General features: G+C 38.4%; 7 protein-coding genes across 9 annotated transcripts; 6 read left to right on the forward strand and 1 right to left on the reverse strand.

Annotated features, from left to right (window-relative positions):
• Nucleotides 1–389: 389 nt before the first annotated feature.
• On the forward strand, nt 390–14,076 carry opn7a (opsin 7, group member a). The gene is made up of 5 exons (XM_041804263.1): nt 390–474; nt 5,809–5,971; nt 6,241–6,368; nt 10,855–11,189; nt 13,170–14,076. The coding sequence occupies exons 1-5, from the start codon at nt 390–392 to the stop codon at nt 13,806–13,808; spliced, it is 1,350 nt and encodes a 449-aa protein (XP_041660197.1). The 3' UTR covers nt 13,809–14,076.
• Nucleotides 14,077–18,774: 4,698 nt separating this feature from the next.
• On the reverse strand, nt 18,775–29,748 carry ripk1l (receptor (TNFRSF)-interacting serine-threonine kinase 1, like). The gene is made up of 11 exons (XM_041804326.1): nt 29,620–29,748; nt 29,175–29,337; nt 27,557–27,713; nt 27,286–27,423; nt 26,972–27,203; nt 26,698–26,847; nt 24,616–24,692; nt 24,159–24,234; nt 23,393–24,013; nt 23,108–23,257; nt 18,775–20,754 (listed from the first exon to the last, which is right to left on the reverse strand). Exons 2-11 carry the CDS (start codon nt 29,333–29,335, stop codon nt 20,468–20,470), a joined length of 2,049 nt encoding a protein of 682 aa, XP_041660260.1. The 5' UTR covers nt 29,336–29,337; nt 29,620–29,748; the 3' UTR covers nt 18,775–20,467.
• Nucleotides 29,749–32,124: 2,376 nt separating this feature from the next.
• dusp22b (dual specificity phosphatase 22b) lies at nt 32,125–39,559 on the forward strand. 2 transcript variants are annotated; one of them, XM_041803501.1, is made up of 7 exons: nt 32,125–32,313; nt 32,731–32,764; nt 32,862–32,944; nt 33,585–33,634; nt 34,433–34,507; nt 35,894–36,065; nt 39,093–39,559. In XM_041803501.1, exons 1-7 carry the CDS (start codon nt 32,293–32,295, stop codon nt 39,231–39,233), a joined length of 576 nt encoding a protein of 191 aa, XP_041659435.1. In that variant the 5' UTR covers nt 32,125–32,292; the 3' UTR covers nt 39,234–39,559. The 2 variants fall into 2 exon arrangements, with proteins under 2 accessions (XP_041659435.1, XP_041659436.1); XM_041803502.1 differs by lacking the exon at nt 34,433–34,507.
• Nucleotides 39,560–41,811: 2,252 nt separating this feature from the next.
• irf4a (interferon regulatory factor 4a) lies at nt 41,812–56,618 on the forward strand. 2 transcript variants are annotated; one of them, XM_041803499.1, is made up of 9 exons: nt 41,812–41,880; nt 42,621–42,818; nt 42,969–43,155; nt 43,892–43,977; nt 44,086–44,254; nt 45,493–45,573; nt 45,793–46,191; nt 49,689–49,804; nt 51,263–56,618. In XM_041803499.1, exons 2-9 carry the CDS (start codon nt 42,621–42,623, stop codon nt 51,419–51,421), a joined length of 1,395 nt encoding a protein of 464 aa, XP_041659433.1. In that variant the 5' UTR covers nt 41,812–41,880; the 3' UTR covers nt 51,422–56,618. The 2 variants fall into 2 exon arrangements, with proteins under 2 accessions (XP_041659433.1, XP_041659434.1); XM_041803500.1 differs by having other exon boundaries at nt 44,110–44,254.
• A 49,567-nt stretch (nt 56,619–106,185) lies between these two features.
• On the forward strand, nt 106,186–107,371 carry foxq1a (forkhead box Q1a). Its single transcript, XM_041804380.1, has one exon. It carries the CDS (start codon nt 106,303–106,305, stop codon nt 107,131–107,133), a length of 831 nt encoding a protein of 276 aa, XP_041660314.1. The 5' UTR covers nt 106,186–106,302; the 3' UTR covers nt 107,134–107,371.
• A 3,417-nt stretch (nt 107,372–110,788) lies between these two features.
• On the forward strand, nt 110,789–113,413 carry foxf2a (forkhead box F2a). The gene is made up of 2 exons (XM_041804379.1): nt 110,789–111,737; nt 112,992–113,413. Exons 1-2 carry the CDS (start codon nt 110,789–110,791, stop codon nt 113,174–113,176), a joined length of 1,134 nt encoding a protein of 377 aa, XP_041660313.1. The 3' UTR covers nt 113,177–113,413.
• An 11,883-nt stretch (nt 113,414–125,296) lies between these two features.
• Nucleotides 125,297–127,461, forward strand: foxc1a (forkhead box C1a). The gene has a single exon (XM_041804378.1). It carries the CDS (start codon nt 125,501–125,503, stop codon nt 126,932–126,934), a length of 1,434 nt encoding a protein of 477 aa, XP_041660312.1. The 5' UTR covers nt 125,297–125,500; the 3' UTR covers nt 126,935–127,461.
• The last annotated feature ends 16,718 nt before the right edge of the window (nt 127,462–144,179 follow it).

Consider the following 144,179-nt stretch of genomic DNA (forward strand, 5'->3'; position numbering starts at 1 on the left):
TGAGAAGAGGAAGAGCGCATTGAGATGCACATGGTTGTGTTGAGTTCAGGCTCAGAAAGCTGGAAACCTACTTCCACTGGTATCTTGTGTGTGCCTGAAATGTTGGAGTTCAGGAGAGGCATTAGTTATAAGACATCTACCTTACTTTCTCTGTATGAAAACATGTGAAACGACCTTTTGACCCACACTGTTGGAGGAGGTTAGCACTGGTTTTGTAAACATCCACCTGAAGGACACATACCTAAATGAAGTTAACTGATTATTGGCACCTCCCTGTCACATAAAAAATACCCAGCTGCAGTGTAAAACTACTACTGTGTACTGAATCGTCAGTTAAGGTAAAACATTTTTAGTTGAAGCACTTCTAAAAATCTCTAATCCCTTTTCAGATGGCACTCTTAGAAGACGTTGCATTCAACTCCAACATACCTGTACCTCTGGATATAACAGTAGCAGTGGTCTACTCCATTTTTGGTGAGTTAATCTTCATGGATTCAAACTAATTTAGTCTTTTTCCCCTCTTAACAGAAAATAAAGAGCTAATAATGACACTAATGATGCTGTCAGTAATGAGATTTCTACTTTCTCTGTTAAGGCTAAATGAGAAACAGCATGAAATGAAAGAGCACATTATGATGCCTTGGAAGCGTGCTACTTTAATATTTCTACTGTTACTGAGTAAATCACTCCAATATCATCTCTTTAATAACCACTGTGTATATGAATAATTCTTGTTCTCACCTTTCATCAGAGATGCACACAGACTTAGAGAGGGCCGAGTGTTACAGCTGCAGGTTCAACTACATAAGGGGCCTCTGTTAGTAAAACACTTTGCCATGTGCTGAAGAAAAAAATCCTACCCTTATTACCTTTCATCTCAGTCTTTGATCTTCACAGATTCCTGACATTTAAGGTTACCAGCACACTTTTTAAAGGTGACCAAACACATACAGTTTGGATTTTAGTGTGAATCATTACTTTCTACGAAGACCTTAAGGGGGCAACACCAGAGAAAGAGAGGTTTCTGGTATGGATATATGCACTCCTCCATGTGTTTGTGCACCAGAAAGTTCTGCCATTTTGTCTCAGATTTTCACATATGCATGACAAACTTTGATATAGCACACGAATCTTGTCTGTGAGCATGTGAAACTTTATTGTGAAAATATATAATTTTCTCATGAGCCTGTAAATCTTAATTGTGAGCACCTAAAACGTACCTGTGAAGGTGCTTGTTTAGTTCAGTTGGTAGCAGGTGCTCATATACAGAGGCTACAGTCCCTCATGTACTGGCAGCAGGACTGGATCCCAGGCTTGATGCTGTTTGTTGCATTTATAAGAGAATTCCATCTGGGTACTTTTCCCAAACAATACCAGCTCATCTCTATCTGAGTCCGTGTTGTAGTCGAGTCACCAAACCTCGAGTCAGAGTCGAGTCCTGAATCCCTAGTGTTCAAGTCCAAGACAAGTCTGAGTCACCAAAGAAAAATCTGAGTCAAGTCCGAGTCGAGTCCTCTTTACCTGAGCCCGAGTCAAGTCCCCATTACCTAAAACCTAGAGTCAAATTAAATTAAATGATCAATTATTTTTAAGCCATCCCAGCTTTACAGCTGGGTTACGTTGATGTGTTTCATTAATGTATGTATTTCCTCAACTTTTTATTCTAAAGGGCCAGAGGAGCTATTACACTCTTCATCTATATTAGTTATATTAACAGGATTATTTGTGTATTTAGGGTGGAAAAATGAGACAACATGTTTTTAACTGCACTCATACTCTACATCTATCTTATATTAAATATTCCTCCTTTAAAATGACTGGATTTATTCAGATTTCTCATTAAAAACTAAAATTCCAATTTTCTCCTTGGGACATTTGAACACATCATTAAAAGGTCTTAAATACTCTAAAGTCTGAGCTGTAATTAAACACATCATAATTTTTCAGTATGCCACCTCGTTTAGCTCACTAATCAGCGTTACCTCACCATTGGTAACGCAGATTTCAACGATGGATTGATATTTTTATAACTGACAGGACTCACTACAGGGTTTAAGAGTTTTTGTCACTCCGTCCAAGACTGAGGAGGATTACTGTACAGCAGCAACAGCAGCTAATATGACGAGTCTGAGCAGCTGATGGAGATTTTCTGCAATTCAAAGGTAGGCTGGCTGCGTTTTAGTTTAATTTCTTGTAAAGATTACCGCGGGAATACAGAGAAGAGCCACAGGTTTAAGCTACCTATCAACCTATCACCTCCTCTCTCTATCACCCAGGCTCCCCCGCTCCTCCTGCTCTCTCTCCTCTGGTTGTTTTCACAGACAACAGGTTAGACACGCGTGAACACGCATGCAGGTGAACACACACTGGGCGCTGCGTGAACACTGATCAGTTATATGGGGTTTTCTCACACAAAAACAACAAATATTACAGAATAAAATAGTCTTCAGCAAAAATGGTTCGAGTCCTCCACTTCATCCTCGAATCCTGACGCAGTTAAAGCTCAAGTTCGAGTCCAAGTCCGAGTCACGAGTCCTCCAAATCAGGACTCGAGTCCGAGTCCTGTTCTCAAGTACTACAAGACTGATCTGATTGAAAACACTCCATCAAATAAATGGTGTTGAAGGATGGGGTCTTTAGGGATTGAAAAGTTTGAAATATAAAATTATAGTTATTGGGAGCCCAAGTCCACTGGTCAGTAAGTCAAACATAAAAACTGTGATTTCTCTGAATATGGATTGACATTGTAACATGATAAAATAAACAAAGTGATAGGTGCATCCATCTTATTTCTGGTGGCTCTACTAGATATTATATTGTGGTTGGAACTACCAGTGACATAAAGGCAATAGAAGCATGTTTCTCCTAATGGCATACTGTCTTGAGATGAAAGGAAAAAATCCTCAATTTAGTTAGTATTGCTTTATTTTTTTTTAAATCAAGCATTCAGCTAAATGTTTTGGTAAGCTCACAGTTACAGTATGTTAAATTTATGAAACACCTGGTACCTGTTATTGTACATCAACCTGAAAAGGTCACAACATGAATCATAGATATCATTAAAGTAAACTTAAGAAGGACTATTTGGTGAAATAATAGTTTCTAAAAATCCACAAAACTAGAGAAAAACGTTAAAGATCTGACTGGGCTTTGCATCTCTGCATTACTGTGCGAATACTGATATGAAGCTACAAAAGTTGGTTAATACAATGGTGGACTCAGAGCCCCCCTTGGTGCCCTAATGTTTAAGAAAATTCATGCAAAGTGCCCTCTTGTATGCCACTATGGTAGATGAGAACAATAAAGTGCCCTCTATGGTGCTTTCTGAGTGACAACATTTGCCAGATTGGTCCATTTAATGCTCTCTGAGTGGACAAAATTATACAAATATTCTTTATTTATTTCAACTTCCCATAAGCACAACAATCTCCTTTTGGTAGTAGAAGATATCATTAGTAAACATTAGTCTTAGGCCGCTTTCACATTAGGCCCAGTAGTTTTGAGTCGCGCCGCGATCCTCCCCCTCCCCCTTCCCCCCTGGCTTGCTTTCACACTGGCAATATCGAACAGTGCCAGGGCACACTTGTGTATTTACTCGGTCTGAAACAGCAGGTGGCGGTATGCACGTAGCTGGTTTACAACCCCGCAAAGGAGAAGAGAGAAGAAGAGGCTGCCATGGCAACCACTGGGGTCATGACCTGAGCGAATATTATTTTTGTTTTGACCTGGCAAAAAGTCCATCCTGCAGCCATGGATGATTAAAATCACTTTTAGGATGCCAGCAACTTCGTATCTGCACATCTACTACAGCTCAGAGGATTAAATGGGCTCCAGCTGAGTAGACACAACGGTTTTTGAGGTGACAGGAGACTTTTATTGCCACTGCACCTCCTCTCACTGACTCCAAATTGTGTTCATCTGTAAGGTGAGTCACAACAGACTGTTTATTGGGTGGATTCTGATGATTTCCGCCCTTTATTGAGGAAAAATTTGAACAAACTGCCGCGCTGTGGAAAGAAGTTTAGCTTTTATGATGATGTCATAAAGGTGACACGACGCTCTGTCCTGTATCCGAGTGCAGTTGCATTCACATCTCATCTGAACCGTGCCAGAGTCCACTTGAATCATGCCCAAGACCACCTCCCCAAGTGGGCCCGGGCCCGGTGCCCCGGTGCATTTCATTTGCATTCACACTACCCAAACAACTGGACTTTGGGCTCAAGAGCACTCGGATCCGGGACGAGGCCCCTAGTGTGAAAGCTACCTTAGCAATCTCAGTCACATATACTACAGTACCCATAATCTTAGAGTGGTACAGTGACGTCAATGGTTGGTTTGCTGTGTGTGGAAATGTCTACTACACCTGTGAATATGACTGTCAGCAGTTGATTATAACAATAAATGCCATCTGAGCCACAAATTATGATATATTCAAAATGTAGCCTAAACACTATAATATAGATACGTTTAGAAAGTAGGTATGTGAATGGTTTAAATAAAGCCTATCATTAACAATGAATTAAGTGAACCACTGTGGATTCTGGGTTAGTACGCAGTCTTGAACCATTTCCTCCATTTTACAAGTGCTATTTTTGTGCCAGAAAAATCCCCACAAACATCAAGGAGATTTCCCCAATCTCTTCCTAGTTCCATATAATTCACAAAAAATTCTCCAAAACATCCAAACAAATTTCCTAACATTTCCAAGGAAATATTTTGAAAATATAAAAGGGCAACTCCCCCAAATTCCCAACCAAATTTCTCAACAAGTACAAATAAGTTTCCCAAATATCCATGAAAGTACCTAAACATTTCAAAGCAACAAAAAATGCAAATCAGATTTCCCAAAATTACAAATATACTTTCCAAAGTCCATGGTAATATCAATAATTTCCAAACAAAATTTACCAGACATCCTGGTGAGTCTCTCAAATTCTCTTGAAATCAAAATAAATAATGATTAAAAAAAAAAAAAACAAAGCAAGTTTCCTGAATAACTTCCAGTGAAATTCTCTAAAATATGCAACCCCCAAAAATTTACATGAAAATTCCAGAAAATTTCATTGCAAATCCTCCCAACATTTCAAACAAGTAACATGAACTTTAATGGACATTTTTAGCAACTGTCTCAGAAAAGAAAGAAGAAATTATTACTATATTGTATGGAAGCCAAAATATAATATCCTCATATGTACATGCAGGGTCTTAGGAGGTTGAAGTAAATCCTGGCCAGTGTTAGTTTTGGCAGCTATTTTTAATTTTAGTCTTCGTTTTAATCTTTAAATGAAATGCATTTAATTTGTAGTCACATTTTGGTCATTTCTATCCTTTTTAGTTTTAGTCTAGTTTTAGTCCATAAAAAGTTCTCGTATTTAGTCTTAACTTTTGGTCCAAGCATTTATTCTCTTGCCTAAATCTGGTACCAAATCATGGCACTGTGCACCCTGCCAAACCTGGGGTCCCTGCTCTCTCTCTCAGCTGAGAGTCAGTAGAGATACAGCTACATTGTCTTTTAACAGATTTACCGACATCAGAGAAATATCATGGATTTTGAATGATGAGAACTACAGTAGTCTAGTTTTAGTCATCTTGATGAAAACTAAACTTAGTTTTTGTCAGTTTTAGTCATCACAGATCTATTTTTGTTAGTCTTAGTCTAGTTTTCATCACAGAAAAAAAGGCTGTCGACAAACATTTTTAGTCATAGTTTTAGTCGACAAAATTAACACTGATCCCTGCCATTAGGCTTCTAAGCCCCAGAGTTCATGTAATGTCCACATTCAGGGCTTTTGTCTGTTTATCCTATAGGAGTATGTTCACTGTTTGGAAACAGCACGCTGCTGTATGTCTCCTACAAGAAAAAGCACCTCCTGAAACCTGCAGAGTACTTCATCATCAACCTTGCTGTTAGTGACCTGGGCCTGACTCTTTCCTTATACCCAATGGCGATAACTTCAAGCTTCTACCACAGGTACTACACTCTGCATCTACAGTAGCAAAGAGACAAAATGAAAACTTGAATGCCAAAAAGCTATAATGTCAAATTTTGCCTTTAGTTCAGACTCTATTAAGAGGTTATTTTATTACATTTGTTTAGCAATATGTTGGCTTGTGAGTTCACAGAGAGTGTTAATTCTCCTGCTACTCTCTTCTCAACTTCTCCCGGATCGATTTTCCTCTCTGCCTCTGCTTTGCACCCTCCTCTTTCCCTTTCTCACACCCCCTTGCCCTCCTACGCAGGTGGCTGTATGGGAAAACAGTGTGCTCCGTGTATGCTTTCTGCGGCATGTTGTTTGGGATCTGCAGTCTGACCACTCTCACCCTACTGAGCGTGGTGTGCTTTGTGAAAGTGTGTTATCCTCTCTATGGTAAGTCTTCAAAGGACCTATTTTTTGCCCACTGAAATGACAAAGGATTAACCATCACATTCCTAAGTGGCTGAGTGTTGATTTATCTGCAGAAGGAAACGAAGTGATAATCCCTCCACAAAGCAGTGCACATTAGCCTTTCTTTGAGGACCGACAAGTCTGAGGGCTCCACTCAATACCCATTACTGTGTGATGTTGGTTAATGCAGTGCAACGGGGCCCTTAATTTGAACTCACAAAATCATGATTTCCCAGGCAGTGTCACAGGAAACTTTTTGAACTCAACTCTCATTTACAATCTAATGGTATTTTTTGCCACTTTATCGTTGACAAATGATTAAGTGACAACGTTCCTAAACTGCAAAAATATTTTTCCTTTGGTTACTGTATTTTGATGTCTCATTGTGGTTTCTAACCACCTGTACTTTAAAAACAAACCCCTCAGTATCATTACTTAATATGCATATATGCACCAGCAAAAGTGGTAATGTCTGTATGTCACATGCACAGAGGCTTCTGTCTGTGGGCACAGAATCAAATAAAACCTGTGGCTTTTTGTTCTCTACATGAAATTCCTAACTCACTCTCTTTCTTCCCAGTTTCAAAAAGTAATAAATGTATACGTATAATTTACTGAAAGTTAAGTCAAATTCCAGTTGGTTTTGTTGATCTCAGCTTTGTGTTCATAGATAGAACAGCTCTTACTTTAGCTGTTGCTAAAATGTTCAAACTTTGTGTTTTTTCAAATTAAGACCTCCCTATCTGACTGTTGGCCTTACAATGGTGTGGAGAAAGAGGGACACCGTGTCTATGAGCATAATAAGAAAGTGTCTAAGAGTACAACAGAAAGAGAACCAGCAAACTTTGAAAACAGAAAAATGATCCTCTTTGAGATGCACATTAATCAGTCTATTGTTTCAGCATTTGTCTGCAGCTCTCTGGGGCAGAAATGTGATGACAGGAAGGGAGAGGAAGCTTGGGGGTGACAGGGCTGTGCCAAAAGAGAGCATTTTATTTTGCTCTGAAAATCTGCTCTGAAAGTTGCATTGAAAGCCTTTAAACAGGTAACATGACTCGTCCCTCACTCCAGTCACACCATATTTATTGGACTTCTTTCTATTTTTTTCAGTCTGAAGTCATCCAACCTCTTGCTCTACCTGAGGTTGCTTGATATCTATCAGTGCACCTTTTTTCCATCAGCGCTCTAGCTAAAAGGATCCAGGATCTAAGGGATGAGAGATTTTAACATATCACTGCAACTGCAAAATCAAAACTCCACAACTGCTCTTGCTAGAGGACATCCACAAGACAGAATGTTCAGGGTTCCCTAACACCCTCTAAAAAACCCTGGGTGCCATTGGATCTTGGTTACGTAAAGATAAATCCTTTTGATGTAATGTGCCAAGCTTCGCTGAGAGTGAGGAGAATATCCCTATTACATCCCATAGAAACCAAATCCAGGATAATCTTGTTTGGAGGTTTGATGCAGTACGAATGGCTGCATGCTGCACATAAAGCCATTGGTTGTATCCTCATTCACCATGAATTACCAAGGAAGTTCATGCTTTAAGGAAACTTCAGCCAGTCTGAACCTATAGACAAATGCTGTGGCTGATTATTGGGTTCTGCCATCTTGGATGGCTGCCACAAATGCAGTGACAACAACAGAAAGTTGGATTTAAAGTATTAGACAGCTGCTAATAAATGTTCATTAATACAATTATCTTACACTTAGTTAGATTTTACATTGGAGGCATCATTTACATGTAGCATTTACCAATATGTCAAATATCTGTTTGAGAAATAGGGGCAGGCCTTGACTGCCTGCCATATATTTGTAATGAAGTACTGTGTAGTATACCATTATTCTGCTAATTTGTTAGCTAAATATTAAACACTGGCTGACAGTGTGGGTCAACACATTTATTTAAATGAATGTCAATGACAACATATTTCTCATGTACCTGCAGGCCTTAATGCAGCCCTTAGTCAATAATGTTCCCTGTTTAGTAAAAGAGCAATACAAGATTGCCTTATGAATTGCCTGGAAATCAACAATAAAATGACGTGTCTCCCTATCCTTGCTCTGTTTTCCTGCTTTGGTAATCAGCTGGAATGGGTGTCTTTTCACTAAAGGTCTAAGCCAATCCCATTCTGCCACAATTTTATCATCCTACTATTGTTTTATTTTAAACTCTGTTGTTTCTGTGTGACTGTTGCAACCCTCCTCCACCCCAGCCACCTCCATTACATCTCATCAGTGTCCAGGTCCAGCTTCTCCATGCCATCCTGCATCTCTTCATCACCATGTCATCTTATTAGTGTCCGGGTCAAGCTTTTCAGAAGTCCACTCCTCATCTTAACCGTCCTTTCTTCATCCCCACTACCTGTGTCTGGAATCTATAGGGGGTATCCTTTCCTGTTGTCAGCCTCACTACTCCTTCAAGTATGTAAAAACATCACCTTGGAGTCTATTTACCAAAAACAATTTATATTTTCTAAACATGAAAGGAAAAAAGGGGGAAAAAAGCTGTCATTCAAGCACGTGTTTGAATGTTCTTGTAATCGAGTGTCTTACCTGCTGCGATTCCTCCAGCTCTGTTAAAAGTAAACAGGAGTCCTTGGACCTTTACTTTTTCCTCAGCTGTCTTTTGCTAATTCTGTATGCAAGTATATCCATATCCTTATATAAAGACGGCCCTCCATGGAGGACTGTCCAGATACAGTATTTACACCAACATCTTTAAGAGAACAGTGAGCTCAGCAAACCCTTAAACTGGACAGCCACCTCAAGAGACAAAAACACACTTAAACTATAGATACAGTAAGATTAAACCATAAACTAGCTTTGCTCAAGTAGACTGTAGGCTGACATGGAGAAGTCCTTCTGGGAAAACCTCTGACTATAAAACATGCAGTACATGCTGCTTTGCAGATTTGACTATTAGCCATAATGTCATACACTTCAAGGTAGACTTTCCACAAGCTAACTTTCTATATTATCCACTTCATTTGAAGAAAAGCATGGTTTATTTGCAATAGCAGTCAACAGCACTACAATCTACAGGGATGTCTCTGGCATATTTTGCTTTGATGCGCAAAACTTTTACGTTCTGTCCATTTCTACAATATCTTTTTTCACCAAAAGATGTGATGATGATAAATTATCATTGTCTTGTTTGTACAGAATGCTTTTATTCTGGATTTGTTAGATGTATTAAGGTAAAACCAATGAAGAAAAGTCAAACTGTGGGGTACACAGATGGCCTAGTGGTCTAAGGCACGACCCATGTACGCAGGCGGACCAGATCCTGTATCTGACTCTATCCACAGTCCTCTGTCAAATAAAGGCACGAAAAAGCCCAAAAATAAATCTTAAAAGGAAAAAAAAAAGAAAAAAAAGAAAAGAAAAAAGCCAACATGTTGCACATAAGCACCTAGGAGGAGAGCGGTGACAGCGTCAGTCAGATTGGACAGGCAGAACAGCAGAACAGCAGTCACAGAGTAAACGCACACCCAGTTTGAAAAGGGTTTAAGTAGCAGTGCTAGTAGCTCCCTCTGCCCACACTGGAACATCTCAGCACTGAAAGACGTTTAGTGTTAGGGACTGTAGCCCAGGGGTTCCCAAACTTTTCAACCCATGACCCCAAAATAACAGTAACAAAGACTGGGGACCCACACTGTCCCAAAGCTTGGTTGTGGCATATCTGAACATAGCCATGCACATTCCAGATATTTTGTGCAGGACTTTATTAAGCAATGCTTTGGTTTCAGCATATATCTCAATAAATGACCATGCTTTTATTTTTTGTTTTAACCAATTTTATGCATACATTTCTACAAAAATGCGCAAAGTACACAACTTAAAACCATTTAGATATACTCTCTGTTTTCATCGCGACCCCCACTTAGTGTCTCATGACCCCCCAGGGGGTCCCAACTCCCACTTTAGGAACCACTGCTGTAGCCTGCATAGCCATCAAACTAGTGACTCAATGTATTTCCCCATAAAATGATTTTTTTTTTTTTTTTAAGATTTATTTTTGGGCATTTTTGTGCCTTTATTAGATAGAGGAGGACAGTGCATAGAGTCGGAAACAGGGTCAAGAGTTGGGGAGAGACATGCTGTAAAGGGCCTCAGGCCAGATTCAAACCCGGGCCGCCTGCGTACATGGGGAGCGCCTTTGACCACTAGGCCACCTGCTCCCCCATAAAATGATTGTTATTAAATTCCAGTTCTACTGTGCCCCCCACTGGATATGTAGTTATTTGACTTTGCACTGTGTATGAATGAGTGATTTCTTTTACAATCTTTGTTTTAGGTTTCTAAAGCAAATAAGATTATAGGCACTATAGGTACCTAAAAGTTTCATATGCATTAAAAAATGTCATATTTTATGATCTGCAGCCTGTACCTTTCTGATTTTGAAGAACTGTACTTTTCAAACCCACAAATAATACAAAATTAATGTAATGTGTTTTCACAGGGAACAGGTTTAACTCGGTTCACGGCTGTCTGCTCATTGCCTGTGCTTGGATCTATGCCTTGCTGTTCGCATGCTCCCCGCTGGCCCACTGGGGGAAATATGGACCAGAGCCCTACGGTACGGCTTGTTGCATTGACTGGCGCCTGTCCAATCAGCATACCACAGCGCGCTCATTCACCGTGGCACTGTTCATCTTCTGCTACATCCTTCCATGCTGTGTTATCGTAGCTTCCTACACAGGTATTCTGGTCACAGTGCACGCATCCCGCAAGAATATGGAGCAGCATGTTTCAAGGCAGACACACATGAGCAGTATCCAGACAGTTATTGTGAAGGTGAGAGGAAAGTTTGACACAACACATACCTGTGTTATTCTGTAATATATTTTGTAACATGTTATGTGGCCTGATGGTGGGGTCAGAGGTTGGGGGTTGCATGCTGTAGTTTATGGCTAGATTATCTCAGCACCTCCTCATAGACCAGAGTCTTCCGGAGAGCTTCTCTCCCATCCATTTGTTTCAGAAATTGGCGTTGACCTCAATAGATCCTCCAGTGATGCAGCTGCTCATTAGCAGGTAGTAGCTGTGGCTGTACTGTGATGGATGAGAGGCTACTGTTGCCTTTGCTGATAAATGATCATTATCATTACCCTGTCTCTCTGATAAAAATAACTAATTCATACAAACTTAAGGGTACCAAAAAGTGCCTTACCTCCTGCACCATCAGAATGCAGTTGTGGGAGTCTAATAAAGCACTTGCAAGGAATAAGCCTGGTGAGATATTTTATTTATATCTTTTAACCTAAAGGTAAACAGTAGGCATATATACAGTTAAAAAAAATAATAAATATTGTGTTATTCCAATTAAAACAACTTTAAAATGCATGTTAACATTTTAGTTAAAAACATACTAATTTGAATTCCTTGTTGTGGGAGGCACCTATATAATTTTGGGGGGGGTCAGTTTACTCTTGCACCTCAGTTGCACCAAAACTGGACTACATGTCTTGCTTATTTGCCACAATTTCAGTGCCAAAACAGCATAAATGTGTTGGAGAAAGCCAGGGAGAAAGTTAGACAAAGTTATCATTACTGTGAGATCTAGAGCTGAAACAATGCATGACTGAACAGACAAAAAGACACTTTGTTGTGCCAGATAAAGGACTTAAAGATTTTGAAGTGCATGGATGAAGAAATTGAGATTTGCTTGGAATGAACTGATTAGGCCATTAAGAAGTCCAGCTTAGTGGCCTAATCAACTATAATCATACCTCAACTATCAATACATGTAAATATACAGGGCCTATATAAACTATTCATCCCCTTGGATGTTTTACACTTTTATTGTTTTATTAAATCAATCATGGTCAATACAATATGGCTTTTTTTTAAGAGAAAATTACAAAAAACCTCTTTAATGTCAAAGTAAAAAACAGATTAACTAATGCTAATTAAAAATATGTAATGTAAAATAAGTGACTGCTTAGATATTAACCCCTTTCAAGTCAGTATTTAGTAGTTGCAACTTTGACTGCAATCAGAGCACTGAGTCTGTGTGGATAGGTCTCAGTCAGGCTTCCACATGTGGACACTACAATATTACTCCATTCTTCTTTGCTCAAGCTTTGTCAAATTGCATGGGAATCAAGCTTGAAAAACCCTCTTCTATTCCAGCCACAAAATCTCTTTTAGATTGAGGTCTGGTTCTCAGCCACCCCAGAACATTCACCTTGTTGTCTTTAAACCATTTCTGTGTAGCTTTGGTAGTATGCTTCGGGTCGTAGTTTTGCTGGAAACTAATCTTCTCCCAAGCTGTATTTCTCTTGCAGACTGAATAAGATTGTCCTCCAGGATTTTTCTATATTTTGCCACATTCATTTTACCCTCTACCTTTATAAGCCTTCTTGGGCCATGATTGATTGATGAGCTCAATAAAAGGATAAAACATCTAAGGTGAGGAATACTTTATAAAGGCACTGTAAACATACAAGCAGTGGCTTTGTTTACAAAGATGCAAATAACTGGAAATGAAGCTTTACGTGAATAACAATGGGACATGTAAAGATGCCATTCGGAAGATTCTGATCCAAAACAGCCCATTCAGAATGAAGTTTTATTTCACACAGGAGAGGTGGTTCATGTTGATTGTTATTCCGTTCGATTACCATGTACACACTTGTTCTGAACATTTCTTTTTGGTCAGGGTTAAATTGCTCTTACTGTACATTCCTGCTTCTTTCTTCACCTTCAGTTTGATTTGGGAGAACAGTAGAAAAATAACAGAAACATTTCCCCCTTTTCTCTTGTACCCATCAGCTAAGTGTCGCTGTCTGCATCGGTTTCTTTGCGGCATGGAGCCCATATGCCGTGGTGTCCATGTGGGCAGCCTTTGGACGCATTGAAAACATCCCCCCTCTTGCATTTGCCATGCCAGCCATGTTTGCAAAGTCCTCCACCATCTACAACCCCATCATCTACCTGATGCTGAGGCCCAACTTTAGAAGGATAATGCGCAGGGATCTGGGCACCCTCTGCCACTGCTGTGTGAAGAGCTGCCTTTGCCCTGAGGGTCCATGCAAGTGCTGCTCCAAGCTGGAGATCAGGGTCAGGCTACGCAAAATCCACAGACAAACCAATAAATTCCCCTCTTCTAACTCCTCTGCACAACCTCCTTCAGCATGCCTAAAAGACCACAACTGTGAGAGGTGTAAGGATGCTTTTGAATGCTTCAGACACTACCCCCAGATGTGTGGTGTTACCAACCCAGCAGTCAGTGAAGTCTTATCTAAGGACCACAACAACCCAGTTCAGCAAACAAATAAGCAAAAGACCAAAAATGTGTGCCACAAAAAGTCTCTGCTGGCCAGCATGTGTGCAAAAAGAACTACAGAAATAGACAACTTACATATTAATTTAGAGATGGTTCCAGGGCATGCTAAAGTGGCTTGGCCCTGATATTTCACTTTATTTTTGTTTACATAATATCTCTGGACATATGTTACGGGAAAAAATAAAATTTCAGAAATAATGATCTTATTCAGGAATGAACTATATGCAAAAGAGTTTGGGCAGGTGCCATGGAAACCTATTTATTTTTGTATGACTCACTCTGCTTTCTTCTTACTCTGAGTTTTATTTTAGCAGACAGATATTTAAGGGATGTTTTGTATGCACTATTTTACACAAATGCTTTGATGTACAGTGGACAGCAAGTGCAGGGGTTGGGTAACGGCTGTAAGCCTTAATTCAAGAATAATGTGCAGAATACTTAGAAATGGAGCAACTCAAAAGGTAAATGAAAGTAAACAAAGAAGTCCAAAACTAATGCAATGGTTGAAGTGTGCTGCAAACCAAGCAAGGAAATGTCAGAGACAACCTTCATTTTGATGCCTGGCATGAGAGAGCTGAGCAGGGGTTCTATTTCCCTGGAGCTAGGGCGAGCTGTGAGGCTAACTGAGCTCCCAATAACACAACCTTCTGCCCTAAGTTACAGCCACCTTTAAGTGTTTCTTAACGTAAGTTTTTTTACCGAGCCTTTGCACAGGTCAGTCACTGTACATTAACAGTCTTAGTATTTTTTCTTATTATTATTAAATCTATTTATTTATTTGCACTAATGTATCCCTTTAACTGTATTTTGTTTTGGCATTGCGGAGCAATGTGCTTTTTTTGTCAAACAAGCCTCAAAACCACTGCACAAGGACTTTGTGAGGTAAAACTTGTGTTTAAGTCTTTGTCACTTTACAAAATGCAAGTTTTGAATTCAAATATCTTTTAAAATAACGGCACTCCAACACTGTATTTTCAGATTTTGCAATATCTTAAAAACATGAAGCCCCAAAAGCATTATTACACAGTTACTGTAGGTCTGTAAGTATTTGAACAGCAACTTTTCTTTTTGATTGAAGTGTAGACATTCAGCTTTAATTTAAAGGATTGCATATGAATTTGGGACAATTAACTCATGAGCATCTGATGTAAAAGGGAAAAAGATTTCTACAAAGTAAGTAATTAAAAATATGAAATGTAAAATAAGTGACTGCATAAATATACACCCCTGTAAAGTGACTGACCAAGTTCAGCAGAGGTCCAGCTGATTAGTGTGAGTAGTCTCAGATTTAGTTAAATGGGGATGTTAGTGTGTTCTTTTCTCTTCATGGTGTAATGGTAGCCAGGAATACTGATTAACCAGTGACTGAACCTTCCAGACACAGATGACCCTTTAGGTTACAATCCCCTGAGACACATTCCCTGCACTCAGATGATCCCGATTTCACTAATTGTGAGACTGCTAACACCAATCAGCTGACTGTTGAACTAGGTCAGTCACTTTAAAAGGGGTGAATATTTATGCAGTCACTACTTTTACATGACATATTTTTATTTTATTGACTTTGTAGAAATCTGGTTTCACTTTGACATTAAAGAAGGGTATTTTGTAATGTTTTTTGTAAAAAAAAAAATTATATTGACCATGATTGATTTATAAAATCAATTAAAAGATAAAATTATAAAACATATTTCATAGCTAAAAAGACACATTGTACTTAAAAGCCAGTTTTATCGGTGCATGCTACTCCTGGCAGCCTGAGTCTTGAAAGTTGAAGGTGCAGGATTTTGGTTAACTTGATGATCTATGCTCATGTGTTTTGAATATATGTTCCCCCTGTAAGAACTAAATGAGGTCTAAGTTTTTGCACCAGTGATAAGATAAAATAGTGTTTTATCACAGAACCTGAGACTATTGCAGTAGCCTGTTATAAGCTAAAAGGTTTTTCTGGTATATTTATGTGCCCAGGTTTTGATCTTCAACCCTTTTAGGACTGTCTAACAGGGAAAATCTTCCACCTGTGAAGTGCATGTGTGAAAGAGCAACTCAGGAAGAGCTGTGGAGACAGGTTGTCCTAAAATATGCAACAAATTTTCAGAAATTGTTGTGTGAAAAGGGTTTCAGTCACCCTCCTTTTAGAGCTGTTAAGCCCATCTTTTCCCTGGTCTGCCTGCATTTTGTCTACAGAAATATTGTGGTGCTAGATAAATTACCCATGAACTGCTGATGCACACTGCTATTACTATGAAACAGCTACCTATTTTCTGAGAACTTTAGCTTGATTTTACACAATGAAAACTGAATATTACTTTCATCCACTGTATACACCCCGTGTGTGGGGGGGTGTAAGCGTGTGTGTGTGTGTGTGGGAGGGGGGGCTAGAGCTGATCCCGTCAGTCATTGGGTGACAGGCAGGGTACCCCCAAGTCAATCACAGGGCTGACATGTAAAGGCAAACAACCAGCCACATTCACACTCACACCTACAGGCAATTTTAAAGTCGCATCCACGGGGAGAACATGCAAACTTCACAAAGAAAGTCCCGTCCAGTCAGGATTTAAACCGGGAACCTTCTTGGTGTGACCCAACAGTGCTAACCCCTGTGCTACTGTGCAACTCTGAATATTAATAGATATTTTTCCCTTCAAAATGAAAGAGGGTTAAAATAACATAATGACAATGATGCAGCTGTAGATAAATCCTAAGTGGAGGAGGGATGTTGTGATGTTTTGTTTGTAGTTGCTGTTCAGTGTTAATCTATTGTGCATTGTAAACACGTCTTGAATGGGAACTGGGCAATAACTCAGGATAAAAAAATCTGTTGCTTCAGTTTCTTGGCTTATCTCATAGGTCTACAGCTGGCTATTCTTTTTAAAAGTAGTGGTTTAAAAAGTTCTTAAGACTTATGACTTATGTTTAATAAAGCAAGGCACAGTGTTTCAGATCAACAGAGGTAATTATGAGATTTTATCAATGATTCATCAGGGAGCCTTTTATCAGCATGTAAGTCTGAACAAAAACAAACATAATTACTTAGGTCTTCAATCAAACCAATCAAACTTTATTTATAAAATTTATTTATAATTACTTAGGTCTTGAAACTGTCCACGTCTTTCTGAGAATGATTCATTAACATGGAGGGATTCAATTTCTTTGGTTGAGAGAAAGGATTACCAAACTCACCAGGTAAATAATAACATCTGCTGAAATGTTAAGGAGTCTTTCGTCCAATCTGTAGTCCTTTAAAAGTTTCATTAAAATTAGTTTTCAAAAGCATTAAATGTGATAATGTGTTCACCTGTCTTGTGTATTCAGACGTCTAGTTGTTCTTATGTTTATAGTAAATTCTTATTTAATGAACATTGTGAATAACATAAGTAAGATTGGGAAGAAATGCTGAAAAAGAAACAATAAAAAGAGTTGTGTGGTGCAATTTATTCAACACATAAACAACAAATCAGTCAGGACTTACAGAAAAACTACACAAACTTTATTGAGATTTGGGTAAAGGTTTTGGAGTAACGGAAAAGCAAACAGGGTGAAAAAGTCCTTTATGATGCTGCATGTCTCTTTACTACTGTGTAGTAAAACAAATGAACACAAATATAGGGTGAGATTATCATTGGTGCTCAAACAGGTAGCTCATTGTCCATAACATTGAACACAGGATTTCATCAGCCTGAATAATAGACATCAGCAGTCAAACTCTTTATTATCTGCTGACCCCTACTGGACGCATGATACTTGTGTTTTATAACCCTTCTGTTGATGTCTTTAAAATTTCTGTATTTTGTTTTATTTTGTTTATATTGGGCGGGATTAAATGTCTACCACTCTCTCTTTGATTTTTCCCTCATTATTAGCTGAGTATTTAGTTAAAAGCTACAGCACACATGTAAAAACTCAATGGCTGTTTTATAACATCACACAGACAACAATTTCTTGGCAATGTTTGTATGAAAAATAATTTCTTTGTAATTATACAGCTTGCTTTATAAAATACAGAATGACTGAATAAGAAATACTGTTTTATGCCTTGACTTCTTTATAGTTGATTAAAAAATGAACAACGATTTTGAAATTTCATGACAAGAAGAACCCTAACCTTGACTAAATTTTATTTCTACTGCTAATAAAGAGAAATATGGTAGAAGAAGTAATATAGTAACAAGATCAGTTTTTAACTAAATACCAATTCTGACCAAGTGATTTCATCACAACAAGAAAAGAACGATAACCACACCCCAAAAGAAAGTTCACTTATGAATACAGAGTATCAACAATTGTCTTTCTGCAAAGACAAGTTTTGCATGAATATTTTTACTGCTTTGGACTGGAGCCCAACTTATCTTGAATTTTTGAGTCACATTTGGATTGTAGGGGCACAGTATACACAGATTACCAACATAAAGACTGACAGAAAATACTTCCACTACAATAACAAATGTAATCAATCTTTTCAAAGGCAGAAGTTTGTTTTCTGAAACAAATGCATGTTGACAGGATCCCCACATGATAAGACAAGTTCATCTTAGTGGATAGATATCAGTATCTCTTATATGTGTGTTGAACAAAAAACTCACTAGATATCTGCATTTTAAGATAATCTGAAGTTATAAATTCTCCACCATAAAATCAGCTCCACCCACCATCTTTTTGCCACTATGACTACATTCACTTTGATTTGCACTGAGAGTAAGGTCGTCATGATTTTCTCTTCACTAACAGAGCCATCATGTTCATAATATAAAGATCTGATGGGCAACTAATGCATAAAAATAGTATGGACAGAGGACTGCCGAAGCCCCATAACGTCAAACTACCAAGAGTGCATTGTGGACTAAAATGAAAGCAGGTATCTAGTGAGATTTTTTGTTCAATATACAGTGCTTAACAAATTTATTAGACTACCACCCAAAGTAAGGTTTATGCCACAGCTGCCCTAAATAAACAGCATTGGTTAAAACTGGTAATTACCAAAATCATTTTTTTATGTTTCCTTAATGGTTAATACACCAATATGTAGAAGCTCTTTAACCCAAATGATATTTTGAATGCTAAAATATAAATATTATTTGTATCCATGAATTTTCAAATTTACTGATTTACAAAAAAACTGAAAAAATGGTCTAATAAATAAGGTGGTCTAATAAATTTGTTAAGCACTGTACATGTCAGAGATACAAATATCTATCCAATATGACGAATTTGTTTGATCATGTAGGGTTCCATTTAAAAAACATGCAACAGACAGCTCTGAAAGTGCACTGTAGTGGAGCATCTTCTGGAGCATGATTTTCAATTAGCAGGATAACTTCAGGGTGAACTCTGGGGTTTCTGTACTGTGAAGGTAGTTTACTTTTTACCAGGGTGGACCGCTATGCTAACTTAAAGCACGATATTTGCATTTTTATATTAGTATCAGGTGATATTAGCTTAAAAAGTTAATTAGTACTGGCAGGTATGAACATTTCTGCTGAAGTTTAGAACCAACATATTAACTGTGAATACTTTGTGGACTTTTATGTGGGACCAACAGGCCTACATCAGCTAAAAGTCTTTTACTATCTTCATTCCATAAATTTTAAAGTGTATTTTTAGGACTGAAGTTTAAGGTTTAAATTGCATTTATTTGTTGGTATTGATAGCAGTATCAACTAAAATGATCTTCAACTTTTTTATGTATAAGAAATAAAAATAAGCATTCTTATGCTTTCAACTAAGAATTCAAATTTGTTTTCATGAGAGCCATACTGCTTGGTATACTATGGGAGCTGCAGTAGGTATATTATTTCTTAAAATATCATACCAGATACCACTGGTGTCAGACCAAAACCCTGTATCTCTAATTTCATATATATATATATATATATATTTTTTTTTTCTTCATACGTCAGCGCCGTTGGTCACCTTTAACATCTGTCACCAGGTTTTAACACATTTTATTGCAATAAAATGGATGCTAACTACGATAATTCACTATTTAATTATTCATGTTTTCATTTCTTGAACAGTGGTGATTTTGGCGATAAAAGGTTTTGGCCCAAAACCAGCAATATGAGAAAATAGTTAATCTAAAGCAGGAAACAGAAGACATTTTACTCTGATTTATTGCCCTGTAATGACGATAAAGTGATATCATGAGAATTAATATGTAGATTCATATTCTACAACGTGTTTTTGGCACAAAATTTTCCAGCAGCTTTATGTTTTTAATCTAGGGTATTTTTAATTTTGCCACACTTTCTAATGTCATAAGTTGCTCTGACTTTGTGAATATGTCAATCTACTGATAGCAGACATCATGTATTCATGTGTGCACATGGTCATGTGCTGTTAACTGCAGCCCTTTAATGTAAACAGTTCATACTTACCCTGGTTTGCTTATTGAGTTGATAAGCAGCTTTTTTTGACTGCGTGGCTTGACCTCCTTTGTTAGGGTTAGTGAAGATAAACAAAAAATACCCTGGGTTTTCTAAACGTGCTTCATAGTAAAGGCCTTTGTTGTGTAAAAGAGAGAAGTTCTGAAACAGGGTATATAAGAAATTACTGATACTTATATGTGTTAGGCCCTTATTGGCCAGTATTGATACTGATTGAACAATCTATCAGTCGGGCTCCATTTTGACCAACACAGTTAAAATCATTTCCTTGACAAAATGCAATCCCAGGGTCAACAAGAACCAAAACAAGCTCAGCTGGTTTTGGCTTGACCAAAATGCTGCCCTCATGGGCAGATAGTCATTTAGGGTGAATAAGAAAGATCCGCCAAAGTTTGTGATATCTATGAAGAACCGCAGGAGTCCAGAATTTTCTGTATGACATCTACCTTTATGTTGCCTTCCAGAGCTCGACAAAGCTTCCCTACTGTGCAGCCAATACTTCCCTCCTTCATTTTCCAACGATCCAGCATCTGGTGCACCATCTCTGGCAGGCCATCACGGTAATAGTCATGCTCAATGGTCTCTATTTCCACAGTGGTCAGACCCAGGCGCCGCCCGCAGCGCTTCCATCTGTTCCCTATGTTATCCCTCAGCAGGTCAAGATGCTCCTCTGTCACAGCATGGTCCTCTGAGTGACACAAGAGAAACATCTGTAAGGGCAAACTGCACTTCAACTCTAATGAGACAGTGTTGAAATACTTCTGTTTTTGACTATTTGAAATCTGTTTTGTTGTTGTTGTTGTTGTCTGCACTACTCACCTGATCTGTGAAGAATTTGTACTATGTTTTCAAAGCTCCTGTGAGTTTATAATGATTTTGGCTAACCCAGTGGTGAAAGATGTACATCCATCTCTGTGCCTCCTGGTCTTTACAGGTTTATAAGTATTGTCTGATAAAATCAAGCTATGTCATCTTTTTACAGTTGTTTATTGCTGTAATGATTAAATCTAAAGTTTCTGTGTCAACTTTTCACTTCAGGCTCTTAGGGGGTGTGATTTTCCTCCATGAGAATAAGAACAGAGGACCTATTTCCTCCATTTGTTTTTCATATTAGCATCAAATCTAATGATGGACAACATGGCAGTCCAGAAATATATAGTTAAGATATTTTGATTGCCCATAGGCAATAGGGACTGATCTGTCTGTTAAAACTTGAAAGAAAACATAGATACCAAAAAAATTACATAGTATTTGGACCAACATTTTTATTTTGTTTAGGTAATTTGAAAGTCTGGCCACCAAGGTGACTGTCAAAACAAAATCTGGCCCTCATATAAATGTAGTTGATGACCCCTGATATACAGTGCACATATAATAGCTGACAGGTGGATTTCTGTCAAAATAAAATGAATCAAACATTTATTTATTCCTGATAAAACTGTTGCAATCATGATCATTTTGGGGTTTATTTGATAGCTGTAGGGATTTAAAGACAAAAGATAGCCTAAAAACCACAACATCTCTTTTCCTCCCCCACATTTTCCGAATTTTATAATCTTCTGGGGGCTGGATGGGGAGATTTGTGGGGCCTGATGTGGTCCCTGGGCTGCCAGTTGATCATTGAAATAGAGGTTTTCAAGCGGCACATGCTCCCATCCATACAACCTCTCTCAGGAAGACCTTGCAAATTTCAGCAAGACAATGCTAAACCACATATCACATTAATAAAAAATAAAATGCAGGAACTGGCCTGCCAGCAGTCCAGATCTTTCACCGACAGATAACATTTGGTACATCATACAGAAGGCCCAGGACTGTTGAGCAGCTAGAACCCTACATCAGACAAGTATGGGACAACATTACGCTCCCAAATCTCCATTAACCGGTCTCCTTACTTTCCAGATGTTTACAGACTGTTGTTAAAAGAAGACGTGAAGCTACACAATGGTAAACATGGCCCTGTACCTGCTTTTTTTTTTGCTGCAATTAAATTCAAAATGAGCAAATATTTTTTATGAAATGGTAAAATGTCTCAATTTCAACATTATGTTACATTATATATATTTTTTGAATTGAGGTTGTACTATTAATACAAAATACTATACAAACTATTCATTACCATGCTGTTGTAAATTCATAGAGAACCGAACTGAAAGAACTGTTTTGTGTTACTGTTGGTAGATTGTGAATGAAAACCAAGTCTGAATTGTAAACTTCTGTAAGGAACTGTTCCCTAATCATAAAGCATGTTAAGCTACTTTCCTCTGTTTGTGGTGCTTTATTTGTCACCAGTGAACCTTTATGTTGCTGTTTATTTGTGTATTTTTGGGTTCTTAGTAGGGCTGGGTATTACTAAGAACCTCACGATTCAATTCAATTTCAATCTTTAGGTTGCGATTCAATTTGATATTGATTCGGTTTTGATTTAAATGCTTTGATGTTGATTCAGTAAGAAGCAGAAATACACAAATGACCTGTTGACAATTTTTAATAATTATTTTCATGCCCATATGAACAAATGTAGTAGGTCACCTCACATTTTTTAGCAATAAAACATCTGAAATAAAAAATTGCACAATAATAACTTACTTGTGCATAAGGAGTACAAAAGTAAAAAGCATGCCAGTTCTGTATAAACACTGAAAAATTAAAGTGCATGTAAACTTTAATAATATTTCTTTCCACTTGGAAATTGTGATAAACCTCACATAACATGGTTATGGTTGGTTGTTGTTTGGTCGAGTGCAGCCTCCGTCCATACAACGCAAATCCCACGCCAGGAGGTGAATTGATTCAGAGGATTCACTGAATCGATATTGAATTGAGGGGGGAAATATTGCGATGCATCGATTAATCGATACTTTTACCCACCCCTAGTTCTTAGTGAGTTTTACTTTTACGATCTCTGTGTGGTGGACTATTTTGGAGAAAAAGAAACCAAGTCACAAACCCAGACTTCAGTGTTAGGCTTCAAACCTAACTGCACCCTGGCCCAGAGTCAAAATGTTATTATATTACATGAGAGAATTGATGTTATTTACCATATTTCAGGAGGCCGTCTTTGATACGGAAGATAGCTGAGCCATTTGCAGTTTGAGACGACAAACTATGAGTGGAGTCGTAACCTCTGATACTCATCAAGTTGTTGCTCCCGATCTGGATCCCGCTGGCATTATGAATGTAAAGAGATCCTGGAAAAAGGACAAAGCAGATACATTAAACACTGCCTCTCTTGTACTTTTAGAGAAACAACTAGTGACATCTTGGATAGCTACAATGGCAAGTTTCTTAACAGTGCTGTGTTGAAAAGACAAATTTAAACGTGCCTTGATCTTGTACCGAACCGCCCTTGCAAGGTGCTAGAAGACGGCCAGGCATGGCGTCAGGAGCAGAAGTATCAGACACTGGATAAGCTGGCCAGGACTGCTGACGGTCATAGTGGGAGTTGGGATGTTGCTGGTTATACTGTGGTAGACAGGAGGTGCTGGCAGACATTGGCAGGTGTGATGAAGCAGGTATGGAAGAGCTCATGGACTCATAGAGACCAGCAGTCGGGTGGTACCAGGCTTCCTCCTGGCTTGTGGGTTGCACTGGCTCAGCTTTGGTCCAGGACTGGACTGAGGACGCATAAGATGGTCTGTCTGGTTCTGGTTGCCTTATTGCGTGATCAGGAGTAGTGAAGTGATTTTGCAGAAAAGGATTTGAATTTTTTTGATGATGGCCGTTTGCAGCGTCAGGCTGGTTCTCACAGTTATAGCTACCATATTTGTGGTACTGTAGCTCCCGATCTAACTTCTCCTCCAGAGCTGAAGGGGTGCAAACTACCTTTGCATCTGCCTGGAGAGACCCGACACATGGATCATACTGGGTGCCATGCAGATCCTCGATACTGGCTTCAACTGGCACAGAAGCACCTCTTTCTGAACTCAGCAAAGGAGCAGGGCAATCTGCAAAAAGAAAACAAGGCAATAAAACTACCTTTGTTCTAACTGTTTATCTAATTTTTCTAGGAATTTAGAAAAGGTAACTAAAGCCAAAATGCCATGCAGTGTAAAGAGTATCAAGGCTGTTGAGATTATAAACAATGCTCACCTGCAGACAAACATTCATAGGTCATTGATAGAGATTTCATTTTCTCAACAAGGTCATCTGGACCTTCATATGATTCCTAGATGAAAATGACAATTTTAACAGGGTATAGCCAACACCTTCTAATTTTTTCTATCATAGTTTAGCTTCAAATCAGCTGTTAAGCATCTTTACTGTGGATGCAAGCCTATAGCTCAGTTCTACTCTATACGACAAAGATTTACAGAAAATATAATCCTGCAATTTCCTTCACAACTGTACAGTTTTAAATGACTCTTATTGCACATATTTTGTATCATACTGCCCATCTGTTTTGTTTTTCCCCGGCTAATTCTATCCTATAAACCCCTGTTGCCTTACTTTCTGCTTTTCTCAAGTTAGAATCCATATATGTATGAATGCACTTATCAATAAGCTTGGTTCTGCTTCTGATCACAAGTCCTACAGAAAACATACTTACCTTCAGCTCAAGTAAATCTTCCTCTACATGTGGTTCAAGCTTCTGCGTGTAGAAAGGAAGGAAGAGGTTGTAGGCCTCTGCAAGACAAAAAGAAATGGAGGTGAGGGTGAGAAAAAAAAATGAGATAAAGAGAAATTTAAGCGAGACAGAAAACACAGTACACCATTATAAACAACTTACATTGACCAAAGTGCTGGACATTGGGGGGAGACATTAAAATTTAGATTAAGTTACAATAAAAGACCTACAAACATAATAATACTCAAACAAAATGAAATACAGTCGGCCACTAGATCAAACTAAGAGCAAAGATAAGAAAATAAAAGTATAATACAAAAGAAGAGAACAGAAAAAGCACTTCATATTTGATTATACAGTTCCTATATTTCAGACAACATACAGAGCTTTGAGTAAGTAGTTGCCACATTCCTAATTTCTTGTTTCTTTGCATATTTGTCACACTTATTTTTTTCAGATCATTAAATAAATTTTAATATCAGACAAAGACAAACTGAATAAATTAAGATGTTTAAATGATGATTTCATTTATTAAGTGAAAAAAGCTATCCAAACCTATCTGGCCATATGTGAAAAAGTATTTGTCCCCTGAGCCTCACAACTGGTTTTGCCACCCTTGGCAGCAACAGCTCCAACAAAGCATTTGCAATAGCTGTTAATGAGTCATTCACATCACTGTGGAGGAATTTTGGACCACTGTTGTTTGCAGAATTGTTTTAACTCAGGCACACTGGAGGGTTTTCCAGCATGAACAGCCAGTTGAAGGTCATGCCACAGAGTCTCAATCAGATTAAAGTCCAGACTTTGACAAGGCCACTCCAAAACCTACATTTAGTTTTTAAGTTTTTAAGCCATTCAGAGGTGGACTTGCTGGTATGTTTCTGGTTGTTATCCTTCTGCATAACCCAAGTGTGCTTGAGCTTGAAGGCATGAACTGATGGCTGGACATTCTCCTTCAGGATTTTTTAGTAGTAACAGAGAGCCTAATTTATGCTTCCATCAATCATAGTAAGTGTTCCAGGTCCTGAAGCAGCAAAGCAGCCCCAGACAATCACTCTACCACCACCATGGTTGACTGTTGGGATGATTTTCTTTTCATGAAATGCTGTGTCATTTAACTGGCCTCTCACCTTTCAGAAAGTTCAACTCGTCAGTCCACAGAATGTTTTCCCAAAAGTCTTACAGATCATCAAGATGTTTTTTGTCAAATGTGCAACAAGCCTTTGTGTTCTTTTTGGTCAGCAGTGGTTTTGGCCTTTGAACTCCCCCATGGATGCTATTTTTGCCCAGTCTTTTTCTTATTGCTGAATCATGAACAGTGACAACTGAATCAAGTGAGGCCTGCAGGTCGTCAGATGTTCTGGGTTCTTTTGTGACCTCCTGGATGAGTCGTTGATGCACTCTTGGAATAATTTTGTAGGCCTGCCACTCCTAGTAAGGTTCACCACTGTTCCAGGTTTTCTCCATTTGAGGATAATGGCTTGCACCCTGCTCCACCCTGCTGGAGTTACAAAGCCTCGGAGATGTCAATGACTTTGTTACTCATCTTTTCTTCAATTACTTTAAATGGCGGCATGATATGTTGCTTTTGAGATCTTTTAGCTTACTTTTCTTTGTCACACAGGTTCTATTTTAAGTGATTTCTTGATTCAACAGGTCTTGCAAGAATCAGGCCTGAGAGTGGTTGGTGAAAATGAACTCAGCTTTCCAAAAATTCTGGTAAATTCCAGTTAAATCATGATTTAACAAGAGAAGAATTTTTTTTTACATAAGGCCAGGTAGGTTTGGATACCTTTTTCTCCTTGATAAATGAAATCATCATTTAAAAACTGCATTTTATATTTACTCAGATGATCTTTGTCTAATACTAAGATTTGTTTCATGATCTGAACCAATTCACAAATATGCAAAAATTAAGAAATCAAGAAGTGGGCAATTACTTTACTTTACATACAAAAGAGAATAATTTTATTAACTCAACTGATAATCTCTTTTTTGTGATTAAACTGCACTGGGCTGTGGTTGATAATGATAACAACACAAATAAGAAAAGAAAAAATGCACCTTTAAATGTTGGTCGTTGCGCTGGATTGTGATCCCAGCACCTCTTCATGAGCTCAATAATCTCTGCAGGTGTGTCAACAGGAATGAGGTCCTCTGCTGGTCGATCACCCTTTCGGACACACTGGATCATTTGATCTTCACTCCTTGCATCTAGAATAAGAAAAAAAACACTTTATTTGATTATCTATACTGGGTTTAACTGATAATATAACAATTAAGATGCTAAATCAGCATCAAAGTTTACTTATCAATCGACAAAATGTATCATACTCACTGGCGTATGGCTCCTCTCCTGTGAGGATGACCCAAACCACAATTGCAAAGCTGTAAACGTCAGACTTCTCGGTGGACAGTGTATGTATACTCTCCAGGTGCTCAGGAGCCATGTAGCTCAGTGTGCCGGCACCCCTTGCCCCGGATGAAAGCCCCATACGACTCTTCCTGCGAGACTCCTCCCTGGTGAGTTTGCTCCATGTCTGACAGGTGGCCAGGCCCAGATCTGCAATCTGGAAAACATAAAGTTCAATATACAGCTGTTAAATGCATTATTGTGGCAGAATCTTGAACGTGTCCTGGTTTCATCTGTACCTTGATGTGAAAATCCTTGTCCACTAAAATATTTTCAGGCTTGATGTCTTTGTGTACGACGTGTCTTTCTGTGAGGTAAACCATCGCCTCCAAAATCTCCAAGATGATTCTCCCCTTTATCGATACTGGAACGGAAACCTAGGGATGGGGAGAATTTAGAGTCTATATGGCTAAAAAATGGTTTTAAAACTCATAATATGAATTGTAAAAGGTTAAAAAGAATAAGAGACAACTACTAAGACTACAGAAATACAGGTTTTAGCCCTCTTACCTTCTCTAGCATGACCAGCAGGTTACCTCTGGGGATGAGCTCCATAACTAGAGAGCAGTCTCTATCCTCCATGATCACACCCAGCAGCTTCACCACACGCTCATGGTTCAGGCTTGCCATGATGTTCCCCTCCTCCAGCAGTGATCTTTTATTCTCCCTGGAAAGCAGAGCAAAAAGTGTGAGATTTTTACCTCAATTTTATTGTCCCTGAAGGGAAATGTGATTTGCAGCCAGGCAAAACCATAAAACATAGAGGACGTAGGTACAGAGACGCTTGAAGTTAAAAGAAAAATAAATATCCATAAATACAAATATACAAGGTAAAATGAGAGACGGTGCTCATTTAGGGCCTTTGATGGTGCTAACATAGAGCCTTCACTATTAGAGATGGGATTTATGGCTCTTTGAAGGGAGCTTTTATTTTTTGAAGAAGTTAGCCAGGGGGTAACTCATATTATCTGGGAAATAATCACTGGAAGGGATGATAGGGGACAATTTGGCTCAGAATCATTCAAACATAGACATCCCACATGTTTTTGTCTTGTAAAAGGAATGAGACAAATCAGGCCATTTCTCATGCCACTGATTTTACAGGCAACCTTAACAATGCTTTCCTTTTTCTTTTTTTTTTTTTACATCCGTAGAAAATTTTCTAGTGCACAGGAACAACATCCTGTTAAGTCTTTGAACAAACTCAAAGAGACTACTTCTTAATGCAATATGTAAATACATGTTGGAAGCAGTTCACATATCAGCCACAATATGACTGAGCAACGACTGAAACAGTGTCCTTATTGGGGCGCATATGGTCTAGTGATTAGGTCGTAACCCAGGTATGGAAGCTAGTCTTCCAAGCGGACAGTGCAGGTTTGGCTCAGACCTGTGGCTCCTATCCTTTTTGAATAAAACCAAACAAGCCCCCAAAAACACATCTTTAAAAGAAACAGTGCTCTTATGAATGCCGGCCAAAATTCCAAGCTTGTGTTGCCTTTACAATCATCCAGACAAACTGTATCATAGAAATGTTATATAAAGATATTTGCTTGTAATGAATTACAGACCCTAAGCTTACTTGGAGGTTTATAGAATACTTTTATAATAGATCAGCAACCAGTTTTCTATACCAGATAAGTCAGAGTTTAGATACAATTTCGTCCTTTGAAATAAAAGCTGTAAATTCCCATGCTAACACCACAATAAAGGGTCAACAGAGAAAGCAAAGGGATCTAAGAGTACAAAGGTAACGACAGAGAAGATATCTGATCTAAAACAAACGGGGGCCATACGAACATCCGTTTTTCACGCATCTCTTTCTAGTAAGTAGTGAAAAAGGAAGTATGAAGAAATCAGATCATGCCTTTTCAAAAGGAAAAGCCTGAAATGGGCTCACAAACAAAGCTTATAAATAACTTTACAAAGGAAAAATTCTGTTGTCTGTATCATATAATATTGTGCAGTTAATGTACTTTGTATTAGCTGCCAGGAAGGGAAAAAAACACTAGTCTGAGTTGTGCAGACAGCCTGGATGGTAATGTCCTGCTGAGGGCACATGACTGTAGTTAGCATTTAGGGGAATACCCAGCTCACAACAGCAAAACCAGATTCACTCATTACTTACTCGCTACGAAGAGGGCCAGTGTACATAGTCTTCAACACCACTTGCCCGAGGGTTACGTGGTAGCACAGGTAAACTTCTCCAAATCCTCCATAGGCCAGGGGCTCTTTTTTAATGAGATCAGTCGATCTCATTTGTAGTGAGGAGTGTGGCGCGGTGGCCATCCCTGTTTTACGATAAAACAGCTGAACAATACACACATCCACCCACAAAAACACAAGACGAAAACTGACAAAATGCGCTAATACTATTGATGAACTAAGTATCCAAACGTTTATGTAACAGGCTAGGAGGGTAAGATAGCTAAATAGCATCCATATTCTTAAATTTAGGCAACTTGACAAACTCAGCCCTCGAAATGTAGACCCCTCTGTTTAAGCAGAAAACTTTAAAGACTGAATTCACTTCCACAATTAGAAACGGAGGTAAACTGAAGTAAAGTTGTTACCTGAAGCTCCCGTGCGATCCAAATACGACACTTTGTTTGTAGTTCCGGTATTTCTGCGACGTTTTGCTTGGACAAAGTGAAACTAGACTGAGGGAAAACTACAACCAGTCCTACAAGTCGATAACAGATAAGGTTGAGAGGAAACGTCATGTAAAACTTGTGTCCGAAAAGGTCTGAAAATACGACCCATATATAAAAAAAGTGAAACTAATGTTATGATATAATGTGGTTTTCCTCCTATGATCACTCTAAATAAGTTTGGAAGACACAAAACTCAACTCAGGTAAAGACCACTGTCCAGAAATAGACTAAGACGTTGCCGCCATCTACTGGTCAAAGTAGTCATCGCAGACCAATCAACTTTGCTTCACTTTTTTTAGTTAAGCTTTTTAAGATGCATACATGGTGCTGTATAGCTGTTTTATTCCCCTCAACCTCGCGATATCAGCAATATGAAAACAGCATCTCTACCGTAGACCTAACACATAAACTAAAAAGAGGAGGGAGTTTGCAGTTGTAGTTATTAATCAAACTTAGTAAAAATAACCATAATGTCTATCAGTAAAATGTAAATATACTTTATTTACATAGCACTTTACAACTCCCCACAGGTGCTTTCAAAATCCAATAGCATTAATAACACAGGAAAAACAAGCTCAATAGAAAAATAAAAGCATTAATGATTAAGTTAAAATCTTAGATACGACAGGTCAAGGCAATATAGAGCTTTAAAACAAACGTTAACATTTTTAAATAAATTCTGAAATGGAAAAGAGCATGGGAGTAATGTGCTCTTGTCTTGTTGTGTTGGTTAAAATACATGTAGCTGCATTTTGCCCAAGCTGTAGGCATTTTATTGAAGAGTGGAAGAAGCCAACAAAAAAAGCATTGCAGTAATCCAGTTTGGAATTTATTAAGATGTGCATAGCTTTCTTGAGGCTGTGATGACTCAGAAAAGGCTTGCATTTGGCAAGAAGACAAAATTGATAAAGCTCACCTTAAGTACGTTATTAATTTGTTTTTCAAATCTTAGGTGGTAAAGATAACTCCCAGATTTCTGACAGTTTGACTGAACCTAAAGGACAAGGCGCTAAAGCCAGACATCACAGCATCCCCAAACACACTGTACACTGTAAAGCCAAACAAGATAAAAATACTCAAAATGTGTGTCAAAGCTGGTTAAGTAAAAGATGAGTACTTTGTTGATTACTTAGCTATGGAAATATTTTTAGAAGTAATTTAAATTCAAATACACAATTTACATGTTTCTCATTGACTGCAATTTCCTTTATGTCTTCCACATCATAAATAGAAAAAAAGGTTAACTGAGCAGTGTTTTTTTTCTGTGAGGCTGTAGTGGGAAACCACCTGAAGTGCTGTCACTGACAGTGTGGGAACTGTATGGTAGAGATTGGCCTTCATTGCAGGCGACATATCTGTCAGCAAGTTTCCGGGTTTCCAGTTTCTCACAATCTTTTCTACTATCAGCATTAATTGTCTGAAATCCATACCATACATTTCTGACTGAAATTTTAACACTGAATAAAACTGATTGATGATCTTTAAAGACTAAAAATCAATCATAAAAGTGCAACAGTAATCTTTTCATGTTTTCATGCTTTCTTCCTCCAGCAGTAGTACAAGATGCCATTAAAGCTACTCCTGCTGTAGAACAGCAAATCACTATGAAGTAGAACCATCAGGTGCCTGTAGTGTGAATGTGCTGATCATGTGGGGCATGGGAAGCAGCAGAACTTCCTGTTAATGTTTTCATTCTGATGAGTGTCAGTAAGGAACATTATAATGGCTCTGCAGCAGCAATATAAGGCCAAAAAAACATCCATTAATGTTAGTTGCCTTGCAGCATCATGCTGTTTTTCAGTCTAGATTCCTGACTTTAGGATGGAAGAGATTTTTGGGAGGGAGGTGTAAAGCATAAAGCTTATGTCTCTATTAGCAGTGCTACTGCATGGCTTCCTATTGGTTGGAACTGTCCCTCAGGTTAGGGTGGTGTCTTGACATTTAAGTCAGTGGTGTCAAATCCCAAATTGTGCTCTGATAATGGACACGGTATTGAATTTCAGGTGCTTCTTTAACAGAGTGCAAATCTACAGTCTTTTCTCCACATGATAGAAGTGTGCATGGATGCTACTTTAAAGATGCAAAGAACGTTTATATGACCACGAACCTCAAACTTTTGACGAAAAAAGTCTATCCCCACCCTTTCACAATATATGATTAAATATATCTTCATGATGGTAAATTTCAGTTCAGTATTTCCACGTTTGCTAGATTAGTTTTCCTTTGATTTGTTGACATTTCAAACTTTATTTTGTAGGAGTAGCCTATTTCCTGGCAGCGGATGAGTGTGTGGTATAAAGTAAACTATTAATATATTGTGAGGAAAAAGTCAGATTGACGCAACACATGCCTAACCTATTCAAAGGCATTTTCCCTGAGCTCAACACGTAGCGAATCAGCAAACTTCATTTCCCAGCATTCAACGCCTGCAGCTAGGGCAGCGGTGCTCGGCTCGCTTGGACGCGGAGCTGCTGCATTTGCGCCCCTACAGCGGGTTTGGGAAGCCGTGGAGCCGCTGGATAAGCGTTTTCCAACAACGAGGGAACACGTTATAGCGTTTCTTTAACCGTTTTTCCTCAGACGTTTTCCAGCATGGGGAATGGTATCAATAAGGTACGATCGCTTCTGTTGCACGCGACTGGTGTTGAGTCCACGTACGTGTACGTAGTCTGCATTTTGAGTGTAATTGAGGAGGTGGGGTGCTTGTCATTAGAACCTATGCCACAATTAGCAGAAGGAAAGTTGTGTGCGTCCATTAGCATGGCTTGTTTCACTTAGATAATCGCATTTAATTTATTAAGGTACAAGCAGGATTAACTGCAGGGGTTTAACTGTGAGTATTTAGCAAAATCGACTCGTTTTTTGTAAGTTTTAGGTCTTCCATTTTCCTAATGTTTGAATATAATAAACGTTTCCCATCATACACTCAAGCTTCCATTTAAGTGGGGTGATTCTAATCACTTCAGCTGCTTTTCAGGACACCATACAATCATTCTAAGACCATTTGATGCTCTGCATTGCTTCCAATAGGTCCTTCCTGATTTGTACTTGGGAAATTTTAAAGGTGAGTTCATGTGCATCTCTATATTATTCTTGTTTTGAAACTGGCTGTTAACGTGCATACCTGTCATCCTTATTTGAGTGTATTTTGTTCATTTTAGATGCCAGAGACCGAGAACAATTAGCCAGAAACAACATCACACACATCCTTTCCATTCATGACAGTGCAGCTCCCATTCTCCAGGTGAGAAACTCTTCTTGTTGATATCTTCATTCATCTTTAATAGAGTAGTCAAGCAAATAATGCAGAATAGATCTGATTTCCAGGGACCCTCTTGGTCTGGCACTGTGCATTGCACATGACTATCCCAGACCATAAACCGGTCTGTCAGGTTGTGCAGGATGAGTTTCCACCATGCTGCCGCCTGACTGAGCAAACACTTCTCATTTTCCAGTGAGTTACAACAAGTGGAGAAGTTTCTCACTCATGTGATAGTTGGAGAATCATGAAGAATGCCAGTCAACAACAGTTGGTTTGGTCAGTGTCCTGAATTGTGCACTTGTGTGGGTTTGAGCGTAGGCGGTTGTTCTTGCTCAGTCATTGTGGACTCTGCAGTCCTGCTTCTTTACTTTATTTTCAAGGTTAGTCACATGGATGTAAAGTTTCTGTGCAAGTGCGGAAGCAGCTTTTAGTCTAATCATGTTAGGTTAAGACATGAGTGTGTCTACAAATCAGCTTCATTCTTCAGTTGCACAGCTTGTATTTGCCTTCAGCAACATACACATGAATCAATCTGCCACCTGCTGTGTATTGATTTGTGTTAAGTGCATTACAGGAAGTGACTGCTGCTGCTGACAGGTAACCAGTACACTTTGTCCCTCAGGAGATGACCTATCTGTGCATTTCAGCAGCTGACCTGCCCACACAAAACCTGTAAGTACCAAAAAATGTGCAGCACAGCAACACATACACACAAACACATAGAACAATGAAAGGCTGAGGCAGAAAGACAAGAGAGAGAGAGAGTACCTCATCCATTTGAGGCTGCGCTGTGTGGGCAGTGAGGCTTATTTTCTCCAAGCTAACGTGTAAATGATATGCTTTAGCAAGGTTTTACTGGGAACTTATTGTCAGACTAGATCACAGTCTCATCCAGCTTTTTGTGTGTAGTAGACACATGCCAGGGTTTTTACTGCAGTATACAAAACGGAGTGAAGGAATCCCACATTTGGTGCATACACCGAGGGATTCCCTGATTCACATGCATGCTTAAAAACATTCCCATGTCAGGAAGCTTCTTTCCTGAGGAGGAAGCATAGCAGCTCAGTTTTTGCAGTTTAAGCATAAAGGTAGGTGCTGCACCTCTATTTATACCCACATCCTTACCTCCTAATTTGCACATACAAATGCACTGTACATAGTGCCCCTGCTGCTCTCTCTGCCCCTGTTGCCTCACACCTCTTATGTCACAGTGTGAGGTGTTTGAAACCTGTTCAGGGAAATATGACTCCAGCTCTCTCCAACCTGAGATGAACACGCCCCCATCCTGATCCATCCAGGATAAGAAACTAAACAGTTTGACAGGTTGGATGCCAAAATGATACACGGCATGTACAAAAAAAATATACAATAGTCTGCCTCTAGATGTGTCAGTAGGACAAATAACAGTGCTGATAATGCTTCACTGTGGCTATGGCCTTTCATGACTCACCTTTTCTTTAAATCCCACAGAACCCAGCATTTTAAACAAAGTATAATGTTCATGCATGAGTCCCGCTTGAAGGGAGAAGGCTGCCTCGTTCACTGGTAAGACCAGCAGGGCTTGTATATTTTTATCAACGCTGGAAACAAGCTTCACTCACACACTGTTAAAGCAAGATAAGCTTCTTGAGTGACTAAACTAGCTACAGTTCTTCATCTATCTTGCTCAATTCTAAATCTAGAGCTGAAAAATGAGCTCATGTACGATGCACTCAAGTGAAGCCATGTGTATCTGCTGCACAGAGGAGATTAAATGATAAGCATGAAGCCTATTCTTGAACTTCCCAAAAACAGAGTGCTGTAACAGTAGAGCCTCATTGTGTGTTTGCAGTATAGTAGCTGACCATATGTTCACAGGGGAGAGAGTTATATTTGGGTTGACAGAGGGTCTTCTCAAAAATATACTGGAACAGGAGGCTTCTTACAAAACCTACAAGGATTCATGCTTAATGTATGGGCTAAAAATAAGGTTTTATTCTGATCAAGCTCATTTTTATAACACTATTCTCACTGTCAGTATATGTAGCCTGCCTATAGTTGCCTAATTGTGTATTCATAATAATAATATGACGTATTTTGCATAACAGAAACATGGGATTGCTTTTAATATTGCTTTACACGTATAGGATGTGTTGTTAGTATTAACAGAAGCCATAAGCTGGCATGCATCCATATATTTTACCTCCTCTGTTACTCATACCATAGAGTAATGTCTTTAGCTCCTGACTCTTTTTATCTTGTATACAGAGCTAAAAAGCAAAACACAAGCATAGTAACAGGCTTAGCTTGCCACGTTAGTGTGGGCAATGGCAGCACAGCTTGTCGTAGTCTGACCTTTAAGTGACCAGACAATTGTTTTGTTTCTTGATCGCCAGAAAATGATCCCATTATCACAAGAAAACATGCTCTGTTATCTCCAGATAATAAGATAAATTCATCTCTTACAGTGGGAAAACTAGCTTTGTTATCTTTAGATGAGGAGATAACTAAGTCAAGTTCTTGAGAAAACTTGGGAAATTAACTTATCATGGGGAAACCAGTGTTTATCTCAAGAAAAGGAGACACATAAGTCAAAATCTCATTCACAAAGAAATAATTATTACAGGAAAATGTAGTAAGTTAATTTTTAGATGCATGTCTGCTGTTTGTTTTACCCTAAATGGCTGTAATTTTTGATGGATTAATATCCTAAAACTAATTTTCTATCATAGAATACCATAGAAATAACGAAACATATACTCATTATTTGTATACCATTATGGAAGTTTATAATCAGCACTGGTTGAACACACAACACAACAAAAACTACCATCACTGAGCTGCTCATGTGCATGTTAAAACACTCACTGATTATTGTTTTTACACCTAATAAAAATGGAAATGCTTTACTGTAGTTACAGAGTTTCTTGGTCAATCCTTGTCTTTTTACAGTTTGGCCGGTGTGTCCCGCAGCGTCACCCTCGTTGTGGCTTACATCATGACAGTGACAGGACTGGGCTGGCAGGAGGCGCTGGCTGCAGTCAGAGTGGCTCGGCCCTGTGCTGGCCCTAACATTGGCTTTCAGCGGCAGCTCCAGGAGTTTGAGGTCAATCAAGCAGATCAGGTAAGGAAACTGGAAACTGAGTGGAGGTAACTTTGAGTACAGGAGAGGGGCCAATGCATTAATATCTAAATGAATAGAGCTCAACAGTGCCTGCACACTTTCTTGTCAGTTCTGGTTTTGAAATAAAATTTGTCATTCATATCCTCTGTAGACATTTCACAAAATCCTTATTACAACACTTTCAATGTATGAACCAAGCTAACCAGCTACCTGATACTCTAAAACAGTGTTACTCAAGCCTTCTCAACCAAAGAGCCAAACTGTTGAAAGAAACTTTGCAAGAGCCACAATCTAAGTGGGGAAAAATGGCAAAAATAGTTTAAAGTGGCAATTAAAATAAGGTAAAGGTAGCAAAAATGGTCAAAAAGTGGCAACAAAGTGGCAGAAATGTGTGAAAAAGGGCAAAATTGGCGTAATATGGCAAACAACTTGGTGAAAAGTGGCAAAAATAGGGAGAAAATGGCAAAAGTGGTTAAAAAGTGACAAAAAATAAGTTACAAGTGGCAAAATGGTCTAAAAGCAGCAAACACATATCAAAAATGTGTGAAAAGTGACTAAAATGGACAAAGAACAGCAAAAAGTTACAATAATGGGTATAAAGGGCAAAATTGGTATGAAATGGTAAAAATATGGGTGAAAAGTGGCTAAAATGGGGAGAAAGTGGCAAAAATTGGTAAAAAAAAAAAAAGAGTCATAGGTGGTTAAAATTTTCAAAAAGCGGCAAACATAAAAACTGAGTGAAAAATGACTCAACTGGACAAAAAGCAGCAAAAAGTGGCAAACAATGGGAAAAAAAGCGGCATTTTATAGCAAAAGGCAGCTTAAATAGATGAAACACTGCAAAAATTGATTTAAAGTTGCAAAAAATGGAAATAAGGGGCAAAATTGCAAATAAGGACAATTGAAATATAAAGACAAAAAATATGGTTTACAATTAAGTTTGACATTTAAAGTCTACTGTTTAAGTGTGGGAAGCAAACTGATTATGACTTGTGACTTGCAATGGATAAATTCTGAGGTCAAAGTTTCCCTTTTTTAAGGTTTTCTGGGGGAATAATATTTTAAAATAAGATGTATAAGAGCCACAAATCATCACAAAAGAGCCACATGTGGCTCTAGAGCCACGTGTTGAGTAACACTGCTTTAAATATTTGATTTGGTGCAAAAATAGCATTTGAAAACAGAAAGAAAGTTAAAGGTACAGGTCTGTATGCATTTCTTTACAAGTATGGAGAAACTACATATCCCACAATCCACTGCAGTTCATTTAATTCGCTGTTAGGTATCGTTTTTAAGGTTTCAATCATATATGTACCCTTTTCTACACTTATCTTTACTGGAGTGTTTACATTTAACATGCTAATTTGGTAATAATTGGTAGTCACCAATTGCTTTATACTATGGCAGCATATATTGTTATCATCAACAGTCGACATTCATTATTTGCACTCCCAGTAGACATTTCCATGGTTACTGGAGACCCCTCCAACCAGAGGGCCATAATGCTAGAGTGTCACTTTAGCATTATGGGTACTATAACATTTTTGGCTGGTATGGTGAATAAACTGTCTTAAAAGAGGTTGATATCTTCGAAATTTTTGTCTTCTACATGAGCTTATACCATCATTTCACATTCAGATAGCTCGTTGCTCGTCTAACTTAAATATTTCTGACCAAGGCTATAGCAGTTTTTAATTTTGGAGTTGTTTTTTCAATTTCAATTTAGTATAAATTACTTTACCACTGATTTGTTTGTTAAGTTTTTATTTTGAAAAAATACTTTGTCTTAATATATTTTTATTAGTTTCAGTTTTAGTGCTAGTTTTTCCAGTAATATGAGATTTACGCTGGCACCAGGTCTAAAACCTCCTATCTCCAAAATCCCAACTTTACAGGGAATAAAAAAAACACTGTATTTTTAGAATAATATAACACTGAATGGTCATAATCAGCATATTTTTGACTCTTTTTTTATTGCTATAAATTTGCAAAATCCAATGAAAGATATAAACAGTGACCAATAGTACTGATTAAAAAAACAAAATTAAAATCAGGAAAAATGAAGACAATGAGGTTTTGGTCTGATGCCAGTGATATTCAAATAAGCAACTTCACTGTTTAGTTTTTTAGTTATTTTAATTTAATCTTTAGGTACAACTCAAGTCTTAAAACTGCCACTGTGTGAAATCTTTTATGGCCAAATCAGGCCATTTATACTCCCTAGGACACATTTTCATTCTTGTTAAGGGTAGATAAGTAGATATTAGCATAAAGCCAAAACCTTGTATCTCAATTTTTTAATAAATCAGTGCTATTGGTCACCCTTTACATCTGTCAGTGGGTTTCAACCAATTTTAAAACAATAAAAAGTGTCCAAAAAGATGCTGAATATGACCATTCAGTGTTAAATTAACTGACAAAAATACAGTTTTTTTTAATTCCCTGAAAAGTGGTCATGTAGGAGATAGGTGCTTTTGCCCCGAGGCCAGGGATATGATAATTTCAGATGTTGTTGAACATGTTAATACATGCTATTTACTTAAGTGTGCACACAAACTTAACACCACTTGTGCACAAGTCCATAAATCAGTAACCCATATGCCTCCAAGTTCTAAAAAAGGGAAAGAATATATTAAACTTCTGCAGTGAATAAGCTGATCCAAAATGTGGATCAATGTGCCTGAGATAAATCACATAGGAATTGTCAGTCAGTATGCTCTAGTCCAAGACTACAACTAAGAACATTTTGTCTCTAATTTTTTTTTCAAAGCCTCATTTGAATTTTGTTTCAGTTAACCAAAATTGATTTTTACATTTTAGTTTTAGTTATTTTGTTAGTATTAGTTAAGTATGATAACCCTGCTTCTGACAATAGACCTAATTATCACATCTGCTATGGAGAAAATAAATGGTATTTAACCATGTTGTTGAGCTCTATAGACAGAACTGTGAAGAGTGCACCAGTCTTTGACTTTTAAGAGAGCTTTTTACATATTTATATAAGACAAAATGTTTTCTCTCCTGCAGTTCAGAAAATGGCTACAAGCAGAATATAAGGACAACCCTTTCAATGATGAAGCTGATATTCGGGACTTGCTTGCAAGGGCTTGCAAAGCCAGCTGTAAAGAGTCTGAAAAACAGCCATCTACCCCACCAGGAGACATCTGATCAGATCTTTTCATCTGATGTTCAACTCCTCAGCCTGGATGTTGCACCTCCACGTGATCCGACAGTATATCAGACCTTTCTGGGAGTCGACTGTTCATTGGAGCGGACTACTAGCAGGATGTTGATCTCTGCTGAAATGATTGTCTACATATCATGGACACGAACACTGGAAGAGACCATTACTATGAAAAGCACATATGATTTTTTATCTTTAGCCTTGCTTGATGTTTCTCATGTTTTCTTTTCTAAATTATGAATGTTGTGAACTGTGCTATTTTGTACTGTGTCATGAAGATTTCAACTGTGAAATAAAAGAGAAACGTTAAGTGTGTAGTGAACCCATGGGGTGGCGTATTGGAGGTGATAAGGCATGTTGTGTGCTGTGTTTATGTCTCAGTTTCCTGGTACTCTTCCTGTTTGTCTGATGTGCAAGGGAGGTCATGCATGGTGACATCAAAACAACAAAACCGTTTCCCTTTCACACTAACTTGTCTCTTTAGACGTTAAAGCAAAAAATCTATTTGAACATGAGGAGATTAAGAACATACTGTGCTGTGGAAAACTATTTGACCCCTTCTTGATTGCCTGTATTGCATATTTCTCACAACTAAATGTTACAGGTTATCAAACAAATTTAAATATTAGGCAAAGATAACCTGAGTAAATACAAAATGCAAGTTTAAAATATAATTTCAATTTAGTAAGAGAAAAAGCCATCCAGATCTACATGGCCCTATGTGAAAAACCTATTGCCTGCTAAACCTAATAACTTGTGCCACCCTTGATGGCAACGACTGCAAGCAAGTGTTTGAAACATAACTGGCAGTAAGTCTTTCACATCACTGTGGAGGAATTTTGGACCACTCAGTTCCCCAGTATTGTTTTAATTCAGCCACACTGGACAGCTTTTGAGCATGAAAGGCCTGGTTAAGGTCATGCTACAGCATCTCAATCAGATTTTATTCTGGACTTAACTAAGCCATGCCAAAACCTTCAGTTTGTTATTTTTAAGCCGTTCAAAGGTGGACTCCCTGGTGTGTTTTGGGTGATTGTACTGCATGATAACCCAAGGTGTGCTTGAGGTCTCAACCCGATGGCTGGACAGTCTCCTTCAGGATTTTCTGGTTGACAGCAGAATTCATTGTTCCATCAATGATGGCAAGTGGTCCAGGTCCTGAAGCAGAAAAGTAGCCCCAGACCGTCACACTGCCACCGCCATCTTTGACTATTGGCATGATGTTTCTTTTTTTAATGAAAAACTGGATGCCATTTTTGCCCAGTCTCTTTCTTATTGTTGAATCATGAACACTGACCTTCACTGAGTCAAGTGAGGCCTGCAGGTCTTAAGAAGATGATGTTCTGTGCTCTTTTGGGACCTCCTGGATGAGTTGTAGACACGCTCTTGGAGTAATTTTGGTAGGCTGGCCACTCCTAGGGAGGTTTCCCACTGTTAAAAGTTTTCCCCATTTGTGGATAAGGGCTCTCACTCAAGAGTCCCAGAGCCTTAGATACAGCTTTGTAACCCCAAGCAATAGATGTCATTGACATTGTTTCATATATGTTCTTGAATTAGATTGTGGCATGATGATGTGTCATATGTAGCCCACTGGTTCTGAACAGGTTGAGCCTCAGGACCCACCATCATCTACTCAATGAGAATCTGCAACCCAGTTATATTTTTGAACCACTCTGATTTATTTATTTAGTTATTTATACAGTTTGGACCCCTTAAAGTTAAAAATGTAACAAATCAAAGAGACAGGACCTCTTTTTGTGCAGTTTTTGTTTCCAAGAACACATCCGCAACCCACTGGAAAGGCCTTGGTGACCCGCTGTTGGGTCACAACCCACCACTTAACCACTGTTTTAGCCTACATTACATCTTTGTCAGACAGGTCCTATTGAATTGATTTCTTGATTCAACAGGTCTGGCAGTAATCGGCCTGGGTTTGGGAAGTGAAATTGAAATCAGCTTTCCAAAAAATGTTATTAGTAAGAGTTAATTAATGATTTAACAAAATTAGAATTAGTTTGAAGACCTGAAACATGTAAGTGTGACAAATAAGCATCAAAAAGAAATCCAGAAGGAGGCAATTACTTTTACATAGCACTGAAGGCTTTTAAGTATTGAAGCCAACATGAGCGTAGGTGACCACTAGATGGCAGTGACGCTAACAATTAGCCTAATAAATAGCATCAATAATTCTACCTTGCTTGCTCCTGACAGGGAAGTGGTCCTGTGTTGATTACCGCCAACACCGCATGATTTTAGAAATGCTAGAGTCAGCGCTCACAATTTAACTGGAACAACGGGTAAATGTACAGGCTTTAGTCGAAGAAAAATACGTCTTGGGATATTTATAGTTCGGTAACGAGTACAGGTGGTAAATTGTTCCATTCCCCTGCTTTGTGTCTGCTCGTAGTGTCACGAGAGGGATTCCCCACCACAGCAGTCAGTGTGTGGGCGAACAGTTTCACAGAAATGTGCGCCCCAGTGTTGCGCATCTCCCTTTTGAACTTCTAGCTACACAGGCCCCTCCTCCTCCTCCTTCTCTTCTGTCACAAATCATGATGTGATAAGGTTTTAAAAAAGGACAGCGAGTGACTGAAATGAGATTTCAACCGAAGAAGAGCTCAGAGAACTAAGGTAAGGAACAGAAGAGACCAAAGACTGAACGTGTAGTAGCAAAATGTATTCAGGTTTTTTTTATTGTAGGACCTCAAAGTTACTCTAGTGTGTATCAGGACTAGCCGGTTGAACCTCAAGAAGATATCAACTCATTTAAACAAAGTTTACATTGTTTTTTTTTCTTCAAATAATTATCATCATACATCATCAATCATTACACTGTCAGACTAAAGTCGTTTCCAAATGGTATTGTAGTTTTGTGAAAACTTTCTTGTAGGCTATCTAATTCCAGCTAGATGATTTATTCTTTTGGTGATGCTTGTATGCTACAATATGGCTCATTTCTCTTGTATTACATCATAAAAAATACTGATAAATGTTAACAATGCAAGGGGAAGTACTTTACTTTGAAATGTGTCTGAAGAATCCCAGTTAAAGCACTAATATTGTAGGGTTTAAAATATAGGTATTCTGGTAGCATGATTCAACCTTGGTGCATCTCTAACTGCTGGAAAAAACAATGTATCTTAAAATAAATTACAGGAAGCAACTTTTAAATGCAACTTTTGTTTTTATTTAAGCCTACAAATTGATTTTATTACTTTTTCTTCATGCATACATGTCTATTTTTGTAAGAAAACAAAAAAGGGCAGGTTTGGATGCCACATTAAAAAAGTTAAATAAAACTACAACTTCACATTAACCTTCCTGTGTCTCAAAGTTTTGTCTCATGCTCTGTTTTCTTTCATTGTTCACAGATGAACCTGGAGGAGGACAGCGGCCTGTCAGCCAGCTGCGGCAATGGCAAACTGAGACAGTGGCTCATAGAACAGATAGACAGCAGGAGATATCCCGGCCTGGTTTGGGAAAACGATGAAAAATCCATCTTTAGGATCCCGTGGAAACACGCAGGAAAACAGGACTACAACAGAGAGGAGGATGCTGCACTATTCAAGGTCAGATCTCTCACGCTGGAGCTTCTGCATCTTAAACACATGCTTATAAATGAATAACTTATCAATAATGTACATATATGCAAAAAATTGAACCTTTTGCTATTTAGTGCCCTGAGATGTGTAAATGAATCCCTTTTATGATCATTTCAGGCATGGGCATTGTTTAAGGGAAAATATAAGGAAGGAGTTGACAAGCCAGACCCACCAACGTGGAAAACCAGACTACGCTGTGCCCTAAATAAGAGCAATGACTTTGATGAGTTGGTGGAGAGAAGTCAACTAGACATCTCAGAGCCCTACAAAGTCTACAGAATCATTCCAGAGGAGGCTAAAAAAGGTAATATTTGTGCACATTATCAGTTAACAGATGCTCTTTTTTGCAACAATTATGTAATATCTCCCATGTGTGCCATGAAAGATGTCCTTTAGTCATAATATTGTAAGAAAAATTAACTTTATGAGGTAGAAATTTTGGACAACATAATAAATAATCCAAAGTTGTAAGATGCAGTGGTGCTTCATTTGCATCATGCGCAAACTGTTGCCTCTCACATTGTTTATAGCCTCTTGGCAATGTTTTTCACACACGCATGCACCACTGCTGCTGATTCTGATGAAGCAGGAAGCACAAAGGAAGCCAAAGCATATACCAAAAAGGCTGTACTGCTTTTTTTAGAGGGCTTCGGTTACTTAGAGCAGGGTGCACATAACACAACCAGTCGACCTCCAGCCTTGCATATCTAAGTCTCTGCCATCGCACAACAACAGCTTTTGTCACACCAGAGTAGTTCTCACTATCTTGTTCTAACAGTAAGTGCTCAAATTAAACAGGTTTTAGATCACCACTTGCCTCTCAGGCGTATGTTGCACTCTTTTTGCATAACACTCATCAGTTACATAGCAGCACTTCACAGGTGCAAAAACATGTTGGCTATTTGTACCAGCCAAAATGTGTAAGTTTTGCGAGGTTCAAAGAATATTAAGTCTAGCAAATTCTACATTTATTCCTCATCTTCATCAAAATTATGGTTATATTATATATAACCATCCTATTTTTTCTTCTATACGTGCAGGGATGAAGATGAACAGCATGGAGGAGACGACCTCACACGTGAACACACATGGCTATATCCCTGCATACACGTCTCTACACAACCAGGTCAGCAGTTTGAAAATGTGACTGAATTACACTGAACCAAACATGTAAACAAATATCAGAGACTGTAAAAGCCTTTGCTTTTAATGAGCATCTTTATGTCTCTTTTAGGGACCTGCTTTTATGTTTTCTCAGGAGAGAAGAGACTGGAGGGATTATTTATCACCAGAACAACAGCATCTTCCTCATCCCACAACGCCACATGCAGAGGGGCAATTTGGTCAGAGTCACTACCCATCTGCGTTCAGCAGGGCATGGACTGGGTCTCACACAGAGAATGGTAAGATATGGACGTACTCACATCAGAGTATTTACAATAGAATCTTGAAGCTCCTGGGGGACTTTTGGTTTGTGTTAAAATTTTACACCCCTGTGGGAAGAGTGGTTCCTCTTATTTCTTTGCTCATATTTACATGTGTCTTTTTTAACACAAGATCTCATTCTGCTTTTTTAACATTCAAAGGTATCATTTACTAGGAATCTTTGCCATGCAAAATGATTAACTAAATCCTGTTTTGGCACTTAATTCTTTTGTCTAACTTCTACACTGCTGTAGGGGTTTCAGGCAATTTATCTTGTCGTTGCTGGTCTTGTTGGCTTTTGTAGATCACTGAGCTTGGTTTATCTGGCACAGCTTTAGCAACTTTCAAAGTGCATACAAAATGTGAAAGCACTTTTAGATAGATATTTTTTGGGCATTGTATGCCTTTATTCATAGAAGAGAGGAGCGGATCGAGTCTGAAACAGGGATGAGAGTGGGGGAGAGACGTGCAGGAAAAGAAGTGAACAGAAAACCATCTCAAACACTGCAAGGCTCCAAAAGTCCAAGTTATTTATTGCACCAAAGTAGTGAGCTCTGCAGCTCTTCATCAGACTAAAGTGACAAGTGCGGAGCACTTTATTGTATACCGGTGAAGGTAATTACATGAACAGTCACATGACCTGATCCGTAAGTCCTCACATGAGTAGGTTCCAAAAATAAATAAGAACAAATAATGTTAACACATGTAAGCCAGTGACAATATGTGATAAATGAAACGTCACTACTTTGGTGCAATAAATCACTTAAACCTCTAGAGTCCTGCAGTGTGCAAGACATTTTCCTGTTCACTTCATGTTATTTTCTATTAGCACCTACCCACTTTGGTTTGGATGAAGATTGCTTTGCAACATGCAGGAAAGGAGCCACAGGCTCATGGGGTGTGCCTTATCCTCTAGGCTATGTACACCCCTTAATGGCACCTTTAATCAAGTTGGTTTGTCATCATTTAACACTAACTGATGTTTTAACTTGTCAAGCAAGACGTTATTAATAATCTTTGACTTAATGATTTAATACACCATTGCTATAATTACTTCTAGCATTCTAACTTTTTTCTTTATAATATTCTCTAGACTTATGTTCAGATAAGATTTCAAAAAGGGAAATGTCTCAGTCCTCTCAAAGAAGAAGTGTAATGACCTTTAATTTTCAATGCTCTACTCTCTTACTAATGTGGATGTCATTTTTTAATGCAGGTTTTCAGCTCTCCTTCCACACCTACCTTTCAGACTCTCAACCGCACATGTACTCATTGGACCACAACAATGCCATCACAGGTATTAAGGATCATCTCTGGCTTGTTTAAAATCTCTCAAAGGTTCATGCACATGAGGGTTTTTAATATTTGCATTCACAGATAAGAAAATGAAAATACAGATTTACTTCCCTTTTCTAAAGTTAAAGCTGTGATAAAACATTTTTTTCACAAGATGAGAGGGGAAAAGATGCTTGGACAGATAATAGAGCATTTCTCCACACTTGTGTCTTCATTTCAGATTTCAGCCTTCATGTGTCTCTTTACTACCGAGAGTCTTTGGTGAAGGAGGTGACCACCACCAGCCCAGAAGGTTGTCAAATCACCTCTCCTTCATCCTCATCTCCATCATCTTCCTCTTCGTCATCCCCATGCCCAGAGGACAAGTGTCACAGCGGAGCAGAAGTCATCCTTTTTCCTTTCCCGTACCCCGAGTCTCATCGGCAAGGCGCTGAGATGCTCCCTCGCATCCTGGAGAAGGGGTTGCTTCTGTGGATGACCCCTGATGGGTTGTACGCCAAACGTCTTTGTCAGGGACGAGTGTACTGGGAGGGACCCCTGGCTCCATATTCAGATAAACCCAACAAACTGGAGAAAGAGCAGCCTGTCAAATTGTTTGACACGCAGCAGTTTCTTATTGGTAAGTATAAATGCTGTTCACACCTACAGATATGGATATTCTGACATAAACATCGATGTAGTATGATGCCTTTATGTCTTTAAAACATTTTAAATAGTGGCTTATTATCTGTTTAGACAGAGAATGGCTAAGTAAATTTTATTATCAGTACCCGCAGATACAAAAACTTATGTCACTGTTCACATCTAATATATTGTTCGTGCCTACAGTACTGTGCAGAACCTTTAGGCATCCTTAGGCCAAAAATTGAGGCTGAGGTAAGGCGTATTATAGCGAGTAAGCCCACCTGAGGGTGCCATCATCTGGAAAAAAATAACAAAGTGCACACCTTTAGGGCACAGTAGGGGGTGGATATCACGAGTAAGCATGGTCTGGGGTACTGTTCTGGCGGGTAGTAGGGCTGCCATGAGCCTGGTCCTGCCGTGGATGTCCCCAGGGCCTCAAACTGCCAACGGTCTCTGGGTATAAAGGCCCAGACAAACTTGGCAAAGCTTGACCTTGGTTTCTGAGCAACCTGCATGTGTGCCAGCATGTGGAGCTTCACTCTGTCCGCCCTCCTGCCCTCTCAGGACCTGGGTTGTGGCACATTAGGCCTGTGAGTAATCCTTAGTGCCCCGCATGACTAAAACTTATGCACATGACTGTATCTGCAGGGATGTGCATTTCAAGGCAATCTACTCTTTAAAAAACAAATAATTGGAAATTATTCAAAGGAGATTCAAAGAATCCAAGACATGGTCTAGGAAGAAGTTATCTGAGTTTGTTAGCTTGGCGCTAACACATAAAGGAAATTGCCATTAACATGCCACAAGGGTAAGCCATGCTTCACACTAATTGTAAATTCTATAATCTGTTTTACTGGACAATCCTAGATTAAATACATAGATTTTTTACTGATCATTTAGTTAAGTGTTCAGTAAAGTAGATAAAAAATAGTTTCAAAAGAAAAGTGAAATTAGTTTCCTTGTACTTCAGTTGTGCCATTGTGCATTCTTGTTTTCTTCTTTCTTTGTTAATAAGTAATAGTTATTAAACAGCTTTCAGATGCACAACAGCCATCGTCAGGCAATAGTTCCACATTAAAACCAGACACTGGTTATAAAAACCCCAAACAAACCCCAAAACAACACTTTTTTAAGTTTAGATAATAGTGAAATTTTGATCTTTGACAGATCAACTTTGTGGAGTTTAATGTAGAACCATATTGATATCATATTAGTATCGGTGTTAGCTAATGTGAGTTATGAAATATCTGTATATCAGATGTCAGCAAAATTCAAATATCTTGCATCCCTAATTTAAAGTTGGTAATGTGTAAACATGAAAATAAATTTGATCATTAATTTAAGCTTTTTCCTAATGTAACCAAAATTCACAAATCATCAGATTTAGTGCTTTACAGTCTTCACAGCTGCTGCAAACACTCCAGTCAAAAAACCCTCTAAATAACACACTATGTTCTCCATTATGTCTTAAACTGCTTTAAAGCTTTACACCAGGACACTCTTCACCCATAAGTACGTACATACGGCCACTGTTCAATTCCTGTGTCTGAAGTGATTACTTTTTTAACCTGAAACCCTGACTTATCCTGAACTTAACCAAGTAGCGCTGACACCTCAACTTCTGTCCCTATGACAACACATTAACCACATACCAGGATATGTTAAGATAAACAAAACATGTGGCTAGTTTTAAAACGGTATCAAGGTTTGTGTTAAATGTTAATTCAACGTTGACATTTAAGCTGACAAGATTTGAACTGTTGTCGATGAGGGAAAATCCCAATAAGACCCATTTTCTTTCCTAGCTTATCAGAAACAGCTCCAACCAATCACAGCTCAATGGAGAAAAGTAGATGTTAATTAATGAAATTAAAAACAATTAAAATCAGGGCTGTACATTCTATAAAGCACACGGAGCCCTCCATTCTTGGAAAAGAAGTAAAAGAAAAGAATAAACTTACTCTATAACAAGCACCTGTGTCTTATTTTTTAACTAGAAAACGTATTTTAATTAATTAATATATTTATATGCATTTATTGATGTTTTAATATTGGTTTAACTATGTTGAGTAAATGACTGCAAATTTACTTTGTTATTGTTCATAAAAAATATTAATGTTGACCTTTCTCAATGCAGTTTTGTGGGGTTAATAAAGGCATCACAGGGTGTTTCAGTTTCTTGGATGCAGTTTAATAATTTGATAATTTAAAGGCACTTATATCTCAAGCTTTCAGTTTAAAATCTTAGTCTGCAAATTCATTTATATATTTTAATATTTTTAACAATTTATTGGGAGCTTTTTGCTGACGTGAGACAGGAAATACTGGGAGAGATTGGGGTTGAGTTGAGGATTACAGCCTCTATACATGGGTGTCTGCTTTACCAACTGAGCCAAACTGGCAACATTAATACAGTGATGTTGATAAATACAATGACTTTGATAAATATCCTTTGTTTTCTTTAAATATAGAAAGGAGAAAGTTTAACTAAAATGCTTCAAAATAAGACACAAGGGCTTTCAATTGTACTGTAGCACAGGAGATAATTAAGTGTATTAAGTTATTTTCCACTACAAATGTCAATTACAGCTCAAGGTTATGTTTTAGTGTAGAGTTTATGCAACTGTTTCATGGCACTTACGATTTTTGATCTGTTATGAAACAGAGATTAATATTGATCCCTGTTTATGGCATAGTAAGCAACCAAGACCATCTGTAATATGATTGATTATTTCTACATTTTGAACTTATTTATTGGGTAAAACTGACTAAAACAATCAAATTGATTAATTGCATGCCACTAAAACAGCTTTTTAAATACATTTTAGTATTGAATTGTAAAAGAGACAGAGCTTTGTTCTCAGTTAGTTTCATAAATACCATACAAGGTACTAATATTGTAAATATTCTATATTTGCTGCCACACCATCGGACCTACTTGTTTTTTGGTCCTCCTGAGTGAATAGAACCTTCACCCTTGTACTTTTATACGTACGTGTAGATGCCCTTGTTTAATGCAACCAAATCTGCTTTTATGGCTCATTTAATTCTCTGAGAGATTATAGTAACAGGTATGTAGAACTTACCGCTGGGCTTCGAAGTATGATGATAGTTGTGGCTGTGTTGATAATAGCTGTGATGATGTTGATGATAATAATGAAGAAGCCTTGCTACATATGCTTTGTTTGGCAAGTCCCCTCTTAGCTTCAAAAAAGCAGGTGACATTCTCATCAAGAGTCCAGCATATGTAGAGTCCCCACCCACCTGCTGTGGTCCACCACAGCATGACAAGGTGGTGTTGTCTGTTATTTCACCATGATTTTTCCACCAGTGGTTTCCAGGAAAGTGGTTTCAAGGAAGGAAAATTTTGAGTGATCATTTTGGGTTTTTAATGCTTCTTTATTTTCATTTTTTTCTGTAAATTTGAACACATCTGGTTTTCTTGGATAATGTATACCATTATCATTTTGTCTTTTGTGGTTCCTCTGGCAGAACTTCAGGACTTTGTTTATAATGGCCGGCACCTACCAAGACATCAGGTGGTGCTGTGTTTTGGAGACGAGTACCCTGATCCACAGCGCCCAAGAACGAAGATGATCACAGCACAGGTCAGCACACACTAACATCTTAAAGCTTGTCTCAGCAAAACATTACCTTACGTAGAGTTCTCTGCATGCACTTAAAACTTTCCAACAAAATCTGTATTTTTGCTCAAATTTGCCTCCTTGTGCTAAGATTCTCTCTGTGCTCAAGTTTTTAGCTTGCTCTCAGTTCTTTATTTGCATGCTGGAATATCCTGCCCTGTGCTCAAGCAGTTCCTCCTCTCATTCAAGTTGCTTATGCCCACTTGTGAATCTGTCAGTCTGAATTTATCTGTGTGGATACAAAACCTTCTCTGCGGATGTACGAAACACTATTAATTTTGACAGCTAGTTCTAATTTTAGTCCCAGTCTTAGTCTTTAGGTTCAGTGCATTTTAGTTTTAGTCACATTTTAGCCATTTCCACCCTTTATGGTTTTAGTCGACAAAAACTCCAACATTTTTTTGTCTAGTTTTAGTCCTAACTTTAAGTCCAAGCATTTATTCTCTTGCCTAAATCTAGTACCAACTCGTGGTAATCATTTTGAAAAAAAAGAAAAATTAAATTTTAGTCTAGTTTTAGTCATCTTGATGAAACTAAACTTACTTTAAGTCAGTTTTAGTCATCAAAGATCTATTTCTGGCTAGGCTTAGTCTAGTCTTTCTCAAAAAAGAAAAAAAAGGCTGGAAAAAAGCGGTCGACAAATAGTTTTAGTCATAGTTGTAGTCGATGAAATTAACAAAACTTTCTCTGCGCTTGTTCAAAACTTTCTCTGTCTTTGCCCAAAGGAAACAAACAGGATTACTACATTTAACTCAGATGAAAAACTTCCCTTAGTTGGACACTGAGATTTTTGGGTAATTTTGACTTTGCAATATGATTCTTTTCCTTCTGGCATGCTGAAATGTGTGTTTCTTACAGTAGGCATTTGATGGAATTTGATTCTTATGGTTGCGTGATCTACTGCCAGCTCACCTCTGGTGGGCTTGGGTTTACAGTCTATGAGTGATTTCATAGGGCTGTCCCTGACTAGGGACTTGAATTGTCCAATGTGATTGGTCAGCTTTGTCGACAGTAGGTTAATCAGTTTTTTTCCTTTGCTGTCGTTGATCCACATTAATCTGCAACAATAATCAGTAAGTCTGCAAAAGTAGTAATGTCCATTTCAGTACTGAAGGTCCATACCTTAAAGTAATAAGGAACCCAAAGTAGCAAGGTCCAAAATTTTAATTTCTTTCTCTCTATTGCACACACAAAAAACACTAGATGATTAAATGACAAAAGCTGAAATGAAGCCACTGTCATTTGAACATCAAACAAAGAAAGCTTAAGCTGATACAAATAATCTTAATCCAATCTCTGGCCTCCAGAGGCTTTTTTCTGTTCTAACTGTGCCTTCTTGTACTGTTCTGTTCTTTTTAGGGTACAATATGATGAAATAATTTATTTGTACATAATTAATATGTAGTCCTCATTCTTTTTTAGGTGGAGCCAGTGTTTGCAAAGAAATTGGTGTACTACTATCAGCAGAACAATGGCCACTACCTGCGTGGTTTTGATCACATCCAAGAACAGAGCACAAACACAGCATCTCCAACCATTGACTACCCTGCTCAAAGACCTCTGCAGCACATCCAGGAGTAACAGCATGCCTTCAGTCAGGTGTACACAGATGCAAACATACGCATACAGCTGTGCATAAATGTGAATGTAAACCGCTGCCCTTTAATCACACCTGCAGGGTGCCTGCAAGGCTGTGTACTGTAAATGATACGGAGGGGTATACATGGGGAAGACCCGGCTGTCTTTCCTTGCACACCTCTGCGTTGCACTCTTTGTGTCTGAGAAGGTGGCGTGATGTGTTTTTCTTCTACGAGTAATTTTGTGACAGTGTGAAGGATGCGGTTTGAGGGCGGGGGGTCGAGGAGAGCAGAGGGCGACTGTGACAGGAAGTACTTGCACAGGTGCACAGGAAGAATGGCCCCATAGACTTACAATCACATGTAAAATGGATTAGGGCATGAATGAACTCTTATTGTATTTTTATCAGGTAACAGTCTGCTGTGGGATTGTTACTGTGTAAGTCTGAGGTGGCACTCAGGACGATGACAGACTTTACACAACGTAATTCATACATTTCGGCCGCAATACTTCAAGTGTAGAGCAGCAACATTAGCCAAGATGAGTGAACAGACCCACATGTTACTGCTTAGTCCACTGTGGACCTTAATTCTTTGCAAATGCAAATGGGAAAAAGCTACATCTGACTGGTGATGGAGTTGAAACAAATTGTTTACTTCAGGGCTGCAAAAAGAATGTGGAAATAGACCAGTTTATCAAAAATTGCATTTAAAAGCCTACAAATATATCTGATCCATTTAACTATGTCAAAATGATTAAAAAGATATTCAGCAAGTAGGGCTTTTCTCAGACCACTCCCTTTACCTTCTCCCTGAACACTTCTACTCCGTTTGCGTGCTCTCGTGGAGGCTCTGCCCCATTTAGTTCTGTCTAAAACCTTGAAGTCAAAAGACAGAGTGAATATTTAAACCCTTTAGTGGCGTGTCTGCAGTGTTGTGACTTACTGCATCAGCTTAACAGCTTTGTCTGTTTATTTTGGGAGACGCTCCTAGATTTAGGGTTGCATTATCACCACACAAACTTAAATACATCCACAAGATTCAAAAATAGCAGCATGTACGGATGGAAAATCAAAACATGTACATTAAAGTCAGGAATTGATTTCAAGTAAAAAAAAAAAAAAGGCAAATGTGTTTATTTGACTTTGGGTTTTCTTACATTTACTTACTTGCAAGTACATTTTAATATCAGAAGATCCAATAATATGCATAGAAAAAAAAAACAAATTTGATTTTTTAAAAATATATTTAGGAGTCATTTTAGTGAGTCTTTTTATGTGAAAATTTAATATTTGAGTAACATAAAATCCCAGATATATGATGTTTCTGTTTCCAAAAGAGTGAGGTGAAGTTTATTAATATCAACCAATTGTCTGGTTCTGGCCAATTATCTGGGTTCATATATTCAATATTTGGTCAGTTATCAGTATCCGTGTTTTATAACGCTGTTTGGCAATAATATAAATGAACTTAAAAATGCTTTACTTTGGTTTTGCTGCAAATAGTGTCTTCCTCACACTATCTGATTATGTAACAAATTAGCAAGTGATAAAGTGGTTAGACAGATACACCTCAATAAATTGAAAAATTTCATTGAACAGTTTTTTAAATCTTGATGAATATGGCTTACAGCTTACTAAAATTAAAAAGTAGGTCAAAATATTAGAATATTGTGGAAAAGTCCAATTTTCAAAGGCTTCTTGAGCCTTTATTTACTCACTCTGGGTCAGTAAACACAACTGCAATCATGGGAAAGACTGCTGACCTTACAAATATCCAGAAGATAATCATTGTCATCCTCCAAAAGGAGGGTAAGCCACATAAGGTTGCTGAAAGGACAGGTTGTTCACATAGTCCAGTGTCAAATCACATTCATGGAAAGTTGACTGGAAGAGAAAAGTGTTGTAAAATAGATGCACAAGCAACAGGGATGAGCTCAGCCTTCGGAGGGTTGTCGAATGATGCCGATTAAAGAGCATAGGGGAACTTCACAAAGAGCTGACTGAAGCTGGAGTCAGTGTATCAAGACTAAAGTCAGTGCAGTCAGAAGATGAGAGACTCAATAACACAGACGAGCAGAAAGCTGGCATCAAAGCAACCTGGGCTTCCTGACACCCCAGCAGTGCCACAGGCCGATTGCCTCAATGCCATGTCGCACTGATACAGTAATTCATCCAAAGGAAGCAGAAATTAACAGGATTGTCTGGTTGACATTTCAGTATTACAAATGCTTTTTTGGGGTGATGTTTTGGGATATTCTGATATTTTTGATATAGTGGATTTCAGATTTTTGTGAGCTGTAATTCATAATCATCCAGATTGAAGCAAAAAAAGTCTTAGAGTATTTCACTTTGTGTGTGATGAATTTATAAAGCTAGAAAGTTTCACTTTTTTAATTAAATTATCTGAAAGAATGAACTTCCTCATAATATTTAATTTATTGAGGTGAACCTGTTTGTCACAGAGTGAATACATGGACACACTTTACAGCTCTGGGGCCTCATTTATAAAACATTGCGTAGGATCCATACTAAAAGTGTGCGCCCAAAAGCTGAAACTGGCGTGCGGCAGAAAATAATCCGATTTATAAAACTGTCCGTACGCACACCTGTAAGCACTTTTCCCTTTATAAATCACAGTCCACCTGGATGATTGCGCAGGTGGATTCATCTCACATCCTGCCCTCTGTACACCCACAGTTTACCATGAATGGTCAATGCAAAGTACCTCATGAATGTTTTTGCATATAAATAAGCCTGCTGATCGACACTCAATCATGGCAGAGAAGACAAGGAAAAGGAATTTCACGGAGACCGAAATAGAGGTGCTTGTGGGTTAGGTGGGGTAAAATTATTTTATTTGGTGGTCACAGTAGTGGCATGACTAATAAAAGAAAAACAAGTGAGTGGCAGCATGTCTTCACCGCTGTAAATAGTGTGAGTGCCACAGAGCGATCTGTGGCAGAGGTGAAAAAGAAGTGGTTGGATCTGAAGGTGGAGGCCAAGAGGAGAGTGGCATGATGCTGTCAAAATGTGTCTGCTACAGGTGGGAGCAAGGGCACACCCAAGCCCACACAGCTGGACACCAAAATAGCCTCCATACTTGGGACGGCCAACGTGTGTGGCATAGTGTCGCAGAAGGAAGGAAGGAGACAGAGATCTGGCAGAGACCACAGAGTGGTCAGCACCTGTATATGCACCGGGATGGCACGGTTCCGGCGGGTGGTTCTAGCTAACACTGGGCCCAGTTCAGCACATAGATCCAAGAGCGCTGCTCTAAGGAATCTAAATCTGCTTATTAGCCACTCATCATCATGGGCCAAGACTCTCTCCACCCTGATCCTACAATTTGCGTGATCTTCCAGCGGTGCCAGTGCATCCATTGTGCAGCATTACGCACGAGTGTCACCGCGCTATTTATATGCTTACTCAGCAATTAAACTGGTTGTTAAACACCTTGTCACATTTAATACTAATCAATCAGTGCTATCCACGGCTCTATATAATTTGAAGATGGAAGTACGATATATGAACATTGTGAATACAGTAGTAGGCCTAATGCCCCACTAAAGAAACACATCCATAACACTGCAGACTTTGGTGTTTATGATTACATGGGTCTTTAAGCCTGATATGTGATGACATGAAATGAATGAGATGAATCTGGCTTCAATTCACCACCTCACCATCTGTGCCGCCAGTTTCCCCTGTCTCCGAAATGTTTGTGCGCAAGGATCAAAGTTGACGTACCGGTGCACACATTCCACCGGCAAGTTTATTTTTATAAATCACAACCTTTGCGTGGGAAGGGGTGTACGCCACTTTCAAGCCCCGTTTTGTGCGTAAGCAAGCTTTATAAATGAGGCCCCTGTACATTTTATACATACCTTACACCGAACATTTGGTAAATACATGTTGCCCCTCTTCTTTATGGCAATATCTGAAAGAAGGCAACAATGCAACTTCTGCTATGCTATATGCCATAGAGCATATGTCTAGTCCAGAACTGGTCCGATTGAGGTGTAAGTAAGCAAGATCTCAAACCACATTATCTAGGTGTGTTTGTGGGGCTTTGACAGATTTAAAACTGTACAATTTGGTCAAACAAGCATGTTTACATGCATTTGAAAAGATCAGTTTCAGTTGACTGACACAGACAATTCAACTTTCTCTTATTGCATGCACACTAGCCGAGTGTCACCTCACTATTACCTGACAAGACTCAGGGAGGTTTCTGGAAAAATCACACTCGTCCTGTAACTTGCAATGAAACCATACCTGTTCCTCTTTACCTGAAACTAGCAACCCTGCAAATGGGAAGAAAAACTATGTGCAGGCTTTGGGAGGGAGGAGCACACAGATTCCCATGCCTGATATACAGTTCAGGTTCTCTTGGATTTTATGTTGATAAATACAACATTGTAATGTAGAAAGCTATTGTAACATGCTTAAACCTACAAGGAATGTGCATACATCACATGGCAAAAACCTAAAAAAATGTGAAGCATAGAGCTCCACATACTGTGAAGTCCTTGTCGTAGTCCGTACGGCTGAGGGTTCAGTAGAAGGGATAAGGGTTTGGTTACGTTTTTGTTCTGTGGTCCAGAGTTTCGATCTCTGCGTGTCTCTTCCTTCACACTTAAACCACATCACTTTCACAAAGTCTGACCTAAATCACGGGCAGGAATCGTTTTTTCTTTGTTTTGTTTTCTTCTCAGTGTCTAGAACCATAAATCCTATTCTCCTCAATATTTATCAAATCACCATGATTCTGTGAAATATTTTCTTTGAATGACTTCACCTGTAGATGTTTGAGAACTCAAATCCAACTCATTTACTGACATTTTACCTCCTCTTACTTCCAGTATATTCTGCTGTGATACAGTAACAACTGGTGAAAATGTGTGTATTTGTGTAGTTCAAGGACCAAATGTGGGTTAATTTGTGCCGGCATGACTGTAATCAGGATTTGACATTTATGCATTCAGATTAACACATGTGACTCCCCCACCTACAACATCAGTGACTCAAACACAGACCTGCACACCTATTTCACATCACATTTACAGTTACAGTAAAATATTTGGAGCATGCTACAAGGAAATCTCAAAATAAATGTATATAAGAAAAATTTGTACTGTATGTCCTTCTTAAATGTTTGATGGTTGCTGCAGATTTTTTAAGAAGTCTGATTAATATAAAACTTTCATATGAATAAATGATCTATTTTGAAATAAACATAATTTTCTTACTGTAAGTCTTCTGTGTTGCTTGGTTTTAGAGCTTTTTTTAAATTTTGATGCAATAGCAAGGAAAATGAGAGTCATATTAAGTGAAGAAAAAGACAAAGAAGGAAAAACAGATTCACACATTCAGCATGGTGTTTCCCCCTCTGCAGGAAGCCACATCATGTTGTCAGGCTTCAGTTGTTCCATCACGATTAGACGTTAATATAAGCGACATCGCCTTAGCCCTTCAGCTGCTCTGGAGACGACAGTTTAGTTAACCAATACCAGAAACGTCACCTCAAAAAGGGGTTCGAAGAGAAATGAAACTAACACTGCATTTTCTCTTAAAAAATGGAGAAGTTGTTTCATCTTTGTGGAATCACTATCAGAAATATGGAGAAATCACTTCAGCATTGTGTAAACATCTCTAACTATTCATTTTCGTTAGATCAGCACTAGGAACTTATTTATTCCTTTTGTACTCCTTAGATTACCTGGTGTTGATTTCACAAGGATCTAGTTATTCAGAGTTTCAAGTTCACTTTCTTACCAGTTTGTTTGTAACCCACTGCTGTGTTTCTCTGGTCATCTATGATTCATAGTACAGCAAGACCATGAGGGCGAATCAAAGGGAAAGTGAGATTTGTTCTGCTGACATCTGCTGGTTTTTGAAGCTGCAGTTAAATTAACTCAGACGACTGCTGCATCCCTGCTGCTGCACAGAGCAGTGATTCAAACTAACTCTGACCTACACATTGTTCTAACACAAATTACAGACATACAGTAGAGTATAGAAAAATACAAAACACAAGCCCTGGGCTCCAGAGCATAAGGTCATTAGTCCACAATACTACAACCTGATATAATGTCCTCAAACTACCTTTACAGATTGAAAGAGATCACATCCTCCTGCAATAGAGTTGAAGCAGCAGGATCTGTGTTCCAGAAACCTGATGATATAAATAATAGAGCATTCAGTTTGAATTATTTGTAATCTCTCATTTTAAGATAATTGTCAGTTTTAATTGGACTTTTTGCCTCGGGAAAATTTTATATGAATACAAAATGAGAATGATTCTTTTCCAGAATTAAGAACAACATGAAGCTTATCTTTGATGTGCAAACCCTAGTAACGAGTAGTGATGCACTGTTTTAAAGGAGCATGAGACAAAAATGTAAAATATTGTTGCTGGAATTGACTGCAGCAAGAGATAAAAGATCTTTTTTGGTATTTTTGTGTCAATTTTGATGTCCTCTTTGAGCAAAATTGTACCTTTCAAATGTCAGATTTTGTCCTATGATTTACAGTGCATTCAGAAAGTATTTAGTACCCCTTAACTTTTTTCAATTTTGTTGTGTTGCAGCCTGATGCTACAGTCAAAATTTGTATTTTTTATTCCCATTGATCTACACTCATTACCCCATCATGACAAAGTGGAAACAGACATAGATTTATTTTTTGTAAATTTGTTAAAAAGAAAAAACTGAAATAACACTGATCGGACAGTGACTGGGCTTTATGGGAGAGTGGCTCTGTATGTCAGGGATTTATCCATATTCATCTCAGTCTGTTTAATAACTACCTGGAAACCCTTCACAGGACTTCTCCAGTCAGGCTTAACTGAACATCAAGCCTTTTTTTTTCTTGGGGATAGACACACTGGTAAAAGCAGAGAAAAATATGGAAGAAAACCTACCATTTCTACCATCCAAACAACCTCAAATATTTTTGCTCATTTCAAGGCTGACCCTAACAGCGATAGTTAATAAATTCTGCTTTCATAAAGCCTACAGAAAGCCTGTCAAGATTCCCCATACCTGTGGTAACTCTACACTCTACAGAGTCCATGACCTCAGCATGTTTAGGGTCAGACCCCTGCCTGGGGTTTGATGACAGTCCTGTTTAACTCTTGTCAACTCTGGCTAATTCTGCTTGTTGACCCCTTTGTTAGGAAGGTTATGACCTAAACCTCCTTTCTTTTTCTTTTCTTTTTTTTTTTTACGAAGTTTGACCCTAAAAATGTCTCTACAGTTCCATCAATCACCACCCACAGGCCCACTGCTGATGACTTGCAGTAATAGTATTACCATAATGTTCATCATGTTATCACAACAGGAACCCACGATTATTCACACAGAAATGACCTGTATAAAAGTATGACAAAAACTCTCCATCTCGGGTAAGTCAAATCTTTATTGGCACAATAAATGCTCCAGAATTGTTTTCAGACGTCTGTGTTTATCAGAGACTCTTCAGATAACAATGTACTTGACCCGGCACGCTATGATGGCAGGAAGGCAATAACAGTTGTCGGATAGGGAGCAGCAAAGAATGGAAAACAATCAGATGATTCAGACATGACTGTAAACAGATATGGGCTGATAAGCAGAACAATATGATGATTTACCTGGCAAAAATACAGGGGTGGTGGAAAGATTTATTAAGCTTCACAACGGACTGCAATTATCTCTAAAAACTGACTGAGCAAGGAACTACACACGTGGAATAAATTGTTGGTACCCCTCTGTTAATGAAAGAAAAACCCAAAATGGTCACAGAAATAACTTGAATCTGACAAAAGTGATAATAAATAAAAATGCAATGAAAATTAACCAATGAAAATCAGACATTGCTTTTGAACTGTGGTTCAACAGAATTATTTTAAAAAACAAACTCATGAAACAGGCCTGGACAAAAATGATGGTACCCTTAACTTGATTTTTTTGTTGCACAACCTTTTGAGGCAATCACTGCAATCAAACGATTTCTGTAACTTTCAATGAGACTTCTGCACCTCTCAGCAGGTATTTTTGCCCACTCCTCATGAGCAAACTGCTCCAGTTGTCTCAGGTTTGAAGGGTGCCTTCACCAGAAGGCATGTTTCAGCTCCTTCCACAGATGTTCAATAGGATTTAGATCAGCGCTCATAGAAGGCCACTTCAGAACAGTCCAATGTTTTGCTCTTAGCCATTCTTGGGTGTTTTTAGCTGTGTGTTTTGGGTCATTGACCTTGACCTTGGAGTTTACCTTTAATGTCTTTAGAGGTTGTTCAGGGCTCTTTTGTTACCATTTGTATTATCCATCTCTTCGATTTGTCATCAGTTTTCCTCCAATGGCCACGTCCAGGGATCTTGTGGATCTTAAATTTCTGAATAATATGTGCAACTGTGGTCACAGGAACATCAAGCTGCTTGGATATGGTCTCATAGCCTTTACCTTTAACATGCTTGTCTATAATTTTCTTTCTTTCTAATCTCCTGAGACAACTCTCTCCTTCGCTTCCTCTGGTCCATGTTTAGTGTGGTACACACCATGTCACCAAACAGCACAGTGACTACTTGTCACCCTTTAAATAGGCCGACTGACTGATTACCAGTTTGTAGACACCTGTGATGCTAATTAGAGGACACACCTTGGTTGAACATGCCCCTATGGTCACATTATTTTCAATAATTTTTAGGGGCAGCATCACTTTTGTCCAGGCCTGTTTCATGAATTTGTTTTTAAAATAATTCTGTTGAACCACAGTTCAAAAACAACGTCTGATTTTCATTGGTTAATTTTCACTGAATTTTTATTTATTATCACTTTTGTCAGATTCAAGTTATTTCTGTGACCATTGTGGGTTTTTCTTTCATTATCAGAGGGGTACCAACAATTTTGTCTACGTGTGTATGTGCAGTTGGAAAAAATGACCACTAGGGGGTGGTGTATCCACTGTTAGTTTCTGTACTTGGAGCTCTGGATGAAGTTGAAATATGAAGACCCTTCATGAGCAAACCCCCATGATGTTCACACATTTGGGGGTTGGAGGGGTGGGCTGCAGTAAGCAGTGCTTACACAAAGCCTTTGATCGCTCCTAATAGCCCAGAGACGTGACTCCCTGTAACACCCCTGCCTCAACATACAAACATAAAATCCTCATGTTGCAGTGCTCGCACATGTAGGTACACAAAGGGAAGATTTATGGTTTGTATCATCAACTATCAGGCCTAATTGATGCTATCAATTATATAACTCTTTGTTTTGTTCTTTCTTAACGCTTGGACTTTTTTTTCCACCTTTGTCATCACTTTAGTGTCAGGGGACAGGCAGAAGACTGATCGAGGTGGTGAGAGTGACAGCTCGTGGGTCGTGTTGCGTGAGAGTGACTCGGCCTGTTCTCAGACTCTGTGTGGTCTGGGTGTGTGGTCTCCAGCCGACGGGCAGGGAGGAGGACGGGAGAGCCCGTGTGTGTGTGTGTGTGTGTGTGTGTGGGTGTGTGTGTGTGTGTTTACTTTATCCAGAGTATAAGGTCCAGGCTCAGCGTAGCCCTTGACTAGAAAGCTCTGCCTTCCACTCAGCAGCTCCAGCCTGCAAGATAAACACACACTGTCACCACTCTGACATGGTTCATCCTAGGATCGTTTTGGTCCTTGTGTACTTACGGTTCCTGAGAGACCTCCAGGTTAGAAGCTCTCAGGATAGTATGTACTGTCTGCAACTATAGCCATGCATAGAGTCATCTAACAATATTGGATTAGACGGTGAAACATTTTCTAAATCTTACTTAAAGCTTTCAGAAACTTCTCAGACCCCCCTTCACTTTTTTCAGTTTTGTTATGTACAGATCTGGGGAAGTCTACACAAACATATCTGCTCCACTGAAGGTTCCCTAGAGCACAGTGATCCCCATAATTCCCAAATGGAAGAAGTTTGGCACAACCGGGACCGAGAGCAGGTCATCTGGCCAAACTGAGCAATTAGGTGAGAAGGGTCTTAATAAGAGAGGTGACCAAAAACCCGGTGGTCTCTGACTGAGCTCCAGAGATCCTGTGTGAAGATGGAAGATGGAAGTCTCCCTAGTTCAAAACACATGAAAGCCTGCTTGGAGTTTTCAAAAAAACACCATGTGAAAGCCAAGCAGTCACAGTGATGAAAAAGGCCTCTGCAGATGATGTCATGCAGCACTAGAGAACACCTCTAGAGGGGCAAGAAGTGATTTTAACATAAAGAAATGCCACCAAAAACACCATGGTTTGATCTGTTTACAACTATACCAAGCATTCACAGTGCAAAAGTATAAACATTCTTAATTATTTAGCTATATTTGAGTCCTGACAGTAGTAAAATATCCTGGAAGAAATAAAAAAAAAAGCGTAAATCCTCACAGAGAAATGGCTGTGAGCAGGAATTTTAAAAAAGCCTTCGTCTGAAGCCTGGAAGAGTGGTGTTACACAATGCTTGTGTATGGTCCATTTCCACAAAATGGTATGGTTTTTGTGCAGTATAGTTTTTTCATGGTTTAGCACATTAAACTCTGATCTTACCCATGTTTACTCAGCTGAATTTTGTCTTAGAAACCTCCTGCATCACTCCTTGTGCTCCCAAACAGCTCTTCATTTGTTAACAGATTGGCTTTTATTTATTTATTTATTCTTAAATTGAATTTTATATTTTAACAACACAAACAAAGCAGAACAGAAATAATACAGCACAAAAAAAAACAACAACAACAAAAAAGAAACAAACCCACCCCAAAATGGTAAAAAGCACTGCAAAGAACATTCACATATAGACAATTTACATAAATTACATTGGCATTGGCAATTACAGTGACAGAGTCAGCCAGCAACAAAACTAAACACTGCCTTTAGTGTTTTTGAAGGAATGAGTCCAAGGGCTTCCATAATCTCCAGAATTTATCAGATTTGTGGTTGAGGTCATGAGTCAGCTTCTCCAAAGGGAAAACGTCTGCAATTTGTGAAATCCACATATCAACTGTTGGGACCTGTGGAGCAGACCAACGCAGCAAAATTCCTTTTTTTTTTTACCAGAAACAAGAGAATTGTTAACAGAGATTTAGCATCTGTATTAAAAAGATTGTTAGGTGTATGATTCCAGATTGGCTTTTTAAACCTGGATTAAAAAACAGCGAAGAACGGAGGAAAGGAAACTGGCACTCAAATGGGAGCTATCAACTGCCACTAACATAAAAGAGCTGTTTCATAGCACAGGCTCGTTCGTGAACGGCTCATCATCACTTGGCTGCTCACCCCGCAAGGTTTATTCAATTGATAGGAAATCAGTGTTTCAAATTAAAGCATGTTTGTGACAAATTTAGGATTTTTTTATCTGTTAAAGGGGCTGAGCTAGCCCCCTAGGTCAAGACAAGACTCCTCTAGACTATTGTCTCCCTTCATCTAGCTAGACTACGCTAGACTTTAGAAGGCCTGCAGGACTTACTATTTGTGATGTTGATTGCCTCCACTCCAGGTTAATCTGTTAAATGGTGGTAAAAATCACTTTTTGGTAAAGTGTAGGGATTGTGTTAAATTTATGTATACATTTTCTGATGACAGTTGCAGCATTAAGGTCCAATTAAAACTGTGAAGTACTAACTTTCCTCCATTCCCATTCATTCCTGATGACAGTCTCCCACTTCCTGACCCCAAACGGACATTCAGGATCACATGATTGCAAACAACCTAAACTTGCCGAATACTTTCATAATGCACTGTATTTTTCATCACTGCAACTGCAGGGAGATATTGCAGCAGCTTAAAGTATGCTGAAAGGGACAATAATGCATGTTGTGACTCTAGCTAGCTATGAAAGAAAATGAAATAAATTTTAATGCCTCTTTTGGACTTACAAATGCAAACTAGACAGTCATCAATCAGACTCAGTATTTGTATACAGCCATGTTGTTCCCTGCAGTGTTGTTAGACAAGGCAGTCAACAGCGTGCTTCAGAAAAAAAGCTGTTATTAAAATTTCCATAAGCAGAAATTCAGAGTAAATTATGGAACTTAATTTTAGCTGTAAATTATTTGATGGGGGAAAAAACTCATTTTACATGAACAGGATGAAATCAGATATATAATGCCCTGCTTTGTCAAGAGGGGTCACTAAAGTCAACATGGTACATAAGTTCTTCACAGGACCTTTAAGTGAAGTTTCACAGAAAAGGAAGTTAGACCTTAGACAACCTCCATCATCTTTCCTTCTGCTCACACACTGGACCACTCACTCCTCTTCCTCTCCCACAGCGATCTCAGGGGAAGGCTATGTAATGTAGCACTGCTGAGAACGCGCCATGAAAATATAAATACAACCTCGCAGCATTTCAACCATGTAAATAAACAGGGCCACCCAAATTTCCAATTAGAGCTGGTGTGGAAGGCAGGAAACAGAGTAGACGAGATGAGACCACACCTCCTTCTCTATTCTCCACTCCTGCAGGTCCAAGAATTCACAAGAGTGACACAATACTGTATTCAGTTTACACTTAAGGCTATTTTTGACCACCAACCACAAGCTCCACTACACTACCTCTCAAGGACTGGACCCACACACAAAATTCAGATATGGGCATGGAACGAATGCATGGATTCAACATTAATAACTATAAAATCACTCTAATCTTGATAATACATAAGGTTTTTTCTCAGGTTCATATTTCACCACCTCCATAAATTTCAATTTTCTTCATTTTGCAGAACAAGGCTTTACAACAGCTTGCCTTATCACTCCCATCGATGTTATCAGGCGATTCCCATTTGGCTGAAATGAGGCATTCTCTCTGTATTCCACATCTTCTTGGAACAGCTAGGCGCTGTGATTATGCAGCAAAGCCCCCAGACCACCCAGGAGCAGGGGTCCAGTTGTGTGAGGCAGAAAAAAGTCCTTGTTGTGATAAGAAAGACAAGCCTTTCTTCTCCAAGGAGAGATGATTATTTGATAGTGCAATGAAGTTTGCTTGATAGTTGTTGGATCAAAGTGGGAGAGGCCGGCCTTGCACTCACTGGGCTGAGCTCATATGACTTCTGATTTGTTACTACATCAGCTGAGTTGGCAATTATCATGTGTCCTATTGGGTAGCATGAAGTCAGTGCAATTACCACAAACAGTCAAAGAGGTAGATATACATATGATGACTATACTTGACCTGAAAAGAGCAGAACTCATTTACTAAAAAAATCCTTCATTCATCATCCATTTCTCAGTGTTACTGTTTGATTGATTTCACACTGCAAGTATCTACCTCCCTCACAGGCTCCTGTACAAACATATACAGAGTTTACACAACTAGAGAGGTCATCTCATTTTGGCTCCGAGCTGCAGAACCTAAATGTGACCTAAATATATGAGACTTTTTCAAGTCTTTATAAGAGAGTTACCATAAAACCCTTCTTCAAAGGTTATCTATTTAATCTGATATTGAGGCACTCTTTTAAATGTATTACAATTAAGAAGATGAAGAAGACATACTTTATTAATCCCTGAAGGGAAATTCATAGTTTTACACTCTATTGCTGAACATGCTACACACACGTAGGCTGAATTACATGCAAATACACATGAGCAAACAGGATCCCCATAGACATGAACTAATGGAGAGGTTTCAGAGTGATAGCCTTGCTTCTCTTGTTGACGCACTTATGCTGGCTCAGCAGGTGTGCCAAAATGCATCTAAGTTAGTTTTTAAGGTCTACACCACCATTCTGTAAAAAATAAAGTCATTGTGATTGTTTTAAACAATTGTTTAAGGCAGTTGTTCTCAAATGATATGGCAAGGAACACTGGTCTGCCTTGGGAAAGTCTAGATTTTACATTATTAACACAACAATACAACAACTTAAGTAACATGTTTCAAAGAGCCTATTTTGTGGTGTTGTAGTACTTGAGAGACCACATTTTGAATGTCTTGGTCTTGTTTCGGACTCAAGAGCATTTTCTACTTCGGTCTTGTCTTGCTCTTGGGATTTTCCATCAAGACCAGTCAAGACTGACACTGATCTGCTGTTTGACTTTATGATAATCAGGAGATACACTTGCTAAAACAAAAAAACTACACCTGCAAGAACTCGGACATCAGTCCATCTTATTTCTAGTCAGAAATACCTCTGAACACTCACTTTAGGCCTCATTTACCTGACAGATCTAGATAAACATCTCATTTTCAGATACTTTGAATAAATCCAGACTTGTCAGTGGCTTTTAAATACATACAGAGATTTAATTTTTACGAGAAGTTAGAAGAACCCATTTGTTAAGATTTGAGATTTTTCCATGCTGTGCTTTGAAAGATTCGCAGACACCTTGATTTTATCTGTCAAATTTATTAAAAAGAAAACTAAAATTAAAGAGAAGATGCTCTTTAACTGTTCAACCTTGTCATGGTTTTTTAAAACTGATTTTTAAGGTCTTGGTCTCGGCATATCTCGGTCTTGTCTTGGTCTTGACCCTCAAAAGTCTTGGTCTTGTTTTGGTCTCCGTACACTCTGGTCTTGGGGGAGTCTTGGTCTCGGACAGTGTGGTCTTGAGTACAAAACTACTATTCTGTATGGATGTGAATATGGTGTGCCTTGAGATTTTGGTCTGATTGTAGGTGTGCCCTGGGAGCTAAAAGGTTGAAAACCACTGGTATAGGTGTTTGCACACAAAAGGAGGTTTGGAAACATTTACATATTTGGAACATACAGAACATACTTAATGGTCCTCTTTTCCAAGGCTGATAATTTGAAAAACGTTTTTGGTTAGATAGAACAGCATAAATATAACATAATAAAACAAAGCCTTTATTTTAAAATTTTTAAAGAAGTAAATAAATTAATGTTTACAACAAAAGTTTGAGCAATTTGTCTGTTATAACAGTTTAATGACCTTTAAATGAAAATGGGCAGTTGAATTTTTCTCACCTCATGAATTACAAGGTCAACATCTTATCAACTGCCTATCACATCTGTAAGGGCTATACCATTTTTATAATGTGGTATCACAGCTAGGACTCAGTAAAAGGTTTGCTGTCATTTATTAGATGAAGAAATAAAACCGTTTTGTCCCATTTAACCTTACATCCCAGTCAACATAGATTTCCTTCCAAGTACGCAGACAGTAGAGATGGGCCATTCCTGAATGAGTTGGTTCAAAGAGCCGACTCTTTTATGTGAATGAGAAGAGCTGGATCCCGTTTGACAGCCGTTTTATATCATTATAACATTTTTTTCATGTATGTTGTTTGTGTGCTATGGGATTGATTAGCAGGAATGATCTTTTGTACATACATTTCCACAGGCACATCTCTTATTAGGAACACAATTAAGCTTGATGATCAGGTGTTTCATACAACCCAGCCAGTGAGCAGATTTCATTTGACCCACAAGGGGTTTTGGGGGGAACAGTAAAGTATATTAAAAAAAATAATAGCATGATATTTTCATTAATTAAAAAAACTGAGCACAACTGGACTAAAATACCAGCGCAAATATCAATCATATGCAATGACATTGCCAAATCTGGCAAGAGTAAATGAGCATAACTGGCATCCCAATTATTTATTACAGTTTATTATAAAGTTTATTATCCCAATGAAGAGCCATTTGGGCACCGAAAGAGCTGGGTCCTCTTGCTGAGCCGCACCAAATGATCCGGATCACTTAAAAGAGCCTAAATTCCCATCACTAGCAGACAGAGTGAATTTACCAAGATAGTGTTTATGAGTGAAAGCCACCTTTTTTTCATCCATCCTCTGGCCACTCTGAAAACTGAATATGTGCCCTGTCATCTGCGTTAATTTCTCTGAACACAATCAAAGTCAAAGTTTAAATTCACCACCCGCCAAATTTGCCAAGTAACCCAAATCAAACACACCCATTACGCTGCGGGACCAGCTGCCGGTGTTTGGCTAACTTACTAAACGCTAAAAGTTAATTTTGGCTTCTCTAATGGTGACATCTGCATTAATTTGGGGTAACCTATTCTTCTTCAGTCAGTTGTAGGCCTACACTGAGCTGAAGCGAGATAAGATCGACCTTTCTGAATTTTTTTGGAGAAACACATCTTTAACGGAAAAATGTCGTTTGTTGGAAAACGAGGAGCTAAACTACACCAGAGAAGCTGAGTAGACACCACAGGTGGGAATAAGCAGGCTAAGAAACGAAAACTGGAGCAGATGAGGATGGCCTCAGGTGCACAGGCTTTGGGAAATTTGCTTCAAACAGGTGAGTAGGCCCCCCAACAACACAAACCAACCAGAAAAGCTGTGAAACATTGGGCAGAGGAGGAGGTTTGCTAGGTAATTATTATTTAGTGTGCGTATGTAGTCGACACCGTGAACTAAAAATAGCTGTTGTTGATCATGTTTACACCTGTGTATGCCAGGTTTACATGAAGACGTGGATGGTTAGGGGATGTTATTTCATACTTTTGTGTTCACAGACGTGCATTGATCTCATTTGATACAGTTTTTATTATTTATGGGTATATCCTGTAATTCTGCTAAGTTTTAGTGGCAGGTCGCCTGGTAAAAAGGAGTGTGACGTTATCTCCAAAACAGTTAAAATCCATGTAAGCATGGGAAATGTGAATCAATTTAACAAAAATAAAAACTACTGCAAAAATATTGGTTTTAAAAAGCCTACTTAGTCAAGCTTCAAAAAGGTTGCTCTGTATTTTTTTTTAAATATGCATTTTTTTTTAAATAAGTATTTACACAAAAGAACCATTAACTAGGTATTGCTGGTGTTGGTTCAACACCTCCTATCTCAATTTTTCATTATTTTGATTTATTTACCATCCTTTACATCTCTCAGTGGATTTTAATACATTTTTTAAGAAATAAAAAGTGTCAAAAAGATGTTGACTATGACCATTCAGTCTTTATGTATTTATTAATACATCACGACTTCTTTACCGAAAAGTGGTGATTTTTATATAGGAGGTTTTATCCCGATGCCCGATGGTTTTTTATAACTAAAATGGAAAAATCAGTATTTTCTTGATGCCAAATCTCATGCCTTTAAAATAGAAAAATTGGGGGAAAAAAAGGATAAAAAAAGATAATTTAAAGAAAAAGTGAATCACCAAGACAGTCTGGCAACCCCTCTTGAATCATGAACCTAGACATAAGGACTAGGTGGAGTGATTTGTGTTTGACCTAATCATATTACTTAATCACTGTATAAGTTTATATTTCTTACTCTCCTTTAAAATATGGATCAGTAACAATTTTTCAACCTAAATTTTAACTTCTGACATTTATGTACATTTCTATATGCGAAATGCAGTTAGTATTTAAGTAAAAGAAAAGGAAGCCTAACAGCAGCTTCTCTTTCTTGCAGGAATATTGTACTCTTTCCAGCCCTTACTGTTTGTTTAGTCTTCAGTTAAAACCACAAATGTCAAATACATGCAAACTTCAATCTGCTGCTGCTGGAAATGTCTGAGGAGCCACAGCAGCTTAGAGATTTGTCATCAGAAAACCACCAAGTTCTGTACAAAGAAAAGGCTGCATCAGTCATCTAGCTGTTACAATATTCTACCGATTTATAGAAAATGTAAATTTGTTAGGTCACCAAAGTCACTCAGATTCATTCCAAGGGACCGAACGCTTTGCTTCAATATACACAGCTTTATCTTGACGTTAAAGACAGAATGATTGTCCTCTGTTAACCACAATAAACCATAAGTCCAGCAGTTTATAAGTCACAGTCATGCAGATACGCCTTCACTCAGACCTCTAACTGGAGCTACAGTTTCACAATTTCAGCATTCAGTCCAGCAGACTAGAAAACACAAAAACACAGCATTTATTCTTAGGTTCACCTCTGCAATTACATTCTTGGAGGTGTAAAAATGAAAAGGACAGAGTGTGAACTTTACACTAATATTGACCTTCCATTAAATGAGACTTAAAGCTTTCTGTCTTACTTAAATGCTAAGACCTCAGCGAGCCCTCTGGGGAATGTATTTTTAACAGCAGCGCAGAGGTTTTAATGACCTCGGTTACAACAACACACCACAGACTGATAGAGCAGAGAAACACCCTGGTGCAGGATTAAATGCCCTGCTGAACATCAGTGAGAACAACATCCAGGTGTATTTGCCCTGAGATATTCATTTGCTCTGTGATAATAAAGATTAGAGACAAGTCGGCGTGTCAATAGAAAATGAATGGAGCTCTTGTTATCAGGCTACAGTTTTAATATTGTTTGACACATTCTGCTCGTCGTTGTGATTTTGCCTTAAAGCTGAGTGTATTGCTATTGGGTGAAGTGAGATGGAGTGAAAGCTTGATCGGTGGGATATTTAAAATATGCAGTGTATTTTTGTTGTAACCAGAGATGGCAGTGATTCAGAGTAATGCAATTCATCCAAGTGTAAGATGCAAGGTCATATGCTAAGAATTTCTACATATTTACTGAGTTTTACACTTAAACATAAGGCCTGAAAACATTTTAAAATCTTTGTTGTTTTAAAATATAAACAGATTGTTCTTCTAGTATGAAACAGGACAGTTTATTGTAAAAGACACTAGTATTTTTTTAGAAAGACGACAAGAATATCCTGTCTTATTTTCATTTTGAAAACTGAGAACAAATTGCAGCAAAATTGTGCTAAAATTGCTCAGTTTTTCAAAAGAAAAAAATATGAATTAGAACCATCAGAAATAATTAATACAAATTAATTTCTACATTTTTTCATTGATGTTTTGCTTTTGGATGTCATTAATAATAAATACATTTTTTCTTAAATGACAAGCATTTGCATCAGCTTGAATGCAAGTGAAACGGTCCTGCAGAACCTTCTCCTCTAGCTGACAGGAATAAACATTAGGCTACATGTCTAGATTGCATGGCTCTTGTCGAAATCAAATAAAGTGATCAAATGGGCTGTTTCACTGCAACTCAGCTTGGAGGACCAATGAAGAAAAAAGGGGAATAAACCCACAGCATCTTGACATATGCTTACATGAACACTTGATTTGATGTGCTGTTTATGCAGCACTTTTTAAACAACCATAAAAGCAGCAAAAAGAAGAAGTTCATGAGCAGATCTGAGACTTTAAGGGAGTTGAACTTTAAGAAGGAGAATGTGGACAGGGGCCTCCACATTTAAAGATTTAAAATGATCAGAGAGCCAGTGGAGGGAGGCCAGGATGGGGCAATATTTTCATACAATAGGAGCAGCATTTTACAGAATTAGGCCTATTGCATAACCCTTAGTTCATACTTGTATTTATTTGCGTGACTGTATCTTGATCTGACTAAATAGAAATGCCCTGAACCTCATCCCTGCTGCTTTTAACTACATAGCTATTTTTCTGTGATTTTACTGTTAGCATACTACTGTACTAATCAGTGCTGTCAGTTGATTTCAAAAAATCGATTTGATTACAGGCTAGGTAATTAATTGCAATTAATCGCATATGTGGATCATTTGACTAAGATTTAATTACTGGCCGATTTAAAGATAATCATAACAAAACAATCAGAAAGGACAGCCTTCCGAATTGCATCAAAAGTTTCTAATATGTTTTGAATAAGGAGAAGTTGAGACCAAGGACAGATTGAAATTAAATTATGAAAATTGATAACACAGATGATTTTTACATGTGTTCCAACTGAAGTTACAATTCTACTTAAGCCAGCTGTGAGATGGCATCGCAGTATGATTAATCAGCATACATTTTCACCCTGTGATTAATCAATCAAAACTAATCCAGTATTTTTACAGCTTTTAAAATATTCTCAACCATTAAATCTTCAGACTTAGCAGTTTAACAACTCAATTTTTGATGTCATATGGCACTGTTGAAAAGTATCTGAGGATTTCCATGTTTGTTTAATTTCCCCTTTATGGAGTAAGACAAGCTTAGAATCCAAATTTCTGTTCCTTTATATCTTGTGTATCTTGTGCTTTTTATGGAAAAGGTAGAAAAATACTTTTTTTAATATTTGAATGATAAAAACACACTGAAATACTTTGTAGAGGAGAAATATAAAGCATCTTATTTTTAAGAGTGTCCTGGCCAAGAAAGGCACATATAACAGAGTTAAAGTCAAGAAACATAGCAGTTACAAGCACATATCAACCAATCCTGAGTCACAAAACATACACAACCTGAAGCATCATCCTCCAGTGCCTTCAGTCTACTTTAAAAATGATTTTAAGACCTGCTCCCCAAGACATAGAGTCTTCTGTAGCAGTTTCCAGGCTGCAGGAGAAACTCAGCGTACCTGAAACTCCTTTTACCTATTTTAAGACACGGTTTGGGCACAGATAGCAAATAAAGTCTTATGACTGAGTCACAGAGTGAGGACTGTAGCTTCAATGTGCTTAAACATGCTTCATGAATTATAAATGTGTTATTTCAGAAAATAAATGACAGTTTACGAGAATAATTGAAAGTGATGCATGAGCATCTTATTAGCAAACTGATGGTCTCAGTAGATAACAGCTTAAAAATAACTGTAGGCAGCTATGACAGTCTCTACAACTGAAGTTTAGGGTCTGAACTACAGCTAGTTAATCTTTTGCACTTGAGGATTTTTTCTCCTCAAATACTCACTCTAAGAACCAGCTTGCAAATGTGGGGATTAATTAGGGGAATTAATTTTATGTAGAAATAATCATCTCCATGAAAAAGAGTACATTTTCTCTGTGAACTAGCAGAGAGCTCACTGTCTGTCAGCAGGTTGTTAAAGTTCTCTGCAGCTATTAGAAATGCAGATGACACTGGTTAGACTTTTACTGTTAAGAATACATTTTGCATGTAATGTACATGCTATCCAAGGAAATTATTTTTAGTTTTGGATTTCTGAATGTCTATATTTGAAACCTTTGTTAAATCAAATGTTGTTTGTCTTATTTTATGGATGTTTTTTAAGCAAATAGGCTGTCTCAATAAGACTAACAGATTTTATTACAGGAGAGTCTGGAGTCTTCCTAGTGAAAATAAAAAATGCATGTATATATCAATTTCAGTTAAAATGAGTTGGAAATAGCAAATCAGCAAAATCCAATGCATCCATATGTGCACCCCTATTCATTTTTTCTCTTATTGCTAAATTTCAAAGTAAGGAAGGAAACGGATGAAGGAAACAGACTCTTCAGCTTATACACATGGATCAGTCCTGAATGTTATGACCAGCAGGGGGCATTGTTCAGCACACCTATTACTTAAATGACATTTGACATACATGCTTTATCAGAAGTAGTAGGATATGCTGCAAGCCTTTCGAGATACACTCTGAATATAAACCCATGAGGAGGAAAGATACTGTTTTACATTTATTTCTCAGTGAAGTACACTTCAAACAACAACAAACTCTGGATATTATCAGTTGAGCAGCTGATTTAAACAAGCATCCCTCTGCACATCTTTATCCACCCTTATAAGACAATTTAAATGTGTGTGTGTGTGCACCAAGACAGCATCAGACCTTTGATCCTCCCTCTGTCTGCCTTCATTTGGCACCAGCAGAGCTTATCTACTCACTATAATGCCACATTACCACTCCTACTGCACAGCTCATTTACTGCAGACTGGACACTCAGATATGACCCGGTGAACTCATTGGTAATGTTTCTGTGTTTCCTAAGTACTTCCTGTGACACTAAGTGATTATTCAGACACTTTGAAACAGGATTCAGTTGAGGGGGCGATACAGAGGTCAAGTGGATGCTATCGGTCTTAGCTTGAGCTACCTTAACTCCATTCATAGTCAGATGAAAGAACATGCAGCCCATTGGGACTGAGTCATTGCTAAAACGACGGGGATGCAGGGTTTCCTTACCTCACCTACACAAACTCACTGATGTACTTAACATGTGAAAGTTGTGCCTATCAATTATAATTCTCTTGTGCAAACACGGTAAATAAATAATGTACGTTAATGGATTTTTGCTGATATCTGATATGAGGATGTTTACAAATTGATTTTAGCCTATATTAATATGTAAATGTCTTTCAGACCTAAAACTTAAGTCCCTAAAAAAAAACAATTAAAAGTTTTAAGATGGACAAATTAAACCAAGTGTTAGTCCTTAACACACATTTTAAAGTATAAGAAAAGATGATGAATGAAGAAAATGACTTCAGCTGATGTAGGTCTGCTGGCTCAGCCTAAAACTCCAATAACTTACTTGTTAGTACAGCCAATAAGTTCAGCTGATACATGCAGATTTTTATTGCCTTAATATTGGCAAAAAATTTCATAATTAAACGCCACAACAAAGCTTTGGATCAGCTTAGGAATCATAGATTGTTTCTTTCAGCATTGTGACCTGTGCAAAAGTACATTTATCTCATTTATGGTTCGGACATGACTGAAATCTCATTAGCCATTATTTTGAAAATCTAGCTTCATACATCTATAAAACTTCCTGTAAAGAGAAAGATTTTTTTTTTTTTTTCCAAATGATGTTTTTACTGTTTGGGGCAAACTCTGCCTCTGCCTCAGCCTCACCCTCACCATTATTTTCATGAACACTCTGTAGTATAAACATTATGTCATAAGGAAGTAGTGTTTAAACATATCGAGCTGTTCCTGTAACTCACTGACCAAAACAAAACCAGTCTGGGTCAAACACATTTGAGAGACTCTATAAATTACACTGACATTTTCCATTCATTTGAAATAACTGGCTTTGGATTAACTTGTCTAGAGTTTTTTTTTTCCCAAATAAATTATTGATTTTAATTCAAAAAACAGCGGTGCAGTCGTCGTCATCATCACAGTCGTTCAGTGTACTTTGTAAATATTTAAATAATATAGTAATAATATTTCATAGTTATCCACACATTTAAGTAGAAATGGTTTGCACTGAAAGCTACTGCTAAGACTTTTACTAAATTCACCTTTTGGAGTGTAGTTTTTATTGATAAGAGCCCTCAACTGAAAACAAAATGTAACAGAGGTGATGGAGCTGACTTGGAAATTTCTAGTAAGACCACAGCATTTTCCAGGGTCATAGGATTGGGGCAATGGAGTTAAAGGCAAGCACTGGGCCACAGAGCACAAAAATAGTGGCCCATCACAGGTCACAGCATGAAATATGAACAAGATACAGCAACAGAACAGCAGCTTTCAGCAGTTTTTCCCACTTTCTTATGTAGCAGTTTTTGAGATGACATTCAGAGTTTCTGTTAGGGATGTACAATATCATCAGCTCGGCATGGCAGATGATATCATATGATGTCATATCGGCAGATATGGTTAATTTCTGGTGAAATTTATTAAACTGCATTAAATTGACTAGTTTAAAGAAGATGAAATGGTCAACAAAACAGTCACATTAATCACAGGGTCATTGTGTCAGTAGGATTGTGATCTGAGTCTGCTGTGCCATTAGGAGTGTGGCTGATGTTAGCAGCTAGCTCTGCCAGCCTACTCTTTGCAGATCAGTATTGTGCTTGATGTGGTTACACATTACTTTGGTTGTTTGGTTATGTCACTGGTATGTATAAGGTTTAATTCTTTTCCGGTTGTGTCACCTGACATTTGCAACCGAATTTCAAATTAAACTAGCAAATACTCTCACATGTTGTTACTTGCACCAGCTTTGCTTACCAGATTTAGACATTTAGCTGGCTAACTGTGCGCATCCCTGATTTACAGCCTATAAAACAGCTGTGAATATTGGGCGTATATGCAAATAAGTTTGTGGAGTTTTAGACAGAACAAACAGACCTGTTCAGCTGAGGTCTGCTTCCCTGTTCACCCTCATTCCCTAAATATTAATCTGTGCTCTAAGAACTGAAGTTTTAGGTCTGACATACAGTGCTTAACAAATTTATTAGACCACCACCCAAAGTAAGGTTTATGCCACAGCTGCCCTAACTTAACAGCATTGGTAATTACCAAAATCATTTTTTATGTTTCTGCAATGGCTAATACACCAATATGTAGAAGCTCTTTAACCCAAATGATATTTTTAATGCTCAAATATAATTATTATTGTTATCCATGAATTTTACTGATTTACAAAAAAAACCCCCTGAAAAAATAGTAAAGCACATTATTATTTCTTGATTAATATGTCAAATTATAGTTATTTACTTGCATTCCTGAACAGAAAAGTTAGTTTTAGTGGTTGAATGTTATGCTTGATTAATTTCTGACTTCTAAGAGACGCCCAGTGAGCTGGTTCAAATTTGGGTATGAAAAGGTGAATTGTGTTTGAAATTCCTCATTCTTGTTCAAAATGGTAAAACGTGGAGAGCTCACTGAAAATGAAAGAGTCTGCATTAAAGCACTTCATGATGCTGGATGCTCTCTGAGACAAATAGGGAAAGTCATAAAACGTTCTCACAGTGTGGTCAAGTATGCTTTGGAGTTAATTGCCGAGACTGGTACTTAAAAAATGGGCCAAGGAGGAGGCAGGAAACCAAAGTTAACTGAAGCAGATGTCAGACACCTCAAGATTTGAAGTACTAGAGACAGAAGGAAGACCACTGCTGATCATCAGGCAGAGATGAATGCTTCTAGATCAGAGTCTGAGAAAGTCTCCAGAATGACCATAAGCAGATGACTGACGGAACAAGGCTTAAAGGGAAGAATAGCTGCTAAGAAGCCATTATTGAGGCCTGCAAACATCCAGAAACGCCTCAGATTTGCCAGGAGCACAAACACTGGACTGTTAATGAATGGAAGAAGGTACTCTGGATGGAAGAGTCCAAGTTTGAACTCTTCAGTCAACATTGTGGTGTTTATGTCCACAGAAAAGCTGGAGAACATTTTGATGCCAGATGCATTACACCCACAGTGAAACACGGTGGAGATTCCATTATGGTATCTGTGGATACGATGTGGGCAAATTAGTGAAAATGGACGGTATCATGAACAAGAACATCTACCTCAACATCTTAGTGCATCATGGAATCCCTTCTGGACTGAATCTGATTGGTCGTGGGTTCACATACCAAGACCATGACCCCAAGCATACTTCAAAGCTGTGCAGAGACTATTTGACAAAAAAAAGGAATCTGGAGTACTGGAACTGATGGACTGGCCAAGTCAAAGCCCAGATTTGAATCCTATTTAACAAATTTAGGATTTAGTAGATTCAGATTGATGGCACAAAAGTTTCATCTAAAGCAAGTCTGTGAGAGCAGCTAGAAACTATTTGGAACTCAAAAAGAGAATGAGGAAAAGTACACGAAAACAATGCCAGCAAGAATGCATGCTATTATCAAGGCCAAAGAAGGCCATACAAAATATGAAGTTTTTTGTTATTATGTGTGAAAAAGGACTATTTAATTGTTTCAGTTTGTTATTTGCCAAATAAATAGAAATAAGATTTTTAGTTTTAAACAAGTTTTTGAAATATTTCTAAAATATTTATGTTTTCTCGTTTTTATGACAGGTGGTCTAATAAATTTGTTAATGGGGCTCTATGTAAGATTTTTGCTTTAAAACTTCCCACTTTTGAGTATATAATGGTGCGCACTTTATCCCGATGTGAAGAATGAGGCTCTTTATGTCTTCCTTGTTTGCCTGTATAAGCCTGTGGAGTCGTTTCTCTGTGAAGAACTCGGGCCGAATTTTCCGCGAAATCTCAACGGAAGTGACGTCGGGTACTACGTAATGCGCGCACCCCGTTGCTCTGTTTATACCTGACAACGGCGTGTTGAATGGAGAAGGCTGCTTCCGCGAGTAAACGACCGGCTAGCTCAGCCCAAACACCCACACAAACTCCTCGAAAACATAAAAAACTAAGACAGTTTTATCTGCTGAAGCCCGTCAAGCTAAAAGAGAGTGTAACCGACGCAGGAGGATAAATATCGATGGATCATTTGAGAAATAGAGGGAGCTACGCTCCGCGCTCGGGATAAATACCGATCCAGAGATGGCCGTCTTTCTGTGGAAAAGGTAAAGCATCACTCCAGACCATGACACACTTTGTAGTGTTTTATGTTGTATAAACCATACGCTACATCACGTTAGCTTGCTTACAAAGATGCTATCCAAAGAAAGAGAATGTCACGTTACTCATTTAGTGTTTTCCGGATAATATTTAGTCTTTTTCTTGCTTCCTGGCACTGGACTCAACTTACTGAGTTTATGTTTTGATACTTAGTTTGTAAAATATCTTCAACACATAATGTCAGCTGTCTGATATCTGTGGTCGAGGCACCATTATCAGAGTTCAGCAACGTTAGCCCTGCTGCTTCTGCTCTAAAACGCGTCCCATTCAATACACATCACACATTACACACGCAAAAAAGACAATTAAATTGGTCAGTGCTGCACTATATCGCTAAGTTGTTCATTCATAGAAATGGTCGCGAAAATATCGTCCTTTTTTAATAGCCTTTGTGCCGTGTCCGCACTAGAGGTTCAAATATGCTTTATTCATTTTCATTTTTAGTTAGGGGAACTTATAAGTGTTACTTCGCTTACCTCTTTATTGACGATGCCGGTAAATCACCTTGGTCTGCGTGTGTATCAGCTGATAAACCGGAGGCTCGTTCATGAGCAAGGAGCGTGCCGTCGTGGACGAGCAACACAATATTGTTGTAGTTCGCCTAATGGCCGGCGGTGTCGCTACACTGATATTTTTCTAAGTCTTGCATAGACCCCCTTTAAGCACTGTATATGAAAATGTCTATATGATGTCAGTATCAGCTAAAATGACTTTGTAAATATCAGATATCTGCAAAAGTCCTATCATACATCCCTAGTTTCCTTTTCCAACATTTAGTGTCTGTAATTGCCATTCTGTCATGGTGACTGACAAGAAACTGTTACAAGCACCAAAAGTAAGGATTTCTCTGGCTTTGAAAACTTTTGGAGACATCTGAGATAATATGAGTTTTCAGCTAAAGATATACAACATTGGACTAGTCATGTTTTAAAATCATGTGTCATTTCAGTGCAAAAATTCCTTGTATTATACGTTCAGTAACTGGTAGTTTTCTTGTCCAACATGAGATCATTGTTATTCAGTCAGTTTGTAGCTCCGACTCTAGAGGGCTCTGTAGTCAGGGGTGGAGAGCGCCGCTCTGCCTGTGTAACGTGACTGAGCAGAACACAGCTGTCATGAGGTGTGGAAAGGCCTCTCTGCTGCTCTCAGCTGTAAAAACAGTTAACAAGAAGCCTCAAACACATACTACGCACACACTGACACCAACTCACAAGGACACAGAGAGATTTATTGCTTTATAACTGATTAGTTTTCATCATGACATTGATTACTGTACTTGAAAGTCTATGAAGGTTTTAGACAATGTAAAAGAGACAGTTAAAGAAAAGTCTGTTTTAGATCCAGATGTAATCATTTACACAGCATCCTGTTGTTGTAACAAGCCAAATAGTTCCACGGTAGCCAATCTGATGAAGTGTTAAGTAGGTACTGGGTCTATGAGCTGATAACACTGTGCCTCCTCAGATGTACATCAGTCTATTGTAAAATTAAGGTCACAAAGAAAACCTACAGCATGGTACAGTAAAACAAGTAGATGCAATTTAAAAGAAATAGAACTGATATTTAGGTAGTGTTCAGTCCTAAAGACATTGATGACTGTATCGAAGTATAATGTCCAGAAAAAAAAGATAATTTTGTGTATTATCAGTTAACACCACATCAGGATTAATGCATGCCTCAGAACGCAGTTAAAAATTCAAAATTTTCCTTTCACTGGCAAAAAAAATTTTGCAAAACTAATCTTTCAAGTCACTTTAGTTTTTGGACTTAAAATAATGCTCCTTTTTGATTTTGAAATTCCAACATTCATATCAATCATTAATTAGTAGGAGTATTTTTTTGCAGTAGAGACACAAAAAGGCATTGCTCAAACCTTCTTAGTGTGTTTTGCAATCCTTAAGTACACAATGAATTTCTGATATGGGGTCATCGTTGATCAGTAAGGGTGTGGCTGGCATATTTAACATAGCGTCAGTAATTTATCCAGATTACTCCGTCGCATGGTCTATAAAACGGCTTTTATTTCTCCATTTCCTTTTCCGAAGGGTAAAATGACTCCTTGATAACTGTGTTGATAAACACACATAAAGTTTAACCAAGGCACGGCCCATCAATCAAGTAATCTAAGCGGATTAGTAAGGCTGTCTGACATCATAAAGAGAGACGGAAAGGAAGAAGTAGAGGAAAAAGCAATCATATATCACGTATCATTTACTTGTTATCTTATCTCGTGTTCTTGGAAAACTGATATCCCTGTGCAGGAGCGAATGCAGGCCGTCTGCTAGGCTGCTACATTTGGTCAGGCACCAATTTACCCAAACCTGCAGTGCACATGAATAGTGAAACTATTCCAAATGTTCATCTATGTTAGAAAACCTTTGTCCAGTGAATCAGATTTAAAGCACTACTGAACTTGTAATGAATGGAAATGCAAACACTTGTGTAGGCAAACTTATTTCTAAGCTCACTTTTCTCTTTTTCTCTTTAAGAGAGAATCACGACTCACAAGAGTAAATTTTATGAACAGCTGAGGTCATTTTGTTCTGAATCTACTGAAGTTGTGTCGGCATGTTCCCTTATCATACAGATTCCTGTATGGACTGAGTGGCCAAGAAAGAGCGCATGTAGACCAAAGAAATGGAAGTGGATTTCAGGGAAAATTATTCCATCTTCTCTCCTGCTGTGATCAATAACCAGACTGTTGAGGTTGTGCAGTATTATACATACCTGCACAGTCCCACCCACAGAATCAGCTGGACCCCTAAAAATCTGAGAGAATGGGTCCTCCCCTCCCCAGTTGTGATTTATTGATAGTATCAATGTGTATGTGTTGGATTAGCTGCATTGGTGCTAGCATTCTGGCTAACAGTTAGCTTACTTCATGTTGGAGCTGAAAAGTGCATCAAGTTATTATTAGAACCTGATGTTGGAATTTAAAAAAATGTATTTGTGGTACTTTTTGACCACTTCACCACTGTTTTGAATCAATTATTGCCACATCTTCTTGCAACTATTAACACATTTTTTTGCAGATTTTTGCCTATTTTTGCCACTTTCTTTGAACTCTTTGCCACTTTTACCCTGATTTTAGCCCTTTTCACCCATTTCTGCCACTTTTTGTATGAACCTCTTTTTACCCATATTTGCAATTTTTTGTCCCCTTTGCCCATTTCTGCAGTATCTTTTGCCCTTTTTGCCAGTTTTTGCCCATATTACCACTTTTTGTCCTTTCTTGCCAATTTTAACCCATGTATGCCATTTTTTTTACTATTTGAACCCATTGTTAACACATTTCACCCATTTTTTTGTCTCTTATCACAATTCTATTCTTTTTCAAAAAAGTTGTCTCAGTTTACTTCTACTTTAATTTCTTGTAACCTGGGATATGTGTACATTATGGCCCAGCTATGGGATCTGACATTTGTGTTCAAATCATTTAGTTCAATGTGCCCATCCTCATTGTTGACATCACTAATAAAAAAGTAAGTATATTATCTTACAGCATAAATAAATAAATAAAAATTCATTTTTGTTGCTTTGATCAGAGTAGTTATTAGTCATTATTTTCATTGACTGAAAATTGACTTAAGAGTTTAAGGCAGTAAAAAAACAAAGAACAACAAAAAAAACATCAGAGCATGCACTTTTTACGTTAACTCAGAATGAAACAGTTAACAGCACTTTTATGAAAATGTTTTATTCTTGGTTTATTAATTCTGTTTTAACTTTCTCTTTTATCTCAACATTGACTTGACTGACTTGTAAAGGAGCTGGGACTCTAAAGAAGGCTCGGTCTCACTTGGCTGACCACAGCCATCACAGTTTAACTGCTTCTGTCTGATGCCCAATTCAGATGTAAAAAGTCATTTGTCCCAGCTGTCATTGGCTTTTGAAATAAATAAATTGTTAGCTTGTTTTATAATTTATTGTAACAGTTGGTCTTTATTTTCATAAAGACCTGATGGATGGATGTGGTCCAATGATTGCTTTTATTACTGCTGACAACAAACCATATTGCCCTTTACTGGGATAACAAAGATAATCCTGACCTTGACCTTTGTACTAGCCAGATAAAAAAGTAGATGTAATATTGGTGAAAAGACGATGCTGCATATGTGACCTGTAACACTTCAATAGTGCATATTACACATCCAGTAAATGTGGAGAAACATCAGCATTCATTTGCTCATCTTTCTGTCAGTCTCTCTGACATGTAAGGTAAATGTACCCATTAAGCCCAGGCACAATTTAAGCCCACTTGCAACTTTGAAGTCAACTGAAAAAAAAAGAGGGGCCTGTCTAATGCTATACATTGTTTTGTCCAATCACACAATTTCTTAACTATATGTCAGTGTTTGTTTGACACCAATCATATTTGTCGATACTGAAAAAGGCTCGCCTACATTCATGCAGTCTCAAGGAGGCTCAGATAAAGTCGCCTCAAAACTTTAGTGTTTTGGGACCTCTCAGAAAAAACCTCTTTTCAACTATTTTCAGCCACTGACTTGGTAAATACATCCATATTATGTAATTTGAGAGATTATTGATTTGTTTTTTGTGTATAAACAAGTAGTTTTTTGTCATTTCTTACTATTTAGTTTTATGTGAAAAGATGAGTCACGCTAGCTAGCGTAGCGAGTGAAGTACTAGTCAATACATGTAGCCCTACTGATAGATACACTGTTTAAGGATTAAAAATGATAAGTACACAAATTAAGTGTTTTCTGATTCATTTTACATAAATCTTCAAATTAAGACACAAAAAAGGGTTTGGGTGGGTGAAATATTTTCAAAAAATGCCTTTTTCCAAGGTGGGCTTAAATGGTACAGCGACCCAAAAAACAGCTAGCGTAAGCTAACTTTGAACAGGAACTCCTTGATAATTCAGAAAGTTTGGCAAAAAAGGGATAACTGTGATGGCAAGTTTTACAGCATATTTAGACTACAGGCATTTCTTTATACATTTGTTTCATTTTGGTGAGAAAATATTATCTTTATTTCCCTGGAAGTCACTGTAGAACCGTTTAAGCCCAGTGTGTTCCATTTAAGCCCACCATATATGTTTCAATAGGAAATAATGAAATTTTTGATAGCTTTTCGCTGTAATCCTGTGTTGGATGTTGTTATACTAACTTCATTAACACGAGTACATCACAGATCACACACTGCCCAGAAGAATTGTTATGTCAGTTAGTTTTGCATAATAATTTGTTTACAGTGAGAAAAATGCCAACAAAAAGGAAAATTTACAGCAACTGTCCTAAAATCATTACTGATACAAGCCAAACTTTAAATCTAAGTTCAATAAGATATTGTTGATGCACTATAATGTCATTTAATACTTTTAAAAACAAATACATTTTTTTTATTTTGTCAATATTTAATCAAATTTGGTAAATATTAAATAAAATGTTCAATGAAATGTTAAATACTGAAACCAATGAAAACTAGTTTTAGGCCTACTTAGTCATGTTTGTGGTGGTCCATTTTTACAAGCCAAACATTAAATCCAAGTTCAAAAAATCAATTTTGTATAACATGTTACTGAATGTATATATGTTTACTACCTGAAAAAATTTAATAATTTTTTATATTTCTGTCAATAAATGTAGTTGTGGGCTTATTTGGAACACACATGGGCTTAAATGGTACTTCGGTACCAATTAAGCCAATGCCAGACTTTTGACTTTATTCATAAAATTTCTTTAATTTGTTCTTTAAAATATGCATAAGTAAGTAAATGTACTTTCAAATGAGAGATTAATTCTTCATTTTTACAAATGATCATGTTTATAAACCATCTTAGTATCTATGAAAAATACGTGAACTTAGATTTTGGTGGGCTTAATGGGTACACTTACCTTATAAGTAAAAGGTAGCAGGACCCTTAAAAACTCTTTCTGTTAATGCATACAGTTGCTCACAGAATTCAACTGAGTGGTATATCGTTGTGCTGTGAGAGTCACTGATTGGGCCATGGTGGATCAAACATAAGACGACTCTTTACCTGGACCAGGTGGAACATGTGAGGAAAGCTGAACATGTGTGAGCCTCTGGCAAAGCCAGACACAGGTTTGTTTATGTCCTTAAGCCCACATCGCGTGCCAGACAGGAGTCACCGATGTCAACACCGATCACTGAGCATAGAATTCCCTTCCATAGAGACATTAGTCATGGCTGTTTACTTTTTGCACTGACATTACTTTGTGTCTTACTCATCAGTCAGCTTATTAAGTAAGCTTTAAAATCTCCAGAAGAATAACACTGAGGTATTTTAGGGCTGTTAGTAAATGTGTGCCTCACTGCTTCTCCTCACATTGTTTAGATACAGACCTCACCCCAACTGACAGCTTTTATTCAGCTAATGCTGCTTTTATTGTGAAGCTCTTTGGCTGTCACCAGCATGTCTGTTCAGGTGATTGAAAGGTTTAATTTTCTTTCCTGACATGCAAACTTCATGTAAGTTTTTATATTCCTTGAGAAGTGCACACACATAGTTTTAAAGGCCACTTTTTTATAATGTGCATAAAGATAAAAGTAGCAGCAGTTGACACACTTATTGTAGCTTTGCATGCTAAAAAGGTGTGTTTAAAGCTGTCAGACTCTGCCAAAATCATAATGAGAAGGTGTTATGACAGTTAACTTTTATCTTTACTGTATAACTAAGCCTGGTTGCCGGGCAGCATGCTAAACTGTGTATGTATACAAACCTGGTCCAAAACAGTAATAAAAAACATTCAGAGCTCTTGCACAGCAATGATTTGAGTTTCCAACAAGCAGTTATTACATAGACAGTGTAGATGTACAATTACAGCCTTTATATCTATGGTTGGAAAAATCTGACCTGCTTTATACTGTGAACATGTCTGCCTTTACTTAGTGCAAGGCTCTCATTAAGTATAATAATGCATTGTTTATTAATTATCATTTTTAAAATTCATTCCAAGCTACAGCTGTGTGCTTTTTAAAACAGCAATATGCATCTTTTTACCTAAAGATAGTGTTTTTCAGAGTTGATTTAATGATAACTTTCAAAAGGAAGAATGGCATCTGTTTTATTACCATGGAGTGCCCTGATAGCCTGTGCTTCACATTTTGTAACTAACTGCAGGCTGTGGTTCTTAAGTGATAAGTTTGTAGGCTTTGGATCCACACACCAGCCCTCAGCTAAAAAGAAGCCCGTTGGCTGATTGCTATATTGTTGAATACAGTGGCTAAGGCTTAGAGATGGAAGAGGTCCTGTAATGTAACTGTACCTTATCTATGGACCTGGTTCTTTGACTTCTCATAATGCCATGAGCTGTTTTGCTTGTTAAAAATGTACTTTTTAAAAAAGTGTTATGTATAAAAGCAACATGCATGTTTAATGACTGTGGAGTTGCACTGAAAGACCCTTATAGGACCAAAGTGCACCAAACCAAATCCCAACATATGCTGTTTCTCAAAGTCAAGAATCCTTCTAAGTTTGGTCAGAAGGGAGGCAAGAGTTCTCCATGGCAACTGTTAAACATTTTGAACAGGCTAGTGAGTGTGCGAGATTCAACATTGTAATGATCATGCTCATATACCTGGAGGCATCAGAAGTCGATATATATTATATATAAATATAATAATATTTATCATGTAATATAATATATGATATAAAAATATTCTTAAGCACTGCTTTTAACTGTCCAGCTTTACTTTGGCACCATCAGGTTATGATGATAACATATTTATGGTGGAAACGGGACAGTATCTACATTTAAAAGTATATTGAACACGTGCTTCCTCCAGATAATGTGGGGTGTTTTGGGTGACTGTTGCTCAGTAGGTAGACTTGGAAGATTGTGGGATCCCCAGCTCCTGCAGTCACAGGTTGATGTGTCCTTGGGCAAGACACTTAACATGCAAATACCCAAATGATGGCCATTTCTCCATAGCAACCTCTGCCATTTCTGTGTGAATGTGGAGTGAATGGAGTGAAAGGGTACTAATGAATGAATGAATGTTTTATTCACGTGTCTGGTCATTTACATGACCCATCCCACATGGAATTATTCAGACACAAAATAGTAAATATTCCGACACAGTGTAATATCAGTAAATGAGTATACACCCCCTAAAATGAGACAAATGGACATACAAAACTATAACCCATTACAGCCCTCCCCAAAAAGTAGCACAATTACAAACAAGACAAACTTTACATTCAACAGAAATGTATAAACTTCTTAAACAGTCTGATCTGTTGTAAGGGAATCTTCTTCTCCTTTCCCTTGCTTTAAAGAGATAGAGCAAAGGTATTATCAAAAAGACATTTCATTAAAATACCGTCATCCATATAAATTAAATCAAGACCGGAATCCTGAACTTTTCTGAACCATGTTTAGGTCATGATACATCAGACAGTGTAGAATAAATGAATTTAATTTTCACCTCATTTATCTCACAGTATTGGCAGATTCTTTCGTCCTCGCCCACCCCTCTATATCTGCCAGTTTCAAGGGTAATATACCCCACCTTAACTGTGCAAATGGAGATCTGCTAACCTGACACTCCGGATGGATTTGTTTCACACATCCATCTGGTAAACCTTCCAAAGACAGCGTTTGGGAAAAGGCAGAGCTTTTAAAAAAACCTCGGAAGGGTGATTGGATAAAGGTCCGGTTGTCACATCTTTACAGGCCAATCGGAGCAACAAAACAAATGACGTTGTAGCCCCAAACCAAGGTGCGCTGCTATGGCCGCTACCAACGAGTAAGCTCCATAGAGAGCTGCATAATGTGCACCATGGTGACTGTAGACATGTCAGTACAACACAGATTGGTTCTGCCACTTTCAAACTGGGCCCAAATGGTCAACGATTTGCCAGTGAGAAACACGGGAACGGGCGTATCCATCTGCTTTGCAAGGTTAGGGATCTGTGGCTTTTTGGCGATAAAATTTAACATATTTCCCACATTCATAACCCTTTTAAACAAGCAATAAGTTCACAGGTACAAGTTGGTCTGTGTAGAAGTGCTTTGAGTAGTCAGATCAGATGACTAAAAAGTGCTGTACAAGCTTAAGTACATTTACCTTTTTTTTCTAAGATGAAACTGGTGCACATTGGATTGTGGGTAATTTTCATGAGCTGAGAATCCTTGAAAATCCTCTGTTTGAATGACTCTGTCCTTTGAAGAATTTTAGGATCCAAGACATTGCCCTCTGATGGCAGTCAATGACTTAGTTTCCTTAAAAAACAGACATTCCAGGATCCTTCTGGCTTTGAGAATCATCTTTAATGTTGCTTTAAAGGAAAATTCCTGTTTACATTGATCCCAGTATTACCAATCATGTCATGGAAAAACTGTTCTCACTTCTTTGACATTATCATCTTCATCTAGCAAAAATGAAGAATAACTTTTTGAGCAGTTGTTCAAATGACTTCTATTGATAAATACGACAAATTATTTAAAGTCAATCCTATTATCTTTATGTTTGTTTTAGGCTTCTGAAGCTGTGTGTCGCCAGATTGAACACTTGATGATGATCAGTCTTGTTCTTCTGTTGCGCCTCTGCAGTCTCGCTTGGATGGGAGGCAGTCCACAGATATCTACCCCTTTTAGTGTAGGACCAAACTACTGTGTAAACAAGCACCTTTAATTTTGTCGTAATGAGGTGTTAAGCACTTCATTTTCATACCAGGCTTTCACAATCTCTTCATAAACTCTAGTAGTGGAGCTCTGCTGAGCTTGCACAAAAACAAAAGTGAACTGATCACTGTTGTCCTTAGTTACATGGTTAAACGGAATAGTGGAATATAAGCTATTATTTCAGTACTAAAGCATCTTTGCTGTTGCAGATAAGGCAAAGGAACAGAACATGATTATAGGATTCCTCAATTCATTTTTTATGGAAAACCTCAGCTTGCTCTCCTGGTCTGTGTTACAGCTGCTGCATGAGTCTGACAAAAGTGTAACATCTGACTGGCGCCACTACCTGGTCTGCTCCAATTTATTGGTTGTTGTGGATATTCCGTTAGAGTCGGTCCAATCAAGGAGCAGTCGTTAATCATCATTTATTTTATTCATTTTCACACCACACACTTGAGGATTATGTGGACAATGTCTGTGACCAAGCTTGACTCAGAACATGCCTCTTCTTGATCATCAGAGGGGATCAAGTCTGGCCTAACATGGGTCTTAACAAAATGTAGTGTGTGGCTCGCCTTAGCTTAATCACAAGGCATACTTAACACTAATGATCTTTATGTCAGATTTGCTTATAACAGCGTAAAGGACATCACAATGATGAGTGTATTGGAGAATAGGTCAAAGCTCACAGATGTTTGTAGTATTCTTGATACAGACAAGAAAATGCCATAGTCATTGTTCCATGAATACTTGTATGGTATTGTAAACATAAATATCATGGTTTATAGATGCCCAAAGAGAAGTTACCCTGTCATGCAGGTGTGATACCTGTTGTTATACGATAGCAGCTAAAAACACAATTTAAGAGCTCCTATTATTTTGCTCTTTTCATAAAACAACACCTTCCACCATTATACCTGAATGACTTGCTTGTGAAGGGTAGCCACAGAGGACTTAAACAAGTGTTTTTCTAAGGCTGACCTTATGTGTTAGATGAGTCATGGTGTGTTTATGTCTTTCTGAATGGATATGACAACCTCCTACAGCCAGGGAGTGCTTGCTGGTTTTTCCTATTGTTACTTTTCAACTGTAGAAAAGCTCATCTCCTTTATCTGAGGCATTGAATTTGGCTGTGTGCCAAATAATTTAGTTATTGCATCAAAAGGGATATAAATCAGCAAACATACCTGGCATACCTATAGGCCTGTCAGTAACTTCTACATTTTCTTGGGATGATGTAAAGAAAGAAAAAACCTAGTGCCTGGGGTGTTGCACTCTGCTTAACACTAGTCGTACAGTTTGCACCTGCTAGAAGACATTTCAGATATTCCAATAGCTTTTCTCATCACAATTCCCGTCATAATTGTTGGTGTGGTTTTAGAAAACAGCATTTTAGCACCATAAGTAAGTTTGTTCCATTTATAGCCATATGTTGTTGAAATTAAAATCTTTCTTTCCTTAAATTTACTTTCCATCTTAACAGAGAGTAAATTCACACATTCACAGAAATGAGTAAATCCAGTGAAATCAAAAGGTTCCAAAACAGACAAAATGCCAGTCTCCCATGTCTCTCCAGTTACAATGGCATTGTGTTGTGGCCTTTTCTCTGACTATTTTTGTGCCCTTTTACCTCATGGTTTGTTGTTTTCTTGGTTGTGGTTGTTTGATGCTGAATGTGGATCAGATTACAAAGGGCCTTGTTTTGATCTCACTCCACGACTCTGCACGCTTGGAATGACAAGAGGTCAATGGACGGGAAATGCTTTCAGCGTGCCTGACTCTTTGACTCAGGCCCTCCATTGTGTTTATGGGCCAAGTTCACGCTTCTTGATGGAGTTCCCAGATCATTATCAGAGGTACAAAGCAGAGTAATAAATGACAATTTCACTGTCATAGCGAATATAAGCACTTACAATAAACACATTGCAAAAGTCTATATGTGTTATAGTAAACTGAACTATGACAAGCTTATGTTTACTAATTTTTATTTGTCCTACTCATATACTACTCAGTACTGAACAGTGCAATTACACTTTTTGAAATCTAGACATCTTTAGTGATTTTTCTAGGTGAATAATTTCATGTCAAGTTAAATGCAAGTCCTAACTGTGTTGAGTTGACTATTCTAAATTCTAGAAAACACTCAGGAAATGGTCAAAACTTAGCACTGTTTATTAAACATGAGCCCCCAGCAGCAGAGGGTAAACAACATGAAGTTGGTAATCAAATTGTTTCAGCAGTGCTAGCAAATATGTTTCCTCTTTGCGGTGCTTAACATTGTCACTCAGTTAGGGTGGGTGATATGGCCTAAAATTTATATTGCAAGATATTTTTGCTATAGCCCGATACACAAGACAATTTTTTGAAATTTTACAATATTACAATGTCATTTGGCAGACTCTTTTATCCAAAGCAACTAACATCTGGGACAGGTGTTCCTGGCCTTAAAGACCTTGCCCAAAGCCGTCACTGGACACTCGTGCTCTGACTTGGATTAGAACCCCCAATCTCCCATATCACAGTCAACAATATAAACCACTGAGCTATCCAAATCTCCTCCGAGTAGCTGTATTATTTCTAATTCAGCCCCACATGACACTAGTGTTGTGATTAAAATAGACTGTTCTATTTGATTTTTAATAAAATTGTATGCTGAAACGGTACAAATCAATATAAAGTCAAATATAGCACACTGTTTTATTTTGAAAAGGACTTCATTCAATCTTTTACTACTAAATCAAAAATATATATAATTGGTGAAATACTCAGTCTTTCATAGTGTAATGGAAAGTTCTGAAATGTTTTCTGTTATGTTTACTATTGCTGATTATAAAATGATTATTTTCCTCATTCAGGGTGAGGCAAAACTTACTAAACCTGCATGTAGCCAAAGGCCGAAACCCTGCAGTCTAGTCCATCATTCAGGCTCACTGCTTTGATTACATTAGTCCATTATCTGAACGCTGGTCCAGTTTCTGACAAGTTCATGACATGAGAGCGTCTTTAGACTTTATTCAAGAAACTCCTGTGGGATCATGGGTGAAAAGCTCGTTTGGATGCACAAACATTTGAACTCCTTGTTGTCTGTGTTCTGAACTGTTAGGCTGAGATAAGGCTTTGTAGTTGTGGAGAGGTGGATTACATTTGTCCGCTGCTGGGCCATCTTCTCTCTGAGAGCAGCCTTGTTTTACAAGGCAAAAACCTCTCACATTCGTTAAGGTCTGAGATGCAGAAAACTGGTCAGAGGTGTAGACAGGACTGGACTCCAGTGCAGCTGTGCATGGTGGTTAAATTCTTCATCTTAAAAAAAAATAAAAAATAGACAAAATAAATTCATCTCCTTCAGTCTTAAAAATCATGCTGCCTGTTTCTGCCTCTCTTTTCAGACAGCGTGTTTTCAGAGCTGAGGTGGTGAAGCTGATGCTAGCTCTTCTGTTGTATCCTTTTATGATGCTCTAAAGAGAGTGTAATGCACCATAGTTAACTCATTTATTGCATTGTATTACAAGCTTTCTTTGCTATAATCATAGACAGATCATAATAAATGAGTAAAAATTTGTATTTTAAACACTTAAGTAAATATTGAAAATTAATAATTGGGGATGCCATTTGGGGATGGTTGCTATAGCTTATTCCATTAGGTGAGAGGCAAAGTGCATCCTAGACAGGTCGCCAGTCAATTAAGAGGATTTCATTTAGAGGTGAACAACACGTAATACTCACATCACACTATACTACAAGGGATTGTGACTCTGCTGTCCTTCATAAAAGTCCTATTTGACCCACTAAGCCTCTCAAACAAGCTGTCTCACATGAGTAATTAGGAATGATAATGGGCTAACAGATATGATAATAGAATTGCATCATAAACCAGGGATTTCCGCTCTGGCCTGTTTGGATGCCCCTCTTTTCCCATGTCACAGTCTGGGTTAAAGGTAACAGACAGACCACAGACCCCAAACATGGACGTTCCTGTCCTTCAAAGAGACTGAAATAGAAATACCACTTCACCCAAGCTCTCCTTTGACCTCATCATAACCCACCTTCCCTCCTCAGACCTGACAAACACTGGGTGTAGTAAAGAAAACATCCTTCTACAAGTTTTCCCTCTTCCAGTTTCCTGAGAAAGGTAAACCCAGTCTCCCAGAGAGCGTCTCAGAACCAGAACTTCCCTTTAGCAACATCAGCCTGTGAGTCACTGCAGTGGGCTGGGTCATGCTCACTGAAGATTACACATGGAAGATAAGTTTGGTCTATGAAATGCTATTTAGCAAACAATAGCTCAGTACATGTCAGTTGTTTTATAGCGTTAGGTTTTGTCTGTCACTTTTCCTCTTCACTATTGTTAAACAGAGGAAGTGTTTAGTCTTCCTTGAGGTCACAGTGAATATTTGAGAATGTTTTTCTTTTGTAGGCAGGCATCACGTGTTCAGCCCTTTTAGAAGGACAACTCAAAGTTTAGAATTTGGTGCTTTGCTATTATTATTGAAGGAATAATTTCTTAAACTTGCACACAACCCATAGTCAAGTTACCAGGTGACATACTAGTTCTAATCAGATAATATTTGTTAGCTAGCTTTATATAAAAAGCGCTACTGGGACTGACAGCTGACTCGATCCTTCACACTGAAAAAAAGTTTTGTGCATAAAGTTATATTTTGAGAATAGTTAGCAAGACTTTGTAGCTATTTGGCAAACTGTAAATAAGCAATGCAATTAAGTGTGCGAATCTGCCTAATAACATCATGCTGATATGCAATATTAGCGTTGTGTCACTGTCATATTGCAAAAAGCTTTGGTCTTTAAAAGGTAGTTTACCAAATACTAGCTGTCTAAGGATGTGAAGCATAAAGTTTTGTGAATAACTTTCTACAGACTATCACCTCTGTGAAGACTTTGGTCTGTCATTATATCGTGTATGTTTAGGATTTTTCTAAAGTATTGTCATGAGGCCCAGGCAGGTTTTGGAAACTTTGCATGCACAGTAGTTGTTACATGGTTGGCAAGCTTCTGGCAGGTGAACTGTAAACCATTAAGCTAGCTAGGGATAAAAAGAGACGACCAGTTGCATAGCTCTCCATGTAGTAAGCTTTTATTACTTATTACCGTCTGACAGCACCTTCTGCTTTTTAAAGCTCCCCATGAGCCACAATGATGAAAAGTTTTCTCTATGAAATGTGTTTGCTTCTATCCTTTTTTTGTGTTATAGCGGGGCCAAACATGGGTTTCTGTGGAGTTGTTTCAATACAAGATATTCAGATTTTGATAAGATTCTAATAAAAATCAAACAATACGTCTTTAATTACTACAGCAACATAATACAGGTCATTGCCACCAAATATTGTTTTTTTTTTGTTTAAAGTAAGGCTTTAATGCTTCTATTAGGGAGACAGGACAGTGGCCAAAGTCAAACTTTAGAGGGAGAGTGGAGAATGCTGTGGAGACATAACCACATGGTAACCAGCGCCCTGGGTGATTTAAATTCTGTTTGGAAAAAAGGAGGCAAATTCTTGCACTTTCCTTGTCTTGCATTTACATTGGCAGTGTGTGTGCACTGAAACATTGCCAGCATATTTGTGCAGTTTGGACAGTTCTCTAGGGGTAGACGGATTATCGTCTCGGCTGCCAATTTGGCATTTAGCTGATTATTGCTGTTGGCTTTTTATTAACCAAATTAATTGATACAAAGATGTGCTACTTTGCCTCCACTCTCAGGTGTGTCACACACAACCAGCCAGTCAACATTGAGGCCTGGGTAGCCCTGACAGGGCGTGTGTGACATAATTTCCTGTTTCCTGCTGCTACTGTATTCCTCTGTGTTGTTCCTCATATTGCTAAATATTTCATTTTCCTTAATTTTTTAACACAAGTTTTACTTTTGCCACACTGAGTACATTTTGTTTGTCATAACAAATGCTGATATCAATTCCAAATATTGTTTTTTGGTCACTACTAATAATTGGTATCAATCGACCATTAAAAAACAATATTGGTTCCCTCTTAGCTCTCTCTCCCTTTAGCAACTGGCGTTTTTTAAATAAAGATTTATTGCTAGGTTTTTTACTTTGTTGGATCGTGGATAGAGAGTAGATAGAGTTAGAAATCTGGGAAAGAGGGTGGGGAATGACATGTGGGAAAGAAGCTGCAGGTTTGGATTTAAAAATAAGCTGCCAACTTGGAGGACTGCTCGTACATGGGCCTCAGCCTTACTGTTGAGTCATCTGTTCCCCAAGCTATGGCAACTTTTTTAAAAATATGACTTAAGATCTGTATGTTTTTTAATGAAAACTTTGACAAACATTTATTATTTATTCAGATTAACTGCGAGCTATCTGGTGGCTCTTAACAAGTTAGCTCAGTCACAGACATTCTCTTAACTAGCGAGTATATCTGCCGCATCACTGTGAAGAGGCAGATACACTCATACTGTCATCTCATGATCATGTTGGAATCTTTGAATTGCCTGCTGGAAAATTTCACCATCTTCTAGAGACTTCTAAATGTCTTAATTTCAGAGCACAGTAATATATCCTCCTGTAGCAGTATGCAAACTGAAGACTTAATAGAAAGCAGATAGCCTTTGTTAAGAAACCTCAAATCTCATGCTGTGACGTTATACGTACATTTCAGCCTGCCATATTGTTGCAATTTAAATAATTCTCAGCTGGTTTGAGCCTTACATAATGCACTGACTGGACTCATGTTTGATCATGCATGTTTACCTTTTATATCCAAGAATATTTATACTGTAAAGACAAGACAAGGTTGTTTTGTAACCTGATGTTACTGATCAGATGGATAAGAATGATTCATAAAATGAGGTGGAGCAGAGTCTCATGCGCATCTTTACTTGGATTAGCAGATGGGTCGATGGTGTAAGTTTATCCTTACAAGATATTTCCAGAGACTTTCCAGACAGCTTGACCTGGTTTTGTCCCTGGATGAAACTGGAATAAGCAAAAACTCTCAGATGTAACTTAAGAAAATAAGAAATGATTTGTTCTAAATAGTTGTAGAAGCTTACTAAAACGAAGACAGTGCTGGTGGCATTGAAGGCTCTGCATGTGCCTTTAATCTCTCTAAACCTGCAAAGATTACAAGAGAAGAGATCACATTTCAAGTACAGTTTACATTCTCTTCATTGTAGACATACCACACACCATGACACACTGGCGCTATGCTGAAGAGGGAAAACATCCACAGCTCTGAAAGAATTCATCTTGCTAAAAGCAGACTCAAGATTGTTAAAGATAAATGATGCCTAGAATATTCGTTAGTTTCATGGCTTATAGGTTTATAGGTTTTTTACAGCTCAAATCTTCATGTACATTTTAAATTACAGAATCAGTATTTTCCCAGCTGTTTTGTGATGTTTTAAACCTGTCAGGAATATAACCTCAGATTTATTTGCACTATTTCAGTTTTGAGTGTGATCCAAATATGTTAAATTAGTTATGTGACCCTCCGTCAGATCGTCAGATTTTGCAGCAAATTCCTGCTCAAGGTCTGGAAGACATGCAAAAGAGATGTTCTTTTAAATGAATTTAGACAACACGTGGTATTTGCCAATAAGGTAAAACAACATCAAGAATGAAAAAAATGGGGTTTAGGAGAATCATGTCACTGAATGTAATAATTTGTTTTAACCCTGGTTGTAAAGAAAATTGAATGGAGCCAAAAGTCTAAGCAATGCCATGAAGTCAGGTTACAAAAACTTAAACTAATACACTCTTTCTTATACTTAAACTTCTGTAGATGACAGTGCACAGATGAAGGCAGATTACATTGCAGTGGTACTGTATGTTAAAGGCTGCCTCTTTGGACAGCTTCAAAAAATTATATCCTTCTGACCCCATCCAATGGAGGATCCATTTTTGTAAACCTTTATTTATGGTCAATGTCTAACTCTGCGATTGCAGATAAGTTGGTAGCATTTCTCATCTAAAAACCAAAAATGTAATAAATCATTGCCTTGCAATTTGAGAATAACAATATTGCATTTTCATAGTTTAAGCAGTAAAACAATTTGTTGTACTAAAATAAACTGCATCACATCACATGTCTGTGATATGACATTATAAAGTAAATCTTACTCCCAAAGTGTTAAAATGTTGAAGACACTTGAGAGCAGACTACAACAGACCACACAGTTCACTTTATGTCTACACAGCATTGCTCCCTCACACCCTTCAGTTTATTCTTTTATAGGCAGTGACATGGCTGTTTTTTTGTCACTGATTATAAACCCAGAGTCTATATTTAAACTCTGATTACAAAGCAATTTCATATAAAGCTTATATAAGACGATGAGGTCACAGCACTTATAATGTAGGTCATTTTTTTGAATGTCATGCTAGTGATGCTTTGTTCACATCTCAAGGCCTGATGGAAATATGAAGGTTATCAAGATACAGGTCAGTTACCATTCAGACCACAGAAATCTTTTTCTCTCAGCAAAATATATATATTTTTAATTACATAAAGCTTAATGTTTGACTGCTTGCTCAATGGTTAATATCCCTGGCTCAAACATCGAATCACTTTGAATTTGTTCTTATGAGAATGTAAACCCTTTCATTGTTCATCATAGTTTCCACAGAGAATCATTTTTCTTGAAGGATTTTTGGAGTAGGAGTGTAGAGCATTCTAGTGGTTTTCAGGCATTTTTACATGACTAAGAGCACTCTTAGTTCAAAAGATGAATAGGATACATCTTTTAGAGACTTTAAATGTCTAATTTTGTGTCACTCACTAAGGTATTAATCAAGTTTCCTTTAAACAGATACCTGATACTTTGAAAACTTACCTGTTGTTACTTAGTGAAAGTTGAGGACCATAAAGTTACTAAGATGACAATCAAAGTGGCAAAGATATTTGAAATATAAATCTTATAAGGTTGCCCCAGCTCAGACGTTAACAAAAGCCAGTACAAAAGTGCAAAAAAACTGCAGTTCCTTATGTTACCACTCCACTCTGACTGCAAAAACTAAAGAATCCCCAACAGGTTTGATGTTAAATTCACACCTTTATGGCAGAAGACCTGGGCATGAATTTTTACAACACACCTGTTTTCACTATAATAAAAAAGAGCTTTGCTAAAACTTTCATGGTTAGAAGTTGGACGTCACTGAAGGGTGTCACATTTTACTCTGGGATGTCTGACTGACTAATGTCTGTTCGGTAGTTCGGTTTGCAAGCATGGCTAATGTGGGCAGTGCTAGCACCCCTCACCATTGGTCCTTTTTACATGTCATCCACATGCCTTTGCTGAACATAGTTACATATTCCTCTGGCCAATATACCAATTTAACCTGACATTTTTACCTCAGTTTTGTAAACCAAAGTGCTGCCAAACCATGCTGGTCTTATGAGATCCCCTCCATTCACTGTGGTTGTTTGCATCAAGATAGTAGAGCAGAGAGCGCAGGGCTATTAACTGGAGCTATTGCCCCAAGAAGTGGCAGGTAGCTACACCGAGTTGAGCATAACGTTTAACAGGCATAACAGGCACACATTTAAAATGAGCACGCAATGCCAGAGTAACCGACACAACCACATTAGATGATTTGCGACAAATGCTGGTAGATTGGGATGCCATCCCACAACAGCGTGTGACCAGGCTGGTGACCAGCATGAGGTGGAGGTGCCAGGCTGTTGTGGCTGTGTATGGTTCTTCCACACACTGCTGAGGCTCCTGTTTGTTAAAGGTCACATATTATGCAAAATACACTTTTTCAGACTTTTCTAGCAAAAATATGTGCCCTTGGCCTGTCCACAATCCCCCCCAAGAATCAGAACAGTCTATTCCCTACGCCCCTCTCTTTCTCCACCTTTCAGAAATGTGTCCTGAAACAAGCCGGTCTCAGATTTTCCCCTCATGATGTCATGTGGGGTTCTGTTGGCCCTCCCTGCATGGAAGAATGTTAAGTCCTCCTCTGCTGATCCTCCTCTCAGTGGCCAGCTGAGAGGAAGATCATGAGAGCCACATCCATTAAGCTACATCCATTTCCTGAGAGGGGCGTGGTCAGGGGCGGAGTCAGACAGCTCAGTAACATTTAAAGCCACAGACACAGAAACGGCTTGTTCTAAGCAGGGCTGGAACAGCGGGGTTTTTAGACATGTAAAAATCAAATACTGGAGTGTTTTTTCAGCAACAAACTTCACAGGCATGTTTTGGGGAGAGCAATATAAACTTGTCTTAAAGGGGTTAAATATGTGACCTTTACGTTTCGTTTACGTTAAAAGAATGGTGACTTGAGTTCAACTTAGTTTTGAGTCGGTGACAGTGTGCTGTTTATCTGTGCTGATGCTAAACAGAGCCTGACCTGATGCAGCTCTGTGGTGGGGCTTCAGGAACAGAAACAAGTGAACTGTAGCCCAGATTGCTAACCTTCTCGGAATGGTAGGTAGGAACAGGACAGTGTGTATCCAAACTGTCATAAAAGATCCATTATGTCTGCCAACATGTGTGCAGTCACACTCTTTGGAAAGACGGTACCAAGAGCTGGAACAAATACCGACTGCAATGTGCGCCCACACACCACTTCATACACACACTCATCAAACATGCTATAAACATTCCCCATCCACAGACAGCACGAGTAAACGCACACCAGACTTGAGGTATTGTGTTGAGCCGATGTTCCAGCTGGGAGAACGGATCCAGAACAGGTCTGGAAGCGTGTGGTTTGGAAATAAATATCATTAAACTTAGCTGTCAGATCATATTTAAGTCTGCCGAGAGCTCCGCCATCCAGAAGAGTTTTGGCTGTCCTCCACACGAGCACTGGTTTACTCTCTTTAACACACAAAACCATCACAGATACACACTCGGACCACCTGGGAGATGTGTTTATGGAATCTGAGAAACAGACAATGCTTTAATTTCACTTTGAAAATGTACATTCCTTTACATCCAAAATGCAATTTTATTGTTGGGAAAATATTGTTAAGTTCTACTGTGATCACTGAGATATGCTCTTGTAAACATGTCCATACTTACCAGAATGAGGTTACTGGGTTGTAGCTAAATGCATTGAAATATTTTCTGAATCTGACTTGCCTTGTGGTGTTTGCAGGGATGTGTTCAGCTAAATTAGGAAAGACATCCCTGGTAACAAAGCAACAAATATAGAAGTCAGCAACCAAACCCTAAAAATAAATGAGACCATAAGGATTATAATTATCCTGGATCCACAGAGCATTAAATCTTCCTGACAAGATGATATTTGCCCTGTGATTGACTTCGATCTGAGAGGTGTAAATAAGGTGTGTGCCACTAAGGCTGCCTTGGTTTCGTGCAAAGCAAACCTTTTCCAAGCACTCACCTCAAGGGAGTTCCTCCTCCTATTTGCACGCACAGTCCTTTGTTGTGAGTTTTTTTTTCCCCGTCGTCTTTTTTCTCATTTGAAAATAACCCAAACAGGTCCTGTAGACGTAGTAACAGAGATATTATCTAAGCAGTCTTCACCTGAAGGGGATTCCATCACACAGATTTTTTTTTCATGGGTGCATGGAGGAGGCCTGAAGGCAGCAGAACAAGTTGTGCATGGTTTTGGCAGGCTAAGCCCTGCTAACAGCTTTTTATTGAGCAGGTTGCGTGCGTATTGTTGGAAAATGAATACAAAATGTGAAGACCTTTTGGTTTGTACATGTTAAATGATTAAAGGAGTAGCATTCATATTGTTTAGAGGGCATCTTGGTATTAGCACAGTTTATTCTTGAGCTAACTGCTCTTTGCAGATTAAATATAATTTTTATAATTTCTTTAATCCAGGTTTAGTAAGCATCACTTTCCATAATCTCCACTTTGTGACAAAAGTTTGTGTGCAAAACCTTTAAAACTTCAATGATAGAAATGCTGATAGCATCTGAACTTTCATCAAGATCCCACATGTCGATTCAGGAAATCAGTCTTAAATGTTTAGGTACAGGGCAGCAGAGCATGGCCTCACGCAACTGTTGTCCTCACAGATAAGAGCCAACAAACTGCCTTACTCTTACTCTAAAACTGCTTTAAATCTACTAGGAAACATTTAGTGCACAAATAAATTCTGACATGCAATTTCAGTGTGTATCCCTCCCTCCTGGTCTAGCCTCAGGACCCACCTTCACCTTTATGATCCATCTGTCCATCTTCTTCTGCAGGGCTGGGTCGCGGTGATAGCAGGCTGAGCAAGTCAACCCAAGTATCCCTCTCCCCAGGGACACTTTCTAACTCCTTCTGGGGTTCTGGGTCTTCCCTGATGTCTCTTGGCAGCCGGATACACCCAGATGATCTCTAAATTCCCAAACTACCTCAACTGTCTTGTTTTGATACGAAGGAGCAGCTGCTCTACTTTTAGCTCCCCCTGGATGTCTGAACTCACACTATCTCTAAGGCTGAGCCCAGCTACAGGCAGGCCATTCCTTCCAACCACCCCACTCCAGGTTTCTCTGTCGTTGCCCACATGAGCATAAAAGTCCCTCAGTAGAACTGGGGACAAGATCCCCTCCAGAACCCAACCCAAAGACTCCAGGAAAGCCACATACTCTGAACTGCTCTTTGGCGCTTAAGCACCAACAACAGTCAGAGCTGCTGTCCATCACAGGGAGGCAACCTTCTTGTTCACTGGGTAGAACTTCAACATAGCCGCACTCAGTCGGGGGCTTGGGAGTATTCCCTCTCTCCCTAGGCAACACCGGAAAAGGAGAGCGTCCAGCCCCTCTCCGGGAGTTTGGTTCTGGAACCAGAGCTGTGTGTGGAGGTGAGCAAAACTACATCTAGTCGGTATCGCTCCACCTCCTGCAACCAACTCCTGCCAGAGAGTTAATGTTCCATGTGCCCACAGTCAGTTTGTGCCACTGGGGGTTTGTACGCCATGGCTGCCGCCTTTGCCTGCCACCCAGTGTACACTGCGCCCTGCTCCCATGCCCATCCCTGCAGGTGCTGAGTCCACAGGTGGGCAGCAACATGTCTTTCTTTTGGGTTGAATTCAGCCGGGCCCCATGGAGAGAAGCGCGGCGACCAGACACTCACCTTGGTCCCAAATACACCTCAAAGATAACTGTTGGCTACAATGCTTAGTAGCCTAATGCAAACACACAACTACTATGGCTTCACTCACTACTGTGGATAGGAAAGTACCAGTGATAGGTGGTCCATAGCCTTTAACACTCACCCAAGTGTCCTACTTTTAGAGTTAAATGGTGTGAGGAATCTGATTTTTATCACTTAGACTGAAATTTAAGCTTTCTCAAAATTTCACTTTGTGGCCTTTGCAAAGTCCTACCAACAATTGTATCAGAATATTTAACATCCCCAGAAGGTACAAGTTAAAGCCAGTTGAACTATACAAGGAGGAATCTTCACCCCTTTATGTACTCTCCAAAGGTAATGGAAAAATGCAAATTATATACACTCAAACCAGTACTTATTAAATTATAGCCACCCTGTAAGTGAATGTAAGTTTCTACTTACATACCTTTAATTAACATGTACATCACTGCCAGCTTGGATTGGAAAAAATGTTATTTGTGTGGGCATGATCAGTTTTTTTTTTTTTTTTTTTTGCTTTTTCTTTGAGCATATTTCTTTTGGAGGATTTCCAAAAAGTCATGTAAAATCATGTTTTTTCTAAATAGATTTTTTGCATTGCTGTTTGCAGAGAGAGTTTGTAGACATGAAATGCTGTAGGCATCATTATTCTGGGGAAAGAGGCTCACTGAAATGTAGAAATGGTTGACAGAAAATGAATGTACAAATAGTTTTATTTAAGGAAGGATGATTAAATAAACAAAACTTATCACGTCTTATTGGTCTTCAGCCGTTAGGAAGGATTCCATAATGTTTATGCTGTCTGCTTCATAAATTTTCCTCTGGGTAGCTCGAGAGTCAGTTTGAACATGACAAGCTTTGTGTCTGTTGCTGTGATCACAGAGGGGATGAGGGGAGCTGTTATACTGTGGTTTAACTTTCTGCTGATGCCCAGTAACTGCTGACACAACAGGAGAGAAAACAAAAAGATTAAAGAAAGGACCAATCATGTCTTTCACAATACATTGTGTGGAGTACTTTGATGATAGAAATATACAATTTAATTTGAACAAGTGTTTTTAAATGTTACATTTATGCAAGTTTTGGGCTGAGTTTGAAAATAAGATCATTTATTTTTATATTTCATTTCCAAACTTCAGCTAGTACCAGACACCTCCAGGATTGGGATTTGGATCCCAAGGAGGTGGGATTTATGTTGTCAATGCAAATTTTTATTGAAGAAAAACATCCACAAATGTTTTTTTAAAGACCTTTTATTTCCTTTGAAACATTTCATCCCTGGAAGAAACAACTTGTCACACAACACAGAAAAACTCTAAACATCTGTAATGATTAACCTGCTCTGTAATTAAGTCATAACACACTTCAGATTTTATGTTTCTGTGTAGAACATAGTGTCTCTAAACTGAGATCAGGAGATGTGATAAATGGTCAACAGCTGCTGAATAAACCTGGTGTAACATTAACAATACATCCGGCTTCTATTATGCAATAATCAAAATATGAAACACTGCAAAGTGTAAGATCAGGTGATTGAACAAGTCAAAAAAGTTCTTGTTTTTAAATGTAATCGGATCAAAAGAAGGGAATAATTTCAGTGAGAAAAATGGCTTGTTGCTGGTTCGATTCCAGATTTTTAGAAGAGTGCTGAGCCAACAAAATTCCTGTTGTACACACTTAGACAAGGATTTATATCCAGCATTTCTCTTTACAACAGTGTGATGATTATACGAGCTTACCCAGACTCTGTCCACTAAGTCTGGCTACACACCAGGCGGTTTTCAGATCTGAACAGATTTTAAAAACATGGCTGACCACGGACATAAGGACAGCTGATTTTTCACATTCTAATCCTTGGAATGCACACACAAGATCTTTGGTTCACAACCTGGGGTCCAAGCCTCAGACACCAAAGCTCTCAGGGGGGCACAAGACCCAGCGGCTGCCATTTGTAGGGATGATATCGAAATCCAGTACCAACATAGTCTGGTACAAACACATCTGATACCTACCGTACCAAATTACAAGACAGATTTTTGTGCTTCGTTCTGGCACCTTGCCGCCCCAGCACGACCCCACTCCACGCCAAAGGAAAGGTACCAAATATGTTAAATTAAGAAATTACATCAGTTTCCTTTAGTTGTATGCTCTACTGGCATCTTACTTCGAAATCATGATGCTGAGCCATCTTTTATTCAGCTGCTGAGCGGAGATTTCACAGATATGAGATCTAACAGAAACTTGATGAAAAAAAAAATGGAGGATGATGGATTTCCTCACCTGGCAGTCCTGGAGTGCATTCTGTTTTGTAATGAAAAACAAACAAACAAAAACAACAAGAAAAGAGGGTAAAATCTTGGCTGAAAAGAGGGTGTGGTTGTGTTGATGTTTGCTGCCATGTTTGGAGCTTTAACAATTAGGAATTCAAGCCATGTTATTCAGAGTACCTCCATTATGAAAGATGAAGAAAAGCTCCTCTCTACCTGTGGCAAAACTTCTCTTCCTTAACATTTTATCACTTTTTAAATATAACTCTTTCTCCCTGGTGGTTGGCAGTTTTTTAGCTTTACCTCTGAGGTGAAACGACCAAAATCCAAACTTTCCAAACCAACAAACATGCAGGGGCCTGCTCTCATTTTAATGCCTCTCCTTTGTGATCATTATTTTATCAAATTTATCACTCACACAAAACTTTTTAAAGTGTATTAATGTATGATGAAAATACATAAATGTTCAGTCACATAGAAAAGTTAGGAAAGAGTTGCTCACTTATTGCAGGTGAAAACAGAATAGAGAGGGCGTTGCCAGATATACATGAAGGAACACAGAGCCAAATATTCATGATGATGAGGTAGACATGCATGTTTGTGCAGAGCTATAATGCCCTGGTTAAGTACTGAGACACATGTAACACAGCTTCAAAACAGAGCTGTCAAAGTACCATAATTAGCGGCTGCTGAAATAGTTTGCGGTGGGATGTATTGTACATCTGTAATAAACACAAGGCTGCCATAAATAGCACAAAGTCAAGATCAACATGAAATTCAGTCGCTATTTTGAACCTTTGGAAACATCTTCAGACCCTGCAGCCACTCTGTGATTGTTGCGCTCTCAGCAACACAACCTGCCAAACATTTGAACGGCTCAAATTACCCGCTGCCTCGCACGCAAAAGCTTTTTGTTTGCATAAAGAGAGAGACACGCCGCAAGCAGGAGCTGTGCAATCTAAATCCTCCTCAGGTTGACATCTTCACAGGGTTATTTTTAGACCTCTACTGGAATCTGCTTTAACAGTTTACATTATTGAAATACTGAACAGGGTTTGAATAGTTTTCTCACATATTTCAGAAGGCTGTGTCATCCCCTGCTATCAGGACAGTTATCTGTAGACAAATATTTACTGAAGAGATGTGTAACAACAATAAAAAATAAGAACAAAAATACATGAGTGGAAAATACTTGTGTCTCTTATGTCTTAACACATGGTAACACAGATCATGCTTAATAGTCATATATTTATGGCTATAAATTAAAGCTGGTGACACCACCGATTGCCTTTATAAGGCCCTGATCGGATTGGATTTTAGAGCTGATCCATTATTGTTTTCATCTTGAGATAGAGTGAATCAATAACTGAGTTACATTGCTGCTTTGCATGCAGCACCTGAAATTTTTCCATTACATGGACAATAGTCCAATAAAAGTTCTGTCACCATTTTGCCATAATTCCCCTATTCTGTACTCTGACAGTTTACCATTTCAAAGTTCAGTTTTCCATTTCATTTCAAATAAAGTTCTTGTATTGTATTGTATTGTATTGTATTTCCTTGGTGTACATGTGTATGCTTTAAAAAACTGTAATTAATGAAAACTGAAGCTCTTGCCAGGTCTGTCATCCCCCTGAAATCCACCGCACCACAGTGTCATCCAGTGTGCTCATAAATCTCCCCAGACTGATGTTGACAGAGTCAGACTGAAGAGGAGACAGAGTTGTTAAAATGATTTATCACTGTGTGATTAAAGCTTAATATATAGACACAAAAACCTAAGACTGAATAAATGATGAAATCTTTTGTTCATGGTATGTATGCCAAACCTTTGGGCTTTTACTAATACATCAATACTACAGGTTATCTTAATCCTGTTTAGTTGTATCAGTTTACCAAGTAAATTATATCCGCTCATTAAAAGCACTGCATAATCTCTATACCTCACATTTTAGAGGTGACATTAATAGGCTAATTTATAATCATCAACAGGTGTAATTATGCTTTATATAATAATTATCTGTTTTTATGAGCATAGTTTGTTTGAAGTTTCTGGCCTTTATCTTTTAAATGTTGTACTCTTGGAGTTGTATTCTAGGCATATGTAATGATATTTGAATTATGGGTTGCACACTTAAATAGCCATTTGTATATATATATTAAAAAATGAATCTTTCATGAAACTTTAATCCTAGCATAAAAACTTTGACTTTTTTTTGACAGTTTGTGCTGTAACCATTGTTGAGTAGTGTTTCTTTTAAAACTAACATGTAAGATTACTCTGATACCTACGGAGAAAAATATGTAATTCTACAGTATTTTACAGACACTAATCTGTTAGTTTGCAGCCTGATAACATCACTAACAGACATAAAAACCTTGACAGGTCCATACTGACAATGAGCTGGGCAGAGGAATGCAGTATTACACACAGGCTGTGTGTAAACAACTGCCACTTCCATGCAGTCCTGATGTTCTAAACTTGCAAATACACTTTTTTGAGTTTTCTCATAATGATTATTTATTTCCACTGAGATTTTTGTGTGTAATGATGCAATAAACGTTGGTATTTCATAAGGCTTATTAACAAATAAGTCACATTATTTGAGTCTCCATGATTGAATCATCTGTACAAATAAACCCTCCTGATTTATTAGCAAATATTTAAGCCATTAGTTTGTTCACCAATTTTTAAAATATGTTTATTTTGTCTTTGGTGATGCATGATACTCAAACATCCCCCTTTGTTCCTTTAAGTCTACCTCCTGATGTATGAACGTGCACACTCACACACACACTATGGCTTCACAAGCTGCTGCATGCACTGACCAGAATGAATACATGCCACTTGAGCTCCTGTCATTGTGTGGTTAGCTTACAGGAATCCATCCCTGACATGCCACCTTTCAAAATAGTGACTTCACCCTGGATTTGGTGTCATAGACAACACAAACAGATCATTATACCTGAAGATGAAAACATTCACACAGAGCTGCAAACATGTCACCTATAGAGAAGAACTCAACGCATAAACAAAAGTTAAACCTCTCATCAGGGTAAAAAAATATCTGCACATAGTATAATGTCATCATCAGTTTCCAGGTGGTGTTTGAGGATGTTATTCTCCTTTATGGGGACACTTGTGCAGCACTAGGTTGAAACCAGTGATTTGGTTTGATAACAGGAAGTAAGAGGGTGGATTACACACATGGGTTGTTGAGTTCAGTATGCCAGGTCAGCCTGTGTGAAGGAGATGAACGTAGAACATAAATAGAGAGTTTAGAGGTGTCTTTAGTGGGTCTGTTAACCCATCTATTGCACTATATTCTAAAATCATATAAATGTTTTATGCTTATTCAGCATTCAGCAGCAGGAAACTTCAGAGCCACATATATAAAACACAATAACACAGGCTTTAAATTTGGCACAGAGGGCATCTTGTCTTTTTCTGTTTGATGATCACATTCAAAGCAAAAACACAAGGGTGGAACTATTTTTATGCCATTAGGATGCAAGTATTTTCTGTAGGGAGGGAAAGTTCAGGCTGTGATAAATAATACCGGCTCTCACCTGCAGGCACCACACCTCTAAATACAAAGGAAACCTGCGCCACCTGGTTGTCTGAGGAAAAATAGTCCCAAGGTGTGTGCCAGATCGCATTTCACAGGTGAGACAAGTAATAAAACTGCTCTTAATGATGTTTTCAGAGCACATCATCACTCACTTTGCTTAATATTGTATTATAAGATCATGATGAACGTTTTGTGACCATGGGTATTTAATGTAATGACTTTTACGCACGCGATGTAAGGATGATTCTCCAAGTATTTTGAGACCCTTTAACTCCGCCCCTCCTGGGTTGGTCCTGAGGTGAGCTCGGTATAAAGTGTTGCACACAGACGTGTGTAGGTGAGACGAGAAGCAGCGTCCTGGCAGGTGGAATGGAGCTTAAGGACCTCTTTGGATTCATATGACGCACAGAAAGTCCGGACTTTACGCATATTTAAAAAAAAAAAAGTCTAAGAGGGAAAAACGACTGACATCATGAAGTTGGAGGTGTTGTATGGCAGTCATTATGACACCAAACATCTAGAGATGTGCAGTGACGCAGAGGGGAGCGTGCGCTCTCCTTTTTCCGCAGAGGAGGAGCTGGGGTCGGATGGGGACTGTGTGGTGCACAGCCCTCCTCCACCTGTAACTCAATGCGCAATCCCTAAATCCAAGCCATACACACGGAGACCCAAACCTCCTTTCTCTTACATCGCTCTCATCGCCATGGCAATCCGGGACTCCCCATCCGGACGTCTCACTCTGGCGGAAATCAACGACTACCTGATGAAAAGATTTCCTTTCTTCAGAGGCAGCTACACCGGCTGGAGGAACTCGGTGCGCCACAACTTGTCCCTGAACGACTGCTTCCTAAAGGTGCTTCGGGACCCGTCCAGGCCGTGGGGGAAGGACAATTATTGGATGCTCAATCCTCAGAGTGAGTACACCTTTGCGGATGGGGTGTTCCGGCGCAGGAGAAAGCGCATCGATAAGAAGGAGCAAAGGGCAGAGGAGGCGCAGAGCGCGCAGCAGCCTGAACGCGCCACAAAGACGGACGTCAAGTTTACCAGCTCGTTCGCCATAGAGAGCATCCTCAGCAGGCCGTTTAAGAGGGGCACTAACAACGATTCCTTACGGATGCATCACTCCTACAGCTGGCCGAGCTACACTGAACTAATGATACCTCACTCACATACACCTGCTGCCTCTTCTTCACACGCCAAGGCGCACAGCCACGTGGATTCCTTTGGTGCGCATGTGTCATATGACGCTGCACTGCTCACACAAACACTTGTGAGAAATGAGAATTTGGACTCTTTCTGGTGATGAAGAATCATCAGCGTGCACTGATGATGGAGTCAGCAGGGGGGACACTTTTATAGTGGCTAGGTGTTACACTTTTTTATTATTATGCCTTTGGTCATTTCCAATCAAAGTACCATTTTATTTTTCATTTTATACACTTTTGTTTTTTAAGTGTCATTGAAACGACTGTTAATGTTTTTGTTTGTCTGACAAACATGCTGAAAATATGCACCTTGACTGTTTTTCTCCTCTTCTTTTAAAATTCTGCTTTCATCGAAATAAAATGATGATGTGATTTTCTGTCTGTTTTGTCACTCTGGAAATATTTTCATTAAAAAATTGATATTCAACATTGGATCTGAACTGTACCAACTTACATTAGATTTAAAAGGATGCCTGCAGTTCTGGCTCCTGTGCATGTGTTCATGAGACTCCACCTTTCAAAATTCCAGGAGTTTTTAAAGCTTTTTGTGTACTTACACTTTTGTTGACTAGTTTTTAAAATCACTCATTTTAACTTTTAATAAGTATGTTTTAGGAGGGGTATTATACTTAGATTCTTTTTAAAATGTAGCCATCTGTGAGGGGGAAAAGTAAAAACTAGGAGTTAAAACAAGGAGGTCCAAGCTTTCTGTCAGTAACTTGAAACTGGTAGTTTTGCTTCGACAATACAGTGATCAGACATGCATAAAGATAGAATGTTTCCACATTAAATCCAAAAACAACAGCTACATTTCACTTTATCATTAAGTTGTGACTTTGCACAAACAATCTGTTTGGAGGTTCACATTCTATTGTTTTTGCTCTTACCGGAAAGATTATATTTTACTGTACACTGCCCTCAGGTATAAACACAGAACTTTGAGTAAGTTTTATATGAATTGCTTTTTAGTGGGCAAATATTTTTGATTAGTTGAGTAAATTTTAACTTAAGTAACTTAACTTGATTGCAGTAGTCTTGTACTTGTTCACCTCTGCTTTTTTAGCTCCATGTGCGGTTCATATCATTTTATGATTCACAAGTTTTATTGTATTTCTAACAGTCAAACACAGGCAAAGCATCATACAGGAGAAATACTCCTAAGCATTTTTTATGCATTGTCCTTTAAGGTTGTGTTTTGTCCAGTCCATTAGTCTATTTTTCTGTCATCTTTGCAGAAAAACATAGTCCATAATGTTGACCCAACATCATTACATAATAGACATATGATTCTATGATACATTAGCACTACAGAATATAGTTCATTTAACTTGGAGAGCTAAATAAGAGAACAGGAATGGCTCTGAAAGATTCATAACATCTCTTTGATTATATTCATACTTTGTCTAGAAGAGCAGAAAAGTTGTTCATATGAGGCCCCCCTTCCAAGTTCTATGACCCACCTCCAACCCCTCGATAAAATCTGTCTACCCACCATTATGGAAGTCTGAATCAATTCTGCACAATCACAGCTTTTCACTGCTGCTCATATCTTTAGAGGTTGATAAATGTTACTTTGGTTGGGGAGGAAAACAATGCCTCCAGCATCTCTTGGTCTGCAGTACATAAACTAGGCCTACATCTGGTCTCACCATTACTATACATGGTACTGTACTGGTAATAGTAAACGTGACAACAATGGTTATGGTTAACATCAGCAACAATGACAATGATGCCAATTTAAATGACATTAAAAGCAACAATAATAACATTAATAAGAGGAAAGTTTAATGAAACCGTTTCAATAAATTAAACATCCATAAAAATAATAAGATGGAAAAGCAATAAAAATAACAATAATAACAAAGTAATACAGAAAACATGCATAATAACAAGAAACAATAACATGACAAGTATAAAGGACAGTAATAATACCACTCAAACATTTTAGATAGCATTCAAAATAATAAAAACATTGAATTATTCAAGAAAAAAATTACAAAAACAACAGCAGAATAAAATAAATAAAACAGAAATTATGATGATACTAAAATTATTGACAATTACTAAACAAGAATAATAACAGATGAAGCATAAAAATGATTGAAAAAATATCGATATTAATTGGAGTAAAAACAGAGCATTACTCTAACTCAAAAAAAGTAATGAGTAAGAACCATAAGTGACTTTATAAAATCAGTGACTTTAATAACTATGACGTCAAAAAATAATTATACAATAATATTAAAAATAAAATGATAAAAATAGCAATGTTAATAAGAACTTACAGTGCTAATAATAAGAACTGTAAAATAATAATAATGTAATAAAATAAAAATAACAATATAACTGTAGTAATGAAAACAACAACAATAATAATTACATCAACAATAATGATAATGATAATTATGATGATGATAGTAATCATGTAATATTAAATATAAACTAATAGCATTCATAATAAAAATGATTATATAATAAGACATAAGTATAAAAACTTGTTCCATAGTTTCTAAAGTCAAAATAAATAGTTTATCTTCCTCCTCAGTGTCCATGATCCTTGCTGCTGCCGGCGGGTAGGGGTCATCCACTGTTTATATTTTCTGTCTGCTCTGCATGGAGCTGTCGCCTCGGTCATCACACATGCGCAGGAAAGGCTTTGTACAAATGGTGCATCCTGAGCGAACTCAACCCGAATCCACAATAGGAAGAAATGTCCTCCAAGTAGACCCATTCTTCTGAGGCAAGAAAGTAAATTTCCTTTAAAGCAGCTGCGCATCCTGCACACCGCGGGGCTCCTTGTTTGATGTCGCACCTAGAACCATGTTGCTGCATGGGAAATAATTCCACTTCACGTGCTGACTGTGATTTACTGTGGAATGGCATGCGTAAAAAGCCCCGTGCGTAAAAGGCGCAGAGAGGATATTTACAGCAGGAAACATTGCAAACAGTGATTAAATATCTGATCATCTGAATCTTTCTTTGACTTTATTTAGAGTTTCCAATCAAGTCTTCCCTCCGAGGATGAAATCCAGACTACCAGGGGTAAACTGATACTTGCGCTCTGTGTGTGGTACGTTGGCACACTCTGATGGAAAAAGCATGCTTCCTCTCATGTCAGAGTACTAATCCTGAACAGATTCCAACAAATGAACCCTACAGTATTCCTTCTCTCTGTACACACCTTTACCAAATGACCCCACTTTTACGCACTAAAGGGGCAAAATCGTTTGAAATTTTCCTAATTTTCTCGCTCTACTTAAAAACATATCTTTCCAATATTTGTGTGACAAATGCTTCCAGAGGTGTTTTGGAAAGTGAGCCGTGGGAGGAGATTTGTCTTCCTCTCTTGCGCCGTGTCCGGCTTCTAGTCTGGCTCGTGTCCAGATGGGGAGGGAGTAGTTCCTGGCGATTTCTTGGAGGGATTTGGGGGGATAGAGGGGCAGAGAGAGATTTAACAATTGATAGGTGGTCGGGTTGTGTTTGGCCGGCTGGATATCCGCGAGCAAAGTCGAGGGAGCCTTATTCCCCCTCTGTTATGGAGTTATTGCCAGCGATGGACAGAGGGAGGAAGGAGGAACAGCGGCTGATGCTTCTTGATTTTCACGGTTATAAACGCGCACAGCATCACACAGCGACACTGCTCTGTTGATTTTTGCACACGGGGACTTTTAATAAGGTTTGAATTAAAGGAAAGGTAAGCTGCCCAGATGTTTATTGAGCACAGACAGTGACGGGGACTATATAGGTGCAACCATGACGACGGAGAGCTCCAAGCAACTTTTGGATCCATCTAATCCTCTGAGCTCCAGCCCAGCGCTGCTGAGCGCACAGCCAATGATGGAGAGCGCACAGGCTGCATCCACCAAATGGAAAAAGGGAAACTCTGGCTTGAGACGCCCTGAAAAGCCGCCATACTCATACATCGCCCTCATTGTGATGGCAATCCAAAGTTCCCCGAGCAAAAGACTAACTCTGAGCGAGATCTATCAGTTCCTTCAGGCCCGCTTCCCTTTCTTCAGAGGATCATATCAGGGCTGGAAAAACTCCGTCAGGCACAATCTCTCCCTGAACGAGTGCTTTATCAAGCTGCCTAAGGGGCTCGGTAGACCCGGGAAAGGCCACTACTGGACCATAGACCCTGGCAGTGAGTTTATGTTTGAGGAGGGCTCTTTTCGCCGCAGACCACGCGGCTTCAGGAGGAAATGTCAGGCTTTGAAACCCATGTACAGGATGATGAACGGGATCGGCTTCGGTGCGTCAATGCTGCCGCAGAACTTTGATTTCCAGTCTCCTTCAGGCTCTTTAGCATGTCACAACAGCTACAACTTAGACCTCATGGGTAATACAGTGTCAGGGGGCTTTGAGGGACTAGGGGGAGGGCATCACGTCCCACATATGTCATCAGCCTCCGGGTCATCGTACATGTCGGCGTGTCAGGGGAGCTCCAATGCGGACTACTGCGCGGAGAGCAGCAGCAGCCCTCTGCAGACCCCTCCTGCCATGGTGGGCACTTTAGACTGTCAGTCTGCTTATGCTAATGCAGCCTCACACTGGAGCTCACCTGGGGTGTCTTCATACATCAAACAGCAGACTTTGACGTCCAGCAGCAACACTTCTTCTTCTCTGCACGCGGGGATGTCTCCATACTCTCTGGAGCAAGGCTACCTGCACCATAACGCACGAGACTCCTCTGACATTCCAGGTAAAATCTAACAGTGGGATTTATTTATACATTTGTGCTGCTTTATTCCAGTTTACACCTTTGAAAAATGAGTAACATTCAGTGAGATGTCAGCCCTAACAGGTCTATACTTCATGCGTAAAATGCGTTTTTCCCATTATTTTTCAAAGGTCGTGCATCAATTTCGCAGCTTGAATTGATTTCAGAAATATATACATAAATATACATATAGTAAAATTGCGTTTAATAATCGTTCTGTAAACAATTCGTGACTATAAATAAATGTGAAACACAGAAGTGCTGCAGTTTGGGGATAACTGATCTGGTTGAGCCTCGTTTTTCAGTCTTTTTTATGTTGCGTAATCAAATGGTGTGGAACGTGCATTATTATATCTGCAGCAATCAGCCTCACGTTTAATTTAAACTCATTTTAGAGATTAGATTATGTTCCAGTGAGGGTTTTGGAGAGGCCTGCAGAACTCATGTGAACAAATGAATATAAAGAAGTGACAAAGTCAAGCAGGCCTTCACAGAAACACAAAGTTAGAGAAAGATAATCATTGCAATGCAGCGTCATTATCCCAAACATTAAGGAAAGATGATATTCTCTGATGTTTTTAGATTTCTAAATTTATTTTTCTAATGATTTTAAATGCGCACAACTAAGCCTAACTCTTATATCTTCCAACTTATGGCCTTTTAAAGGTGTTTTCCATCGCCCTCAAGACTCATATTGAGTTGCCATGTGAACATTATTACCATGTAAATAATAGTATTATTTATTTTTCTAAATCTGGAATAATCTGGCATATCCAAACGTCGAAAATGGCGTCAAAACAACATCTTTACGCATTATATCTCCAAAAGTTAATTTTTTGATAGCCTCAGACTTGAATATATTGCAAACATAATAACTAAAATAATATTTTAGTTTTGTTTATTTACATCTATACTAACAGGCTAAAGTAGGCCTTATAAGTCGTTGATTAGTTTTACCAGACACAAAAAGGACATATGATGGTTTACGTTTTTTTGTGCAACCTGGCAACCCACAAATACTTTGATTTAAATTATACCTGAGGAAGGGAGTAATAAAACCTTATCAAATTGTTTTCACTTTCCCGCCAAATCATCAGGGAAAATAATAAATAAAATGATAAACATGTTTTTTATAAGTGAAAATGCATACACGCCTGTTTGTTTGGAGAAATGTTCACAGATCTGAGCGCACTGCTGCCGTGTTGATCTGACCTGCTGTGTCCTCTTTCTCCTCAGTGGGTCTGTCCCGGTATTCCGCTCACTCCACTCCCGTGTGTGACCGGAAAGACTTCGTCTTAAACCTAAACGGAATATCTTCTCTCCATCATCACTCCAGCAGCAGCGGAGGATCTTATTATCACCATCAGCTCCATCACCATCACCAGAGCGTCTATCAGGACGTCAAACCGTGCGTCATCTGACCAAAACAAATACAACTGCCTTGACTTGTTTGCGACATTCAGACTACAAGTGGAGATTTTTTTTCCCCACCAGTATCCGGCTCTGATGAACAAATTTCCAACCACATCAGTCCCGTTAATCTGGAGATGGAGTTTGTTTGTTTTTTAACCAAAGAATGATAAACTGTGAGAAAGCGTTTGCTTCTTTAAATGGATGCGTTTTCATGCAAGGACAATCAGCAAGATTTTTTTTTCTAAATGGGGAAAAATGTTTTCAAAACCGGCCCCACAGTCGACATGGAGTCATCTGTACTCATGGGCTTACATTTGTTTTCCTGACGTTGTTGAAATTTAAGACATTTCAGTGATTTATTTTCAAAGGAAAATCTGAATTGTTTGGTAATGTCTTTGAAAGAAATAAACGTTTTCATCAGTGCTGAAGTTCTGTTCTCTCGTTTATTCATGTTTTCCAACACTATTATTATTATTATTATTATTATTATTATTATTATTGGTTTCATTTTAGATGTACTTAAATGTCCATTTCACACAATCGAAATCGAGCTTGATTAATGCTGACTGGACAAATCATAAACTACCGGAGGCACTCCTGACTTAACTAACCGATATAAAACATAATGAGCCTCTTCAACTAGGGGTGTAACGGTACAGAAAAATGTCGGTGCATAGCTTGGTTTTTAAGTCACGGCTCGGTAAGTTTTCAGTCTGGTAATTGAAGCAAATAAATAAAATTTAGTTTTTGATTTTTGAAATTGTATTTAAATAGACTGAATAAATGACGTTTAAATTATTAATAATGCAGCAACATCCTTCCAAAAGTTCTTCAATGATTAAAATTATTAATAAATAAATACATTTTTGAACTACTAGGTTGTTTTAATTGATATATTTATACCCATTCTTTAATCATGCTCGTTTTTACAGTGCAGGTGTTAAATAGGCGTCATTAGATAAAGAAGCAGGCCGTCATCTCACGGAGCGTCATGACGTCATTTTGCTTGTTATTAAAGGGATGCTTTCTTCCCCTTCTAACTTTCCGTCCACGCTGAAAATCCAGTGCTTATTATGAGTGTGGTGTAGTGTTCATTTGACAATATCCAGGCATTTTGTCTATCAGAAAAACTAAGTTCAGATGGGTTTAATCTGGGAGCTCAGGGGTTGAGGATAAATCAAATAAAGTAAACTTTGATTTAGTCAGAGAGCTACAAATATTCTTGGTCGCTAGTAGATGTTTAGCTGAATAGAAAGAAGGCTATGTAAAAGGCTGTTCAACTCTAGGATGACAAGACTGTGCTTGAGGGTTTTCATGCAACAAGATCGCCACCTCGTGGTCATTCAGTGTTAAAGTCTCTAAATGACAGCTTCTGATGGAAAACTGCACTTACATCACTTCATCCTGCTAAAAACATTACAATGGTACCCAGTGAGACTGTAATCGATTTGGACATCTTAAATATTTAGTAGATATCTATCAGATATTCACTGAGGATACTTTGGAGACAAAAATGTTACTGTCCCTCATTAAAAAGACTATTTGACCTTTTTAAAAGTTATGCACCTGATCTGATACAATGATAGATGTTTTTGAATAGCAACAAATTTCTGAATTTATGGAAAAAATGTTGAAAAGAAATGAAATGTTTTCCGTCATTAGAGCTATGGTATTGAGATGTCCACTCTGGGCTAATGTTCAGGTTAAATGTGATGACAGGGATTTCACATTAAACAGTAAATAAAAACAAACCAGTTGAATTCACTGTAATGCTGTTCTTTCTGTTGTGTGTTTATGATCGTACATGCCTTTTTGGAACGTCCCTACATTTTTGTCTAAATTCAACATTTTGGACAAAAAAAAAAAAATCAAATCACCGAATGAACCAGAGATAGGAACTTTTCTGCTAATACACATTTACAAAATGGTCTTTGAAATGTTCCAAGTTAAAAAAAAATGGTGTAGCCATCTCTTTATTATCTCACAGTTCTCACCAGGGTTAGAAATGAACTTTTTCATCTACCTGCCATGTGGCTGATGGATTTAAATATCCACCAGCCACAAATATTTTTTACCAGATATTTTAACAAGCAGCATTATTTAATAAGGTATAGCACAAATATCAAGGCTTATTCAAGTCACAGGCTATTTAATAATAGGGAGTTGTGGCACACTTATCCAAACTGTCGCTCATTTAAAACCACACATTTTGACCAATTTGTCCTGTACTCATATGTGCAAATATTTGCTGGTCTTCCTACAGGTGCACCATAATTCATAGGCATTTCCCTGCGTTACAAGCTTTAGACTTACTAGAATTTGATTTTTTTTTTCCGCAATTTCTGCACTTGTGCCAAAATGCATGCCTTGTTTTAACTTCTTAAAAAATTTGACAAGCAAGACATTGGTTCAAACACATTTAGCACAGAGTTGCAGTGGAGAGCTGCTCTCATATGATACTGGGTCAAACTATGCCAGCACACAGCTGCCTGTAAACATTTGACAGCAGCTCTGACACAGGAGGGAGGACGCCAGATTTTCTGGGCAGTGAGTGTGTAAGTCTGCTGACTCATCATATCAGTAGGAACAAGCAGAAAAAGGGTTTTAATTTATGCTGTTTACTCAAGAAAGTCATTTTTTTAGGTTAGGCTACTTCTATTTACCCGCCCCACTGGCTGGTAAGTTGAGCAAATTCACCTCACTGATATCAGCAGTCTCTGTGTCCTCTCTACACTTGTATTTTACTTTTCATTCCTTTCTCTTTTCTTTCTGGTCCCTCTTCTCTCCTTTTCCCCCTATGCTGTCCTTCTGCCTTACTATCTGCATCATATTATAAAAGGACTGTTAAGAGTTTGTATTGGCACGTTTATGCCTTTTAATTTCATTTTCACTCTAAAATTCTGTGTGAACCCAGTGTAAATGTGTGTATTTATGTGGCCCGTTTTGCCTAAAATATTCCCCACTGAATCAAAGCGTCTTTTCAGATTGAATGTTTAGTTTAAAAATGTTTCCCTTATTAGATATGAGTCTATTTTGTTGTGCCTTTCTCTCTTTCTGTACCATTTCCTTCCTTCACTTCATGTAACACTTTGCTCCACCCAACTCAAAAACCCTAGACCGATAAAATCTATTGTTTTTTTTCTCAAAAAGGGTTATAATAACAATTCAAAATCAGTCATTGTGACTTGCAGTGACATTTTAGAGCTCTGATGCTCCAAGCTTATCAGGCCTGAGATACACAGCATAGCAAACTTACAGCTCAAATGTTCCAGTCAGAGCAGTTTTACAGTCTATCTGACTAATCTAATATTTTGATAATTTATTCATAGTCTTTGGAAAACTGATCTGAACAGTCGTGTGCAGACTTTAATTTTAAGGATTCTTTAAACATGACTTTGATTTCAGCATAAACCTCACCAAATAACCATGTTTCTTATTGTACATTTAATTAATTTTACATGTATATTTTTTATAAAAATGTGTATAATATACAATTTGAAATCATTCAAAAATATTCTTTGTTTTTGGAAGGCATCTGGCAACCCCCTTTCATTATCTTGTGACCCCCAAGTGGGTCCTGACCCCCACATTGAGAATCACTGCTTTAAATAGTGAATGATGGCAGCTATTTAAAACCTAAAGACTACATGATGATGGTTTAAGCAGCTGTTTTACTAGCACATACTGCAGGACCCTTGTCTATTAACCCAGCTTATTCATGTTTTTAATTTCTTATGCAGCACCTACTTGTCGGGCATCTCAGTTTTATCTTTTAATGTGTTTAATGTTGATTTTGAGATGTCAAGGCAAGGCGGCCAATAAGGAGGGATAAACAGGAGAGCTACCCGGGACCCAACCAAATGGGGGCCTATGGAGGTCAGCAAAACCACGATCCTTTGTAAAGTTAAGCTGTGGAAAACATGACTTTTTTTCACCAGAATAATAATCACTCATCAAAGCAACAAATTAATTTTAAAAAATGTTTGTCCTTCTTTATGTGGTAGTATTGAACATCCTCCCCTTAAAACAGAATTAAAATTGGTTGAGAGTGGGAAAAATGGATTTAAAGTGGCAAAAATGGGTTAGCAGAGAAAGTAAAACGGTGAAAAGTGGCAAAAAAAAAAGGCAAAGAAATTACAAAAAGGGGTTACAAGGAGCAAAAATAGGTTTAAGTGACACAAAGGGAACAAATAGTGAAATGCAGGAAAAAAATGGGCATAAAAAGTGGGGAAGTGGGTAGTAGTGGCAAGAATGGCATTAAAGTGGCAAAAACATACAAATAATAAATAGTGAGGAAAAAGACATCAGATTAAAAAAAGACTCTGAAAGGCTGTCTGAATTGATTCTCTCAGGGAAGGTTGGACGTTTGAACCCCAGCCCCTGCAGCCGTATGTCAATACAGTGCGTTTAGAAAGTATTCAGACCCCCTTCACTTTCTTTCAGTTTTGTTTTGTTGCAACAACTGAAAAATTTGAGTTAATAGAAAACTTTTTTTTTCAACGTTATGAAAAAATAAAAAAACTGAAATATCACATTTTCAAAAGTATTCAGACCCTTTGTAACAAAATATGAAATGCATATAAGAGCAAAAACCAAGCCATGAGTTAAAAGGAACGGCCTGCAGAACGCTGTGACCCACACTGGAAAATGGCACTCCCCAAAAGCCACTGCGCAATTTGAACAGTGGTTTTTTCCATGATTCCCAAATAGAAGATGTTTGGCACAACCAGGACTCTGATCAGTCCAGCACGTCTTTGCTGTCCTTCAGTGTCCTACATGACAGAGAGGAGGATTCAGAGGATGTTGGTGATTGATGCTTGCAGTAGCAGGATGGTAAAGTATTGACTAGCTCAGTGCAATTATCAGTTTTAATTTGACTAAGAGTAAGAGCCAGATTCCCTAGAAGTAACACTGCCAGGTTGGAGTTACTGAACTCACCACAGACTGCATGGTGCATAGCTGCTATTTCTTACAAAATCTAACTGCATTTATTCTTTTATTTTATTCACAAAAAATAGAAAGTGTGCTACTTTTACTAGTTAAATCCAGATAAATTACTCAAAATATAAACAAAATCATGTGTAAGGGCTAGAAATAGACACTTAAATAAGACTGTACTCTGGCCACTGTAAGGCTGCATGCACTAATTAATCAGAAATCATTAATTAATGTAATTTATTTGATCATTTATTTGAATTTGTTTAACCAGGAAAACCTAATTTAGAGTAAGAATCTAATTTTCATCAGGAGTACAATTAAAAAGGTACAGACTTAAAAATACAGAGCAATTACAATCACAGAGACACAAAATCCTGAGTCACAGAGCAGAAGATCATTAGTCAAAACATCTACAGCCCAGTGCATCCTCCTCTAATGCCTTCAATCTCATTTTTAAATGATTTAAGTAGACCAGCTCCTCTAGACATAAGGTCTCCTGTAGCAGATTCCACCTGAAACTCATTTTGCCCATTGCAAGACAGACTCTGGGGACAGATATAAGAAAAACATCTTGTAGCTGAGTCACAGATTGAAGACTGTAGCTTGCAGCACTTTTCACATGAATGAAATCACACAGTATGAAGAAAGCATAGTGCCCAGTTGTATACAGTTACCAAAGATTTAAGGCATTAAGAAGATGCATGTATAACTGGGGCATCACCATAATCGATTAGAGGCATAAAGGTTGCAGCAAAAAGTCATTACTTTGCATCTTAAGGTAAAAAAAAGTTTATTTCTGAAATAAAAACCCAGATGCAGCTCTAACTTCTTTACAAGTTGATCAACATGAAGCTTAAAAGTCAGAGAATCATCAATCAGGAACCCAAGATATTCATAAGATGATTCAATCCCATCACCCTGAGACGGAGTAAGAGAAGGCGGGTTCAGCCACTTTTTCTTTGAGTTTGAAAAACATCATGAGTTGGATCAACTCACACACAGTGTCCTGTACAATGTCAAAGGCTTGTGAGAGACGGGAAGTCTGATGCTGTGGAGAGGAGCTATAAATGACAGTGTCATCCGTGTACAAATGAACATTTGCATTGGGAACATACTGACCGATGCTGTCGATATTAAATGTAAATAACAGTAGCACTGAGACTGAGCCCTGAGGAATACCATTTTTAATTTCAAGGTATTTAGAGGTAAATCCCTCCTGCACACACTGCATTCTGTTTGATGAATAGTTTTCATCAAACAGATATAATAAGACACACTCCCAGCTTGATGAAAACTTTTACCAGTGGATTCAAAGTGTGGATGCACACTTTTTTACCTTAACGTTTGCAGAAGAGGGTGTTAGTTGTACTTCACAGCAGTGCTTCTTCCAAAAGTGACATCAGTTTCTTTGAATCAAATATGGAGAATACGGAGAGAAGAAAGCAGTGTTTTTTCTTTTAGATGACATCTAAATACTGTCTATTAGCCTTATAATGATTGCAAATCAAAGTGCAACACAATGAGAAGATGGAAAAAGACAGCCTATATCTGCATAGCCTGTTTATGTTCTAATCAAGTTTGAAATAGTTAATTTAAAACATTAAAGCCATGGTTTTATTTTGTGACTGACTGTCTGACTGTTACCACTGGGTCTTAATCTTTTCACTGTCCACAATTCAACCTGATTTTGACATTGCATTTCCAGGATCAAGTCTGGGGATTTTAAAAATATTTACTTTGCCAGCCGCAGTACTCAACTAACCGGGAAATCTAAAGTTTGTTTACAATGTCAGTGAAAGAAAAGAAATGTGGTTGACTGGTTTATTTTGTAAATATAAAACCCTTTTACTTTTTTCCCACAGGAAATTTTGCTGAGCTCTGCTGTCTGACTGTATGTGAGGGACTGGAAGCTTCAGACTGTCGTACTGCATTTGACCAGTAGGTGGCATCAGTGTCTTTTAAATGCTCCACTCCCTCTTTGCTTGCTAGTAGACTACAATATCTTTACATAGATTTAATTTGCCATTAAGAAAAGATACAGGTCAGCACCAGAAAAGCACTCAAAAAAGAAGAGATAACAGAGGGCCTTATTTACAGACATACTGGACTTTTCTGCAGTTACCATAAATTGAAAGATGCTGGAAGACATGTAGGTTAAAATGTTTGTGTTGTAAAATACATAGAAATATTAGGATTGTCAAAAGATTAGTCTCAGAATTCCTGTAGTTAATTTTGATTAATCATAATTTTTTTAATGCATCCTAAAATTCCACTATTTTGAATTTAAAGCTGTTTTTGCATCCATATTTTTCTACCATCTTAAACAAGGGGTAATTGACTTCCTGTTTGGATACAGACCTGCTTTTTTAGGTATATCACTGATTTTTACACAAACTGAACAAAGAAAAAATGAACTTGTTATGGATTGAAAGGGCATAAGTGAGTATTTTAGACTGAAGGGAGACATTACATAGTAGCAGGGTTAGAAAGTAACTAAATACATTCACTCAAATTACTGTAATAGGCTATTTTTTGGCGTACTTTTACTTTTTGTTGTAGTTTTTGAAATCAGTCATTTGACTTACTCACTTAAGTATATTTTTATTGTACTTAATGACATTTTAAGAAGCATCAATACTGAGAAAAAAAGACTAAATGACCAAAAGAGGAGGTCCTAGCTCAAAAGAAAGAAAGGCTTCATTCTAAAGCACTCCGTGCTCCTTCCATGTATCTCTATTCCTATGTTTTGCATTTCCACATCTTGGGTTGGGTGTCCTGATTCCTGTAGGAGTGGAGAGGTAGGGGAAAGTACCAGGGTGACATGGCTCTTCAAACTAACCTTGTTGCATCTGTTTTTGTAAATGTCATCAGTGACTTTCCAGGAACCTGAAGGGTGGTCCCATTTTATAGAGAAAGATTTCGCCACTATCCGAATAAACTCCAGCAGGGCAAGGTGGCGTTAGAGAATGAGGGGTGGAAGTAAAAGTCAGAAATGGAACTGAGCCAAAGTTTCCACATTACATCCAAAATTTACAGTTGCACTGCAATGCATTAAAATATATACATTTAATTAAACAATATGGTCAGAAGAGAGAATCATACTGTCTTACTTTTTTGTATAAAGGAAAAAAAAAGTTTCAACTCCCTCAGGTATCAAAAACTACTGATTACTAAGCACTTTGAGTAAAGTTTGATTATTTTTAAGCTTTAACTTGAGTAGATTTACAAACTTGTAGCTTTACTCAAGGCTGCCCATAGGGGAGGATAAACGGGAGAGCTTTCTGGGGCCCATGGAGGTCAGAGAAATTATTGTCCATTGTAAAGTTAAGCTGTGATATCCATATTTGTTTTGTTTTTTTTACTGAATAAAAACCACTCTTAGCAAAGTAACAAAACATTAATTTTATTCATATATGCTGATGTACAGTGTTTCACAAATTTATTAGACCACCTGTCATATTTGTCTCAGAGACCATCCAGCATCATGAAGTGCTTTAATGCAGACTCTTTCATTTTCAGTGAGCTCTCCACATTTTACCATTTTGAACAGGAATAAGGAATTTCAAACTGAATTCACCCAAATCTGAGCCGGCTCACTGGGCTTCTCTGAGAAGTCAGAAATTAATCAAGCATAACATTCAACCACTAAAACTAATTCTTCTGTTCAGGAATGCAAGTAAATAACTATAATTTGACATATTAATCAAGAAATATTAATGTGCTTTACTATTTTTTTAGTTTTTCTGTAAATCAGTAAATTTGAAAGTGCATGGATAACAATAATAATTATATTTTAGCATTAAAAATATCATTTGGGTTAAAGAGCTTCTACATATTGGTGTATTAACCATTGCAGAAACATAAAAAAGGATTTAGGTAATTACCAATGCTGTTAGTTTAGGGCAGCTGTGGCATAAACCTTACTTTGGTTAGGGTTAGGGTGGTCTAATAAATTTGTTAAGCACTGTATATTTTAGCCTTTTTCAAAATGTAACCCTGCTTTATTAAAGCAGAATAACTTTTTACTGGTGATGTTAACAATGTGGATGGGCACATTGATATGAACGATTACGAAAGTAATGTCACACTTCAGAGCCAAGCCACGATGTGCACAAATGTCAGGATGTCAGAAAATAAAGTAGAAAAGAACTGAAACAACTTATTGGAAAAGAATTAAATGATTGTGAAGAAAGGAAAAAGGTGGCAAAAAGGAAATGGCAAGAAAGAACTAAATGCAGAAAAAATGGGATAATAGTGGCAAAACAAGGAAAAAGGGCAAAAATGGGCAAAAAATCAGCAAGTAAAGGGCTAAATTGGCAAAGAAAGCAGCAAAAAAATCTGTTAAAATTGGCAAAAAAACCAACCCAGAAACAAAGGGCGTTAACTGACCAAACAGATGCAAAAATGGGAAAAGTGTCAAAACTTGGTTAATAGTGGGAAAATGGTGACGAAAATGGGTTTAACGTTGTAAAAAAAAAAAAAGGGGGATAATAGTGGCAAAATAGGAAATAAAGAGCAAATAAGTTAAAAATTGGCAAAAAGTAGCAAAAATGAGTTAAAGTGGCAAAAAAGTGGTACAAAAAAAAGAGTTAAACAGGAAAAACTGGTTAAAAAATTGCAAAAATAGACTATAAAAAGCAAAAAAGGGCATGAAGTTGCCAAACAGAGGCAAAACAGGAAAAAATGTCAAAAAGTGGTTAATAGTGGGAAGAAGTGGCAAAAATCAACAAAAGCAGCAAAAAGTGCCAAACAGAAGTGGCAAAATGGGCTAAAGTGGCAAACATGGACCAAAGGCAGCAAAGATGTGTTAATAGTGCTAAAAACGGTGACTGAAAGGGTGAAAATGGGCCTGAAAAGATTAAGTGGAAAAAAATGGATAAATTACAGCAAAATGGGATCAAAGCACCAAACAGAAGTGGTATATAGGTGTAAAACAAGATGAAATAGGGTTCAAAAGTAGCATCAATAAATAATCCCAACACCAGAACCCCAAAACAGTTTGACATCGTTTTCAGCTCCAAATGAGATAACTGTTAGCCAGCAAGCTAGCACCAATGCTACTGATCCAACACACATGCATTAGCATCATGAATGAATCAGAGCTGGAGAGCGCCCTTCTCTGGGGGTTTTCATGGGACCAGACAGTTCTGTAGGCAGCCCTGGTCCTACCACAGTAGGACTTTTACTGTAGAACAATTCCTGTACTCTTTTCACCTGCATAACACAGGTGGGTCTTATTCTATGTCTGACGGAAGACGGCAGTGTCTACTAAAAGGCACAATGAATCACGTGATAAACAACGATCTTTAAAATGTATTATATTTGTTGTGGATCTAAGTTGATCGATTAATGCGTTTAATCTCAAAACCCCTAGTTGATGTATTTAGAATGGCTTGAGAATTTATGTTGTTAAACACTAGAGGGAGCCAAAATGATACCTATAAATATCTATCTATCTATCTATCTATCTATCTATCTATCTATCTATACAGCCTACATACATATTCATATAGCTATCTAGGCCTTTATACTGAAAAAACCTAGGCTATTTAAAAGTGGCTTCCATTAGTACAAAGCAAGTAATAATATATATTTTTATAATAAATTATAATTTTCAACTCTTAACAGGTTACAGCTCAAGCTGACATTCAGCCTGCCACCTAGAGTTAAATACATTTATTTGTTACCAATTGAAACATTTGTAGTCAGTCATTTTTTTTTTTTTTTACCGTGATTCAAGGAAAATCTAACTTTTGCGTTAAAATTACACTTAAAATAAAACAGACAAATCTGCTGACAGAAAAAAAAATCTGAACAACGTCACTACAAAAGTAAAACTGGTCTGCTTCAACAATAACACTGCTTTGTAATTGGTTATTTAAAGTCAGTGGCCTGATTGTTCCTCTCGTCGTGTCGCTGATTATCTTCCCATCCATTCAGGAGTGTCGCTGAGGTCCACTCGTGGATCCCCTCAATAATGAAGATATGAGGAGGTCTGGGTGGGCAGGCAGGCCGCTGTATTAAGTCAAAAGTCCATCACTGAGTAGAGTCAACAGCCCGAGGCGCTGTAAAAAGTTCATGCCCTGGTCCATGTAAGGAGAAACCGGTCGAGCAGCAGGCCACTGCACGGACGTTTAATTGAGACGACCTGCGGAGGATTACTGCGATATTGGGACTGTAACTTTGCCTCACAGTGACCATTTACGATTTCATGCACAGTCGCCTTTGACAGCAGGGCCATACAGAGGCCTGCAGGTTATTGAAGCCCTTTTTAGTCGAAGTCTGCTTTAATCCACATCAGCCTTACATTAATTATGCACACCGTTAAACATTGCAGGGACTATATTTTTTACCTTTAAAGATGGTTTCAAAAATATCCTGCACATTCTGTCAATGTGGCAATAAATCATAAAGGCCCTAAAACATTTAGTTAGCAGCGCTTCATTAAAGGTGTCACAGCCACCCCATTTGGTCCCCAGTCCTTAAATCCTTTTTTACTGTGAATAAACTCTCACACCTCTTAGCCCAAACTGTCCTTTAATTCCTGCTGTAATGAGATCTCACTTTACCGCCCATTGCAAATGATGTGAGGCTTTGATCTCGCAGTGATCTGCTGCTGCTGTTGAGGCTTTAACTAGTAAAAATGCGCGTTCGCAGAATGTAAATGTGCACGAAAAGTGCGCCATTTGGTTCTTAATTTAGGCAAGAAATAAACGTAGAAAACGGAGCATAAATAGGAGTGACAGCCTTGTGAATTCAGCGTATTCCTATGCGTAAATTTATTTTTAAAGATAAGCTGATTTTTAAAATCTTTAATATCCATATCATTGTGATCATTTAGAAATGTTTCCATTTATTTTTCACGTATTTCTGTTTGATTAAGACTTCAACAGGACTGACAGAGGATGTCTTTTTGTACCAAAATGTGCGGGAATTTGCCCTCCACGCTCTGATTGCGCACATGTGTGAGTTACTCTGTCACGTCTGAAGTCTTGGCTGGAGTGGGCTGGGAGTTACCGACACCTCCTCTCTCTAGTTAAAAAAATCTCTGAGTGTGGCCATCAGCTCTCTGCTCACTCTTCATGGCCTCACTCCTCATTGGATAGCTCGCGCACTTTTGGGGAGGAGCTCCGCCCGCAGCAAAAAAGGAGGAAAGAATTTAACTGCGCAAAAGTGTGTGGTGACGGATATCCAAAGTTCAGAACTTTTTCAATGTGCGTTTCATTGACACACAGACATGGGGACGGCCTGAACGCAGCTGAGCTCCAGCACGCTGCTCTGTTGTTGAGACTTTTCCTCTTTCTCTTTTTGGAGGAGCTGTGACTTGTGCGTCAGAGGAGGGAGAAGTGGAGCTCTCCGTGTGCGTAAAGTTTGGAGCTTTTCTTTCTGAAGACATGCAGGCCCGCTACTCCGTCTCCAGCCCGAACTCTCTGGGCGTCGTGCCGTACATCAGCAGCGACCCGAGCTACTACAGGGCCGCAGCCGGTGGCGGATACACCGGGATGCCAGCACCTATGAACATGTACTCTCACGCGGCGCATGACCAATATCCTGCAAGCATGGCGCGCGCGTACGGGCCGTACACCCCTCAACCTCAGCCGAAGGATATGGTGAAACCCCCCTACAGCTACATCGCGCTCATCACCATGGCTATCCAAAACTCGCCTGACAAGAAGGTGACCCTGAATGGGATTTACCAGTTTATCATGGAGAGGTTTCCATTCTACCGAGACAACAAGCAGGGCTGGCAGAACAGCATCAGGCACAATCTGTCCCTCAATGAGTGCTTCGTCAAGGTGCCTCGTGATGATAAAAAGCCCGGTAAAGGCAGCTACTGGACCCTCGACCCGGACTCTTACAACATGTTTGAAAACGGGAGCTTTCTGCGGAGGAGGCGGCGGTTCAAGAAGAAGGACGCGCTGAAGGAGAAAGAGGAGCGGCTGCAGAAGGACGTCACAGCGGTGTCGAGGCAGCAGGGAGGCCGGGAGCAGGAGCAGTCGGTGCAGGGCTCCAAGCCGGTGAGGATCCAGGATATAAAGACTGAGAACGGGACAGTCACGCCTCCGCAGGCCGACTCGCCCTCTCTGAGCACCGTGCCCAAAATCGAAAGCCCGGACAGCAGCAGCAGCATGTCCAGCGGGAGCCCTCACAGCATCCCCTCCAACAGATCCATCGGTTTGGACAGCTCCGAGCACCACCAGCACCATGGCCAGGCCTCCACGCAGGGCTTCAGCGTGGATAACATCATGACCTCCCTCAGGGGGTCTCCACAAGGGGCCACGGAGCTCCCCTCCGGCCTCAGCGCCTCCACCAGGACAGGTATAACCCCATCTTTGTCCTTAAACTATTCTCCAAGCCAGACATCAGTGTATAGTTCCCCTTGTACCCAAAACTCTATCTCCACTACCTCCAACGCCACCTATCATTGTAACATGCAAGCCATGAGCTTGTACGCCGGGGACAGGTCGAGCCACCTGGCGCCGAGCACCACCGTGGACGAAACGTTGCCAGATTACTCCGTCACCACAACCTCGTCCTCCCTGAGCCACGCGAACCTAAACTCCGCGCAGGAGGGCCACCATGCGCACCAAGGAAGGCTGACTTCATGGTACCTCAACCAGGCCGGAGACCTGGGCCATCTGGGCGCGACGTACCCCTCAGCGCAGCAGCAGAACTTCCACTCAGTCCGAGAGATGTTCGAGTCCCAGAGAATCGGCTTGAATAACTCACCGGTGAATGGGAATAACAGCTGTCAGATGTCATTCCCACCGAGCCAATCCATCTATCGCACTTCGGGAGCTTTCGTATACGACTGCAGCAAGTTCTGACCAAAACAACAACAAAAACAAGCTCAGTATTTTCCTCACGGTGTTTGAACTCTTTCAGTAAAGCCAACATTTCCCCCACATGGACTTTAAATGAGACAGAAAACAAACAGAAAAGACTTGATCTCGTTTTTTTCTAAACAACAGTGTTACTGCAAATAACACGTAAGTCTCTTTTTGCTTTTGTGCCTTTATTCTATATGTTAAGGATATGTCAGTTTTCATGGACGTGTAAATTGCATATAGTAATTTATTTCTAAAAAATGTAGCCGGATATTATGGACCAAACACCAAAAAGTGTTTTTAAAAAATTGAATTTCCTTAAGTGTCCAGAAATTCTGTTCCATTATAAAAGTAAAAAAGGAACGTGTATATCGCCGTACTATTTCAAAGATTCTTCCTCTGTTGAAAAGTATTTTGAAGGATTTGTTTGTTTGTTTAATAAATTGTCATTTTATGTGAGTTTAAAGTTACGCCTCGTTTCTTGTAGACTTGAATTAAGAATAGTGATATTGTGTAAGTAACTGAGAAGTAATATTTTTTTATTTTGATTGTGATATGACCCTCTGACAATTAGGAATTTGATGGTGTGCGTTTTACGCACAACGTGCGTAAAAGTTAATGCTATTTGGACTAATCTGCTGCACTGACATGTTTCTACTCTTAAAATCAAATAGAAAAATATATATTTACTCACAATAATGCCAAATTGTGCTCATCGCCCTCCCAGTTTCATCTGTGGAAACAGTTTTTATCTGCATGCAATAAATAAAAAAAAAGCCTTTCTGCTTCCAAGCTGCGTGCGCATCCAAACACAAACCACCCAGTTAGAAAGTAAACAATGCAGTAATTCTTCGTGCTAATATGCATTTTCTGCGCGTGCTTTTATTGTCATATCAGTAATGTGAGAGGATTTATAGGAACTGACGTTGACCTGAGGCCTGCAGACCTGCAGCCACTCTGCACACAGCAGCACTACTTTGTTTTGGATCGCGTTGTGTGTTTACTGGCGCATACCACTGCTTACTTAATATCATACCACACATGCCAAAGATAGTGTTGTTGTCACTTTACTTCTGATGTTTGAATTCTCACCAGTCTGACATGACGCTGACGTAGACAGAGACAACTAGGAGTGTCACGTTTTTATTCTACGTAACTCATAGCGGTTGTTTGGAGTGTGTGGATATTTATTTTCAACAGTGAGTGGAGGTTAAATCAGATTCACATGTTCCAAATGTCAAATTGATGATCTGTTGTAGTCTTAGTCTGCGGGGTTTCCTTAAAAGGGAGAATGGTATGTTTCCCCTCAGTTATATGGTTAAAGAAAAGCTTTTTGCTTTTGTCACATTAAATAGAAACCAATAAGTAATTCTAAAACAGATTCTTTTTTCTTTTTATATGAATCAATTTTAAAAAATCTTTGAATTTAGAAAAAAAGCAAATCTAAGGTTCTGACAATCAAAATAATGCTTTATATTTTTTCAAATGTACATAAATTTTTTATTTTAAGAAATTTTCACATTTATTCACACAACCCCCAAAAACATTTGCTCTAAAAACAATTTAATTAAACATCATTTTAAAATAGTAATAGTTTGGAAGCGTGCGTAAAATTACGCATGGCTGCAATGCGTAAAAAGACAACGGTTATAATAGTAGTAGTAGTAATAATAATAATAATAATAATAATAATAATAATAATAATTGTACAATTCATTTGGACAGAGAGTTCTTTTAAAACCCAATCAGGCAGTTAAAGCATGTTCGGCAACAGAGTTTAGATTAAGAAACCATTTATACATTTGCATTGTCTTTAAAAAATGACCACACTCTATTTTATTCACATTTGCTGCAAAGTTAACTGTTATGTTTTCTTGTAAATTAGAGCAGTTACGTTTTTTCTCCCACAGGGGAAGAGTGGGAGCCATCATGCCCCACTGACTACACCAGACTGAAGTTAGAACCCACGGCAGAATTACGCACAAAGTTGATCCTCAAAGTTGAAATTGTAAACTTTAAATTGTGATTTTTTTTTTCATATCTGGATTGACATCATATTATTTCTGGTAGCTCAAGAAGGACAGCAGAAATCCTGAGAGTCCAGCTCATCCAAACAGAGCTGAATGGTGACAAGCTGCAGGCCGTGTGTGTACATGTTGTGTAATCGTGAATATGGAACAAACAGCCATAAAACAAAACCGAAAAATATTCCAATTGTTCATCTTAGCCACAGTGAGCTGCTGCTCCTCCAAAACTCAGCGATTGCACCGATTGCTCCTAAAAGTCATTAGATACTTTCCCAAGTTTGGGGCCTAATAAACAAACGTCGTGTTAGCCCAAAGATTGATGGCGCCCTCACAGAAACGAGCAGGTCAGGAAGGAATAAAATTCAATCAGAGACGTGGAATCGTTTTTCATGAGACGGAAAAGGCAGAGAGGGAGAAGGAGGTCAATGAGGAGGATGTCGGCCGCCAGAGCACCCTCAACAATGTAACAGGACATAGCACGCGCACACATGCGCGCGCTCACAGAGACAGAGACAACAAAGACGAGCCTTGCTCATAGTGTTTGATTTGATGTACTCTAAACAGTAAAAATAGAACTGAAAAGAGGATAACGGCGCAGAAAATGAGCTGATACTGTAATTAACAATGAGCCCATAGCTTCCTATGTGGGGCCCTACAGGGGCCGTCATCCTGCCTGAGGGGTCTAACATGAGAATAGATACAAATTAAATTTCTATTTCATTTCCCCTCAAAGGAGGAGTAAAACTGAAGGAAATTCTGTAGTTCTAGATATTCAGGAGATATCTTCAACACTAAATCAACAACAGCCCTGATCGGATGCATTATTAAACAGGGGCCTCGTGTCTGTTTGGGGCGCCTCTGCATGCACGGAGATTTTTTGGGGATCCTTGATTCAGCCTGTGTGAAAGGTTCCGCCACATTCCTGAAAGCACACAGCTTGCCACGGGTGAAATAGCAGAGACAAGAGCGGCTGTAGAGCCAGCATTTAAAGTAGAATATTACAAAACTGAAACTGTTCATGCATTTTGATAGCTTGTGTGTAAAATATTTCTTAAAGTGTGTTTGTAAGGAGCACAGAGCCTGTTGTTTCCCGAAAAACACAGAATAGTCCAATCCAAATAATATGATCATTTTTGGTGTTGATTTTACGCAGTTCAGCGCCGGTGAGATGTTTGCATTTGTTTAGGTCAAAGTTAAAGAAAGTGCATACACAAATACACCACACACTCATTATTTAAGATGACACGGATACAGCTTAAAAGAAAATCATTTCTTTATTTTAAATCCAAAAATAAAGCACACCAGTGATATCTATCTTTACCAAACGGCGATGATGCACGCGCAAAGTAAACATCTGATCACTTAGCATTCTCAGTTTGACCTTCTTCTCTGATCAGGCCTGAAAATAATATTATTGATCCTTTATTGTGACATTTTCCCCAATGTTTATCAATATCAGGACAGAAACTATTTGTGAAAGACAGAAGGATAAACATTAGAACATTAAAGCCATACAGCAGAGGAGGGAAAGTATATTCAAGAAGACCGTGTATATTTCAAAATAAAAAAACATTTAAATGTTTAGCTGTGCTCTTTAAAACTGTTATGTCACTATAAAACTGCTGTGGCCTCAAATGGTTTCTATCTTCACGTGCAAGATGCATATTTTTCAATAAAATTCAGTGGGTTTATGGGTTGATTTTTCAATAGTTGTGTGTGCTAGAAAGACTTTTCGTTAGAACTGAAACTTTGTTCAACATTTTGAGCCTTTACTGCCTCAGGCACACCTATACAGCAAGCACTTTGTCATATTAGCATTTTTTGAAGTCTAGAACCTGATAATTCTTACATCCATACTGGTTGTAAAGTGTGCCAGCTATGCGTAAAAGCGCAGTGCAGTCGTGCCAGAGCTTCCCAGGAGATGTCTCCTGCTTGTTGTAGCCTCGTGCAGACTGTGTGCACCTGTGTGTGTCTGCAGTGTCCAGCTCAGCTCAGTCGGGATGGAAAATGTTTCAGCTCTCTCTGTGAGCGTTCAAGAGCCGAGCTCCGCGCGCCATCTGTTTCTAATTAGAAGTCCATCGACGCAAATGCTGTCTGCTCTGCGGCCAAACGAGCGAAAGGTTGGAGGTCCAACACTTGCCTCCCATAAGGGGATCTCAGCGCCGCGTGCAGCCTTTTAATCCTGCGTGTCTCATTTTAAAGACAAACAGTAATTTTTACAAAATAAATGATTCGCCCCGTTTTGTCCGATGAGGTGTAAATAAAACATCTGGATTTAAAAGAGTTTAAAACCATCCTTTAAGAGAACCGTATTGAGCTCGTGCAGATCCGCTGAAGCTGGATAATGGAGCTCTGTGGATTCAGAGCGACCTGCGAATAACCCTGCAGCCTTGGCGAGTTACCTCAAAAAGGAACAGAGTTTCCTTCAAGTTGCACAAAAGCTGCTTCTTTCTGCTGCGCGCGCCTGCGGCTTCTAATTATAGCACGTTTTTACGCGCCTGAATGTCCCAATTATCCCGCGTGACATACAGTCATTTATGGTCACCTGTGCCGTAATTTTATGAATAGCTACATGTTTGATTTTCTCTTTTAGCCGACGACTTTAGGAGCGTGTTTTTAATCTGAATAACCTTCAGGAATAAAGCTTCATTCTCCAGCAGGTGTGAGGGATAAAATTAAAGGACATTTTTTATTTCTATTTATTTATTATCCCACTTAACTACAAGTTTATTAGCTCAAATATATGAAGTTACTGCGAGGCAGGAATATAAGGAAACTAACGCAGTGAATAGTAGATCAATCACAGATGAGGCACAGGAAACTCAGCGTTATTAATCTATAATAATAATGATAATGATAATAATAATAATAACAGTTTAACATGTGTGTGTTTTTCCTGTGTCCTGGTAGCAGCAGCTAGCAGAATAAACCTGAACTGTGTAACTGGTGACATGAGAAGAAGACTTCAAAGCTGTCCATCTGCTGCTATCTGAGCCACAGTAGCAGTTGTCTGTGTCTTTCGAGGCTCTCATCTCATTTTATGGCGCGAGCGAGGCGGCCACTGGGCTATGAAAACATCACGAGCAGACACACACACACACACACACACACATGCACACACTAGTGTTTCACTTAGAAGACAGAGTCTTTTATTTTGAAGAGAAGAAAACACAATCATATTAGACGGTTTGAGCATTACAAATGTCAGAAATGCGTAATGGTAAACAAAGGTCACGATTATGGAGATACTGGGTCCATGATATAGTTTTAATACAATTTGACGGCCTTATTTTTATTTGGAAATAAGACTGAAGAAATTATTTTCCTTTAAAATTAAACACAATAAAACCAAAAATTAAATTCAGTCATCTTTTTAATTCTGAGGTTGTAGGGTCGGATCAATATCTGCTGCTGCTGCTGCTTAAAAAAATAAGTATTGCAATTTATTTTTTGTCTTAACAATTTAAATAGTCCCTTATTTTTTTTGTTTTACTAAATTCTTTGTTAGAAATAGCCTTTAATTTTCTGAAATGTAAATGTTTCGAAGAGCTTTTTAGGGATCATGATGTTAGATTTTTGATGATATTCAATATGAAGATATTTACAAATCCATACTGATACTGATTTAATATATTAATGTAGTTCAGACTTTAATCTTCAGTCATTTAAAGACACTTTAAACTGTAAGGAATGAGGATAAATAAAAAAAGACTAACTGATGTGGGTCTGTTTGTCCTGCCTGAAACTCCAAACACATTTAAACAGTTATAACCAATATTTATATGTGATATCTCAACTGTAAATATTGGCAGAAAAAACAATGACCAAAATATAGTGCTGTGATTCTCAACTGGACCCACAACCACCGCTGTAATATGAAACTAGAACCCAAAAATTGGACATTTCTCAACCACCAAAATTAATTTAATGAAATACGTTGCAGGTTGGCCCTTATAGAAAACAAATCACGACTGAACAAATGCAAACATTTTATTTCACTCTGTTTTGCCTTTTTGAATTTAAATTTTGGTTGTTTTTTCAAATAAATTTCAAGAAATAAAGATATTATCATAGGAACTTTCTCCAAGATATTTCCGTCCACGGTAACCGGATCTCAAGAAAACATCCAGACTTTACCCCTTGTCCAGCAAAATAGAGTAAAATGAACATTTCTTCCTGTAGGGCATCTTTGCATCCCAGATAGTTTGCCTTATTTTTTTCCCAGGCATCAGTTTGTGACCCACTGAATACAGCCTTGCGACCCACTTCTGGGTCCCGACCCACCAGTTGAGAACCACTGATGTAGTACATCTCTATTGTACTAAATTTGCAATATAAACATTGTTTTGTTTGTTCTTTTATTGCAGACTGAAATTATGCTTCAGAACTTAACAACTGAATGAGGTTTGCACAGTTTGATATATTATTATATGATGTTATCAGAATGATATTGGTGTTGGCAGATAGCTTAAAAAGTTCACTAGCGATATCAGCAGGTATGAAAATTTCTGCCAATATTTACAACAGACGTGTCACCTATAAATGTTGGTCTGTATCTGCTATGGCAGATAAGAACATTTCTGCTGATGTTTACTTATTGTGGTTACAAAACTCTGCCTGTACCAGCTGTAAATATTGGCCATATGAGCAAATCAGTTAGTGAAGTTTAAGGCTGGACCGACAGACCTATGTCAGTTGATGTCTTTTTCTTCATTCATCATCATTCCCTCAACTTTAAAGTGTGTTTTAAGAACTATTATTTGGTATTTTGTTCATCCTTAAACTTTAGATTGTGTGTTTTAAGGACTGAAGTTTAAGGTCTGAACTGCATTTTAAAAAGAAATCCAATTTTGTGCATCCCTAAACTAAATTCTTCAAAATTATCCTATCTATAGAGGTGAAAACAAATCTTGTGTATCAATTCTTGGGCTATCAGCTGGATGTAGACTTTGTAAAATTTTTTGCTGTTATGTAATCTCCAGTTTAATGCAAAGATTAAAAGATAGAAATGAATAAAAATGCTGAGTACAGTGGTTTTGAATATTGTTAAAATAATGGAATTAACATAACACGCGCTATTTTGAATAAATGATATACATGTCCTAATTCAAACACATATCTGCATACTCGATCACATATTTCTCCAGACGTACTCCCCAGAGTTTTAAGACCCGGGAGGTGGGCGTCCATGGGTGTCATGTGCACCAAAAGAGGAGGAGACAGTCCTGGAAGTAACCCATCTCCCTTCTGGGTCCTTCAGTCCCTCAACAAGAGCGGAGAGAGAGAGAGTGACATCAGCCTGAGGAGGAGAGACGGTGATTTATTAGTCTGGATGAAAACTAACTTTGTTTGTAATAAAGGGGAAGATGTTTTAATGTGCATATGTGTTTGTGTGAGTAGAGGTAAAGGCAGTGACATTTTTGATGTGTGTTAATGATGATAAAAACCCCAAGAAAATCTTCTTTAAACTCTTAAGATACTCAAGTTTCTCACAGGGTCTTCCTTCTTCAGTGTAGGCTTTTATTTTGAAGTTCAGATTGCAGGTATAGTGTCATTGCAAAACTAGCAACAAAGACAGGACTGAAACCCTGTGCTCTCTGGGATATTGAGTCTGAGATAAACCAGAATACATTTTTCAGAAAAAAACATCACTGTGCTTTTTTAATAGTGATCACTGATGAACAAAGTCATCCTATATTCTCTCTGTTTAGCAGGTGAAGATTTTGTTCACAGATTTGTTGAGTGGTACCTGAATTGATAGCATTTAGAAACTAATACTTCACGTCTTATTGTTTAGTGTCTTTAAAATGTGCAGGGGCCCAAGGATAAAAACAGTCAATGTCTATAAACCTTTTTATACGCTATTAAAAAAAAAATTCTGTTAATTAAATCCATGTTCTCTCACTGTGAATGCAAAACTTCCACCTTTTGAAAACTGAATGAGCCGATACATAACCAAGTTTATTACAGCCTCCTTTTAATCTCCATTCTGCTTTCATAGATTTTAACATGTATGGGTCTGTAAACAGTAGCTTTGTGTTTTTGTACTTTTTTGGCTTTTCTTGTGCCTGTACATTGAAAGTAATATAGCACCAGAGTGCATGCATAAATAAAGTGGATTCTTAATCAGAAATACACTGATAATAAAAATAGTTGAAGTAAGGAACGTCAGCAGACTATTTTCAAGCACATTTACTCACTCAGGGACGGGGATTTAGTTAAATTGTCTTTAATCCATTAGGGCATATATGAATATACAATTAAAACATGAGCAGGAGGAAAATGTTTGCTTTTGACCACACAGAATCTTCTTCAGGGAGTAGGAGTGTCAAGACATAGAGGTAAATGAGCTGCACTTACACTATCAAGGAGCATGGAGGATAAATAACAACAGCAGGCATATTATTTACGTGAATAGTCAGTGTGAATTTAATGAAGGCTTGGACTTATATAGAAATATACATCATGTATGGTTCTTTTACCTTGATACATGCAGAGTATCTTCTTCATATTTGTCTGTAATGATAGATGACATTTGTTGTTGTGATCTATAAATACAGAGATCAAGCTCTTATTATGTCTTTATATTTTCAGCAGTGTTAGTCATCACTGTTCTTGTTGGCTAGTGACAGCAGGACTGATTCAGATTGCTATGGTTGCCAATTCAGTCGCAACACCATGCACACAGAAGACTCAAGATTAACTAAGTGGACAGTAGCTTTACTGTATGTAATTTTATAAAACAATACAGTGTTATAGGGCAGGAAAAGACAGGATAGGATAGGAGAGGAGAGGATAGGATAGGACTGGACATGACTGGACAAAGATAAAGAGAGGACAGGATAGGATCAATAACTTTTTTTAACAGTAGCAATAAATGTGTGTAACTGTATAAAACAATACAGTGCGATAGGATAGGATAGGATAAGATAGGATAGGATAGGATAGGATAGGGATAAGAAAGGAACAGACAGGACAGGATAGGATAGGAAGAGACAGGATAGGATAGGGATAGGACAGGAAGAGACAGGGTAGGACAGGGTAGGACAGGATAGGATAGGATAGGATTGGATATGAAAAGACAGTATAGAGAGGGATAGGATACGATGGGATGGATGGGATAGGACAGGGTAGGATACAACAGGATAGAAACCAAAATGATAGGGTATAAAACAATACAACAGGATAATACAAGGAAGTATTTGAAAGAGACGGGATAGGATAGGAAAGGATGGGATAGGATAAGGCAAACTAGAATGGGATAAGACAGGGCAGGATAGTATGAAATCGAATAGGATACGATACGATACTATACGATTAGGGCTGTCAAATGATTTAAATTAGGCCTATTAATATTAAAGCATTAATGCTCGTGATTAATTCGGAAAGATTAACACCTTAAAAAAATAATAACCCAATTTAATCATATGACTAAGTTTGACCACAACTTCCTCCCGTAGTCCTCCTGGGCGGATGATTACATCCCTTGGGTGAAAAGGTTAAAGGCAGATCAAACGCAGCCAGCAGTGATGAGTGAGGTGACAGACCCAGGTCTGCTTCAAGGCAAATTACGATTTAAAAAGCTGCCTAACGGAAGTCTGGATGAAACAACAAGTTGTGTGTACATACTGCGACGATGAACTGTCTTTACACCGAAGCAAAATGAGTCTGAAGTACCACCTCCGGGCAAAGTGCATCTTTGCTAAAGTTTGCAAAGATGCTAACAACAACACAGGATCAAGCAATGATGGCTAATGTTGCTAATGCTAGCAAAGACGCTTACAACGACAAGGGATCAAGCCAAAACGTCAAGCTACATCGGCGCAGTCCAGCAGACCTGGATTTGTCCCCAAAAAGACAACATCTAAGCTAACTATTGGGATGGCTAATGGGTCACCAGAGACTGAAGACCATTGACATTGTCGACAACAAGGGGCTTTAAGACATCATCCGGGTCACCTCGGATGACCCGTACCACAGAACACTTAGGAGAGCGACTGTCACAAGAATCCGTGAACTGTATGACAGCTAAAAAGGCAACTGACGAGAGACCACTGGACATCAGTCAGCAACGTCAGCTACCTCGGGGTAACAGCACACCTGATCATTCACCTTACAGCAGAAGTTATTTAGTACCTGATGTGTTTGTCTTCTGGGCTCGTTTGCAGTTTCTAAATATTATTGCTCAGTGAATTAAGACACTCTGATTTACAAACCACAAATAAGTTTCAAACTTGTACTAATTTATCTCGAACAAAATACAAGTAAATGGTAGTATTTTGAATGTTAATTTAGAGAAAATAATAATAATCAAAATAATAATAAACATTAAAAAAAGCACTTTCAAATTGCTTTACATAAAGTCAAAATAATGAAAATAAACAATGTTTAAAAATCTAAAAATGACTAACACTGAAGAAGTGCTGTCATAAATCATGATTAATCACAGCATAGTGATGTGATTAACTTGATTTTTTTTTTTACATAAATTGACAGCAGTAGTTTAAATATTCAAATAAAACTGGGATTACTCTCATAATTTTGGTACTTAATGATTAATTGTACCTTTTTGTTGTGTTTTGAAAGACAAATAGTTTTATTTAAGACAGTTTTTGTGTCATTTAGCCTTTTTTTTTTTTTTACCATTTTAGATTAAGAGTAATTAATGCTATCTTTAACTATATTACACTAACTATGGACCTTAATTAATTGTGATTAATGCATTCATGCTTACAGCCCTAGATAGGCCAGGGTAAAATTGGATACAATAAAACAGGATGCAAGACAACCTGACACAATAAGATACACTTAGGAGAAATCTGTCTTGGACTGAAGTGCTGCACACATTTGGCTGTCTCCTCAATAGGGTAGAAAAAATAAGACTTCACTCAGAAACAATCAAAGATCCGCATAAAACAGTTTTATATACTAATTACAGCAAAAGTTTCTCAAACTTTAAAGACTCTTACAGCTTTGATCCAAACTCAATTGAAGTCTTTAAGTGGCAGATTTGCACTCATTCATCCTCAATAGTTCAAAAACATTGTGTTCACCCTTGCAATCAGAATAACAGGTAGCAGAGACTTCTATAAACCCCACTACCAAAACACACTGATCATAAAAGTTACACTTGTGTGTAATGGAGAATTCCTCTGCAGAATGGGGTGTGAGGTGAAACACAGTTAAGGAAAACAACCTTGTTAAAAGAAAAACACTGACTTATATGCCACAGCTATTAGAAATGTTCACAGTTTGTGACGAGATGCTGGTTTCAGTCATTAAAAGTTTTATTTCTAAGCAGTCTGGAGAGCGTATGATAATTACACTGATCTTATTTGCAGCGTTAAATTTGAGTGAACCCATTTCCTTTGACCTGAAACAGCGTGAACATGCTGTATGAGGCTGCTCAAGTCATAAAATATACAACAGGGAACCAAAACAAAGTCTACTAAATGTGGTCAGACATTTTTATAATATATATTAAAACTCCATGCATCCAGTCAGTCATGCATGTAGAAAGGCTAACATAGCTCTGTGTGGCGATCCAAACTGGATCAGGTGTCAGCTATCTGAGCTGGTGTCAATGGACTATCTAGCCTTTGACCTCTGACAGGAAAACCATTCCTCCCAGTGGTCTTTTTCTACCAGCCATTGTTTACTCTTCAGCCAGTTAACTAATTTTCTCTTAGTTGTCCTTTCTCTGTTTTCATGCTCGGCTGCTTTGGAAAGAGGAGAAAAACACAGAGGAGTAGAGGGTCGAGGAAGGGAAATCAGCAAAAAGTGAGGAGAAGAGATGGTAGAAACTGATCTGTAAAGACAAAAGGGGTGGGGGGTGGGGGGCATAAATACTTGTTTGTTAAGTTTCAATTATGAAGCTCTGATTTTTTTTAGAGACTTTGTGCTCATGTATTTACATTGATTTCTGGAGCAGCTCTCATCCCTCAGATGAGGTTAAAACATTGCTGGTTTTGCATCAAATTTTGCATTAAGACTGCAGTAATACTGGTTCTTGTTGTTAGAATGATATGCAGTGCTATAAATGAAAAAGAATTAAAGTGTGCATATTTGTTATGACTCAGTGTCTGGCCACTGCTATTATATTTTATCACGGTGGCTAATGTAGAAGAAAACCACAAACCTAAAAATAACTTCTTAAAAATATTTTTTCTGCTGATCTAAACCTAGCCTAGTTGAATGTTAGATAGGGGGCTGTACTAATGTTACTGATTCATGCATTAATATAAATAAATGATATCTGAATAGGGTCCTTTAATTGGGCCCATGAGGGGGGTGCAGTTTCTGTGGGCAGGCCTGTACAGTAGCAGTTTAACAGTAGCTGCTAGTGTTGTGTCTATTTTGGTAAATCATGAATTCAATTAGTCGATTTTCAACTCATGAATAGGAACCTAAGCGTAAACAACTATTCTGAAGATTTGGTAGTTGATGAGCACTGTGTGCCGACATTGCAAATGCAGCCCCACCGTGCATTTGACACAGCTCCAGTGCTCGTTTCATTTTCCATTGTGTTTTCATATTATGCTTTTGCAGTTATCAAGCTGTTTGTCCTTGAGTTTAAATAATGCTTTGGATTAAGGTCAAGTAAGGTTTTGATAATGATACCAGAATTGTAAACATCAACACAATACTAGGTTAGGTGAAATGATATTGATGCCTGTTACAAAAGATGGATATTTCAATTAGATTTACTAGGGATGCATAGCGCTGGACCAAGTTGGAGAGATGGAGAGCACCTTTTTGATTCAGTCTCTGTTACACAGACAAACTGATGTCTCATCTGTTACTATACTATGATTGATATCCAGGGGGAGGGGTCCGAATGAGAGAAGGAAGCACCAGACACGGCTCTGATAACTCATTCACCCATCTAAATGACTTTTATTGGTGCTAAAAGGCGCAAAAAGTCAAAGTCAAATCTGTGCTGAAAAAAATGATGAAAAAAAAGTTTCAGTGTGCAAACATGACCACTACAACATGAAACTGATTTTCTTTCTTTTTAATATGTGTAACATTTAAAAAAAAAAAAAAGAAAAAACCTGACTCAGCATACAAAGACATTTGATTACCACTATAGTTGTGTCACCTCACTGCTGCTTTCTTCTTCTTTTATTATTTGATGGTGGTTAGCAAACAGCATTTAGTCACACTAATGCCACTAACTGGCAGTGATACTGAACTACAACCATGATAACAATATAAAATAATGGGAAAATATTTTGAAGATGAGAAAAAAAGTCATGACATCTTTATTTTAGTGACCTATTGTCTGTTAAAATATTTGAAAGTCATAGCCCATCCCTACTTGCAACCGTACCACATCAATAAAAACAGAAGCCCTTAAATGCACGATATTGGGTAATTTTCTTGTCTTTATAATAAAAGGCAGTCAAACTCCTTAACACCATATTATTGCATAAATACATCGGCAATGTTTTGGTACATGCCAGTCTATTTCTGCAGTGTAGACAGTTCTCTGTTCTTCTCTTGTGCCAACTTTGGGTTGAAAATTATTTAAGCTCTGCAGTTTTCTAAAGCTTATTTTACCATAGATTGTTAGACTGACACAGGATTGTATCTTTAAAAATGAAGTGAATCATTGGACATTTTCACAACAGTAATTTAGGTCAAGCATGATAGAAATGAATCATTATAATAGCTTGTTCAAGTCATGAGTCTGGTAGCCTAAAGTTTGAGCTATCTTAAAATATTCTGAGACTTTTGAAAAACATTTTAATGATGCACACGTACAGTCATAAGCCTGAGACTAGCACAGCAAAGCTAGACTATGAATAATAACATATTTTTGCACATTTCACTGTGTTTTAAAAGTTTAAACAAAACTCTGGTGAAGTTGTATTCACATGATATCCGTGGCTCTTCATGTGTTGCTGTGTGGAGTGCAGGTGTGAGGTCTTCTCCGTCTGCTGAGAGGCAGCCAGATGGTGTTTGTGTGTGATGGCGAGCAGCAGCGATACAGCGGTGGTTCCTTTCACAGATCAGCACTCATATCTCTGTTCCATCTCCAGGCTCTCGGCTCATATAAACATCCCCCAGTCCACGGCCCTCTGATGTTCTCTCCATTGTGTTTACAGTGAGAAGTCAGGCAAATACGTGAACTTTAAGACAATGAGAACAAGGAGCAACAATGGGCAACGTGGCTGAGCGGGTGAAGGAAGATTAGTAATGTTTCAAGAAGATTTTCTTGGTAGATTGAGTGTAGTTTTCATAGTCTAGGGTGTCCTTTAACTCACTTTTTATCCAATTGGATTTAACCTTTATCTTTGCACAATGCTCCACATACACCGCAAAAACAAGTTAAATCTCACCGACTCTGCGTGGAGATGGGCGGATCCAAGAAAGAAAGAAGTCACGTTTCATCGCTCTGAGCCTGTGGCAACCTAAAAGAAGAGTTCAGACAAAGTGTAAGCAACACACACGAACACACACGTAAGTGCTTACTCACAACTCTGGCTCATTCTGCCAGAAGGTTCAATTGTCTTTATGAAGAAGCAAATGAGATGTAGCTTTCACTTTTGATTGAAAAAAGTCATGCACAGTCCCTGAACTTCATGCAACACTACAACTCAAACATCAAAGCATGCTCAAAGCGATTGTCTCCCCCCTGCTCCTTTTAAAGCGCCTGTTTTCCAGCAGGACAAAGAAGAAAAATCCCCCGAACATCAAAGAGCGAGACAGAGAAAGTAATTTAGCCTTATCTTAATTGAGCTGCAATTTTAATAATGATCTTACACATTGGGACCGAGGAGCAGAGAAGGAGCTGCAGGCTGCTGGACGAGCGGCTGCTCTACTGCTCTACTCATGTAGTCTAATCTCAGCTCCAGACATGTCATTGGCCCGTGATTTATGATGACCTAATGTTTTGTTTACTTCATGCTCATAACAGGCGGGCCGATTGCATAGGGCATGCCGTATGGGGAAACATGAAAGTGCCGCGGCTGCTCACAGGGCTGCAGTTCACAGAAATAAACAGCTCTGTGCTGCAGCCACCTGGCACAGCAGCCCCCTTTAAAACTGATGTTTACAAAAATTCCAGACTGTATGTTTCATTGGCTGACGTGAGGCAGCCATCAATCTGTAATGTGGAGGGTTAAACACTTGATTTAACCTCTGGAGGAACACATTGACCCTGCTGTTCATGCACTTTCTCAATAATTGACTCGCCTTTGCCAAACGACAGTGCAAACAGACGGGGTCTGACAACTGTTGACAGTGAGGTCAAGAGTCCAGTAAGTCAGTCCACTTTAAGGGTCTAACATGCAGCTTCTGTTTGTGGTTTTATGCTTAGAGGCACTCGGACAGTCCTATTTCATACATACAGGAAATTCTCATGTTTCTAAGGAGAAAAAAGCAACAATAGCGGCTTTATGTGAGAGATTCTAATATACATAAGTAGATATTAGGCTATGACACTGTTATTATTGTGCATTCTTAAAACTTTTGTGTCTGATTTGGGCTACACAAAGGAACTGAAATATATTCACTTGTGAATAAAGAGATGCTTGTGGCATTTGGCATGTTGCATGCTAGCAGATGGTAAGGGTAGGTTGCAAAGGTCTCTTTAACCCTCATCGCCAGCGTTTGAAGTGTTATACCAAGGTCTCACCTTTCTGATGCGGGCAGTAAAAAGTGATGGCTCCATGTGTTTTTTCTTTACAGCACACTCTTAAATCTTAGAATGTAAGCTTTAAAGCTCCTGTGAGATGATCAAGCAGAAAAATGAACTCTGGTATCGCTTTATGAATCAAAACAGTAAAAAAAAAAAAGTTGATTAAGAAGGAGATTGACTCCGTCTTTGTTCTTTGAATCTACTGCTGTGAGGTAGATGTCAGTGTAAGAATCAACATTTGGTCCAGTCACTGGTTAATCTGTATTCCTAGCTACCATTACACCATGAAGACAAAAGAACACTCCAAGCAACTCGGACAAACAGTTCTTGAAAAGTGCAAGTCAGGAGATGGATACTAAAATACCCAAGTCACTGAAAATCCCCTGGAATTCGGTTAAATCCATCATAACGAAATGGAAGAAATAAAGCACATGTAAATCTGCCTCGATCAGGCCATCCTCGAACTGATGACTACTCTGAAGGAGTTACAAGCCTCACAGCTGAGATTGTAGAGACTCTGAAATTAGCTAGCAAGCTAAATCTGGTACAAAGCATCTTTTCTCTTTTAAAACTAATGTAATTTTGTACATTGTCCCTGACACAAATAAACTAAATAAACTAAACTAAAGTAGTTGGGTTCTTCACCAGTCAAAGCTTTATGGGGGAATGGCAAAGAGAAAGCCACTGTTGAAGAAAACTCAAATTAAATCTCAGCTAGAGTTCACCATAAGCTGTTCGGTGGAATAAGCTGCCAATTGACCTGAGGTCAGTAGGCACTTTAAGTTCTTTTAAGAGTGGTCCTTAAACACTGCTTTTCTCTTATGCCTTTGACTGTTAGATAAAGTACAACATATTGGCATTTTGCCTGTGTACACATGACTTGCACTGTACATATATGTGTGTGTGTGTGTGTGTGGGGGTGTGGGGGTGTGTGTGTGTGTGTGTGGGGGGGGGTTGCTTGAATTGCTGATTGTTTTTTCTGTTTGTTTTTAATCTTCTGTAAAGCGCATTGAGTTTACGCCTGTATGAAATGTGCTATACAAAAAAAGCTGAATTGAATTGAATTGAAAATACGGCATGTGGGAGACGCTATGGTTCTTTGCTTTAATGAGACCAAAATTATGCTTTTTGGCCATCAGACAAGACCCTATGTTTGATGAATATTAAGAACTACACATCACTACAAACACACCACACCAAATGTGAAGCACGGTGGTGGCAGCATCATGCTGTAGGGATGCTTCTTGTCAGCTGTCCTTCGAAGGCTTGTAAAGGTAGAGGGTAAAATTAATGCGACAAAATACAAGAAAATCCTGAAGGAAAATCTTATATAATCCACAGGAAAAGCATGACTTGGGAGAAGATTTATGTTCCAGCAAGACAATGAGCCTAAGCATACACAGAAAGCTACATGGAAATAGTTTAAAGACAACAAGTTGAATGTTCTGGAGTGGCCAGACCAGACCTCAAACCAGTAGAAAATCTGTGGTTGGAACCTGGATAGGGCTTTTCATGCAAGCCTGATTGAGACTTATCCACGCAGACTCAGAGCTGTGATTGCAGCCAAAGGTGC

This window comes from Cheilinus undulatus, linkage group 13 (assembly GCF_018320785.1).
Source record: "Cheilinus undulatus linkage group 13, ASM1832078v1, whole genome shotgun sequence".
Classification (NCBI taxonomy): domain Eukaryota; kingdom Metazoa; phylum Chordata; class Actinopteri; order Labriformes; family Labridae; genus Cheilinus; species Cheilinus undulatus.

Excerpts from the sequence above, each read along its gene's own strand:
- opn7a (XM_041804263.1), top strand. The coding sequence starts at position 390 with ATGGCACTCTTAGAAGACGTTGCATTCAACTCCAACATACCTGTACCT. Across the intron at positions 475-5,808 it reads AGTGGTCTACTCCATTTTTG|GAGTATGTTCACTGTTTGGA; the intron begins GTGAGTTAATCT and ends TTTATCCTATAG. Across the intron at positions 5,972-6,240 it reads ACTTCAAGCTTCTACCACAG|GTGGCTGTATGGGAAAACAG; the intron begins GTACTACACTCT and ends CCTCCTACGCAG.
- ripk1l (XM_041804326.1), bottom strand. The coding sequence starts at position 29,335 with ATGGCCACCGCGCCACACTCCTCACTACAAATGAGATCGACTGATCTC. Across the intron at positions 26,848-26,971 it reads AGGAGAGGAGCCATACGCCA|ATGCAAGGAGTGAAGATCAA; the intron begins GTGAGTATGATA and ends TTCTTATTCTAG. Across the intron at positions 23,258-23,392 it reads CGGTTCGGTACAAGATCAAG|GATCTCTTTACATTCATAAT; the intron begins GCACGTTTAAAT and ends TCCTTTTTCCAG.
- dusp22b (XM_041803501.1), top strand. The coding sequence starts at position 32,293 with ATGGGGAATGGTATCAATAAG. Across the intron at positions 32,765-32,861 it reads GTACTTGGGAAATTTTAAAG|ATGCCAGAGACCGAGAACAA; the intron begins GTGAGTTCATGT and ends TGTTCATTTTAG. Across the intron at positions 32,945-33,584 it reads GTGCAGCTCCCATTCTCCAG|GAGATGACCTATCTGTGCAT; the intron begins GTGAGAAACTCT and ends TTTGTCCCTCAG.
- irf4a (XM_041803499.1), top strand. The coding sequence starts at position 42,621 with ATGAACCTGGAGGAGGACAGCGGCCTGTCAGCCAGCTGCGGCAATGGC. Across the intron at positions 43,156-43,891 it reads TCCAGAGGAGGCTAAAAAAG|GGATGAAGATGAACAGCATG; the intron begins GTAATATTTGTG and ends CTATACGTGCAG. Across the intron at positions 45,574-45,792 it reads CCACAACAATGCCATCACAG|ATTTCAGCCTTCATGTGTCT; the intron begins GTATTAAGGATC and ends TCTTCATTTCAG.
- foxq1a (XM_041804380.1), top strand. The coding sequence starts at position 106,303 with ATGAAGTTGGAGGTGTTGTATGGCAGTCATTATGACACCAAACATCTA.
- foxf2a (XM_041804379.1), top strand. The coding sequence starts at position 110,789 with ATGACGACGGAGAGCTCCAAGCAACTTTTGGATCCATCTAATCCTCTG. Across the intron at positions 111,738-112,991 it reads AGACTCCTCTGACATTCCAG|TGGGTCTGTCCCGGTATTCC; the intron begins GTAAAATCTAAC and ends CTTTCTCCTCAG.
- foxc1a (XM_041804378.1), top strand. The coding sequence starts at position 125,501 with ATGCAGGCCCGCTACTCCGTCTCCAGCCCGAACTCTCTGGGCGTCGTG.